At 42.3% G+C, this 144,179-nt stretch overlaps 2 protein-coding genes across 7 annotated transcripts in view; both read right to left on the bottom strand.

Moving 5' to 3' along the window:
• Positions 1-8,447: 8,447 nt before the first annotated feature.
• On the bottom strand, positions 8,448-115,324 carry LOC121951040 (zinc finger protein 521-like). Of its 4 annotated transcripts, none has more exons than XM_042497216.2 (8): positions 114,636-115,324; positions 107,677-107,730; positions 99,283-99,483; positions 65,829-69,340; positions 65,580-65,664; positions 30,950-31,081; positions 23,367-23,482; positions 8,448-9,896 (listed from the first exon to the last, which is right to left on the bottom strand). In XM_042497216.2, exons 1-8 carry the CDS (start codon positions 114,673-114,675, stop codon positions 9,867-9,869), a joined length of 4,170 nt encoding a protein of 1,389 aa, XP_042353150.1. In that variant the 5' UTR covers positions 114,676-115,324; the 3' UTR covers positions 8,448-9,866. The 4 variants fall into 4 exon arrangements, with proteins under 4 accessions (XP_042353150.1, XP_042353149.1, XP_087941673.1 ...); XM_042497215.2 differs by having other exon boundaries at positions 107,677-107,733; XM_088085547.1 differs by lacking the exon at positions 99,283-99,483.
• Positions 115,325-142,477: 27,153 nt separating this feature from the next.
• ss18 (SS18 subunit of BAF chromatin remodeling complex) overlaps positions 142,478-144,179 on the bottom strand; it is a 14,150-nt gene continuing 12,448 nt past the window's right edge. For all 3 annotated transcript variants that reach the window (XM_042497573.2, XM_042497572.2, XM_042497574.2), the window contains one exon: positions 142,478-144,048. Coding sequence is in view for 2 of the 3 variants with exons in the window: in XM_042497572.2 (XP_042353506.1) it covers positions 144,022-144,048 (27 nt within the window). In the remaining variant the exon portion in view is untranslated. The remainder of the gene's footprint in view (positions 144,049-144,179) is intronic.

A 144,179-nucleotide genomic window follows, 5' to 3' on the forward strand; every position in this document is an offset into this window, starting at 1 on the left:
TACTTGGAGACATTTTGACCCGACAGCAAAGAAGACTCAATGAACAATAGAAAGGAGAGGAACATTAAGTTATGCATGTGGGAGCCCAGATGTGTGTTTTTTTTACATATGTGCATTTGACTGTGACCATTCACAGCTGTTCTGCATCTACATTTAGGTGTATCTGAATGAAATGCACCTTGACATATACAATTTCATCATGCCATGCAATAACATCTCCCTCTGTGATGGCAAACAAGCTGAGAGAGGGCACTGGGGGGAGGGCTTTTGTGCGAGCCGTATTCGACATTATGCTTGAGTGAAAGAGTGCTACGTGGCGTAGCAACGGAGCGGACCATAGTCTTCAACACAGATGAGTACTGATGGATACCCGGCCCCCTCTTGTGAAACCCAGGTGCCCCTGTTTCATAAGGCACCCCACTGGCTCCCCAGCCCTCTTAATTAGCGGCTTCCGTCAGCTGGCACCCAGGCCTTCAAGCACCAGTCACTACGGCCTCTGCTGCTGAATGAATCCAGTTCACTCCAGATCTTCAGCGCTTCTAACAGATGGACACATGGGCGGGCTGTGGAAGAGGCATCAAGGTTTTCGCAAAACCTGTAAATCATCTGTGAATTTCCTACACTGTTAAATCTGACACACTGATTTGACTTCACTACGTTTCAGAGGCAAAATCTAGGAAACCAATTGCCTTGAAATATTTAACTAAATTTACAAGGCAGTCAAACAATTGATTTTTTAAATTGCAATTAATTGTAGAATTTCAGTAGTTAATCATGATGAATCATATTTTTAATCACGTTTTCAATTTCAGAAAAGTTCTGAAATCCATATTGACAAGGTAAAGAAATTCTTACCAAATTGTATTGATTAGGTATCAAATGACAGCAAAAAGCTGCATGGGACTTACAGGAAGTGGGCATGCCTGTAAAGGACTGGTGGGTACCCACAGCACCCATTTTCATTCAGATATCATGAGGTCAGAGGTCAAGGGACCTCTGTGAAGTGACCATGCTTCTTTTCCACCGTCCAAATTTAGCCTGACTTTAGAGTGTTTTATTTGCGGACAAAGGAACATGACATGGTTGTCACCACTGGATTCCTCAGGTCTTTTGGTTCCAGATGATACCAGCATCATTGCTCTAGTTTTAAAATTCAGCCCAGTACGGCTGCCAAGCCTTACAGCCTCTAAAAAGACAGAAATATGACCTGCGATTAACGCAATTTAAAAAACCAAAAAGTGCTATGTATGAACCTTATTCGCATTGGGATTAAAGCGTTAAAGCCTTTAAATTAACCATTTATCTGAACTGATGTTTACTGTATATCTAACTGTTAAGTTTACTCACAATTTAGTTATATTTACTTAATTTTCTGAAGTTGCAACTTAAAAATGAGAAGATTAAGTAAATCAACCTTTTTAAGTTTTAGCAACTTCAGTAAACCAGGTATACTGTGCTATATATCTGTATTCTGCTGATTGCAATTTGTTAGTCATATTTGTGTTTTCTTAAACATGTTAACAAAACACAACTCACAGATCTTCTAACTTAATTTCTGGCAAAATCCTCTTTTTGATGATCAAGTTAAGTCAGACTAACTTGATTTAATTAAGTTCCTGAAACTTGATAATTCCACTTGTTATTTTTAGTTGCAACAACTTTAAGTCAATTAAGTAAATACAGTTAAAATTCTAATAAGATCTAGAATTTGATGTAAAATAAACTTAAATTAAGATTAATAGTTATATTTACTCTCCTTTTTTAAGTCAACCAGCTTGACAGATTATTTTAGGTAAGATCAACTCGTCAGATTTTACAGTGTACATCAGATGCATGGATGGAGCTTAGTCTGTGTGTTTCTTCGTCTTAATAAAGGCGGGCGACAGCAGAGCGCGAGCCATGAGTTTTAGTCTGCAGACACACTGTACCAAGACATTGATGATTTTTATATGATGAAGTCAAATATAGATAAAAGGTTTCACCAGGACTGGAATGCAGCCTTTTTCCCGGTGCAGTATCATAGCAGCGCTGTAACAATAGTCTCCTCTAATGACATTCCCCTAGTAACTTCTTGCCTCTACGAATCTCACGGGGGAAGCGCTACAAAAAGTGATAATTACATGAAATATACATAGAGAATAAAGGGAGCATGTTTACATAACCAGGCCCATAAATATCTGACGGAGAAGACATTGTTCTCCGACTCCTTTTAAGCTGATCTCCCAGGGATGCCATTTTAATGACATGATGGTTTAAAGAGATGCTGCTCCATCTCGTTCCATATTTAATTAACTTTTGCTTTTCTGACGCAGAGGAAAAACAGAATAAAGAACGCGTGATAGAGACAAACACACACGATAGCGGGGAGACAATAACAAATAGCTGGGAGAACAGAGAGGGAGGCAGGGGGAACATGAGCGGAGACCTTGTCATGCTTTTGTGAGCTGTTTACAATACAAGAGATGCAAAGGGGGGAGGAGGGGGGCAGTGAGGGAGGGGGAGACTGACATGGGCGAGAGAGGATGGTAGTGAAGGATGAGGAAGACAGGACAAGAATGATTTCTTTAAAAAAAGAGGGATAAAATTAAGAAAAAGGAGAAGAGATGAGAGAGAGCGGGGAACACTGGGAGACTGAGGTTCTCCCATGGGGCTCCATTATGGAGCATTTTTTTAGTTCATCACCAATAATCAGGAAAATAAATGTGAAATTGACAGAATGTGTTTAGCTGACATTCAAGAACCTCAATAATAAATGGAACAAACATAAACAAAATGAAAAAGAAAGCCCTTTTTGTACTCTACTTTCCGTCTACACATTTTGTCCAACACATCTCAGTATTCAGTGTTTATCTGACACGTGTGCTCCCAGTAAACATGTTTCAGGTGTCACTGAGCAAAGATTATTTCACATCAGCATTGATATGCACATACTGTATATGAGACGTTTTACTCATTTTAAAACATGGCTAAAGATATATAAAGCACTGAACTGTGTTTTTTTTTAAATGCTTGAAATAAGGTTTGTGGTTAGCACAAGCATGAGAAACATTCAAGTTTTTTTTCTACAACATAAAATCAGTCAGTAAATACTCAAAATGTTTGAAGCTTTAGCTTTAAAACACGATTTATAACATGTTGCTCAGTGACACTACAGAGCATTATCATGCAGAACTCTGTTGTTGTCTGTTTTTAACCTCATAACAGCTTTTAACTCCTGGCAATAGCATTTTAGCTTAAAAGATCATAAAAGTAGTGTTTGTGGAGATTATCTTGCCGAACAAAACTTGTCTGCTCTGTATCATAAATGCTTATTTTCTGCAATGATCAGAATTCCAATGGAAAAATCCCATTGACTTTTTTCTGAGGAAACTAGGTTGACACTATCTTTTTTTTAAATGGCGTAATGGAACAAATCTTTAATGGTGTCAAAACAATTTTCCATCCACATGTCGCGATGTATTTAATGGCTTCACAGATCACTGCCATCTACAACACTGTTGCCATTAAAAGCTCCATTATTCAAAAAGTCAGGAAAAAGAAAGAGTCAGAGGGAGAGAAAGAAAATTTTAGAAAATAATTATTTAATTAAAAGAAAAACGTATTTAAAGTTCAAGTTAATTATGTTTACATTTTAAGCACTTTTCTTCAAGCCATTCCTTGTTTTTTAAAAAAAAATATTTTTAAAAGGCTAGGGAAAAATGTCCAGAGAACCATATATTAAATATTATCCTAATTATATATTTAAAATTATTTTACAGGATGATATGATTTTTAAGATGGCTATTTCCTTGTTTTTTTTTGGTTTTTTTTGTTTTATTTATTTTTGTTTTATTTTCCCCTTTTTTTGTATTTGGAGTAATTTCTTGTAAATTTGCTCATCGCTTTCTTTCCATGTTTCTAAAACAGATTAAGCCAATTTGCTCAGGTTTCAAGGGGTTAACCATTAGATTCATGTTGTGCCACGTAGATGCAGGCGACTCAGCCCAGAATTCGGCGTGCCCTCCTCTCTCTCTCAGGCAGTGTGTTTTCCATTTTTACTGTCAGCTGTATATGGTGTACGCTGCATTATTGATACTTTCTTTCCCTTTTCTCTTCTCTTGTTAGACTCTTCCCTTGTCCTCAGTATCATCACACTGGCCACACTGGCTGCGGAGCCAGGAGAGCTGAAGTGAATTTGACCCCACCTGGTCTATATTTTATTGCTTGGTGTTTAATACATTTTTGAAAATGCTCCCCCCGCCCCATCCTCACAAAAAAAAGGAAAAAAAATCTCCTGCCTTGTCTATTTCAAGTGTTTGTCTTGGTGAGACAGAGGGAGATGACTGGAGGGGGATACTCACCTTCAGCTCTCCCAGTTCAGGAGACAGGGGGGATCATTATGAGGGGCTACAGAGGAGGGAAGAGTGTGTTTGTTTGTGTGTGTGTTAGCTCGGTGATAGACTGACGACTGGTCCAGGGTGCTCCCTGCTTCCTGCCTAGTGCGTGCTGGGAGAGGCTTAAGTCCCCTGTGACCCTGAACAGGATAATCGGTTTAGAAAATGTATAGAGGGATGAAAGATGCATCTTCCCCTACATAAATCAACCCTGAATAAATGTTTTATTTTTAAATACATTTATTCACATTTCATAGTTTTGTACCTTCAAGTGTAGGATGAAGGTGGATATTCTCTGAAGGTGATATTCACAGCTCCAGGCGCTTTTTTATAATTATCACCTAAGAAGTGTTTTTGCCATCCATACTTTTGCACAAGAAATGTCTGAAGTAAAGCTACTCTGAGGAGGACTAGATACGCAGTAGCTTTGGCAGGAATCAGACAGGATCTGCACCTGTATTAAAGCTCTGAGTAATTTTAGTAGTGCAACTCTTCAGTCTAACAGAGACGTTCATCTGGCGGTATCAAACCACCGTCGCAATGCAGAGCAAGCAATATATAGGCACAAGCACATTCATCTCACAGGTGATTGTGATCTGCTTGATTAGGAGTCAGTCCACTCACAGGTTAAAACAATCAAGCCAGTCAGAGAAGTTGAATGGGGCTCTCTGATACTCCGAAATGGGGGACATAAAATGCTCTCATGAAAAAGAAAAAAAACAAGAAGTTACTTGAAATATATGTCACAAATAATTAATGATAATAATAAAAACTAAAATAATAATAAATAAATAAATAAATAAATAAATAAATAAATAAATAAATAAATAAATAAATAATAATAATAATAATAATAATAATAATAATAATAATAATAATAAATAGATAGATAAATAGATAACAGTAATAAATCATCTTGCCAAAAATAATTAAAAGATAGAAGTGAGTTCATTCTGGCAGTAAGCTAGAGTCTGTGTTGGGACCGGTGTCAGGGGGGACAACACAAACAAGTGGTACAATGAAAAGGAGGGCTGCATCAACAGAAATAAAACTTTTTGGAGAGATAATCAAACTTACACTCCAACACTTGCTAGTATGTGCTCACCTTAATTCTGATCCAGAAGTTCAGGAGGTTGTTATCGGGAGCTGAATTTTCTGTAGAGGTCTCCTCCTCTCAAAAACAAACGGACCCAGTGATTTATACTGGTTAAAAACACTGAATAAAGCAATTTCACGCTGAAAAACATATGTTTTTCCCGCAATGCTTGTCGTAAAGGGGCTGCTAACAATAGCGGCTTGCGCAAATACACAAATGACCATATCTAGAAGCAATATTTGGTGTCTGTTCTCAGATACCGTAAAATCGTGGGGGTGCAACATGAGGATCTCCATGTACAAGGACCCATTCCCTATGAAGATTTAAAAAGGCTTGTTCTAAGTTAACGAAAACACAACAATTCTTATTTTCAGGTGATTATACACTAAAGAAAACATACTTATTATAGTATATTCCAAATCTGCCAATATCCCCGTGAATCCTACTCACTGGACTTTTAAAGACGCAGAAACGCAATTTAAACACAGCATATAAACAAAAGACAATAGCAAAGGCACTTTAGTGCTTAATCCATGAACAGTGTGGCATGGCTTCATACTGAGGTTGAGGCGTCCATTTTGCTGACACAGTTCTGAAGAGAAAAGATGGCTCTCTGGATGTGGAGTGCCGGTGTGAGAGATTGGGTTACCCCAGACACTCCCAGCGGATCTCCCGGCCAAATGGATCTGGATCTCACGCTTGGGCGCACATATTGAATGCCATAAGAGGTCTCTGAGGTCTCCTTCAGTGGGAGGAATGCGCAGCCTAACAATGTGGAGTTTTCACCAAACTAAATTTTGCACCAAAGAAGAGTGATAGCAAGGACACCGGGACACAAGGGACAAACACTGAATGCATACGTACATTTGTTCATACTGGATAAAGTGGCACATTTTCAGCCTTGTGGAGAGCAACATAGCTCTTGCACAGGTTCAGTAGAATCTCATAATTCTTTAATAAAGTCTTAACACAGGCTGCCACTTTTTCTCTAGGGGGACTACGGGTATTAGGCTGTCAAATGAAAAGAAAAAAAAAACCCAAAATGCCATTTCACACACATCCTGGACAAGAACAATGGCATTTCAGCTACTCCCAAACATCTGGCCCGACTGCCCGGTTTCACCAAGGACTGGCCAGGCTCGGAGCAGCATTGAGTGCCACATGCATTGAGGTTATGTTCAGGCGACGACACCGCAGAGGATCAGCCAGGCTAAGTTATCTCTGAACAAGCCATCCATTCTGCTGCTTTCTGATGGAAGAATACTTGGGGGCCGTGTAATTATATTGCTTTAAATGAACCCCTGAGAACGCCCCTGCCAAAGCGCCCACAAAGTCTCACACTTGGGCGAGTGTCAGAAACACATCGCTCGTGTGCGTGCGTGTGTGTGTGTGTAGCCGCACGTGTGTGTTTTGCTGCTTAGGCTGGCGTTAAAAAGGGAGGCCGCAGTGGTTCTGATACGCCTCACAAGTGAATTTAATTAAATCATAAATATGAGCTGGAGGCCGCCACCCAATTTAATGTAATGGATGATGTGGGCCAGTCCATCTCTGGCAAAGCAAAGTTCTGGACCCGTTCAAATGCCCTTGAAGCTTATTAAAAGTGCCTGGCACGGGGAGATGCTAGCAAAGTTGTTTAATGGATGCCCAGCTTGCATTCAGTATGACAGTTAATGTTGGGCCGTACCATCTCTGCTTTGGCCGAGGGGTTTGCTTCGCCATTGTGGAAGTCTGTCACAGCAAGAGGTCTTGTCCATTCCTCATACGATCCTCATTATGGTAATGTAATAAAAGATAATACATAACGGACAACATGCACATCTGATGTTACGCGTGAAATAAGAAAATTGAATAAGATAAGCTTCAGATTACACAGATGTGTTGTAAAATACTGTGTGTGACAAATGGGCTTTAATATTATCACCTGGGGGGGGTCACGTTTCTTTTTTATATACTGCACATAATAGATCAAAACAGTATTTTTGTGCTTCTCTTATTTATGTTTGAATATGCATGCACTATAGGGAGGAGTACTCAACCTGCTTTGCTTGCAAAATGACAGGAGTCCAGGGGTCAGCCACAGCGGTTTCGAGGATTTTAGGATAATTCTTGGACTTTAGGGTGTTACTTGGATTTTGGAACATTTCTAGACTTGTCGCACATTTCTAGGACTTTTGGACATTTCTATGATTTTAGGATATTTGGGGCTTAGCTAGGACCTCTGTTGTGGGTGCAGAGGATCCTCCACTGGTGCTATTTTTGATAAGCAAGCTCTATTTGGATGCAGTTTTATGCATTCTGGCACCTTATGTATACTAAAAGAACATAAACAATACCCAGTGTGAATCACTTTATTTTTTATTGTAAATTAGAAGATGTTTTGGGGGGCCCAGATTTGGGGAGTGAGTGGTAAGTTGAGTATTAGTGCTACATGGTATTATGCTTTATTTTATACATACAGTATCTAAAAAAATACAGTATCTGCTGTGTATTTAAAGCTTGAGTTCACAGTCATTTGTTTCTCACAGTATAACCCAGTTACAATGAGCTGCTGCAGCAAGCCTTTTCAAAACAAAACTGAAAGCTTCAACAAATGTTATGCCGCTCGCGTGTCACCATTGATGAATCATTCTCCGGGACAGACAGATGTTGTTGCATGGGTTTTGTCCCATCCGGCAAAGGCAGAAGAATCTTTTCCTCGGTCTCCCGGAGCGCTGGAGGCTCCCTAAATAGACCTAGCACAAGGGTGTGTAGAATGGGACCGCACAGGGTGATGGGTAATGGAGTCATTAATAACACAGACCTCCCTTAAGATGCTCGGATGTTTGTTAGCGCGAGCCACGAGGGAGCGAGGAAAAATAGGATGCAATTTGATACGATGAAAAAAGGCAGTGTAAGCTTTTGATGGTGATCGTGTTAATGCCGTCATAGCTCTTGTCTAATGGGTTAATTGCAGTATTTTATAATGAAGGGACAATAAATCAATTTTCCTCATACAGTTTTTAATATTTCCATCACATGTGCAACACAAAAAAACGAGCTCTGCCAAATACAGAACTCCATATTTGTACAATACATTTTAATAACATCGGAGATAACTGTCCTTTTGCTGCAGGAGATGGTGATTTCCTGTAAACTGTGTACGAACAATTCTCAATCAAAATGTCAAAACATTAAAGTTTTATACAAAAGTGCATCTCAGGTTCCATGAATGCAAAACATTTACAGAACAGAATGGTTTTTAAAGTTGTTGTATGACGCCACAGTGGCTTCCAGCTTGAGCAGAGTGCGATGGGACACTGCAAAGAAACAAGAGGGAGTACTCGGGCACTCTCCAGGAGAGCCAGGGACGAGTTTTAAACTACGGACTGAAATTATGTTCAGTCTTCATGACCCCAAATACAAATGGATTTACTCCCCCGGAATAATATGTATAGATAACAAAACATGAAGAAAAAAAAATTCCAGTAATCTCCAGGCTTCAACGAGCAGTAAACATTGACAACAGAAATGTACAGGTTGAGTCAGTGGGCTGGAGATTTCCCCATGCTCTGAGAGCCACATGGGAGCTTCACGCCTCTGTTCACGAGCCAACCAGAGGAACTAGCCTTTTCCAAATCTGTGTCACTGCGTTTGCATATATCAGCATCCTGTCCTGTTTTTCAGTGTTGTTTTTTCTTTTTTTTCTTTGTTTTTTGTTGTCTCTCCGCTGAACTCCAGCGCAGGCAGTGCAGATTAGTCGCACCGCCGTTCTCAGCTGGTCCTCTGGCAGCCATGTCACGACGGACACACAGACAAGATCTCAGCCTATGCTGGTGAATCAAGCTTTTCTACCCCCGTAATGATTGACCATGTTAGGATACAGAGTGACAAACTGCGCAGTAGGAGTGGCGCTGATGAAAAGAGTCCTCCTGACAACACTTGCTGATTCTTACAGCTTCCTACGCTCTCAGTGGCACCCTGTTTCTCCTTTACACAACTGGTTGAGTCCCGTCTGGTCTGATTGACAATGTCATTGATATTTTTTTACCCCTTCTCTTTTTTTTTGGACAAACATTTTTTGAACTGTACATTGGCAAATACTGTATAAGATTGCAATATAGCTGTAGTTAAGCAACACATGAAGAATTCTATGTACAAACAAGTTTTCTCTATTTTTGAAATAATGGTTAGTAAAGAACTGAGAGGGTTTTCTCTTATGTTCTTTCCCCCTCTTTCTTTTATTTTCTTTGCTTTGCTTTTTTTCTTGTTGCGGCGTGGTTCCTTGTGGTGAAACTGAATCGAAAAGTTCAGTGCGAGACAGTCAGTGGGAAACTGCACTGGCGGTAATTGGCGGTCAGCACATTATCCTCCGCGTCATGTGATCCTTGTTCTCGGCCACGGCGCTGATCTTTGCCACGTTAGCTGCTGTGCTGAGTCAACGCGTGGTTCTGCAAGGACACAAAAGGAAACAGGGGGAACATTATGATCACATACAACAAATGTCTTTCATTTTCTTTTCGCTTTCATTAAACGGACAAGATGTTTAATCTCCCATACCAAGGACGCCAATGTTCTACGCCATGTAATGTGTTTTAAATATTATGACTGACAAGTTTGGACTTTTGATTATCCTGACATTTCATCCAGATCCAATTAGCTTGCACAGGAGTCAATCTGTGTGTGGATCAATTGCCGTTGGCTTTGGGATTAAGTGCAGTTAAGTCGTGGTCCAACACAAAGGCACAAGACCACTGACAGATAACATCCCATTCCTCAGAAATCCTGCCTCCCGATCAAAGGCTGTGTCCATGGAAACAAATCCATAACAAGGCACTGACACACCTGATGGAATATCATCCTTGGGGTCTTGTTTATCCAGCGCCTACATGTATTGAATGTACAGAAAAAAGAAGTTGAGGAATACCTAACGTGCAGGTGATGACTTGATCCTCCGCACTGCTGAGAATATGTGCACAATTTGCTGTGACAGGATAACGAGCTGACAATATCGCTCTGTTTTTTGCCTGTATCTCCCAAATTTATGCAGGCGCACACACAGATCGTCGAGAGTGGTTGTAGTGGGGCAGCTGTGCCAGGTTCTTTAAAGGGAGTGTGGACCAGGGGGTGTGTAACTGGTGTCCCTGGTGGGCTGAATCCAGGTCATCTTTTGAAGTGACTGCTAATCCCTTTAATGCAAACTACATGCCCCACTTGCTGCGCTCTGTTTAAAACACGGCCTTGGACTCTCGAAACTGGCATGGACTAGACACACCTGTCACAGAGCCGTCAGCGCGCATGCATGCACGCACACGCCTCGGTGCACACATACATTTTGTCCCTGAATTAGATGTGAAATGACATTTTCAACGGCTTAAAGTGAAACAATAAAGAGGAAAATGATTACTGCAACCTCAGTGAGAAGGTTTACCAAAGCAGTCACCTTCAGTCCTGATGGTGCAGAATCCCTCGGGCAGCGCCGGGAGACGACTATTAGCCCCCCTTGCATTCATTCCTTCCCTCTTTACCCTTTCAGCTGCCTCCATATAAAGCATTTAAACACCTCGACAGCTTTCCTTTCAGCTAGGGCGATTACTTCCCGACAGGTGGGGTAATAAGCTGTTTGACGGGGAGCAGGAGTGTGACCCCTGTAAGGGTTAGCGTGGCTCGCCTGGGCCCCTGCTCTCCCTTTTTTAAAGAGGCGGCCCCGGACAGCTCCTCTGCTTCCCTCTCTCCTCTCTTGCTGAAATAAAGCTCCTTTAAGTGAGTCTGGGAGGAGACTCCCCACGGGACGCTCTCTCTCTCTTTCTCTCGCCCCACCTCACCTCCTCCCCCTCCTCACACTCCACCAACCCCCTACCCCCCGGTGAAGACATCCTTGGCGTTGCTGAGGAGGGACAGGAGCACGGCAACCTTATTAATGAATGCGGCCCATTACCCGTCAGCCTGGCTCCTCGGCGACTCCCAGAAGCCCCTGCAGTACGTGACTTCAAATGGCAGGATATTGACACGAGGAGAGCAAAGCGGCTAGGACTGAGTGTGTGTGTGCCCGGTTTATGTGTGTCTGTGTGTGGAAGAGAGAGAAACAGAGAGAGAAAAATTGTGCTCAACTGAGTGTGCACGCCTTTGTGTGAGTGTGTCAGTGTGTCTAGGTGTGTGTGTGTGTGTGTGTGTGTGTGGACCCCAAAGGAACGTAGCTCCTTGGATATAATGTAGGGCTCGTAACAGCTATTAGAGGGGAAAATAACCCCTCTGGGGAATGGCTCCCCCCTCTGCATGTCCCAGCTCTGTCTGACACACACTGCATTCTACCTTTTCCTTAAACATGCCAGGAGTTTTCTCACTGAGGGCTTTCTCAAGGACGGTGTTAAACGACTTCAGTGGCTGTGGCAGCCATGCAGACTAAAGGGAAATAGAGGAAAAGAGGGGGAAAAAAACGTTAAAAGAAAATGAAACTGATACCTTTATCTCTGTGGATACTGAACTCCGCAGAGTAGCTATAAACTGTTCTGTGTATGAGTATGGAAGGGGGAAACGAGGGAGGAGGGACGGGGGGAAAAATTCACTTTCCAATCTTCATCCTTGTCAGGTTCTTCAAGTACCTCTGCACCGGCGCTGTGTAAGTTAAATACTTACAGTAGCAAACCGCAAAAGTCAAATTAGATGTGAAATTCACATCTTGTGCAAGAAAATGACCAAAATGTCCACTGCCCCAGCAAGGAGGATGTCACTAATGGTGTCACACCAGAATCGCTGCAATTTAGGATTAGATGCCCTCCATTAAGCCTTTTAGCTCTCATCCTAACTCCCTCCTTCAATGCCATCCTATTCCCCCTGAAACTCTGCCATTCCTCTTATCATCCATTTCCTTCCCTTCTATCCAACCCTTAATCTCCTCCTCGATCCTTTCAACCACCTGCTGGCCACACAGGCCTGCTGCAGGGCCCAGTTACCAGCAGTGTTCAGGTAAACCATAGCAGTCAATTCTCCACTAAATTAAATTTTGCTCTGATCAATAATGCGCACCCGCTTCTCCCTTATGAAGACTGGCTGCATTGGCTCGGAGCGAGCCTCTTCCTCTTCGACTATTCTCTCACCGGCTCTGTGCCACCGTTAAAACCACCACTTTCATCTGATTACATCACCCTGCTGCAACGCCCTCAGGGGTAGAAGAAGAGGAGGGGGAACATCCGGCGGGGGTCTTGTGTACCCATGCAAACAGGTGCAACATGTCTTAGGAATTTAACACTGCTGCAGAGAGGGAGAGGGTGAGAAAAAAAATCAGGAACGATCGGGGAAGAGCAGAGAGCGAGAAAGAGCAAGTAGGCTGGGGAGTTGATTTATTAACTAATCATTCTTTATGTCGTTCCCCATTGCTCTGGTCTCCATCGATAGCACCCGGTCTCCAGTGAGGCAACAGAGGTGCATCTCTTACATCAGCTCTGCAAAGGAAGTCCAGCAGACACACTCTCTCTTTCATCTGATCCGGCTGCATTAAAGACAATCTGAACATTGTCCAACATCACAGAGAGAAGATGTAAAGCTTAATCGCAACGCTAACAATGTTTTGATTAGCATAATGTTAATACCTGCGGAGCACATGTTAAGTACGTTGCGTCTGTGCTTGTACCTGCCGTTATCCAGCATGTAACATTAAACCCGTTCTTTATCGAGTGGTTAGAGAGCTGAGTGAGCAGTAATGACTTTTTAAGCCATGGCCTTTTCAAGGCTTCTCAAGCAAACAAAGAACCGGGCAATTTGTACAAATGCAGAGCTGACCGCTGAATTTAACTGAATCTGTCGCATTATGTAGCCCTTAAATTCTGAGTGCTATATCTTTAGATAGCTCTAACATTTTTCTGCCAATTATATTATATATATATTTATATTAACTTTTTACTACATAGAAATCTTTCCAAAATTGAAATGAGTGCATAAACAAACACTTAAACGCGTAAATAAATGCATTTCTTTACAAAACTGTTGATTATTGCAGTTGAAAAATCAACAAGTATAATGTTTTGCAGTATCTATAGTAGTCTGATGTAAAGTAATGAAAAACAATCAAAAAAAAAGGCCAAAATGTAATAGATCTAAAATCACTTTTCATAACACATTAAGGGTACAAAAGGTATAAAAAGACAACAAAAAGGCAAGAAGAACTTTATCTAAAGACTGGATTACCAATATTCTCTGAGAATATTGTAATTGCATATTTCTGACAGAAAAAAGTATAAGAAAGTATTTTTAAAATTAGAATTTGCATTAGTTAATCATTATTTAAAGAATTAAGACATTTATTTGTGTTGTGTTGAACTTAGGGCCAGTACAGTCCTGCAGCCAAAATGTTACCACAGTAAAAGTACTATCACTAAAACATACAGTAGTTAAGTACTAAAAATGAATTTAATACATTAAAAAACTGAGTTAAAGTGGCAAGTCCTCAGATTTGAAAAGCTATGAAATATTTTTGCATGAAAAGATAGCCTAAAGGACTATCAAAATAGCTGTACTAAATCTGCTGGAGATTTGTGTGCATTGTCGGGGAGACATGATATGGAGGTTTGGGGGTCCTCCAACCAGAACGTTTTGATCATTAAACACTTAATTTCCTACATTCTGGTGAATTTTCTGCAACAATTTGTGAAAAAAAAAGAAAAATGCACGTCCTAAATATTCAGGGGAGCGTGTTCCCCATGTCCCATCTGAAATCTACTCCTGTGAGTTCAACATAAAAGCATAGATTTGCTATTCTGAGTCTAGTTAGTGTAAGTTACACTAAAAATGGCTCATTAAAGAAACTATTTAATCAGAAGCACCTTCAGTTTAACCCCTGCGGTTAAAGTGTCTTATTTAGTTTATCTATAATCAAAAAAATTTGTAGAAACAGTCAAAACTGTAAACATCCCCCTCTAAGCTCTGATTAAAAGTCTTATCAGTCTGCGCCGAGTTCCTCTCTCACCCTGCATGGCTGACATACGGCAAGTCTGCATAGCTGCATCTGGAGCACGGGGGAGTGCACGCAAAACCACTGAGACCTGTGCGTACCCGTAGTCATCACTCAGGAATTTAATTAACGCAGAGGAGAATGTCATCAAATGATACTAAAACAAAGAACCTGTGGTCTTTTCTTTGAAACCGCAGGGCGACTTTAAGCAACGATATCTAAGCTAATTTATATTTGTGTGATGATTGAAAGGCAACCAATGGAAAGTTATGACCTCGTTGCATCCTGAATTTTGTGAAAATTGTGCCACCATATGAAGTGTTTTCTTATCGCTCCAAACCGCTGTGGAGAAAGACCGGAGTGCTGCATTCTGCCTTGATCTTTAATGGTGTGTTGAACTCGGTCCAGTATTGACTCAGTCCTCCCTTTGTGCATTCCCTACTGTTGACCAGTCCACTGAGGGAGTAATCCTTTCCTGCTCTGACCCCGGGCCAGGCTTACTGCTGGCTAGTTTAGCCAATGAAGAACACAATCAAATAAATAAATAATACAGCAGTTGGCATTCTCCACAGTCATCACTTATCAGGCCGTGGGGAGGGTTGACCCCAAACACTGTTGTGCCACAACCGGCCTGGTCTCCTTGGTAACAGACTGTCTTGTTTGAAGTGAGGTGCCCGGGGAGTCGTGGTCATACAGTAACAGCACTCGGCTTGGTTGACAACAGCAATGGATTTCTTCCATGTGTGTCATTTTGTTGTAAAAAATAAATAATAAATCCATAATGCTCCTTTGATTAGATGTCTAACTACCCCAACCAAATGCTTCTGAGGTGTAACCGGAGATGACGGACCACCCTTTTTGTGGGCCGGTGCTTTGTAGCTCCAAATGATACTCATTACCCTGTCTAAGTAGACAAGTGAATGGTACTAGAAACACACTATGCAGTGATCCCGCTGTTTGACTGAGGTAGCAAAACAACTGCACAACTGCTGTGTTATTATGGGGCCTCATTAAGTGAGGAGAGAGTGGGAGACGGGGAGAGGGAAAGCAATAGAGAGAGGGCCAGCGAGAGGGAGGGAGGGAAAAAAGGAGAGAGGTAGAGAAAAAAAACACAAGAGAGCGATACAAACTGTATTCTGAGGTGATAGCAACACACAGATGCCTTTCCAGCCAAAATGAAGACTATGACTAAAGAACCCAATTAAGGGCTTTCTTAGGGGAGCCATCTTGGGAGGGGGATGGGTCTTCCTGGGACATGAGCCCTGGGCTACATCCTCTAATTAGACAGAGCGAGGGGGGAGGATCTCTGCCTGTCACTGGGAGGGAGATGGGGTCCATGGGGTTCCACATGTCAGTCCCAGAAACAAAACACAATTACTCTCACATTTAACCACTTCAGTCAGGGACAGACTTTGACTAGGGATGCTACACAGCGTCTAGCGCGCCCACCCCCCCCCCTTCCCTCTCCCTCTCCTGTGCTGCTAGATATGCCACTTCACAAATGCGGAGATTTTTGAGGACTAAATTTTCTCCTGCATTCTTCTATTGGAAGAGTCGATCTGCACTCTCATGTTTTCCCACCGAAATGGGGCAGCGAATCAGAAAATTAGCTTTTAATTGACCGCTGTCGTTCAACATCCCTTTCTAAAGCTGAAGAGTTAAATTACTTCGGTGTGTGAACGTGAAATTCGAGAGGGAATAATTGTTCTAATGCTGTTTATTTTGGCCTCTGCTGCATTTTGTTAACATCAACAGCATAATAGACACTTGAAAAATCAAATCACTACAGGCAGTAAATTAAGCCTGTAGTGAATTTTCCTGCGAAAGCGCTTAAAATGCCATTTATCAAAGTTGCTGAACAAGTCAACTAAGAAAAAGTAAAAGAGACATGTTTGAGGGAGAGATCCGGTGATGGATTGGAGCACAGTACACCGAGCGTCTCCTCTTTGTTTGGATTTAACTTTCCCCAGTGGTGCAACACAGGAAAAAGAAAAAAAAGAACAGCTCAAAGGCTTCTGGGAGTTTTTGTCATGTCTCCCTCCAGACAATGTGTTTGCATGCACATATCAGACCCTGGGAGAGACAGACTCAAAGACAAATACATACAGCACGCACACAGATGTATACACACACACGCGCACTGAGAAAGAGAATATCCTCCCAGGATCATTAGGTCTGTCATGCTGTCTAATTCTGATCCACCTACAAAACTAGAACACCACTATTGTGATACATCACTACTCATCTAAGGGTGTTTATGTCCCCATTTACAGTGTGTGTACAGTGTTGAACATAATTATAAATAAGCTTAAATATTAATGATGGTGCCTCACAAGCAGATGTTTTTTTTCTTCTTCTAATTCATTGTTGTTTTATTTTGTAGTGCAACTTTTTTGAAATGGTGACAGAATTCTGAGCACCTGGGGTGATGAAGAAGAAAACAAGTTGTCATATGAAAGGAAAAAAAATATATATACAACTTTCAAATGCGTGAAGAGCTGTCATACTTGGCAGATCAAGATATTCAGAGAAAATGGGGTGTTTGAGAGCCGCTGAGGGACAAACACATGAAGCTTTGCTTTTGTGCGACACTTTTGGGACGCGGGGCAGTTGGGGCGTTTTTGGGGGCATATTTTAAAATTCATATTAAAACAAGAAAGAAAGAAAAACTTCTTGGGAATTAAGTCTCTGTGCTTCATGCTGACGAGTGCCAAAAAAGGGGGGGGGGGAGAAAGGCCTAAAATGTTGTTTTGAAGAGCCATCATTCATAGAATCAACTTTTATGTGTTATAATAACATAAAAACACAGCACACTGGATAAACACTTTCACATTTAACCCTTATCTTTCACTTGTTTCCTTTCTTTCTCTCCCCCTCCTTTTATTCCAACCGTCCATCTCTCATTTTTTCTCCCTATTTTCTCTCGGACGGTCGTTATGACGTGCATTGGTGTTTACACCTGGTGACCGTGAAGCCTATAAATATGCTTAATTAAAACAGTGGAATTGGTCACAGCTTGGCAATAATGGCTATCACACGGGGAGAGGAGAATCTCATTTGTGCGGGGAAGTAGAACATGATGCAGATGTGCTCTTGTCACTTTCAGCACTCATTAAGGCCAGGGAGCTTTGGATTGTCTTTGAAGGAATCCTTTTAAAAGACACTCCAATTAAGGTACGTGTCCTGCGGGCGTCTGAGGAGAGGGAGAAGACATACAGTAACCCAGTCCTTCCACTCCTCCGCCGATTGCGGCACGACTTAACACACGTCTTACAATCTCGTGTCACTTCGAAGGAATGATAATGAAATTGGAGGATGGAAGGAGAGAGAGAGAGAGAGAGAGAAAGAAAAAGACAGCCCAGCTTAAAAGGACCGAGGGAATCTCGTGCAGAAAATGTCATCTTCGCTGTTGTGTAACTTCAATCTTATTGTCTTAGGAGGAATTGGGATCATTGGGAGAGGAGTCTCTGATTGCAGCCCTCCAGTACGCTGGATCGCTGGAGGAGCTGAACTTGTGTGTTTCTTCGCAAATGAACTGCACTCAGAGAAATGTCAGATTTAAGCTGTGGCTAATACTGCGCATCCATCAGTTAATGAATCTGGCTAATTAATCCAGCCTAGCAGCATTGTCAGTGGCTCAGCTCTGTTCGCTTTGTGAAAAGCTACTGTATCTGAAGGGAAAAGGAAGTTTATTATCAAGTTTCACATTGCAATGTGGCCTTTGCTAGAACCCAGGGACTTTTTTTCATGAGGGGGCAGCTGCTTTTAAAATGACAGGACAGTGGGTCTTATTTGGGAGAGAGGATGTGAAGCCATGTCTGCTAGTTGCTCGAGGGGTGGGCAGTAGTTGAGGGTCAGAGAGAGCGCTGCACAGCCAGCCCGCTTGCCCTCCCCATCAGCACCTCATGAAATATCTAGACTTTGCTCCATATTTTAATGGGGTAAGGGAGAGAGACGCGCAGGGTGGAGGCTGTGTGAGCATGTGTGATAGTGGAGGGGAGTCCTCTGGAGAATTTTGAGGGGAATGGTGGTCTATGCATCTCAGTGCTTGTTTTTTTTTTGTCTGAAAGAAAGAGGAAAGAGGGAGAGAGAGGGAGAGCAAGAGAGATTATTCTCCTTTGGAATCTGGATTCTGGGGCACACAGGCCCAGGAGTCAGTCAATCTGGCCAGTCTGAGGGGGGCGGCTGGGCGGGGGGTCCTAGGAGGGCTGATTAGACGGATGCTCTCCCATCATCCATCTCGACAGGCTGGCGAAAATTGGCTAGCCCCTCGCAGGGTAGAGTTCATGGGGGGAGGCGGTGGGGGAGGATGTGGAGCGGTGCACTGGATACCTGTCACAGCCTTTGGTCTGTTTCAGGATCTCAGCAGCAAATTAATAAAATATCGTTCCTGCTTCCCTTTACCTGCCGTGGCAGCTCTCCCTCTCGCCGCTCCTTCTCCCAGCTTGCACTGGCCCTTTGACCCCTCCGACTACTGCGAGAGATGAGGAGCCCAGGCAGCCTGTGAGTGGGCCAGAGTGTCAGGGAGAAATAGGGAGAAACTCCAAACTCGAGACCCGGCAAAGAGAGAGAGCTTCCACTTCTCTCGCTGCTGGAAGACAGCTCCACTTCAGACAGACTGACAAACGACTGCCCCGTGTCAGTGAGACATTTTGAAGTGTGATGCATGGGAAATGGCAACCGCAAACAAACAACAACTAAAAACAAGACTCCAGCCTGCACTGTTTGTTGGAGGCTTTACTGTAACTATAGACAGTAAAGAAGGTAAATCTAAGATCCACCATTACTGAGTTCAGGAGCTGCATCTTGAGACGAAGAAAAAAAAAACTGAAGTCCCAGTGGAGCAGAAGTTAGAGTGTCTTTAGCTTCTGTACTGTCAGGCTGTTCTCATGCTCTGTTCATAGATATACCTAAAAAAAAGTAATGCACCACAATTTGTGTATAGATGAATCCGGCGACCAATTTGTGTATTCTGCCATCGAGCGGCGTCGCCATTACTGTGGTGCAATTGACTGCTGCCTGCTGACAGTGACAGCTGTAGATACAGTATCAAACAATAACATTACGGTGACAGCAGCGAGGGGAGTTGGACTGACAACATTAGGCAGTGGTCCCCAGTCACTGACTTTATATGGATGGCGATCTTTACGTCATTCAGATTTACATATTACACATAATCAAGTGATGAAGTGCTGTAACGTAACATTATGAAAGTTACTTTTCTGGCTAATGTTAGCTAGCACAATCAGTAAAAAGTTGCATTTACCATTACAGACCAGTTACATTGGTAAAAACTTAAAAATAGGAATTCATGTTGTTTTGTAGGTATTCAAGATTATTTCATCAATCACCTGACATGTCAGCACCAACACGCCAATTACAGGTCTCTGTGGGTCAAAATTACCTGAGCTCCGGATTGGTTGGCCAAATATTTCACACTCTACCAGATGATGACTACATCACTCTTAAAAAATCAGTCAGATACAGTCAGATACTCACAGTTCATTATTAACTATCATAATGAACATAATGAACATCTTGGTCCTCTGCACACCCAGGGAATCTGTGCAGACTCTATGGTCTCATACAGCGGCACTCTTCATGAAATAAAGGCGTGTGTTTTTCGCATTCAGTTTTTTTTTGTGAAAGTTAAAGTTTGCTTTACTGGGGCAGCCAAGAACTGCACTGGTTCTTCCCGAACTCCTAGACATCGTTTTCTAAAAGTAATGTTACACAGAAAGTAAAGGTAAAAGTAGAAAAGTTTACACTTCTCACTACAGACGCATTCAAACACCAACAGGAGGGAGGGAGATACCACTGCAGTAATGGCGACTTGTTTACTTGTGGTGCAATTTGTGTATAACCCACGTAATCATGCGATCACGTGACCAGCGCTCTGTCGCCAGTAAAGAGGAAAGACTGGTGTTTAGAACCGTGTGACACAAAGTGAACTTTGAGTTATTTTAAGGTACATAGTCACCATGGTTCTTTTCCTAAACCTAACCAGAGTGACTTCACATTAGGTACGTACTGTAATTCGTCTGCTGCTAATTTGTTAGATATCGCAAAAACTGTTGAATGTGCATTTTCTTAAGATAGCATACAAACCATTGTATGATGATATGTTACTGTGAAGAATATCCCACTGAAACTGAATATTTGAGTGGTGTACTGTTACAAGAGGGATTTAAATCAAATCTTTTGCATTTGGACTGCTTAGAGTTGGCGAGCTTAGTGTTTGGTGCGATACAGAGCCACAGTGAAGTAGACGATTGGCATTGCACACACACCTCCCTTGCCATTAGATCAGGAGAGGGACGAGGGAGAGATGAATAAATTAGGCCATCACATTGTTTGAAAAATGAAAGCAAAAGTTTTGCCCACTGATATCGAGGGGTGTGGACTTGGGTCATATGACTTTGACTTGAGTCAGACTTGAGTCACAAATTTGCTGACTTTCGACTTGCAAAACACTTGCAACTTGACTTGGACTTTAATGCCAGTGACTCATGACTTGGACTTGAGCCTTTTAACTTCAAATACTTAATACTTTCCCCAAAGCCCATATATTAAGAATAATGCACTTAAAAAAATGTGCTACAAATCATTTAATTTCCCTTCATTTGCTGAATCAACCAACACTAACGGTATTCATTCCCAGCAGGTTGCTAATTAATTCCCAAGATTCACCTAGTTTGAACCAATCCGACATCATCCAATCAAGTTGCAGGAAAGAATAATGAATAATCAACGTAATGATACTGAGTGCCAGTTGGAAAAATGATACAGAGATAACTTTGTTTGAAAACAAAAAATATGCAGTGATCAACAAAAAAACAAAAAGTATGCAAAGCGAGCTAGTCAAAAATCAAAGACAAGAAGCAACGCCTTCCAACAAACTGGTGTTAAATGAATAAATAAAAATTTGAAAAAGAATTTATGATTTTTGTTAATTTAATATATTATTATTATGTTGTTAAATTGGCATTACATTGCATTATGTCTTGTTTAGGATGTGAAACTCAAGATTTAGCACCTGGAACTTGACCCAGAACTTGTGGGTCTAAGACTTTTTAGGAGACCTACTTTTGACTTGCAAAACATGACTTTGCTTGTATCCAATCACACATCTCTTCCTATCTTTCTCCATATTGCCCTGTTAGCTACTACAACCCACAAACGGTGAATTGTGGTTTTATATGAAGCGTGTAGCTCACTAGTTGCCCAAAGTCTCATTTGATTGGATGAACTTTGGTGAACGCTCCAGAGTGCGGGATAAGTCATTGAACATTTGAAACAGTGGTTTTACAGAGAGAGAAAAAGCAGGGGCTTTGTTGTAAAAAATACTCTTATACTGATTTTTTGACAGATGTTTGGGATATAGTTATAAATTATTAATTAAGACAGGGACAAAGGATTAAAACTGGGGATTGTGTTTTTCTCACTTTGTCTTTAAGAAAGCTTCAATCACAGTAAATAAACTCTGACATTGTGTATTTTTCTGTATGAATGTAATAAGAAACAGTGCGCATGCCCGCATCTATAAGAGCTACATATGTGTTTGAGAGAGTGTAAGCAGGCACTCACATGGGACTGCCTTTGGAGCATGGCACAGGTTGAGCGTAATGATCGTCTTATCCCCAAAGCTCATTCCTGCTCTCCTTTCATAACCCCCTGTTCCACAACAAAGTGCCATAGGTCTTTCATGTTCTACTCTTGTCTTTTCACACAGAGTGTAAAACAATATAATCATGCATGAAACAACACCTCTGGGAGGGGGAGATCACTTCATTCCCCAAAAAATGTCAAACAAAAAAAGTAGGAAAACATCCCCAGGTTATTTGAGATTGTTTACAGGTACCTGCAACAACCTCTGCTATATAGAGAACACTCGTACCAATGAGAGATGAAAATGTGATAAACAGGAGGCCTTGGCATGAATGAAAAGGCTCCACGTTGGCAGTTTGGTGGAGCGCGAGGCTTGTTAAATAACCTTCTCCATAGTGAAGTTGCGTGGAGGTGGATCAGGACTTGTTTTATTCATGGTTGCAGTGCTCAAATGACCAGCAGATAATGATCACATTCACCTTCCTCCTGGCAGACGCACGCCTCTGTGTTTACAACCTGAATCTCAATATGAAAATCGTTGCCGATCAATGGGCGGCCAAGCCCTGGATACTTCCTCTGGCTACCCGCTAATACATGGTGCTGCTAATCCAAGTTTCAAATAGATGTGGTCTTTTGGTTTCTATCTGCGCTTTAAGGCGAATTAAGAATAATTTCAGTGATTGGACTGAACACTGTAGTTACAGACTCCTCATATTTTAATGATTCAGTTTCAAAAGGTAATAGAAAAAGATCTGGATATGAGAAGTGTGCCATGTGTATGGAGGAGAATCCCCCAAACAAAACAGAGCTGCTTGAAAACACCACCACAGTGAAATAATATAATAAGGTCTGTTTCATTTTTTCAGGTTCTCCAAGGACCGGAGAAAAAGATTGCTAGAAAATGGATTATCTCTCTAACGTTGCGAGTTCATAAGTCCAACTACTAACTTTGTTGAAGGGCAGATACGAGTCTCCCAGAGGACAGAGCTCATATTTAGCCATGAGGCCTCCTCTGTGATTAGGAGGGGAGATGCAGGCATATTGACTCAACTGTGTTTTTGCCTCTGCACTGTATGTAATTACCTCTTCAAAAACGAACATTCCACTAATCCTCTAATTCCAGATATTTTAGTGCTCTGCTGGTCTAATAAGCAAATCAAATCATATCTGCACATCACAAATGAGTTTTGGAAACGGACTGAAATAATTCCTTCTGAGTCTCTCATCCCAGCCGGGATGGAGGGGATAGCCGGAGTGGGGTGAGCGATGTTTAATGTTTGTTAAGCTGTCATGTGTGATTAGCAGTCGCAGTTTTTGCTGGTGGCCCTTTTTTTTTTTTTTTTTCTACGCCGGCCCCGAGGCTCACCTGTAACTCTGTCTGGAAGAAGAACTTCTGTGGGCACTGCGAGCAGTCGTAGATCTTATCCTCCTGGCCGTGTGCGGAGAAGATGTGCTGCTGGAGCTTATTGGCCTGGACGAATACTGCTCATAGACAGGGAGAGGAAAAAAGAGAAGAGAGGAAAAGATTTTTCAAGTGCTGCACATATGAATTGTCACTGTAAGATGCCACAACTCTTTTGCTTCTTATCGTTAACTCTGCTAAATTAGAGTAGAGCCTTGTTGCATGCATTAAGGGAACAAAGGCAACATCATAATTGCATCTGCCAGAATAAAAATTGAAGAAAGACGATGTCAAATGGCAAGGAAAATTACTTAATTACAAACAAATGAATGCACTGTCAACAACAGCAAAAAAACATTGTTATGAGCTATATAATTGAAAAAAAAAACAATGAACAATTTAGATGTTAACAGTGAAGCTAGAGTGGTCATATTCATGGCACTAGCGAATGCATAATGTTTTGGGAATAATGATGCTCTTTATTTAGCACTACTGTGGGGACAACAAGCCAGAAAATAAACAACCACAAAAAATTGGCATGGCTTCAAGTGCAAAACATGGCCTCCATTAGTCTACATCGCTAATTATATTGACAATATAAATATTCATGGTGTTGCACTACTTATTCATGCAGACTTAGACACCACTCGCCATCATATAAACACACAACTCGCTGGCACTTAAAACATATACCATACATTTGTGCTTTAATTAAGCCATAGTCCACGGTGAAAAGCTAAGGGGGAGGCAGTTGTGTGTGTCTTGAGTGTCTTGCATGTGTGTGTCTATGTGTGTGCATGTGTCTGCATTCTCCAAGGAGCACTTCAAACATGCCGTTTGTTATCCCAGACCCTTGTGCTTTAAGGATGGCTGTCTAATCTCAAAGGTCTGGATGCTCTGGAAAAGTTAGCATGTGGGGCCTTCATTTGAATTTCTTACAGCTCAAAATAACTTTTCTTCTAATGCATGCACCGTGGGGCCACAAGGAGAGGGAGGGGAGGGAAAAAAAAGCCACAAAAGGTGAGGTGTCTGTCGGAGATGGCTTTGGGGTCGCTGCAGCCCCGTGGCGGGACTCTGCAACATTAACGTGTCCCAATTTGAGCTCACCTGGGAGAGCGGTTATTAATTATTGAGCTGCGTACACTTGAGACGCACTCGGCTTCATTGAATGTCACACTCCTGACCTGGGAAATAAAAGTTTGGATTCAAAGCAGACACACTGTGGCGATGCTTTCAGACTGCTAATGCCTGGGTGACAGCTGTCTCTGGAACATGGCAGCATGTTAACCAGAAATGAACAAACCTCCGCTAATGAACAAACAACAACTCCATGGTCCATTTCTGAAACTAATGACCACAACAATATGAAGACAAACATAATTGCAGATAGATGGCCGGTTTTACAGTCTGTTACAAAACGCTGCCGCTCAAGGTTAAGGCCTCGGCGATCGCGCACGTTTTGTGCTCCAAAAACGATGACAATTTTCTTTGTGGGGAACACATGCTCTGAAAGACAAAAAGCGCTGATAAACAATAGCCTTTTTCCTTTAGCTGTGTTTTGTCTGCATATACTGTACAGAAGCAGGTCACAGCAGCTGCAGGAAGCCTTCATTATGTCTTTGGCTAGCGGAGGAAAAAGTCAATACAGCAAAAATAAAAATGGATTCAAGACTTGGGGGGCCTTCAAATACTGTAAAATAGGGCCAAACACAACTGAGATGTCAAGTTAGCTGATGCTCGCTGTTTACATGCAGATCTGATCTGATTCCAGTAAGAGACACATTTAATCAGCTATGCATTTATCAGTTTATAGCTCTGCATTCATTCATATGCAAGAGGATAATGACAGCTGATTTAAAGTGCCAGAGCCTAAAATGCACTAATGGCACTTACAAGTCTCCTGCAAGCACAATAAATACTAAATGGACTTTGGACATTTAGGGCAAAGATGTAAATGGAATCTCAACAACTTTTTAGCTAATTCATATAGTTGAGTTTTGACATTTTTACAGGCTTGGGTTATATTTACGATTGGTAAAGATGATTGGGAAACACAGTGTTTGCCAATATAAACAGTGGTAGCCATTTAATTAGCGGTGAAATTTAGATGCTTTCTTTGTCCTCATCATCAAATTAGCATGGAACATGAAATAAGCTGAAATGAGGGGACATTGTATTGGTATTTGGCACATATGAGATATGCCATTTAGAGGAGGAACAGAGGCATGTCTTCCTAGAGGGTTAAAATGAGGACATAGAGAAACGGGAAAGAAATAATCCAAAACCACATCCAAACAGGATCAGTGGCTGGCCATTGTGTCTCTCCCTGCTGAGAATGAGAGAGAATAAGGGAGGGAGGGAGGAAGAGAGAGAGAGAGAGAGAGAGAGAGAGAGAGACAGAACTTTGTGGAGTTTGTTGGCCGTGGAGCCAGAGCAGAGCGGAGCTGAACAGAGCGCTGAGCCGGGTTGGGCGTCAGGGGTGTCAGGGCTGAGGGGGCTGAGGGGCCAAGGTCTCCTCGCTGTGGGGGATATTAAGCCCTCTGATTAGATCTCAGGGGCCGCCCATGGCAGACGTCTCCTTTACTACAGGCCCCAGCTCATCTTTATTTTGGCAGGGTGGTGCTCTCTGCAGGCTGCACTGCACCAATACTAAGCTGTTTGTGCAGGGAGGGAAAAAAAGTTTATCCTTTTTTCCCCCTTTCTCCTTTTCATTTATTTATTCGTCTAGCCTACATGTGTTCGTTTCTGCTTAATCCAAGAGTTCACAATGCAGAGGCTGATCCAAGTGTTCTGAGGCAACACAAACAAGTCGGCTGCGTAAGTTGATTTGGAGCTATAAGCTGATAACTACTAATTTTTTCGAGTTGAAGCTAAGCCTGTGTCGTTGTTTTTCACGATGTAAGATGTCATAATTCTCACATCACGCACCACCAGAACGTGGGCAGCAACTAAACAAAAAGCCAATTAAACTACTGTATTTGTCAGACTCTTGCGGATTTGCATCCTGTAGTTTTTCAAGTTTGTACTTCACGCTGTGACATAAGTAAAAAGAAAAAGCGCACACACGCGCACGTACACACACGTACGACTTTCATCAGGCACACTTTCTTCTGTTTTGTTTGTCTTAAGCACATATTCCCAATCACAATTTCCACACCAGCCCTCACTACTGCTCCTAAGGGTGCAGGCAGACACTTCTAGCTGCAGGCTCCCCCACTTCTGAAACCTGTCAAATCTGTCCTGGGAGAGTCAGCCTCTCTCTCATCATCCAGGGGCTTATGGACCTCTCTCCATTTACCCTCCCTCCCCTACACAGTTCTCTTTTCCTCCTTCTCTTCCCCCCTTTCATCTCATATCCAAACTTGCCAGTTGCAACCTTCTCAGCTTCCTCCAAGTTTTGTCTCCTTTTCTCCTCTATTTTGTCTCCCCTCATGTACCGTCTGTACGACTTACTTTTCACCATTCTTTCCTCCGGTCTATTTTGTGGTGTGGTTTGTCCTCACTCCATTCCCTTCGGTGTGGGTTGAGGATAATCAGGTATGTCAAAGATTGTCAATCACTCCCTGCCTCCCACTGAGTTTTTAGGTCACGGGGGGGTGGATCAAACTAACACATGGGCATCAAGTGGGGATGATCTTTTAAACAAAGCGTAACCTTGTAAATCGAGTGAGCTCAGTGACGCAGCCACTATTAGTGGTACCACCTAGTTTGATCAAAGTTTTGCTTTTATGTTCAGACTCATTATGTCTGTAATAGTAATCCTTTTGAGCTGTAAATAAAGTTTTTGAAATCGTGAATGCAATGACTCATCAACTGCATCTCATCCACAATGACTTAACAAAACTGGCTGAAACAAAACATGAATCTACCGCTCTTCCTGAGGTTTCTTCCTCTTTTTTTTCCCCGTTACAGGGGTTCTTTTTGGGGATTTTTTCCTTGGGTGATGTGAGGGTCTAAGGGCAGAGGGATGTCGTACACTGTAAAGCCCTCTGAGGCAAACCTTGTTTTGTGATAATGGGCTCTATAAATAAAACTGACTTGACTTGAATTCAGAACCTCATTAAGTAGGCTGCTTTATGACCAGTGATGGAAAGCAACTATTACAGCAGAAGTCACAATTTCAAAGTACTTGTACTTGTATAATTCTTGCTACTCTGCTGTATTTCAGAGAAAAATATTGTACTATTTTCTCCTCTACTGTTAGTTACTTTAAATGTTAAGATTAAACATGTACAAAATTGTACACGTTCAATATGTCCTCTGTGGTTCATTCTCATTGCTATCCGCACAAGACAAGTTTTAACTCTGTGTGTGTGTGTGTGTGTGTGTGTGTGTGTGTGTTTTGTTTTGGTGTGTCATGTTCAACATCACGGACAGGCCAGAAAACAGGTTAATAAACAGTAAAAAGCAGCATGGAGGCCAGTGAAAACTGTATGGTAGTTATTATGTTTTATATCTCTCTCACTTGTTTTTTTTTTTTTTTGCAAACTTGGTGCGGACAGAATTGACTGGAGACAGTATTTTGTGATGGTGCGTCTTGGCAACTCACCAGTAAAGGGGCTACAAACTGCATGCTCACCTGGATGTTTTGTTTCCATCAGTGCCAATCAGAGCTGGAGCTGATGAATATTCATGACTAGTGCAGAGTCATTTGAGCGGGGTGCCCATTCTAACTTTTCCCATTACATTAAAAACCAGATGTTAGCTGGTGTTAGCAGATTTTTTGAGAAGGCAAACAAACAGGCTGTACAAAACACAATATAATGCATAAAGTCCTTTAAACAAGCTAAAACTTAAAAGTACTGCATTACAATGCTTACAGTGTCAACCCCAATCTCCTAGAAATTCTGTTTATATACTACTAATCTGTTCTGCCAGTCCCCATGTGTGGTTAGGTTTACGCAACAAAACCACTGAGGTTAAGGTTAATTAAAGATCATGGTTTTGGATAAATGTGTGTCTCAAATAAACACGTCCTGCTGTGTACTACAAGTCACTGTTGACTTTTTCAACATCTAAGACCAGAAACCCCAGCCTCTAACCATATAATGGGCTGTGCTGTGGGTTCACTAAACATAACCATAAGAAGTTAATTACATGTAAATGGAAAATGTTGTTGGAAAACAAATGAAATACCGTTTCAGTGAAATTTTTTCTGCAAAGTTTAGTATCATCTATGTTTACATTTCCCTCAAACGTATTTTCTTTTGCATAATAGTAACACATAAATTTACATACAAAATACTGTAGAACATGGTGCATAAAGTACTTTAGCTAAAGTTTGTGTTATATTACATATCAATCTCTGCATAAGAATCATAACAATAATTAATACTGAAAAAAATATCCAACCCTTTAAGAAATTTTATTTACATACTACTGATCTGTTTTGCCAGTTTCCATGTGTGGTTAGGTTTACACAACAAAACCACTGAGGTTAGGGTTAATTTAAGATCATGGTTTTGGATAAAGTTGATTAAAATAAACACATCCTGCAATGAACTCAAAGTCATCATTGGCTTTTTCAACTTTTATCTGAGACAAGAAACCTTAACCCCTAACCTCTAACCCCAAACCTTTACCCCGAGCCTGAAATACCATAACTAAGTGCTGTGAATGTGTGGAATGAAATACTGAGTCAGTGACCATTTTTCTGAAGCGTATCAGTATCATTTTTGTTTACAGTTCCTTTAAAACATATTTGCTTTTGCAAAATTGTATTGTACATGTGTCATCATTATTCCAAAAACATGTATTTTCTATGTTGTAAATATGATTTCCAGGAGAGAAATGGCTCTAAAATTAAGGACGATTGTTAAAGAATTGTTTTATTGCTACTTTAACTTTAATAAAAGACCCTAATACTTCCTCCATGACTGTATATATCTGAAAAGTAAAATTTGAAACATAAAGAAAACTAAGCCTGCTAATGCTATACATATTTATCTATCAATAAATTGTCAGTTAGGGTGCAAAAGTAATGTCTTTTCCCGACTTTATGCCAGTCTCAACTTGAAGAAATATATTCAAGGACAGCTGTCAGCTAAACTCTCAGTTCTTCCTTCTCCTCTGAGTGACTTCAGTGTGACTGTCCCCTGCATCCCCAACAGAGGGAGGCCTTTCAGTCCATACATACTCTCCGCAGCCTGCCTTCCCAACCACCATAGGCCTTCGCCCATCTGTCTGTCTGCTCTGCGACCACTGTCCTGAGGGTCTACTCTGTCTCCCCCTCCTCCCTTCTCCCTCCCAGCATCCCTCTCTCTCATGCGCCGTGATCGATATGGACGCGGAGGGAGAGGGGGGACCTGTCTGTCAAAGCCGGCGGTGGAAAATGAAGGCTCAGATGAAGGAGGCATGCTCTGTATATTAAATGCCCAGACCCCTGTGAGTGGTGGAGGGGGGCTCGGGGTGTGGATATATCAATAGGCTTCTGCTAAAAGAGAGATAAGGCCAAAACAGCAATGAGAGAAGTAGAGCGGGGTGGAGGGGGGGACAGAAAGAGAGATGAGGAAAATGAATAAGGAGCTGAGGTGGATGAAGAGGTAAGAAATGTGAACAAAAAGATATTTGAGCAAAATGTGAGCTAATGATGTTAATTGGTGTAACAAGTGGAGGAGAGATAAATGAGTTTTTGGGGGTGATGGGTGGATGAGGAGGAGGAGGTGGGTGCAGGAAGCGCAAAAGAGGGAAATGAGCTGAGGACCCAAAAAGTGCGAGGAAGAGTAAAGAGCTGAGAAGGGAGAAAGAGTGAAGAGCTGAAGTTAACGACTTTGCAGATTTCATTATAGAGATAGTTAACCCTGTTGACACTGAAGGAGGGCGCTATCCTCTCAGGAGGAGTCCGGTCCTTCCACCTCCACGCACAGAGACAGATGAGATCATTACAGCTATCAGCACCACTGCCATCCACAATTAGCACATCTCCTTTTCTTTCCCCACTACTACACCCCCCATCTCCCCTCTGCTCACACTGTCTTCCCCCCTGTGCTCTTTCTTTTTTCCCCCTCTCACCTCGTGACACTTCTCTGGCCTTGATTTGGAGGCAATTCGACGAAATAAAAAGCCACAAGCAGCAAACTGTTCTCAGCTTTAGCCATCCTGCATTGTAAAATCTGACAAGTTAAACTTACTTTAAATGATCTTGGAAAGTGATTGCCTTGAAAAAAGAGAATAGTAATCATTAATACTAATTTCTGTACTTAATAGGATATACTTAATAGTTATATTTATTACATTTTTCAAGGCAATCATTTTTCTATTTTTTTTATAAGTAAAATCAACTTGTCAGGTTTTACAGTGTGCTTGCATGACCTTTCCCAACTCATTTACAACCTATTTGCCTTTTCACCTTAAAAAAAATTGCAACACCAAAGTGCAAATCTTTGCATATTGAGAATGTAAATGTCTCCAAAATGAACTCTACCCTTTTAATCTCTCTTTCAATCCACTGGATTGCAAATCCATGATATATATACACACACACACACACACACACACACACACACACACACAGAGACACACTCATGCACACAAACAGATGCACATACCTGTAAAGCAGACCGGACACTTGAAGGTTCCTCCCATGCCCTCAAAGCTGTGCTCAATCAGGTGGCATTGAAGCTTCGCCGGTGAGTCGAATGACTGACTACAGAGCTTGCATTCATGGTTCAATCCTTCCTCTGCAGAGAACAAACAACAACAAAAAACACAGGAAATCATAAGGAGGAAAATAAGCAGAGCATGAATGGCAGAGGTCTCACTCTGCCTTGTTTTTTCATTTCTTTTCTTCTTTCACATGAAATTTGAATTCAACAAATTTGTGGCAATGACCCCTCCTGTGATTTTTATAAGACAGGAAATAATATAAAGTGTGATCTGCTCCCATCAGGCATAAATTAGATGACCAGTCGGGGCTCTAATCGCTCAGACGAGGCCTTGCACTTTAAACATGGCGAGCGTCATCTTTTTGATTAACTTGCATGCAAAAATCATTTATTTTTAGCAAATTAAAACTGATTTCGAAGGAATGACGTAAACAGTTGTGCTCTGAAAGGTGAATAAAAAACAAACATAAAGAAAAAATAGTTAAATAGTCTCATTTCAGATGTGCAGAGTGTTATTACTTCTACTGCAAGGACAAAAGAATATTCAAAAATTGTTTCTGAAACCTTCATTTTATGTCTTCAAATAATCTTATCACTTCTTCAGTGTATGTTCACTGACTGTCAAGGCTGCCAAAACAACACGCTCACATGTCAACATTTTTAATACAGTGATACGGCATGTTATTTGAAGGGCACAACAGATTCCTACTTTATCTGCTTGGTATTAGAATTCCCTCCACGTCCATCTAAACATTACACCACCTCAGCCGAGGCCGCTGATAGCTTAAAAAAATGTCGTTCAGACTGTGAACCTGCACACTCATTTGCAGCACACCAATCTGCTGACTCAGGCTTCCAGAGAACTGCCCATCTCCAGTGCGTCAATAAAAGGCCTATACACTCTGCCATGGGGCCAGAATAGTGCTCTATCAAACTCCTGCCAACCCTGACATTAGGCCAGCTACTGCGGGGAGTACACCAGGGACTCATCTAGGGTTTATCCCCAGGTCTCTACAGCCCAGTGCCCACCGCATGGGCCCTGGGTACCAGAAGCATGAATACACAATCCACCTGACCAGCTGTGCCCAGCTCGAGCCCTGGAGGATCTAAGTAGAGGGTTAATGGATGAGGCTTTAGGCAAATATGGCAAAAACAGTGCTATTCAATAAAATAGTAGCTTGCAATGGGCAATACACTCCTGCTTTGTGAATTAGTTCACAACCATTGTTATCCATCAGCTTTCCATTTTACTGTGTTTTGTTGTCTTTTTTTTTTTTTTAAACTGAAAGCTCACCTGATACGGGGCCACATAATAAAGGTAATATCTCAGTTTCTGCACCGATTGATTCTGACTAATAGTGACAACTGCAACCCAATGACCCCTGATATTTCCAGGAAGAGAGGGGGGGAATGGAAACATCTCCTGCAGTGCCAAAAGAAACAAAGTATACATATTGAACTTTTTACTGTAACATATTACCACATGTCCTTTTACAACTTTTCTCAATAACATAAACATATGGCATTGCATATTGCATAAGGTGGTGGTGTCTATAATGTTAAAACAAACCATAGGCTACAGCAAATGTGCATCAGCACAAGCTTACAGAGTGCACTTTCCCTCAGCAAAAGGTAAAGGCCGATCAAAGGGACTAAGCTGATGCGTTCTGCAATCATGCATTTGACAGATGAGATATTCTGTAGCCTAAATGTGCGTCTGAGTGTACCAGCAGGCATCAGCAAAAGAGGGGGGAGGGAGGGTGGCACAAGTGCATCCACGCAGCCGTGCAAGAGGATCACTGCCCCCTTTGATCACCATTCAGTTTGCTTGTCTGTGTGAGGGTGTACACTAAGGTCAAGCTTGCTGCAGGGTTCATAGATCTGTTCTTCTGCCATATGTGCAGCCCTCATTTGACCCTAGTGCACAACGCTGTCCCTTCAGAGACCTGGCCTGCTTCATTATGCAGATAACTCTGCACCTGCCTGACTGACCTTGTGTGCGTGCATGTGTGTGTTTGTGTCTGTGAGCAGGTGCATCAAGGGAAAATGGGGAGATGTTTCTACAGTGTGATTCAAATTGGAAGAACAAGGCTGGTATTATTTTATATTTTTCTTTCTGTAAATAAATACCATGTACAGATTAAAACCGACAATGTGTTAGTCCATCTCTACTTCTCAACCCTGACTGTGGAAGATCACTTTTAAAAACAAGTCAAAAATATGTAGTTGAAATTGTAAAAAAGACTCAGTAATTCGCTAAAACAGCTGGTAGTTGTTAAACTGTGCATTTGGTGGGAAGTACTTTCCTTGAATTAATACACATTTGGTGTGCAAGCAGGATATTTGGAACTGACTCAAAATAAACTACAGTGCCCATGTTCGTCATAATGTAGGAACACAGGTGTGGCTCACTGATGTGTTCTAATAGTTTCTGGACAACAATGGAGGTCTATGGCACAGAGTGAGCTACAGTATAGCACTTGTTAGGAGGTTTAAACCTTTGAACTCTGCAGTAGAAATTGTCCTCCAGTTCCTACATTCGTATTTTTGCTTATTGTGATATCATATTTTAGGGCACCTTCAAATGCTTAATATCCCTAAAATCTGTACAAAACAAGCTAAAGAATTCTCAAGGCTAAAAAAATATTGAAGTCAATAAACCACAATAACTGGTTATATTATTGAAATTGTGTCATTTAAAATAGTCACAAAACATTTTTCCATCACATTTTACAAAATAAAAACACAAAACACTTTGATCCGATAGGTTTTTAGATGTTGCAACATAAACAGATCTCTTTCTTGACACTCCATAAGTTATTCAAACTATGAACAATTTTTCATTTTTGAGATATGCTAATTTTTCGGTGCAAATTGCAATAACGTTATAACAGATTCATCACACATTCCTTAGGCACCACAGCACGTTTTCACGTGGCTTTGCACTGCACGAAAAGTAGCACAATGACGTCATGACAGGTACTGAGCTTTCTGCTTAATGCTCTATCTATTATAGTTCTTATTTTAGATCTATATATATACATATGCAAACAGCAATCTCCTGCAGCTATTACATGGTAACATCAGCATAACTACTGCAAAATACTATGTTTGCATGACATGTAAGGCAAGGTAAGGTCATGACATGATAATGACGAAGACAGAAGCCTTAGCTTTCTGCTGCAAAAAGAATAAATGCTCTAACTGTTATGGTTTTAATTTGAGACCAATAAACAGGGAAATGCAAACAACAATCACCCTGTCTCCTAGCAGTCTGTTTTTAAAGGGTTAATTCTGTGTTGGTGTTTTAATGGGATTTGCTGACCATATAAAAATGTTGATTTGGAATATATATAATATAAGATGGCTAGACTGAAAGAGTGCTACGTAGATACAGACAGATGGAAAGAGACAAGAGGTTGAGAGAGCACTTGATGTTTTACTGTGAGTCTGTTATGAGTAAATCGTGCTCTGTCAGCCCCTGAAATGCAGCCTGTGTAGGGCTGGGTTTGTGTTCAGCAGTGTTACAGGGGTTGAATCAAGCTGGCAGCCTGTTTCTTAGTGAGAGCCAAGGGAGGAAGTCAGCTCGATCGCCCCTATAGCTGCCTCATTGCGCTGAGGTCACTTCCTGTCGCTCCCTTAGCCCTTCTCCAGGGCTGCCCAATCAGCATGGCCCTGCGTGGGCCCCCACCCCTCGCTCTGCACAGAGCAGACTCTGGATATAGTTACAGGGCCACGGGGGACTGTCAGCCCTCTCTCTCTATCCTCGTCTCTGTCTCTCTCCCTCCTCCGACTCTCTGTTTCCGAGTCTCCCGAGTGTTCTCCGCTGCCACCACCCTGTCCCTCTGCACTCCTAAGAAAATCCTTTAGATGAGAACTGCTCCTGTGCCTGCTCCCTCTAAGCATCCCTGACACCAGCAAAGTAAGCCCATCTGCATATCCACAGGGCCTCGCGTTCCTGTGGCTCATGGTTTATGTATTTCACAGCTCCTTAAAACACAAACGCCTAATATCTCTCCCATGTGGAGGACAGGAGAGGGAGAGGGAGAGAGGAAAAAACTACTCTCAAAAAGAATGGTCTTTATTTCTCTGCGCTGTTTACTTTTTTATCCGGGCTGAAGTTCATGTGCTGTTGAAGGTTGTTTGGGACACTGGGGCTTGCAGGTCTGGCTTGCATAGTTTAGTGAACTCTTTATGTAACACCCAAGCAGCTGCGGCATATTGAATTCTGTACGTTTAAGGCAACAGTAAAGATGTTCGTGAATTTGATAGAGACATCTTTAGTGTAAATGCGCAGCCATCAGTGAGTAAAAGACTAAAAGTAACTAAAGACAGTCTAACTTTCTGATGATAGTGTGTAGTTAAGTATAACGCAGGGCAGTGCTTAATTAAAAACTCTCCCTCAGCTTATTCCATTCCAACATCACTACTCCCCCCACCACCACCACTGCCCCTTACTCTATTTAAATGATTCTGCTGAGGAGCAGTTTGAATTGGAGGGGAATTCGGGATCACTTTTAGCATTTGGCTTTGGAAGAGAAAAATCTGATACTTAGATTTACACTCCTCTCTGGGGCATAGTGAACGGTTCTCTGAAGCTCACTCTTAGAGGGACCCATGCTGCTTGTGTCGCCAAAGCGGCACACTCTAACAAATGATATTAAGGACATCAATCAAGAGACTTCTTTGCTGAAAGTAATGAGTAAACAAGTGGGGAGAACAAATTAAGAATATTTAGTGGGCGGGAATAGGTTGTTTTGGAAAGGCCGGACACAGAACTAAGCAAAGTTGGTACAGGTCATGCAATACCGTGTCTCTAAACTGCCAAACGTCGCCATTAAGGCTGAAATACCTGCTCGGAGCAGTTTTGTTTATGAGGAATTTCACCTTTAGCAAGAGTTTGCTTTCCATTCTACCATCTGTTTTGCAATATTCAGCCTGATGTTGGAGTTGTATGTTAATAAACCAAGAAGATTTGGTTTTCAGCGGACTCACTGCTGTATATACAACCCACTGCGGGATTGTGGATGGTAGCAGAGTAGACAGCTTCAGGCCTGTAAACAGTAGGTGGGTTTACTTCTCTCTTCTCTCCGCGGGAACTATCCATTAACAGATAATGGGGGGAAAATCAGAGTGATTAAGGCCCAGGGAATTATGGGTGAATACAAATTGACTCCACCTCCGTGTGGTGTGCTCTCTTGAGGTGGAAGCACTGCTCATAAGGAACAAACTCATTTCAGAAGTACTACAAGGCCCATTAAGGCCTGGAGAATGCTGCAGACGGGGGTAGGAAGGTGGTAGGTGGGAGCGCAAAGGGATGGACTCCCCCTGGACCAAAGCTGATTGGAGAACCGGCGCCTGGGGGGAACATTACTAATATCTATTTCCTGCCTCTGCAGTTTGTGAAGGACAGAGTGAATCAAGTGCAAAATGTCAAAATTAAAGTACAAGATTTAATCATGGCACCTTGAAAATTCACCCCATTCTATCAAAGAGTTAATGTATTACACGAACAGTGATGGAAATGTGGTCGAGTGCTAGCTAATAAAATCAAAGAGATTGGAAAACTACCGCAGCATGAAAGGGGAGGCTTTACTCCAGTTTGCCTGTGGGGAAGTGGGCATGTAAAAGACTCGTTCTGTGTCTGCAAAGAGAAAAGTGAAAGATATAGCGAGGTACCAAAGCCCTCATGTCAGGGTCCAAAGTTCGGTGCATGCCTGATGCTGTTTTCCAACCTCCGGCGGGAGAAGGAGGGGTGAGGTGTTGGCTGTGACATGTCAGTGGTGGTGGTGACGCCCTCGCACAGCACGAGCAAAGGATTCTGGGGGAACACGTCTCTGGGAGAATGTCAGCTCTGATGCATGGCAGCTCGTTGGAGGTGCTAATCAGAGCAGGGCTAGGCTCCTGCTAGGATCAGCCACTCTGCGCCTACATTAACCGCCTCACAGCTCCCCTGGCTACCGGGCCAGAGGTAGAAAACACCAAACTGACAGGTTTTTGTGTCGAGATAAACATGCGTAACGCTTGAATGGATGTTACAAAAGGTTTAGCAGACTAGAACACCTTTTGGAGTTCACGAAAACATGGGGGACAAAAACATAAGGACGCTTCTTTTTCTCCCCAACATAAACGCACTGAGCAGACATTTCCACTCCAGTTATTTGCCAAGAGCCCCTGTGCATGTGTTACTCAGATTTTTTACTCTGTGGCAGCAAATAAAGAAGGCCAAAAGTAATTGTCAAAGCATTTAAATTAGATACGTAAGAGAAAAAAAGGCACAGCTTTACACTTCATTATTATTATTATTAGGTGTTAAATCACTTTATGCCAGAAAACCTGTATAAATGATAGGTTCAGAGAAAATAAAGGCATACGCCACTTTCTTCACAGAGGTATTTGAAGAACATGCTGTGCTTTGTGTTTCTCTATGCACAGCTTACATGAAGTGTTTATAAGCTTTTATGACTCAGCTATAGCTGCAAACAGTGGTGTAATTTCAAAGAGGAAATTACATTTTATCTTTCATATAACATTTAGAGATTGTATGTTGGCATTGTTCTTTCTACAAGATTTTTTTTATTCTAAGTAAACATGCAGTGTCGCTACAATTGCTGTAAAATAGCAAGAAAAACACACAAGTGACACAAGATGTCAAGATATGTACTGTATGAAATTTCAGACAGCCTTAGCCAAAATGTTTCATTTATGTATGTATTTTTAGATTTGCAACTGCACTGAATGCAAAATATCACCCTCGAGCTTGCTAAAGGGAAACTCGCTGGTAAAACCAGATGAAGCTGGTGTTTCAGCAGGACTCGGTGCTGCTTTGAAGGATACTCTGCCATTTTGTGTTTTGCCTGGACCGCATTATCAGCTATTCTTACAGCTGAAACCCACAATGGCGAAAACTCGGTCAAATGAACAGTGTGTAGGTCACAGAGGCAGAAGAAAAAGCAAAAAAAGAGAAGGGAGAAATCCACAACAACAAAGGCGAGAGCCGAATACTTGTTAACGAATGATGTGTAGGCGCTGCAGCTGCAGGCAGGTATGGAGGTCCGTTGGGGACAAACAGTGCAGGCTGCTGAGATGGATTGCATGGGAGCGCCGGACCCCCTGCAGCCACACAAACACCATTCTGCGCTGAAATGCTCTAATTTACTCTATACATGCCTATTCTAAACTGCTGGGCTTTTTTCTTGTTAGAAGGAAATAAAGGTCAAGTGACTACGCCCTGACTTTCCAAGACTCTTGTGCTCAATGAAAGTTGCTGTGCAAAGTGAGAAAAAAATAATTAAAAACAAGCAAAGAAAAAGTAAAATGGGCAAAGAAAAACTTTCTGGCAAGCGAAGAGGAGAGAAGAAGTGAAGTGTGAATCTAACCAGAATCTCTTTCAGGTCTCAAAAGAGTGAGTGGCCTGAATGTAAAAAGTTAATTATGGGCACATGCCCGGCTTTTTTCGCTAGCCTCACTGTGGCATTGTCAGGCTGAGGTATGTGGCTCTATGGGGTCTGTGGTCCACACAAAGGAGCAGGGAAAGAGAGCGTTGCGGAGAGGCCCCTTGGCTGGGCTCACGGCATGGAACACTGTACAATTAGCCAGCCCCTGCGTTCTGCCGGCTTATAATTATCAGTGCTTGCCTTAATTGACTCCCTTAGCCTGCTGCAGAGGGACCCCCCCCATCCCCCCTCCCCCCCTGCTCGACGCAGGCCGCCGAGTGCCACGCCGGGCTCTCCAAAGTCATTTAGAAAAGCGCTCATATTTTCGACACAAAAAAGGGGGAACATTTGGTGAGAGAGAATTCATCATCAGGTGTCTAGAGGTTTTCCTTAATAGAAAAGCTGAGTCCCACTGAGTGCGCTCCGTGTAGCGGCCAGCCACGCATGCTCAGGACCAGCAAGCCGCCATTCGCAGCGGGCCACGACACATTAGCATAATTTTATATAACACAGGCACCCGCGCTGGAAATTTAATACATCTCAGCAAATACGAGACAGGCGTTTTGCATAATTTTTTTCTCATTCTCCACCTAGCTTCCCCTCTCCCTTCTATCTATCTGTCCTCGCTCCATGTCTCTCTCCTGTCTCGTCTTCGTCTTGCCTTGCTCCCTCTCTCTCTCTCTCGTGCTGCCACTCTCCTTTGCCCCCACCCCCCCCTACACAACCACCCCTCTCTCCTCGCCCCATGGTGCTGCTCTCACTAGGAGAGGGGAAGTTCATTACCTCAGCTAAATCAGAATTAGTCCCTTCATTTTGACGGGGCGAACTTCATTAGAAAGGCCCTTCCTTAATCCAGCAGGGAGAACTGATGAATCTACATGGGGGCAATAATTTGCTTCACACAGCACATTCAGCTACTTCCTCCACACTGTTTCCCCCTTCCTTTTCTCCGTCTATCTGGCTTTATGTACTTATGGTTACATTTTTATTAGATCTACAGCACAAAAAAACCTGAGAAAGGGAAACACCTGCATATAATTAACTAATGGCAGCAGAGAGGGTGTAAAGAATGAGTTATGCTGTTTGGAATGTCCCGTCTCCCCAACAGGCTTCGGGGCCTCTGGAGCAGCCATGGCTGACTTGGCCGGCACTCAAACACAGGCTGAGTGAGCACGGCCGACAGCAGAGGTAACTATTCAAGATGATTTTACAATGCCACGATTATGTTCCTAGTGTTTTAGGATGCACAAATTGTTCCTGTGCATGTTGGTAGAATTAAAAAACAGGATAAATTATTTGCCGCTATGAAAGTTTGCTTCACCTTTTTGTTTTCTTTTTATAAAAACTGGCACAACACACGTTTTTTCTGCAAGGATCTCTAAAGTGTGCTTCAGCAGTTGTCCAGATCCTTACAACAAACTAGAGAGCGAAGAGATGTGAATCAGGACAGACAGCCCCTGACTGCCATACCACAGCGCCTGGTGTCAAACAGATGTGCAGCTTGGCAGCTACGCTCCCCAGAAAACAGAGAGCCCACAGATTCCAGGGTGGCGTTGAGTCGTGCTGCCCCCCCTCCCAACGCTCCCCCAACAGTCCTAACTACCCCACACTGTGCCCCTGCAGTCTCCCTCCCTCATCACCTCCACACAGGGGTCCCCTGACTGGTAATCTCGTCCCTCGAATGTGAAATCTCCGACAGCGATGCCCCGCGCTTTTACCCCCTGCCTCTGTGGCTGATGGGTAAATTGGAATGGCGCACCCTGCTGGCGCCGGGAGCTCCGAACAGACAGCAGTACGCGCATGCTGAGGCACCCCTCGCACGCTCTGTCTAATATAGTGGACATGCACACTCTCTCCAAGCTGCAATATCCATGCACAGACACACGTCTACGCACGGATGTACACACGGGAACAAACAGTCGCATGTTCACTATAAGCTTCAGGTAAATCGCAGCCTCGCAAACACATATGGATGCAAGGTAAGTGTTCCATGCATGATCTGTTCGCCCTCATCTGCATAAAGATTGAATATAGGATAAATAAACAGATACTAGGAACTGAGTCAATATATGTTCAAATTTAAATGTGCATTGTCTGGAATGGCTCTGCGGGTCCTTTTGCAGAAACCGCACCTGACTATTGTTGCCATAGTTTCTATTGTGTTCACAAAATAAGACTAAACACAGAAAACATGTGTAAACCACTGAGGAAAAAAGCAGCAGACATATAATAAGCAACTTGTTTTTGAATACTCTAAAACTAATAAATCCAATTAATATAGAGGCTATCTTTTTTTTTTTTTTTTTTTTTAATGTGGCCTCAGGCATCAGGGTAGGATTTCCCAGTGGGCTGGTTTAGCTGTCCAAGGCTTCCGCTCCATCTATCTGTCTATTTTTCCTCCTCAGTCGATGCTCTGAAGCATGCGTGAACGGTTGAGTCCACCCTCAAATCGCAGGGACGTCCTGAAATAGTCAATGGGACCTGAAGGGGCTAAAGATCACTGCAGAAGAAGCCACAGAGGCCTTCCTGTCAAAGGCAGTGCTTTCAGGGGGCCAGGGGTGAGGGGGAGCCAGAGGGAGAGAGCCGGAGACATGACACACATTTCATTACACTTAAACCAACTGTGGGTTCAACTTCGAGCCCTGGATTTCCAATGGCGTCTCCAAGGATGGAGTAAGTGGAGGTATAAGAGAATGGTTTTTACAAAGAACACAATGGGTAGGTGGACAAAGGCAGGCAGCTGGACTAATTGCTTGGGGGCTTGTAGGAATATTTTTCTAAGTACTTCTGTTTAAAGCTCAATTTAGTGGCGTGCGTCACTCTGGTGAACATTAAATGTAAATCTCTTCACTCCAGCTGCAATTAGAAAGGATATTATGATTAAGAGTTACATTTCACAGCGTTTGCATATATTTGTAATTTATCTTTCAATAACTAAATATGTTTTGCTTTAATTACAGATACTGTAATACATGGCTCAGCCAATTTCATAAAATCACCAGCTTTTGTTATTCATCTAAAAGTGATAGTGTGGATTGTTATAAGTGGGGCTGTATAAGGTCTATAAACAGTGTTTTACATTCAGTAGATGTCAGTCGACACGCTCCTGGTTTTTAAAAACAGGAGCTCGCTGAACACTGGAGCTGCTGATCTTCTACTACTTCGATCAGTTAGCCAGTTTGTGTTATTGTGGGACTTTGGTGAATCCGAACTAAAAGTTTAAAATGCCAAAGTTACACAATAAAACAAACTAACTGATTAAGGTAGCAGGTGACCAGCAGCTCCTGTGCTCACTGATGTAAAATAATTATTTTTCTCAATGGAGTTGAAGAGAGCAATATATCAGCATCATTTTCCAGCTGGAAATCACTGCCTGACATTAAGAAACAGCAGAGATTTTTTTCAAATATAGCATACACTTAAACTAATTATTTTAGGTGGCTAAAATACATTTTGTGTCTGACCCTTCCACAGCAGTAGATTGCTTGTCGGACTCCAACCTGCATCTCCAAACTGGGGACGTGCTAAGTGGCATCTACTGTTTGTAATATACTGTCTATGGGTATGTACCGCACTTCAGAAAATCTGCACTATCCCTTTAAGGTGACCATTGGACGAATTTCCTCTCCTCTGTGTTCACTGTTTCATTTCTGCTCATAAACACGTGAGATGGGCCTTAGACGAGAGCCGAGAAAACAGTACTTATCCCAGACATGCCCAGAGTGGTCTTTTCAGCGAGGACTCTCTTGTTCTTGTAGAGAGACTACTTGTCCATTAAGACTGTCAGAGGATGCTCTCAGAAACGAGAGGCAGTATCTCTGGAGAGGTCTGCAGGGAGCATGCCCAGACGGGGGCTGGGGTTAAAGAAGAGTGAGCTGGATGGGCGCAGCGCGGTGGGCAATTCTGCACAGGGTTAAGGAAATCAGCGCAAAGTTTCCTGGTTTTTCCCAGCTATGGTGTAAATTCTCTCTCAGCAACATACTGTAACACTTCCCATCATCTTTGCTACATTATGGAAAATATAATTTGCAGTCTAACCTACTTTGCTTTACAAAGAAATGTCTATTTAAAATTCCTTGGAGTATTATCAAAAGGGCTATAGAATTACAAAACGCTATTATTATTGCTCGCTTGGGGGGAGCCCTCGCTCATTAAGCTTCTAAGATGTCGTGGGTTTTGATTATTCTATCAGCTTCATTCTCTTATTATAGTGACAAACTCCTGCTATTTTGTTGCCAATCTCCTTCCAGCTGTCATATCCTTTGAAAGATCAACAAAAACCTTCAAACACACTTGTGATATGTCTTCAAATTCACCAGACATCGCTTGATTCCCCCATTGAATTTGTAGGATTAACTTGAGGAAGAAACGTCTCATATTTCTTAACTGGTTGCTACGTCTGACATCAGAGTGTATGAGATTCTAGCATACTGGTATTGTCCAGGGGAGGGAACCCTCACTCTAACCGTCAGCGCTCCTCCAAGTGGGACAGAGATGATTAAAACACACCATGGCTGTGACTGACAGACTCCCCACCGCTTCTAGAAGATGACATGTCTCCAAGTCACACAGAAAAGCAACTCCTCTAATTTTAACTCTGACTACAACACCGACCCCCTCTGTCAAAAACCACGAAAAAAAAACAGCCATGCTGAGATTCTTAACCACAATAAAAGTGATAACAACTAAACAGAGAAATAAGTTTAAAAACAACAATAGGGAGGGTGGAGACAAAAGGGGTGAGAAGGCACCATTTCCCTCAGGTGCACACAAACAGCAGGAACCTGTGAGCTTGTGACAACACCTTCAAACATTTCTGTTACTTTCACAGAAATATCTGATGCTGATGCTCCAATGTGATGCTTCCGCAGCAGTCTTGTCCCAGCGCACATTCGACTTGGCAAGCTCTTGGTTACCAAAAAGAAAAAACACCCTCCTAACGGACTGTGTTTGACATTTGTCATGACAGGAATACAGTGAGAGGGAAAAGAGAAAAGAGGAGTGAGAGGTGGGAGGGGAAGAGGAAGAACGGAGGAGTGGCAGAGGGGTGATCGATGTGTGAAATTGTACGTGTGAAAAAAAATAATTCGCCATTCTTTGGGTTTGTTGCAATTTTCATTTTTCAAAGATAGGGAGGACGGAGGGGGGGTTTCCTGTTATTGTCACGTTGTGTAGAGAGCTCAGGGTCGCGTACTAAATGATTCACAGAAAACGGAATCTTTTACATTGGCGTCAGCAATTCAGCCAGGCGCCCTTGTGGGGGAATTCTTTTTGTGTGTTTTTATTGAAGTCTGCACTGAGCGCGCCCAAAAGCTCTGACAGGGGGCCCCCGAGGGCGCTTGTCTTCACCTCCAAATCATAAGATGGAGAGACGAAGCTCCCTCTGTGCTCTCAATTATACCCCTCAACACCCCCCCTCTCGCACACAGACTCGCAAACCTGCCCTCCCCACCCAAAAAAATAAAACAGAGGCAGAGAAGAAAAGCCTTCAGTAATACAGTCCCAGCGGACGGCTCCACGATCGCTCTGCGCTGCTGGAACAGCTGACAGGCTCGATGCGGCGGGTCCATTCCCTGCGGTCTGTCAGAGTTGGTGCTACAGCATGACGGTTAGTACTTCTCCGGGGATGCGCCTCCTTTGCTCGCTCCTACGTGCCCCTCACATGACAGGCCCCTGCTCTGACCCATGGAAGCACCGTGGCTTTGCCCCAATTACTGCTGCGGGTAGGTGTAACTCTGGGTTATGTGCCCCCTCGTGTCTCTTCACCTCGCCCATCCTCCCCGGTGGATGGGAGACCCATCTGAGGCTCCTGGCACATTCAGAGGAGGTTGGGAGGTGGGGGGGAGAAGGAGGTGTGGGTGTTGCAAGAGGGTTGGTGTAATTCGATCAGAGGGCACAGCTGCATAAACAGGGGTATCGAGGAATTTCTGTCTGCTTGATGGAATTGACTTTGCATGAATGGCCCCTCTTTTCCCCCCAAAATGGGCCATTTTCCACATGTCTCAATGAATATGACAACAGCTCCAGCAATATGAGCGTAATACTGGAACTGCAACACCAGCTAGGGGTAGCTTGAGTCTTTTCTCGAGCTGTGAAATTCTCCCTCTCTGGCTGTCTTTGCTAAAGACCTCATCCAAGTCCTGCTGCCTGACCTGTCAAAAGCAGCCCCATCCTCTCTAAAATGCCCAAACAAAATAAACCAACAACCGCTGGCAGGGTCAGAGGGCAGCTGCTCTGGGTGCCTGGACTCTGGCGGGCCCTCTGATTGGTGGAAAGGGCAGTGAGTAAAAGGGAATCTTTTCAAAGTGAAATCTCCAGCTGATGGCTTAGAGCTCCACACCCCACAGTTTGTTTCTCTTGCTGCTGTCAGGAGTTTTGCCCGAGCCATTTGGAAGGATTAGAAAAAGTGGGGGAAGAAAAAACTCGACTGGGCAGATCGTGTGTACTGTAGGGTCTGAGTGATGGCTCCAGGACCCCTCGGAGAGTGATAAACCTTTGACCTTGACAGCCCCCTGTGGTGACCCCTGACCTCTGGCTTTGTGCCACGGACTCGGTGAGACAGGTGCAGGCAGGAGAGTGACCACACCTCCACTGTCCAGGCAAAAATCTCCCTCATCTGACCTGCCTGTCCTCATGGTCTGGACTCGCAAACTATGTTGGAAAAAAATGTATCACCGAGTGGAGGAACAAGAGCTGATATTGCTGAGTAAATCAGTATTTGCATGAGACGCTTGAAATATTAGATTGTGTCAAAAATGCTGTATAGCAGAATGTAGTCATACAGCATATACGAAACAAATACTGCAAATACCAATACATTAAAGACAAACTTCAGTGTTTCTCAGCCCATATTTTTGTATCTAGGTAACAAATGGCAACAACAGTTTTTGAAACTGGTCCAGTATTGGGCAACAGGGCTGCAGACGGCAGCAGTGAAATGAAAAGACCAAAATTAAGAGGTAGGCTTAGTTGCTTAAGTCTGTACCACTTAAAGTCTCACAATCACGTTTTTAGGTTTTTTAAGAGTATTTACTATCTTATAGTATGGTTAATTTATTATGTGGTTTGTGCAATATTTTAATAGTTTAATGTTATTTTTGTGCCCAAGTCAAGCGATACAACACTGTCCACTGTGGTAATGTACTGTTATGTACTGAGTGGCTTGCAGCTGTGTTTTGCACTTTTATACCCAAATGACAAATTTCCTTCGGGACAAGCCTGTTTCTCATCTGTTCATTAAAAGTGGTCATTTTTGCCACTGACAGGCTCACATTGTTTTAATGTACGTGTTCGAAAGCATTATGGAAAAAATCCCTACAGATAGATCTTTTAAGATCCTTTTTGTTTGACGAGAAACAGTCACAAAGTTGCCATCGCCAAACCCACCAGACTTCATTTAAACGATCAGTAATTACAATCAAAGAAACACAATAATACTAAAATTGTCTTAATTGGTCTTTCTACTATTCCAACAATCACCAACTCTGCTTTGGTTAAAATAATTCCTTAATTCACCCAGTTAAATGTGAAACATGCTGCTCTTTATAAATTAAATTTACTATTTATTTGAACAGAATTTGGTGGGTTTGGCAAAAGTAATTTTGGGCTTTTTCTGGTTAAACAAAAAGGATTGTACTGTTTCACAGAAAGGTCTATCTCTGTAGGGATCCTTTCCATAATCTTGCACCTTTGTTTTTTTTCACCACCTAATTTTTTTTCTCCCCCATGTGCTTTTGGGGGCTCCGTAGTTTTGGGGCTGCCAGCTGCTGTTCTCTCACTCAGTACTGGACCAATTAAAAAAAATGTTGTCTCCATTAGTCACTTATCAAAAGCTTTGGAAAGTAGGGTCAAGGTTGAAAAATACCTAAGTTAACCTTTCATAAACATTACAGCTAAAAGGGAAATGGAAGGGACAGGAACAAAAATCAGGCACTGGCTCTAAATGGAAGCTAAGGTTTACAAATGGATTCACTTCCATTTTAGAAAGGCACTTTGTAAAATGATACACAACATTATGTCAGAAATAAAAGTGTGAATATTATCAAATTTGAGGTGTGCAGTGAGCGGAGGCACAGTGACACGTCACGCGGCCTCGTTCTCTGCTCCGCAGCGGGCACTAGCTCCAAGGTCGCGCCAGTCCGCGCCAGCCTTTCTGCAGATCCATTTCCTCTCCCTAGGCACTTCCCTCATGTTGTTGGCCCAGTGATTCAGTGCCTTGCATTAAGAGCAATTCACCTGCCTCCGGCGTCCCAGCGGCACAGGTCCCCTGGGGAAACCAGGTGGAGCATAAAAAAGTTCCACATATGGTAAAGTCAAGCTGCTCGGAGGCTGCCGAGTGTCTGCTGTGGGGATAGAGGCTCCTAAAAGGCCCAGCTGGTACTTGGAAAAGGGCTTCTGCATTACTACACCTCAGTGTCTGTTTGGGCTCCCCTTTGGAAAGTGTTGGCCGGCGCACATGACCAGCCATTTTAGATTTCTCCCTCTACCCTGCCTCATCCCTCGCTCCCTCCCGCCTTCCAACTGGTTCTGTATCCAATTGAACATTTGGTCCTCCACTGCTGGTTAATCAAATTCCTCCATCTGGCCCCCCTATCCCTGTGGAACACAAAAGGTGCAGCCTGAGCCCGGGTCCAAGTGCATATTGGGAGGGAGGAGGGGGATGGAGACAGGGACTGCCTACCTAACTTACACAGCCCAGTCAACTAGATCAGGTAGGGAGCACGAGGCCAGGCCTGATCGTTTTGGGCAAACAGGAACAGCTTGGGACTAAGTATCAGAGCCCTGCTGTTCATATAGAGCTCAGGGACGGCAGTGGGTTCATATGACAGTAGGAGGGTTTTATGAGCTAATACCTCCACATACACTGTAGAATACAGAATAGAGTGGAGCGTAAGTACTACTGGCTACAGCAGAAGGGAAGCACTGCCCTGACACTGTCATGTTATTGAGTCTCCGTGGCAGTAGAGGGCACTGCTCTTGGAAAGCACACTGCCCAGGAACAAAGACAAAAGAGAGGGGGAAAAAAGGGAATAAAGACATTTATGTTAAAATCTGATTGTTGTCTTCCTACACTGCTTCCTTGAGTTCAAAGTGTGTCAGTAACTAAGCATGTCTAAGCCTGTGCTCTGATCAAAAAGAGCTATCTCAAGATATCACACAAAGCCAGCAGTGATCTTTTAATCCCCCAGAGAGGCTGCGTAGCCTTCACAAAATATCTCCTTAACTACATATTTATTAGAAGAGACCTTTCAAAAAGCAGTCCTGCCGCACAAAGTTAAACAGGTTTTTTAAAGAGCAGTCACATTGGCAAAATGCTTCTCTCACAACTGTGACACATCCAGCTGATCACGTCTGCTCTCTGCTCTGATTCAGCAGGAGAACCTGAGGCGAGGTGAAGACGGGGACATGAAATGAGTCACGGATATGGAAACACATGGCATCTCAAGTGCTAGCTCTACCCGTCCGTAACATCTATTGTATGATTTCTATTCATGTCCAACCATCCTTTCCCCTGCCAGGTGGCAAAACATGTGTCAATAATTAAACTGCTTTTACATAACAGGATACAGGAACACAATGCAATTTGCTCCCCATATTTCATTGGGCCTTTATGAAAGCACATGAGAGAGTGTAATTAATCAAACCACTGGAATATGTGAACGGCAATTTCCACTTAATGGCACTTACAGGGATTGGGTCCCTTAAGCACCACGTTCTGTCTACCAAACGAGCGGGATTCATTTTCATCTTCATAGTTCAGACAATAAAACCTGGTGTGGATGTTAAACAACACCCATTTGACATTAGGTAGTCTGAAAAACAACATCAGATTGGGTCCATGTGGTCTCAAGCTTTTGGACATACCATAGCTGTGATATGCTTAGCTCGAGTTAAAGGGATACTTTGCCTATTTTCAACCGGCTTTGTATCATAGCAGTGTGGGCAGTATGTGAAGATAAACTGGGCTGTTGCTAGAACTACAGATTGTACTTCTGCATTTTTGTATGATAGTCACCACATGTGGAGGATGCAACGGATGAGTCCTTCATGGCCCAACCTATCCCAAAATTTATTGTGTGCCAGTGATGATGGAGTTCCTCTCACAGAATACGGCATAGCTGCAGAGGGTTACATTCAATAGTAATTACTTGGTTTTAACTCTATTGAATAGCTAACGATACAATTGTTAAAAAAAAAACAAAGGGACATCAAACATCAAATTTTGTTCAAATAATAGGCCAAGAAAAGTAAGACTGGTGATGCTAACTGGCACTGCTTGACAGCTAGCTAGGTAACGTTATTTACTTATAACTACCACACTATCTAACATAACTGCATTTAAAACAAAGCTACAGCCGTTTATTGTAAAACCTTTACTATGAAACTTAAGTGGTTAATGTTCACTCAGATTTGACTGTGGCAATTTTACTTGATCTAAATTTCATATTATGTGTATAAATCAACAAACATGAATACATTTAGTCCTGATAATGAACCCTGCATGGTTTTTTGAGGAACAGAGTATGATGAGGGATTGAGAGAGAGACTGGCTCTCTTTCTCTCACACTCAGGTCAAACTGGAAAACAGTCCAGTGGTCCAGTGCAGCAGAGTGCATTCTGGTAGTCGTAGGTATTCTACCTCTTGAGCAAAAGCAATGCCAAAGCCCTTTTTCACTGTTTTCCAAGTGGCAATGTCTAACATGGAAATGCCAAAAACTGCAGTTCCCCAAATAACCACTTGAGGCTGGTTCCAGGAGCCACCATGTTGAAATGCCCAACTTTACAACGCAAATATACATGTTTACAGTCTGATACAAGAAAATGTAAAGCTAATTTTACCCTAGATGACCACTGTACAGGGGTTAATTTTTATATAATTCAGCCGTTTATGTTTTAATTAAGGCCCAAAGACACGCATAATTAAGGGCAGGCTGCTTTAAGACCTCAGTCAGATCCACCCCTCACTCCTCCCCAGTGCCAGCCTCTTGCCCAAATATGGTCCCTCTTCGCTCATAACAGCAAAGAATGTGAAGGCCAAAATGCCAAACTTAAGGGGTCAAAACAGGAGTCCACAAATGAATGGGTGACATCATGGTAGCTACATCCATTATTTTTACAGTTTATGATTTGTCTGGCCATATAGGACCACCCATCCATCCATTTTCATCCACTAATCCAAGGCTGGGTCATGGGGGTCTAATGCATAGACAGGCTAGTTTTATGAAAAGACTCCAGCAGTCTCCAGCAGTTAAATACTTCTTTAATACAGATACAGTCATATGAGTATGATTGTCATACTTGGACGTCAGAAATTAATCTTCTTTTTAATGATCTTGCCTTGACCTCAAACCTGAGTGTATGTTCTGTATTCACTTAACCACAGGAGGCTAACCGCCTCCCAGCCAGGGACAGGAAGAGGATCATTCACTGCTTTTAGTGGCTTTCTGTGAGAAGATGGTCCTAGTCTAAATGGCACCCATGTCCCTAAAAGTGTTTCTCTCTCCCCCACATCTCTTTCTCTCTCCCTCTGCCTCTCCAAAGACTCCTCTAAGTGCAGCATCTTGTTTCAGTAATTCAGCCAGGGCAGAGACAGTGGAGAGAGGAAAGTAATCAATTTCTCTCTCATTTGGTTCCTCCTAGACTTGCTGTAAGGCCTCTTGGGGAGTTCTGGACTATTGGACAGGACAATGTTATGGGAAAGAGTGTCATTGCGCTTAAGGTCATCGTTACACCAAGGTTTCATTTTGAGTGCATTTTTATTGGTGTGCGGAACAAAGTAGACAAACAAACAATGCAGCTGCCATTTCCAGGATGGCAGACATCAAGATATGCCCTCCCTTTTCATAACGACAGCATCGCTGTTCTGAATGATAGAGAGCGATATCATGCACTACAGCAATATGATCCACTGCAGGGATACATTCTGAAAACTGCTGCTGTGTACCAAGCTTTTAGTAAGGTCCATAGGTAAACCATGTGTCTATAAAAAGACACCATTACTAAATAATTTAGTGGAAATGCCTTTACTGTATGATTACTATTTCTGCTTCATGCTTCATAACATCTTTCCAAAAGAAAGATTGAAGAAAAAAGGGTAAGTGGAAAGAGAAACAGCCAAATGACTTGGAAGATTGAGGGTGGAATAATATTGTGCTTTTGAGTTTCCCTGCAATATTAGACATCGACCGCTCTAAATTAATTCCACCTATTTTTCTCCCATATTGAGGCCCGACATTAAGGTTCAGCACATCATACATTACCACTGAGTTAGTTTGTTTGACGGCTGCTCATAAAATCACTTATTTCTTAATTGACAAATGTAGATTTTTAGTAGTAGTATTTTCTAATGAAGCTGATCTGCAAATTTAAAAAAAGTATCACTCTTCTTTTATAATGAAGCCTACATACATGTATAACATAATACATATAGTATATAATATGACATAAAATATATTATAGTAACTTGTACAGTAACTTTGTAAACAAGTGAGTTACTGTATCCTCCACAGTAACTTGTTACATGTGATGGCGTTATGTAATTAAATTACAAAATAAATGTGATTGTCATCTGTTTCAGTTATGGGTGAAACATATGTAATTAAATTACATGTCAAAGTGTCAGTGATTATAAAGGGATTATGTCAGAATATATTGTTTTCGGTAAAAAAGCTTATATGTCGACAGTGCTGGGCAGGCAAAATGAAATTTCATAAGTTACATATAACTAGTCATCCTCTTAAAATGTAACCAGTAATGACTTTTAATTCCTTCATCAAAGTAATGTAACTTCTAACATTTGTTGGGTTTTTTTTTTATTAATATTATAACAAATGTTTTAAACTGGGAAATACAGCTGAAATGTCCAGAAATAGATGCCAAAAGTAGGCATTCCTGCATGGCAAAAAGATGCAAAGCAACATAATTAGTGTTATATTCTAACATTTTCAACAGTATGAATGTTATACTCAATGTTATATATATTTAATAATAATTAAATATATCAAATAATAATTTGGATGTAACCCCTTTGTAATCACCATCATTTTGATCAGTAACCGTAATGTAAAGACATGCTTTTTCTTAAACTGATTACAATTATATTTATTTTGTTATATATTTACATGTAACTAATTACTTCCCATCACTGTATGTAGAATGTAACATTTGTTCGGCTGTTTTGCATCTTTTAGACGTGGAGGAATGCCTCTTTTTGGCATATTTCTGAACAACGTGCGTCAGCCATGTCCTTGCACAAGAAGATCTTTCAATGCAGGAAATTCAATAATGTTTTCTCTCTAAATCAAAAAAGGTCTAAGGCCAGAGCCATGGAGTCAACAGTGAGGGACCAAATCTGCCAAGCAACAGCTTCTGCTGGAGTAGCCTACAACAACACAGCCTGGTGAAGTTTATTTATGATCATTAATTATGATTAAATTGATGATTAATAATTAATATTACTTATATCTCAATATTTTATAGCATTTTTATCATAATTACTGACTTGGCTCTAAAATTGCTGTACATGGTAAAGCTTGTCTACAGGAGTTAAAAAAAAATGCTGTAAACATAGAAATGATCAGTGTTACACCTTACATTACTTATTACATTTTTATAAAGGTAACTAGTAATCTGTAACCTGATATATTTCAAAAGTGACCTCACTGATTATATGTGTATATTGTATAATATGTAATTGCTCCATTGGAGGTATAGTTTGTCATTCTGTATGTACTGTGCATCAGCAATAACATTCCAGCTGAAAACAGCAAGGAAAAACCCACCCTGTCTGTCCCATAAGTCCTAGAATTATTGGGCAGTGCCAGGTAAGTCTTTCCTTGGCTTAATCAACAGGTCTGAGGTTGGTTTTGCTGCTGTCTCCAGTTTGCATCTCCTCTGTATTTGGGCCCTTTATGGTTTCTAATCACTCACTCTGTGTTTCAACTCCACACCAGTCTCCTAAATTCTTAATAACAGTCAGTAACTCTCAAGTTGAGCTTCCATTCATTTACATCTGATTGAGATATTCTTGCACAAACCAATTAAAAATGCAATACAACTACCTGCAGATCTTGGCATGTATTATTTTCAAAATAGAGACCAATCTCGTGTGTCATTAAGAGTGCGGCAGCTGCAATACAAACAAGACAAATCTATCTATTGTTTATTACCTCCTCAGGCTTTTTACCCAGAGGGCAGAATAAGAGAGGGAGGGGCAGAGGTCAGCGTAATTACCATTCACTCCCTCCTTGGAGTCAGACAGTGCTAAGACATGCATTGGCAAATTCCATGGCAGCATCGTATATCACATTACCATAAAGCCCCAAAGAGCTAACCTTTGTTCAATTCCATTTGATTCTAAGAGAGGAAAACAGTCTCACTGACAGCCTCATCCACCCTCAGTGTTTCATGAGTTCACTTGTTTGTCTTTCAGTCTTGTGACTGCTCTTGCTAAAGATGTGCTATTCCAAAAATAAAGCGTCAGGGGACATGGGGGATCATTGAATCATCCTGGGTAGAATATCACATCATCTGGAGAGCTTCAAGGTTCAATCTCAAACTGTGCCTGGGAAAAAAAGACAGTTTGTCTTGGAAATAATACTCCATGTTTAGCTCTGAGCTGCTTTAAATACGTGGTCTAATTCAATAATTATGCATTTTTTATGGGTGCTCACATCCTGATTAACAATTGCACTGATTTATATTTTTTTCTGTGGCACTTCATAGTCTGCCTCTGGTGTTATAGCATTCACCTGGAAGCACTCTCCATTTTGGCTTCTGTTGAAGAACAACAAAGCGCTTGCATTTGCAGCATCAGTAAACTCTAATATGCCTGTTGACTGAAAATGAGAGCACTAGTGCTGACAGAATGTGAAATACTGTTACTGAGCAGAGGAGGCTTAGTGGCGATGTCTTCAGTCAAGCTTAAAACCAATGGCTTTGGCTCTCTGTGGCAATCTTTAGGCGGCACGGAGGACAAATGCTGCTATAGAGGATGAAAGAAATGTAAAGATGAGAGGGGGCAAATAGTAAACAGACACAAATGCATCGACAGGAGGAATGTAGACAACATAAACGAAAGAAATAAAAAAGGGGGGTGGGCAAAGAGAGCAAAAGAGAGGCAAAGTGGAACGATAGAAAAAGAAAGAACGAAAGAAAGAAAGAAAAAGAGATCTGTGAATTTCCCCTTCCTCCCCTGAGACCTCCCTTGATGCCAAGCATTCATCATCCAGCCTCTAATATCAGTTATTCTGTGGCTCCTCTGCTTACAGCAGAATTAATTTCTGCTTTAATTACTCTCATCGGCGGAATGCTGATGAAGGAGAGGGACGAGGCATTCTGGGACTCGGGCCTCATTCCACCGCTTTAATTTGAATGAATTCCACCCGGAGACGCTGGCAAACAACTGGCAGCCGAGCCCCGGGAGCCACTCTGGGACTGCGCAGAAGAGCTGCAGCCATGGCCCCCACCAACCTAGCTACCTTGTGTGTGCATGCCTGTGTGTGTTTTACTTGCTTGTGCGTGTTACGTGGAGCACGCTGATTGTGCGCGAGGCTGAAAAGGTAGGGAGAGAGAACACACAAGATGTGCAAAAAGAGAAAAAAAGGGACTGATGGATTGAGTGATGAGTGAGTGTACCGTGTGTTTATGGTGTTTGTGTGTGGGCGTGCGTATACTTTAGTGCGCAGTGTTTGCATTCAATGTACTCAGGGATGTCGGGTGAGAAAGTAGAGGTGTAAACGATTTCGTACAGAGACAGTGAGAACAGATCCATATGGACACGAAACATATGAAATATGAACAACATCACCGACTGCAGCCCACTGTGTAACACAAATGTTGGTTTGAGAGCAAAAATCATTAATAGTTAATTTGATTATTCCAGATATGGCACATCATACTCCCCAACAAACCCCCAGTTCGTGTATCATACAAGAGCTTGTAGTATAAAAAGGAAATGACTGTACGAATAGTAAAAGGCTGCATGAGTGAGATGCACACAGTCCATGTTTGCATAATGAAAACAACTGCAGAAACAGTATAATATCACAGCAACCCCGGCAGAGGAGCAGAGCGAGGGGCCATAATTGACTTTTCTCCAAGCCAGCTTGGTAGTTACAGAATGTAGCATATTGGATAAGGATTGTGATTGATTATGTGGGTCTGCCATACCGATTCGTTTGATTAAATGTAACCATGGGTTTCTTTTCCAAGCCCTAATGAAGCAGCAATTTGAAACTGAGAGACTGGAGGAGGCTGAGCCAGGTTGCCTTCAGCCCCAGCCGTCTATCTGTGTGTGTATTCGAGATTCGAAACAGGAGTCGTCACACAACACCCTGTACCTCTTTTAGAATACAAGAAGGTGAAGAATTTGTAGTCTTTTTTGATCAAATCGATTAAGAAAGCGGAACAATTTATTTACAAAACACAAAAAGTCTAGTGTTCTACTGCCTGGAATAATAGCAAGATTGAAATTCACTGAATAATTATGTGGATCTCTGTAGGGAAAACACACATTTCCCCTCACAGCAGAGTAACATAACTATAATTAATATGTATGCTGGTATATGAGGTAGGTGCTCACAATCTGGGGTTTAAAAAAACTACTCAATTCACTCAGTGGCATTTTTTAACTTCAACCCACGCGACACAATTCATCTCCTCCAATTTTATGCTTCCGAGCCATCCCTCCTCCAGTTCAGCAGAGGGCAGGGAGGTAGGTGGGTGTGACCTCCACCAACCCTGAAACCTCTGGACAGGTGGGCGGTGGCCTACGTGCACTGTCCGTTTTGGCAGCGGCTCTCTTCCACTCCCCGGCAGGGAGCTCAGGCCATGATGAGCAGCTGGGTCGCAAACACTAAGCACATTAATATCTTCTTAATGATAATAATCATTATGGCATAAGCACCTTCCCCCAAAGTGGGAAGGCTCGCAGAATGTGCCAGAGTAGCATCGTCGTTAAGGTACAAAAAAACTGAGATGAAATGACTCTTTTAATGGGCAGCAACTTACAGCCACCAGTATAATGCAGACGCTAATGTAATAATGTGATAATGAGATACATCGAAGACATTAGGGAGACCAAAAACTCAATGAAACCAGAGTGAATGAATAAATAAAATTTGTACTTGAAACTGGGGTTGACACAATTAGCACTGCAGATATACATTATAAGAGACTTGACGGTATTAAAGATATATGTTTTAATGAGTACAAACTATGTCTAAGATTTTCTCATGCTTTATGTCTAGAGTTATACTTCACCACCTTGTGTCCCCGTGTCTTTGAATCCATGAAGTGCTACAGCATTTCCCATATACTCGCCTCATTTAATATAACTGTCAGTATTCACCTATCATAGGCCATTATCTGTCTCATCCGCGTTCATTATTGAAGCTAATGATCTGTTGTCCTCTCTGCTCCCCATTGAAGGAGGACTACATTAAAAGTCTCTTACTAACTTAATTAGTAATTATAAATGTTAAAGATTAATCAGAGAGTGAGTGGCTTAAGGTTTGCGTCTCTAGGCGGCAGTGGGACAAATGGAGAGACAAAGAGGCCATGTCGCTTCAGTGTTCACACTCCAACTTCACGCTGGAAATGCAATGAGACACATGCAAAGTGTGACCATTTTACCTCTGATGAATGTGTGTTTTAGCATCATGATTGAAAACAAACACAAAAATAGCACTGCAAACTTAAAAATGTCTCATGTCTCATTCTTGCAGCCAAATATAAACAGTTTCCTTTCTATAATCTACAAGCACTACTGTGGTGGATGTAATGCTGTTACAGGAAGCAGCATTTAATATGGTAACCTATGATGCATGCAGTACTCACATTATCTCTTTCTAACAAGATGGAAATAGATCCCCTTAATTAAATCCTGGGTGTACACTAATTCCTTACTAAATCTGCACCTCTCTGACAATTCCACATCAGCAGCACTGTGCACTCCAGTAAACATATAAGCACTGATATCAACATTAAACCTTAATAACTAATAAAGCTTTCATCCAGGGAGTTCCTGTGTGATTTCCATTAATGTGGGGGGAATCGCCCAGGACCATCTCCCTGTTTTCCGGAGCATGTTGACGCTCAAGCCGGAGGAGAAGGAGGGGGGGTCGGTACTCTCAGTGCAAGAGGGAAAACAAGGAGGAACTTTAACTACGCTGAGTTGTGGGATGGAAGAGATGCAAATTTCTGCCTGAACTTCAACCATATGTATAAGAGAAAATATTCAGTTGAAGGAGATGCACAAGGCTCAAAGTGAACCGCAGAAGAAGATAACAACTTGTAAAGACGGTAAACAACGACAGGTATCCATTTCGTAACTCTCTCACTCTCTCTCACTTTAGAGGAGAAATGGCGGTGCTTTGAATGTTGAGCGGGGAGTCCTATCACACAAGACACACAGAGTGGGGTGATGGCGGGGGGCTGGCCGGTGGCCCGCAGCACCTGAAACCTATTAGAGAGCTTTGGAACATTCCACAGGGTTCTTCCACTTTGGCCAGAGGGCATCGTAAAGGTCCTCGCAGAGAGGGTCGCTGCAACTCAGACGCCGACAAACAGCCAGCAAGGTGAAACACTAAAACTAGAGTCTGATAGGGAAGAGTGGGACATTTAAGTATATATATATATATATATATATATATATATATATATATATATAAAGAGAATATATACAACAGGCGTAGATTTGGGGGAGAATGCAGTGGACATATGCTCCTAAATATATAACACACAAATATTTATCTATTCTTATTTAAGTATTTTTATGGATGTTAGTATAATCATTGCTGTTTCTGTGCATCCCTCTCTTTCTATGTATCATTTTTTCCTATGGATTACTATAACTTTATTGTGTTGATCGGTTCTATATGCACAGCATCTATTGCACATCTATCCACTCTAGAAGAGGGATCCTTCTTCAGTTGCTCCTCCTGAAGTTTCTACCATTATTTCCCAGTTAAAGAGTTTTTCTGGGGGAGTTTTTCCTTATCTGCTGTGAGGGTCCAAGGAGAGAGGGATGTCGTATGCTGTAAGACCATCTGAGGCAAACTGAGATTTGTTATATTGAGTTTTATGAACAAAACTGAATTGAAAATAGAAATAAAATTAATATAAACATATACTGTAACAAATTTTCCCATAATAATAATAATAATAATAATAATTACGTATACTGGCAGCTGCAGTTGCCGTAATACTGTTATTTTAATGTGACTACCATATTTACTTCAGTAGTATATTGCTGTTAAATTTCTTACAATATTCTAAAGTTAAATGAGTTTTACAAAGTAATACTGTAGCATACTTGCATGTGGCTTCTGTTGTTAGGCCCAATTTTGGTAAAATGAAAAAAAAAAAAAAAAAAAACACATAATGCTCGCTGTTTATATTATCTGGTGTTTTGGCTCCAAAAATGACTAAGGTGTACGGTTTTCATGTATTTTGGAAAAACTGTAAATTTCTGTTAGAATTTGGCTGCAATTTGTTACGGTGTAGCAGGGGACTTTAATTTCAACAAAAATAGACATTTACACTGTATATTACTGCAAAAAGGCAACAATTGGTGCATAAAATTTCACTAGAATATAGGAAATTAAATGTTTAATGCTCAAAATTTTTGGCCAAGAACCCCCAAACCCCTCATTTCATGTATCCTCCCCAACATGAAAACAAAACCTCCACCCTCAAATATAACAGGGATTTTTTATTATCTTTAGGACGAAAATATCCTATCCACTAGATCCCTAATTTGCCTGTGGTCCCAGCTGAAATGAAAAATGAGCTCTATAGTCACTAACATTTTCTGCACTTAGATTCACAAGGAGTTTGTCTTCATAAAGGAACACTATGATTAAAACATTTACCGTTGGCAAGCCAAGCTAAACTTTTATCAACTTTTTATCAAATGGTTTGCCATCTGGACTTAAAACAGTAGGGGCCCAATAGTGCGCTGACACTAAAAACAAACATGCATAAACACACACAACCTGCTGCCAAATTTCTTGGAGATAGCCTTATCTTCTCCGCTATGTGTGTGCGCGCGGGTGTGTATATATGTGTTTTAGTGGTACCAAGGCCCATCTCTTTGGCTGGATCTGTGTCCATGCCTCAGTGTTATGCTCACTGGGTTTAGCTCTATGGGTGTCTGTGGCCTCTCCTCTGGCCGCCCGTGTCCATTTGCTCTGCGGGTATGGCAGGCCTGAGCTGACAGATGGCCGCCCCTCTCCATTCCGCTCCAGAGTAACACAGTAACTGGTTTTTCCTCCGCCGTTGACCTTGCCACAGCCAGCCAGCAATCCAGGCTGGCACTCGGCCTGTCGAACAGGAGGGTAATGAAGTCCAGCGCTGCTCACATGATTATTAAGGCTTTGACGCTGGGGGGCCTTTCAGAACCCGATCCCCCTCCCCTCTCCTCCCCTGTCTGCCATTCACACAGCCAAAGTTCGATGAGGATAGTAATTCGTTACATGGTACTTTGTAAAACCACCATTGTGCGTCATAAAGAGAGAGAAAACTTTTTCGGGGTGCTCTTTTGGAGTCTGTTTGTATCCTAAAACAAACCTCTCTACACCTATGAAGCGTACTTAACAACAATTTGGAGAACAACATTGAGACTCTGTCCTATTCAGTAGCATATGATAGCTACTGGTGTCCCAGCGTGCATGTCATTCCAAAAACACACCGAGTAAGAGCCACTACACAAAGTTAGATCAAATCTGTCACACTGCTATTGGTGCTGACAACCGCTAAAAGCAATGCAGTTCAGCAGCAGCGCTCCACTTCACTCTTGCTGCAATTCTCCCTTACCACAAGCATCTCTAGGCACGCTTGGAACCCCGGTCCCATCAGGGCCAGGCTGGGATTTGAGAGGTGTGGGTTGCAGCTCTGACCTTTACTAAGGCAGGACTGTCTGTTTGCACTTCTCCCATAAGCCCCCCTCCAGTCAGACTGCTAAGCAACCCCATCAGACCAGGGGTGCGCGTGCACCTACGGCCTTGGTGACATCTCGGAGACCATGGGGAGGTGAAGTAATGCAGAGGTTAATTCTGATCATCCAGTATTTATGGGCTTCACTTCAGAACAAGGGTTGGCATTAACACTCTAAAGGAGACATCCCTCCTGTATATCAATAAAACATAGCCAGAAGCACAGGAAGGGCTTACCTTTATTCAGTCCCTGACTAGACTTGCATAGGAGGTTTCTAAAAGTACACCAGTGATTCCTTCATTAGATGATGTCTTCAAATTTAACGGAAAATTTCAGATTTTATTTTATTTTACAAATCTGCATTATTGTATCTATTTGTTAGGGCTGTAAGCGTTAACACATTAATCACAATATGATTAAGGTCAAAAAGTATTTTGTCCCTTCAATGCACCGGTCAAAACCCTACTGTATTTCACAAATTAAGCACTCTGAAGTTGTCTCCTACTTCGAAGTGATGGTTATAAGGCCACACTGTTGCAGCAGTGCAGCACTGGTTTAACCCTTTGAGACCTGAGCAAATTGGATTGATTCTTTCAAAAACATGATGAAGACAATGAGCAATGACAGAAGAAATGACCCAGAAATTTGCAATAAATTATTAAAAAGTATAAGATAATTACTTGAAAATTACTATAAAAGAAAAAAAGAAGAGAAAAGAAAAGAAAAAGACAAAAAAAAACCCAAGGAAATGACCCATGAAAAGTGCTTACTATAATAACAAATGTTGTAACCTAATGTAATATGTATTTATGATAATTATAAAAAATAGTTTTCCCTTCCTTTTTTTCCTTTTTCTCGAGACATTTTTAAAATGTCTAGCTTTTTAAAAACAATTTTCTAAATCTTCAAAAATTCCCATGTTTTCGAAAGAAATCATGCCAATTTGTGTTCAAAGGTTCAGGTTTGAAAAGCATCTGAAAGCAGCACAAGCAAAGTGATGTTGCTCCAGATTTCAAAGGGTTTAAAGAAACAAATGTAAAAGTCGAGATCATAAAGTAAATTTGTTGCAATAATTTGATTCCCAATCATGACACTCTTAAAACTTGTTTTAAAATGCAAAATTATGCAATTTTGCAATTAAAACTGTGATTAATCATGATGAACTTCTTAAGTTCAGTGATTATTCAGCATTTTTAAAAATATAATAATTTGACAGCCCTGGTATTTATCCTTTAGAGTGATCAGCTCAACAAATGAGCACAGTTTAACCAATCACTGCGAGGAATTTGCCCCCAAATCACCATGGTGACATCAACCTACCAATTGCGATGCAGTAAGGGGCAGCAAGTGTTCGCTCGGAGTTTGTACAAACAGGCTGTATGAACTGAGAGCATCAGATATTTTCTCACATGTTGGCCTAGTCTGTGAAGTGTGGGGAAATGTCAGGAAAATCAATAGATAAGGACCACATCAGCCTGAGCTTGTCTGGCCTAGCAACAGAGCATCCCCATGGTGATGTCAATTACCTCTGCTTTACAACAAAAACACCAGGAAGAGCAAAACAGTCTCTGCAATGCTGTAAAACTTTTAATGCAGTCTCCTGGTTACATTGAGGAATTTGTAAGAAACTTCTTTTTTTTCTCTCCATCCAGACAGGTAGGTAACACAGTGAATGTGAGAATCTTATTGATAGCTTTTTTCTTGCAGCTCACTCTGTTTTCTATTCTCCTCATGGACGCCACATTAGTCAGGGAGAGGTATAATGTAACGAGCAGTAAGGTGCGCATAATTGCATATTAGCAGCAACACACTTGGCTGCACGGGAGGTGACTGCGCTAACGAACAGAGAGGCGTTATTAATCACCAATTAATAAAAGCAGGCAGATATCACACTCAGTATATGGCACGCATGGTTTCCTTTGTTTCCACTGGCTGGTCCAAGCCTGTTCTCTTATTTATTTCATAAGATTGATCCTGTTCCTGTGCCGTGTTGTCTATTGAGTTCTGACTCTGATCCAGCCCCCTAGGAGTCAAATGAGGAGTGTTTGGCCATGTTTGTTAGCAGATTACATGTGTGTGTGTGTGTGCTCTATGAATGAGTCCCAGAAATGGAGGGAACACCAACAGACATGCCTAATCAAAGCGGATTATAGGAAAAGAAACAAAGAATGGAAATACTAAATTCTGTTTATGCACCAGAGGAAAAAAGAAGCACTTAATGGAGTGGTAAATGTGTTGCCACCAGGGCAGAGACAGTGATGGAGACCATGTAATCAACATACACTGGCCAAGTTGCTCTGGGGGCCGAAGACAAGAGGATATGTGTCAAGGATAATTTGCGGCCCTTAGCAAGAAACAAAACAAGCCTTCCAGCTTCAAATACTGTTACAGTGTGCCTCCTGTCTGTTCCCCCACTGACGGCCAACGCAGTTTGTTATGCCAGGTTGGAGCACGGTTTATATGAAAATGTGAGTGCTAGATAGAGAGACAGAGGAAAATGGAGAGATAGCAGACTGAGAGAGAGGGGGGGAAAGGAGAAAGAGAGAACAGAGAGGAGGAGGAGAAACTAGAGGAGAGCTAAAGGCCTCTCACTTGCTCTCCTCTCCAGCTCTGTAACGGCCCACAGTGCCTGCTTCACACAGAGCGGCCAGCTGTACAGCAAATGTGCCTTTCCCTCTCCGCCCCCGAACCTTTCCACCCCTCCAGTGCCCCCCTCTGCCTGGGCCGACCAGGCCACCGGCTCCTCTCTGTGAGAGAAGGCTCCTCCCTGACTTGGCTTCAAGCTCAGTGCTGTCACCGACCCAAAAAATCCGTAGAGGTGACCCCAAAAAACACTTTTCTGGGATGTGGTTTGGTTTGTTTGTTTACAATTGTCCTTCTGAGCGCTGCCACCTTGGCAGTAGCTGCTTGGAATGGACGGGAGTGAGATGAGAATTGGATTGTGAGCAGATATAACAGGAAAGTAAAAACCCTTTTCACCTTTAAAACCCTTTAAGACAGAGCCCGTACTTCAAAACATGTCAGGGCTCTGAAATTCCACACAGGGACATTTGAAACAGTGCGATAAATGGGCCAAACGTGCCCCCCATGAGGCTCCAAATGTCATAGTTTACAGTGGGGTCAAAGTGAAGCAATGGGGTGGCATGATGGCATGCTGATAAAACCAAACAGGCTTTTGTGTCAATGAAAGACCTTCAAAGGTCCTCTTAAAAAACGGCCGACGACTTTGTGAAAGCACTGTGATTTTAAATATTTTTTTCCCTTGCAATTACCTCGGATCAAGATGGCAAAATTAACTGCTGGACAGATTTGTTTTCTAATCTCAAAGAAAAATAGAAATAAAAGGTTTGATAGTGACTGCAGCAGCTGAAAGCTGTATAAATCTGTGTGTCTCTAGAGAAAAATCGGACACCCTCAATTCTGTAAGTGAGCCATGCCAAAAAAACTCTAAACTAAAGAGTGGCCAGCTGTCTTCTGGCCTGCTATTAAATTGCTCCTTGGATGGTGGCGATATCATTTTTTTCTCCATAGGAGTATCACACCAGGTCCCCAAACAGAGCGACCAGCTGTACAGCAAATGTGTACTGATCCATCTGGGCCCTAGCAGGCTGCGGCCTCCATCTTAAAACACGTGGGGCCGTTCACAGGCTTGGCTGGGGCTGTTCTGCAACACACCCCTCTGCACCCATGGCCACCTCCTTCCCTTTCATTTACCTCTATTATCATAGTAAATGTGGAGTAGCTGGGCACCAGAGCTGCGCTTTATGTCTGAAGCAGGACCGTCATCGTCTGAGTGTAATATCCATGCATCAAAATGTGCTGGCAGGCGTACAGAAGAGGCAGCCACGAGCACTTCGGACCGATGGGAGGAGGTGAGGGTGGAGGCTGAGTGGTTCAGGGAGACGATTGTATTACAAAGGCAGCTAATATGGACTTGTCTGGGTGAGACAGGCTCAGGTTTTGTTGTTCCATACACTTAGCACTATGGTTATGTCACGGCACATCACTATATATAGAGTTATCAGTGTGAACTGACACCATGGAGCGGGGCATGGATGAAAACAACACCCCTATGAATCCAGCGTCTGCTCCATTACCTACGCTAATAACGCTGACAGCTGAGCGGAGATGACCCCAGCCCCCTGTTTCCCCTCTCCTGTGCAGATGGCCATTAAAAGGAGAAAGTGTCCCCTTTTCAGTAGAGAAGGTATTTAGAGCTTTTCCAAATGAGTATTTTTTTGTGTGATTTTTGGCCCAAATTGGCTTTGCAGTGATTATCGGCTGGATTGAATTTAACCCCATTCTACATTAAAGGGGACCGATTTTTTAGCAGCTATATAATAGAAGAGACTAACCTCATGCATACGTTTTTTTCCCCATAAATCAACTCAGCCACATATATTACCTTTATTCAATTCCTTTTTGTTTATTTTACAAAATGAAGTCACTTCTCAGGAACTTCATCTTTCTACCAAATTTTCATTACGAGTTTTGTTTTCTCCATATTTTAGAGATCACAAAACAAATGCATCTAACAGAAACCCTTTTGAGGAGTCTGATGAAACCCGTGATCATGTTGAATACAAAGCAACGGCATATCAGAGAAGTAAGACATCAGACAATAACCCAATCACCTATCCTCCTGTTATCTTAAGCTGTCTGAATTCCACTATTATGGGGGAACTGTGTGCTTGTGCGGCTGACAGACATAAAATAACCAGTAGGGGGGTTTGTTTTCTACCCTCCCAGTGTGCTCCGTGCCTGCCTTTGCGAGAGAAAGGACTAATGCTGGCATGGTACTGTATTAGGCACCCCCAGTAGAATAGTGGGTGAGCAGATCGCAAAGATGAATACAAAATACACACCTACACACTCTCTGCTCGTCTCTCTCCTTTGCAAATACACCGAAGCATCAAAATCACAAATCACATGCTTCTGATTGTTTATGCACAAACAGTGGGTCCCTGATAGAATTGCCTACCGGTCCTGATAGAATTGCCCACCGTGTTTAAATTCACCTGCGCCTAGAAGCGTGTCCCAAACAGAGAGGCGGTTTGGTTCCAGATCAATGAGTCTCTCTCCCACTGAAGACAACAGATAATGCAGTGTAATGAAAGAGCCGCCAAACGAGCTGAATAAATGAATGAATAAAGGAACGTGAGACCGGAATTCAGACGCCTACTTACTGCAGGCAAGAAAACCTGTTTTCCAATTGTCTGTTCTCTACAAATTATTCTGCCTGCATACAAATGACGACCAAAAGTAGAGACATTTTGAAAATGTGGAGGTTAGTCTTACACCAACACTCTTTGTTTAGGAATCTTGTGAAAGAAAATGAGAAATTTGGAATATTTCTTTTGTAGTGATACACAATGTAATAAAATCAAATATCCATTTTTTCAGTTGATTTGACGTCAGTAAATGCAGAGCACGGAAGTATTTTTCCAATATTCAAATCTCAGTCATCTGAACAGACTACTTAAGTAAGGAGGCACAATAAACAAACAAATGAAATAATGTACAGTAGCAGTGTGGAGATTTAAAAAGAACAAAACAAAAAAACAACAACAGTGGAATAATATTTGGATTTTTTTTTTTTGTTTAAATAAAATCTGTTTTGGTATTTTAATATTTCAATCATCTGTATATTTCCACTACTTCAAACGACCTCCATACAGTACAGAGTGGTTTGAAGTGGAGAGATTCTGCTCCACAAGCATGCACACGTACTATATTATACCATTCACATGCATGGGGGAATGAAGAGGATGGGTTTAAAAATGCACAACACTGGGGATGCAGTTGATGGTCAAAATATTAAAATAATTCCACCTATTTGGTGATGTGATCCAGATACTTGTGAGCCTGAATGAGACAGGGTCAAATATTTTATTACATATATCACATCAGTTCTGAGTATGTGATTCACTTTTTTTTAAAAAAATGTATAAAAAAGACTGAAATTTATTTAAAATACTTGTTGTGAAATTTGGCGAATTGTCCTTAACGTTTTTATATTGAACTGATGAAGTCATTCCCTCTAACATTTAAATCGCACACCTAACAGCCACATTGATTAAATCGTTGCTATAATGTAGAAAAACATATTTACATAGATATTACACAAGCACTGTTTTTATGACTTTGTTCCAGGAGTGCAACAGAGACCATAATGAATGAAATAAAAAGTTATCTCCTACCCAGCATGTGGTTGGCCACATGGACTTGGATGTCCCATTCGCTGTAGAACACCATCTGACATTTGATGCACTGGTATGTCTTCTTCTGAAAATTAGAACAAGAGAAAAAATGACTCTAATCAACTTAGATAAAGAAATATACTAAACACTAGAGAACAGTTCTGTTTGACCAATTCAACACAGCACTGCAAAACAGGATTTTTTTATGAACTATTCAACCTCATTTGATACAACACTGATTGACAATACCTCTTCAGTTTGTGAGGGACTGGCTCTGGGCATTGGAGACACCTGGGGGGTCTTGAGCTGTCCGCCGTTGCTGTCCCCAGCCTGTTCCCGGTGCACCGTCTGAACATGGTTTTGCAACTCTGCTTCAGACTCAAACTTCACATTACAGCTGGAGCATCGTGTCTTGGCGGCGGACGATGAGGATGTGGAAGAGGATGAAGATGACGAAGAGACAGCTTTGCCTTTCCCCTCTCCGGGGCTGAGACTCTCACCCTGGATCCAAGCAGCTGTGGTTGTTGCTGGAGTGGTGGCTCCACCGTGCTGCAGCTGTTGCCTTCCTCCGTTCACCGTTGGACTGGAGCTCTTGGAGCCAGCAGCTGTCACGCAGGACGCGCAAAGTCCGTAAGGCAGCCCGTTAATGTCCAGCTTCACCAGGTCTTGTTTGGACCGGAAATCTTTCAAGCAAGAGGCGCACTTGAAAGGTTTTTGGGTGTGGTGTTGCTGCTGGTTCTGAGAGATGACATTGCTGCGGCCCATGGGTTGTTGGTTGCTGGACATAGTGCCGGTCTTTTGCATGTGAAAGGTACCATGGATCTTGAGCTCCAATGTGGAGGTGACTGTCTGCATGCACACCACACAGCGGAAACCTGTCAGGGAGTTCCTCAGGTCAGGGTGCATCTGGCAATGCTCCAGGAAGTCCTCTTCACATTGCAGTGGCATCTTACAAATGCGGCAGCTGCCCGTGTCCAGACTCTTGCTATGGGTGACCTTGTGCTCAGTCAGGGTGAGCAAGGAAGGGAAGCGCTCCCCACAGATGGGGCACATATAGTGTTTGACAGGCCCAAGGTGGGTCTGCATATGTTCCCTCAGCCCAGCCTCGGAAAAGAAGGTGCGAGAGCAGACATTGCACTTGTGGTTGCCCTTGATCATTTCAGCTTTCCTTTTCATGATGGCACTCTCACCTGGGCGTATGTTGTGGTCCCTCAACTGGTGGTTAGTGAGGAGCGACTCCATGGTGTAAGATGCACCACAGATGTCACAACCATACATGGGCTCTGCAGTGTCCACCTCTTCCTCACTTCCATCATGGCTGTTTTGGGACTCCACCACAGACCCTACTGCTGCCCCTGGACCATGGCTGTTAGTCAGGAGACCATGAAGCTCGGCATCTTCTTTCGGTTGGCCATCCCCACCACTTACAGTAGAGCCATTAGCACCACAGTTCTGTGCCTTTCCATCAAACACACAGTGCTTCTCCCTCAAATGCTTCTCCAAAAGGACAATAGCATGGAAAGCCTTACTGCAGAAGCGACAGTTATACTTCTTGCTGTGGGTGGTGATGTGACACTGCAGCTCCACCTCTGTCCCAAAGGACTCCCCACAAAAAATGCAGCGGTGGGCACGGCCCTGGTTTTCCAGATGGCTGTGTTTGACATGTAGCTGTAGGTCAGTCTCATGTCTGAAGTCCCAGTTACAAGAGGTGCAACGATACACCTTTTTCTCATTGCTGTGCTTGACAGCCAAGTGGAGTTGGGTGGACACCTTTGAGTCAAACACCTCCTGACACAGAGTGCAACGAAAGAACACAAAGGTGTGCATGTCGAGTAAGTGCTTCTGCAGATCGTCCACTGAGGTGAACTGCTTGTCACAGCTCTCACAGATGTAATAAGTGGAGGTAATAGTGAAGTGAATTGTCACGTGCTTCAACAGGGACTCCTGGTTGGGGAACTCTTTGTTGCACTGCGGGCAGGTGAGTTGAGGCTGCAGGCCATCCAGATGAGTTTTTAGGTGAGTCTGGAAAAGGTCTAAACTGGTATACTTGGCTCCACACTGGTTACATATGAACTCACTGGTAGTGCGTGAGGCTGAGCTGCCTTGTTTCAGCATGGTTTGTTCCACAGAGATTGGAGAAGAGGGGCTGAGAGTGCGCACAGATTTCTTTCCATTGTTGATGTAGTTCAGTGCCAGAGGAATGTTCTTGTGATTCTCCTTAATGTGCTTGTTGAGCTTCAGAACACTGTTGAATATGGGGGAGTTGGTGCAGTATGAACAGGAGTACACTTCCACTATAGACTCCTTGGGAGTTACAGCCAGGGGGGAGTCAAAGCGCAGGCTTCCCCCATCACAGTGAGTCTGACGAACATGCTCTTCCAAGGTAGCCTCTGTCAGGAACCCCATGAAGCACTGGGGGCAGAAGAAGGCATTGCTCTCCTTTGCCACAGGACTGGGGAAGCCATGGGAGCAGCGAATGTGTTCCTGGAGGGCGTTGAGGTCACTCAATACCTCAGGGCAGAAGTTACACTGAAGGAGGGCATCAGGCAAGCTTGCTAACAGGGCGGCGTGGTCTTCCGCATTGTGGACCTGCTTAAGATGTTCATTGAGATTTAATAAAGAGGGCAGAACCTCCAAACAAAACTGGCAAGTATGAGCCTGCTCTGGTTTGTCCAGATGCATGGTTCGCAGGTGGATTTGAAGCACAGCCAAACTGGAGAATACTTGCTTGTTGCAGTAGATGCAACTGTAGGAGACTTTAGGCTGTTTGGAGGAGCGACCTCCGATGTCTGGTGTGTTCTGAGCGGCCCTCTTTCTCCTCCCCCTTGTCTTGGGCACAGGTGGTGCTGTCTCCACCATCGTGGAGCTGTCGACAGAGAGGTTGGAGTCAGGAGTGGTGCTGGAGACAGAGGTATAGCCCACAGTCAGCAAAGAAGGGCTGTTGCTATGGTTACTAGATTCAGGGAGCTGGTGGATGTCCATGTGAGCGTAGAGGTCCTCAACAGACAGAAAGTGCTCGGAGCAGATAGCACAGGTGTGGCCCTTCCTGTCTCGGCTGTGGGCCTGGTCAATGTGGGTCAGCAGGGTGCCCTCGTCACTGAAGGGCTCATGGCAGTAAATGCACTGCAGGGTGGCACCCAGGCCTCCATCCTCTGACGGAGAGCACTCGGGGTGGCACTCGGCGATGTGCCTTTGGAGCTCCTCTGGGACATCAAAACCCTCCTCACATCGGCTGCACTTACGAGTTTCTTTCAGCTTCCATTCATCAGCTCTAGAAAGGCTTGAGCTGCTGCCATCTTTGCCCCGTTCGTGTACTTGCATGTGGCCGTGGAGAGAACTGGAGGAAAGGAAGCCTCGGCGGCACACAGGGCACTTGTGGGGTTTGTTAGAGGCGTGAGTTTTCATGTGGATTTTGAGGTGATCGCTGCGGGAAAAGGCAGAGTCACACTCTCCACAGTGGTACTTCTTGTCACCGGTGTGTAGCTTCACGTGTCGATCTCGACTGCGCTTGTGCTTAAACAAGCGGCTGCAGAAGGTACAGCTGAAGGGGAGTTTATCGCCGTGGCTTTGCTCGTGGCGCTTGAGGAAGCTTAAGCGACTGAAGGACTTGTCACAGAACTGGCATGGGTACGGCAGGCCAGGGCCCCCTTCATCCTCGCCAAAATCATAGTCCTCACAGTGTCCTGGAGAAGTCTGATCCTTACTGGAGGGAGATGAAGCCGGCCAAGAACACGATGGGTCATCCTCAAGATCAGCACCGTCTGGAGAAGGAGACAGAGGAAAAAGATAGAAAAGAGTGTATGTGGGGTAAGAGAGGGAAAAAGATGGAGACAGAAGGAGAGTGTGAGTCAGGGAGGTGTTTTGCAAGACTGTATTAGCAACTCATTCGTCTCACTCTTTCGAATACAAAAGGTGGGCCACCGTGGTGTTATTTGTCACAGTAATTATAAGGTTCTAGTGTATGAATCCAGAATTCTTTGCAACTTGGACCATACTTTTTTTTCCTTTGTTGGAAACAATACCTCTCCTTAGGTGTTATCTAAAAAGTTACACTTAAATATGCAATTTAAAGTATAATTAGAGAAGAGAATAAGTGGAAATACTTTTACCACAATTAACCTTGTATGTGGCCATGTAATGGCTTAGCCCACTGTGACTCAAAACATAATCTCTCTGACATTTAAAGCCAACACAAGACAATGGGTGTACTTTAGGATGTAAGCCCGGCATGAGGTAAATTAGAACATTTCTATTATTCCTGAACAATTACTAGCATATTTTTGAAAAACAAGAGCCCTTGAAATGACCTTAAGACAAGAGAGGGAGAAAAAAAAACATGCAAAAGCAGTTCTCAAGCGTGAAAAAGAAGATTAAATGTGTAATTTAGACCACAGCTACGCATAGCCTTTAGGAAGCCTCCGCTGCAAAACAGATGATTTTCATGAAACATGGGCCTTTCAGAACATCAGTCAATAGATATCAGATTATAGAATATGCATTATTATCATATTTGTCTGTGTGATCTGCGCTGAGCCGTGAGGCAACTGATACAGGATGGATGAATGTACCATGTGCTGATGCAGAAGGGGGGTGAAGGGGGGATAGGGAAACGGATAGGGCAAGACAGTGGCTAACTCTCCCAGTCAAGGACAAGCAGGTGCAGGGACTGACCAGGGAACACCAGTCAACTGACAATGTAGCCCCCATTTGTTTTGCAATTACTTTAATGCGTCCCTTTTCATAACGCTCCTCTGCCGACATTCCAATCCCCTGGTTCACTGTGCAGGGATATGAATGGAAAACACAGAACACCACTTTCCACAAGTTCAAAAGGTTACCGACCACTTCTTCCCGCTGCCGAATTCTAAGTGCTGTGAACTTCCTTACCTAAATAAAACAACGTAATCCCAGCCCCTTCAGAAAAAAAAACTATGTCAAAAGGCCAAAACTTGGAATGGGAAAAACAAGAGGAAACTGTAGAGATTTATGAGAGGGACGAAGGAAAAGCATGAGCTCTTTCCAGGATCCAACCTCTGTACTCTCCTTCAGCTGACAAATCTAAGTCTCTCTCTCTCTCTCTCTCCCCCTTTCTGTTGTTTTTGCTGGGAGATCTGCCCTTTGTCAGGATATCATGCCCTCTCTGAGCACTTACCCCCATCAGGGCCTATCTTCAGGAAACAGATGGGGTCGGAGGCCATTCCCTTGCCCCTCCAAACTGCTGAAAGCGGCACATTGAGAGCCCACCTCCACACCGTGGCCCTCCCGGAAACCTCCCACCCCTGGCAATGCGCCCACTCTGCACACACATCTCACTCAAGGAGCAAACCTTGCCTGATTTACTTGCTTTATCTCTCATGCATGTCTCAATGTTTTCTCTCTCTCTCTCTCTCTCTGGTTTGAGGGAGGATGGGTGACTCAGTGCAGTGCCCTCCTCCACAGAGGAGGCGGATCTGCCCTCACTCATACTGCCTCCCAGGGTATAGGAGAAGAAGACAGTGCAAGAAGAATGACCCCAGCCAATGCCTTACAGTCAAACATATTGGCTTGGAGACAATAGTATAAAACAAACAAATAAATGGGCCAGTATACAAGGCTAAATTAAATTCTACTGTCTTAAATGATGTGTTTGCCTTGAGACATTACTAAGCTGTCAGGACAAACTCATTCCATTTTTTGGTTTGTTTACTTAATGTATATTATTTATTTAGTGCCTTAGCTTCAATAACACACATACATAAAGGCGTATCTGTGGGGACATGTGGGAGTCGCAAACATTACTTGAGTTCTACCAGCAGCTAACATGTTTAGATGGGCAAATTGCTGTGCTAATATTAGGTTTTTGAAATAAAACAGAAGCTGCTGTACACTGAAATTATACCATAGAGAGTAATAATGTTATTAATTTGCCTCTGCATTGCACCTATTGTACTACTTAAAGTATTATCATACTAATGTGACTTCAATATGTTTTTATGTGTGCTGGACCAAAAACCCAGAATGTCTGCTTTCAGCCATAAGTGTAGATTTCAATATTTAGAACATTTTGCAATGGTCTTCCTGCCAATAAAAACATAATGGTAGCAGAGATATTTTATAACATAAATAAATATAACATACAACATAAACTGATGCAAGAAAGGCTCAATTTGGTGCAAAAAAATCACCTTAATACAGGAAATTAAGTGTTGCTTCTTATATTTTGTCATGCTTTTGAATTAGTGTTATCAAGGGTCAGCTATCGTGGTTTTCCTTTTAACTATATATTTTTCCTCAGTATCTACCATTTATGGTGTTATATCTTTGATTAAGTATTATTGAGGGCAATCCCTTATGATTATTTTTGCATACTCTCCTCTAAATGCACAATATTGTATTTTGATGTTTTTTGGACATATATTACTCTGGGTGATTCCTTGTGTGTCTTACAAAGTTTTTCCTGTCTCTGTCTCTGAATAATATTTAATCTTAACTTTACTGTTATCGCTTTTTTGTTAAGTATTGTGAAGTCAACCCTATGCACTACTCTCTATCCTATTTTTTCTTATAGTTTTATTATTTTGTGTCATTTCATGTGCAGGTTTGTTGCAGTATATAATGATTCTTATTCCATTTCACTTTTTTTTTCATTTCAAGCTTTATCTTATTTGTTTGTTTGATTCTGCTTTTACACATGTGAATCAGTCACAGTTTTTATTACTTTCTTGTCATTTTTTCATTGTACTTTCTCTTTCTCTTTTTTTCTGAGTGGGCACTACCAGCATATCATGTGCCCTTTGTCATATCATCTCTTGATAAGTTTCAAATGGACACACCTGTTCCTATACATTTTATACCTTGATGAAGACTGTCTGAATCCGAAACATGTTGGTTTATTCATGTGAGAATAAAGGATATACTATGATAACTATAATCCAATTGCCTCGGATGCGTTTTTAGATTGACAGCTCATACCATGGACCGCCACACTGAGTAAACTGGAACAGTCTATGCCTTTTATTTTCATGTAATGTTTTGCCCTATCCTTAAAGAGCACCTGATGCAGCACACCCCAATTTTTAATTAAGTGATTTATGCTCAGATTTTTATGTACCTCCCCCAGATGTTGGAACGAAACCTACGCCTTTGCTTTCAGCAGTCTTTTGTCTTATGTGCTGACCATCAAAATGCTTCTTTAAAAAGATTATATCTGTTTCAATGCATTCAGAGCTGAAACTGAACTTTTTGAGTACAATTGTCCCTCACAGTAAGACTTACTACAGTTTTACTTTCTCTCTCTCTCTCTCTCTCTCTCACACACACACACACACACACACTAATATACACACAAGAGAGTAGGAGTGCCCAAACTGCACACTCCCTCATAGTAACAAACATATAGATGTGCAGACATACATGTACACATAGAAGAAACAGATACAAGCGCAATGGCCGAAACAAGTGTGTGAACAACTGTAGATGAAAGAGCAATCTTCCTCAGGAGACCTCAAGAGGAAACAGAGAGAGAGACTTGTTTTTTTCCTTCTTCACCCAGACAAGAAATGCCCAGGCCTCAGCAGCAGCCTGAGTAAATAAAAGAGCGGGCCTTACTTCCCTGTCTCTCGGGCCGGGGGCCTGTGCACGCCAGCACTCTCTGTGCTGCTGCCAAAGGGGATGCTGGGGCCTGAAAAACTACACCCTGCAGCTGAAGGGCTGTCTTTGTTGGTCTGCCAAGGCCTTCCTGAGCATCCTCCAGCCAACAGCCTGTCACGTCCTGGGAGGAAGACCTCCATCTTAAGGCCTGTCCCTCTCTGGGAGTTCTGTCCCTACCCCCTCCCTCTTTCTCTTTTAAATGTCTCCTATATGGAACAAAACAACCTCATTTGGAGAGCTCCTATAGGGGATAGCATAAAATGTGCCATATTTACTACTAAGACATAAACTCAGCCTTGAGCTATAGTACATGAGAACTTTTTTAAGAATTAAAAAAGCACAGCCTGTCAAATTTAAGGAATCCATAAGGTCAATAAAAACATTTTAAACACTGCTACACAAATTAGTGTTTCTTTTCTTCTTTTACTGCAGAAGTAACCTCTAAAATTTCCCCCTTCACACGCAGGTCTCAGTTTCCTCTAAGCCAGTCTGAACTGCTCTTTGTGCGCCACTTCCTCTATGTTCATTTATAGCACCCTTTCCCAGAGTAAATACTCCTGTTCAAATAAAATCCTTAATGCTGGGAACAGGTAGGTCTGCCATTTCTGTACTCAGCAGCACAGCTTTCAAAACCCCCGAAGAATGTTTTGATTTATGCAATTAATGTATTTGAGAATTAGCAAAATATATAAATATGTTTCTAAGAGAGTAAGTCATTAATTTTGCAGATGACATTGTTTCCCTTTGGACTGTAACACATATGGTGGAAAATACTGTCTACATTTTAAATGCTAAATAATATGCATAATTTGAAAAGAATTATTATAATTTATTTTGTTGTGTACAGATAACATTCTGTCATAGTGTGAGCTTTGTGCAAGATCATAGGGAAGACTACCTTTGATTGTTTAATTCTTCACACTTGTTGCAAAAGTGTGCAACAAAAATATGTGTATGTTTGGTTTGTAGAACAATTTCCTCGATAACAGAATTAGAGAATATCTTTCTATTTATTATGCATATGTTCAAGAAATAAAATAGACAGACAAAAAAAAAAGTTTAATAATTATTATTTTAAATGATATTCGGTAGAAGAAATGTGATTCTCAAAACAGAAACAGTCTATTCCCAAAATACCATATATGCATATTCAAGGGTGTTTTAACACTAAGGGAGGCACATATGAAATGAGAGGTTGGGAGTCCTCTGCCAAACATTTAATTTTATGCATTAAGGTGAATTTTTATGCACTAATTTGAACCTTTTCTGTAGTCATTTATGATGCAAATGCCTATACTTCTGTCAAAGTAAGTCCTCTGCTATTTTCATGTTTTTATTTGGAAGACATCTCCCCTGCATTTTCCCCAGAATTTACACCTATGTGCAGAGTGCTCAGCAGGGGTATTTTGTTACTCTCAAACCCAGACGCAGCTCTGTCTTGCTATTCTAAAATGTTGCTCAATGTCTTTTTACAACCACCAGCTCCACACACAGATGTCTTCAAACTACAATAAAATACTTTTCACTGCAAAATACTGATAAAAAATAATTACAAAATTCATTTTAATTGTAGATTAAGTGTGTGATTATAAATGTTTATGATTTTCTGTAAAGTTTTTATTTCTGTTGGACTGCCTTGTCTATTTTTTATTGCGAAGCACTTTGTAACTCTAAATATGAAATAATCACATAAATATTTTTACGTTTTATTCCGTTTTTTGTTTTTTTTCTCAAAGACTTTGACAATTGTTGGCAGGTTTTTGCCCAAAGCTCACTCTTAAACATGGTGCTTACTAAACAAGCATTTGTGATTCTATTGTTTTTATTTAGTAATACACCCTACTGAAACCTTTCAGGGACCACGGGAATAACTCACTGCTGGCGCTCGGACCTTTCGTGTCTGAGGTCCTGGAAGCAGTTCAAGATGGCTTATCACTGCCTGACAGCAACAGAGTACACCTCTTCTATTTAGGAAGCCAAACTCTTATCCAGGTCCAGGACCTTATCTTATCAGAAAAGTGTTTTTGCTATCACTCATCTGCCACTTCTATAGCAGAGCTAGACTTTGTTCAAAAGCCATTCTAGTGAAGCAAAGCATGGCCGTGCTTTCAGCCGCCAAACCTTATCTTCCTGTGTGTTGTACCAGAGATCTGTACGTAGTGGTTGTCATAAGAGATGTGTTTGTGTGAGTGTATTTGTGGCACATTGGGGATTGGGGATTCAATGAATAAACAAAAAGCTGACAACTTGTCTGATGTAACACCGTGACCCCACTTCATATTCAGAGAGGGGATCTTTTTACAGTTACTGGGAAAAGTAGTGAGCCTCTCCCAAGAGACAATGCATGTGTCATCTCAACGCTTTTCCTGTTCTGATGCCCAAATAGCGATGTGTGTCTGAACAACACACTATCATGTACGGCCCTGTTTGTGACACAACCACTTAAGATCTAATAGAGGAGGTGGGGAGAGAAATTTTTACATTAGCTAAGCTTCCAGTCTCTCTGACTGAGAGAGAGAGAGAGAGAGGGGTGGTCGATTTTTTGGGACTAATTCCAGTCAGATGAACGAATCACTCAGTTGATTCAGGACCGAGAGCTCAGAGGACGCAGAGCTGTTGGAAGAGGCCCAGGGCTGGGCTTTACTCACAGTAGTCCTGCTACATCCCCGTTTTAAGACATCAAATCCAGTCAAAATGAAACACTGATAATTCCCAGTAGCTGTCAACAAAAGTGCCAGGTGGCTAGACGTGGCTTTTTGCACTGTGCAGCTGATTAACACACACAAATACGCACAAGTAGAGGTATTTAAAGGAGCTGCTATTTGCCATTACTCAACCCCAGACATAGCGTTGTCTATGCCTGTGTGGGTTGTGTGTATACTCAGCCTGTCTCCCTCTTTTCCTCTTTTTTCTTAGCAAACACAATATATTTTTTACACATCACTGAGAAATGTCAGGTCCCCCCCACCTCCCCTTGCTACAGATCAATCAAATCCACTATGCTACAGGATGAGAAGGAGGGGTTTCGACTGTGAGGAGCAGCCAACAAGGATGCTATCTTTTACAGAACAAGGTGGAAAAACAGTAGATGAAATAAAGATTCACTTCCCGCGGTTTCATCAGTGCCTTAGCAGCGAGTTACTCTGGCCTAACATCATGTACACAACGCATTTCCACTCAAACAAACTTGGAGGAGAAATGCACACACCCCCCAAAGCTGCAGTCAATGGGGATTTTTTTCACACAGGGCCTGACACAAAGAGCTGGAGCATCAAGCACTGTCCTGACTCTGTGGTCTGGGTGTCCATTATTCTGGCCCTCATGGCTCTGTCTCTCAACCATGGGGAAGCGGCAAACTGTCAACTACTTTGTCCACATTACCCACGTCCCCCAGCTCAGACAGGAGCACTTGGTCACTGTCCCAGAAATCACAGTGCCCCAGTGGCGTCCCAGGAAAGTTAGACAAATGGGAGGCCAGAGGAGGGAAAGTAGGGCGGCCAGTCATCCTTTACTAGGCTTTTTTCTTTCCGTGATAGCAAGACACGATGAAAAGTGGAATTCCATTACTTATGGCAGAGATGTGTCCCTGCTACACTGATGTCTTTCCACCAACACAGACAAACTTAAATCAATACTAATGATGACAATCAATGATAATGTTTCTTGAGATAATGCCGCAAAATTATGTTTGTGCTTTGGGAAGGGTCAGCCGCGTTTATTCCCTATGAAAATCTGCATCATGTAACAATCCATAAACCGCAGTGTTTGAGCTCTGAAAGCACGCCAGAGATACTGCTGGGTAACACATTTCTTTTCCTGCATAACAACTGCATATTATTACACTGAGGTCACTGAGGTCACATTTAAACACAACATATGAATGGCAGATAATGGATGACCAGGCCTTTAAAACTGCTGTTAGTCATATATTTGACTGTTTTAGAAATACTATCAATATTTCATTTGGACCAATGTAACTTGTCTTCATATCAAGGTTGAGTTGTTTAGATTTAGCAAACGTTAGGTAACACATTTTGGATGGTATATTAGGTGTAACAACACATTCTCAATCCCAACACACCAGTGGTCAGTCTACCTGTCAAACTATGACATTGTATGTACCCCTCCAGAGTCAGTTTTGAACGCCTAGGGACAGCATGTCAAATTACACTTGTTACTTGCATTGTGTTGCTTTTTAAAATAAATTTCAGGTTTCCGTTCATTAAAAGCATAATTTTAAAAATAAATATAGGATAAAAAAAGGTTGGTTTTTTTTTAGCTTCACTAACATCAAAGTGGGCATATATGTTAAATATGTCACATGAAGTACCACACTAGTGTACTATGCTACACATATTGGCACAATATGTTGTTGTTAAAATAACTTGATTTACTTTTGTTGCACACTGAAAACTAACAGCGGTATCCTGGGTGAAAGTCCAGAGTTTGTTCCTCCCACTTCCCCTCCCACCCGCTCGATGCAGACTTTCTCACTGTTTATACTGCGGCAGTTGCTTAGAGCGTGAAAAAAATGCAACCGTCCTGTGCGTCTCATACTGCTACTGAAAGGTGCCTCAGTGAGTCTGTATTTGATGCTGAGAGCCACTGCCCAAGCATCGATATTTGACTAGTTGGGAGTAAGACTCTTTGGTGTTAAAGTTATTTTTATGTTGTCTGACCTTAGTTGGCATTCTTGTTATTTTAGATTTCACTCATATAACAGTATTGATGTCAGCGCTCTTGGACTACTCATTTTAACATTACAACAGTATAATATTGCCAATTACTACAACAGAAGTTTAACTCCTCAGCCAGATGTGCCAACTTACCTAATGTTAACATTAGCCCCTGATGGTTCTATTTTGTTTATGCACACATAATATTAGCAAAGCTAATTCTGTCATAACTGTGATGCAATTAAACAATTAACTTTTGGCATTGTTTTGCAACATGAGACTAATTAATGAGATAACTTTGTAGACATTTTAGCTAAATTGGACCAACATTACTTATAATGAAGTTAAACTGCACTCTTATTACAGTAGCCTCATTATGTCGCTTGAGAAGTGGGCAAATACCAATCTCACTGAAAATGACAGAAGCTGAACTAAAATTACCCTGTGACACTTCTTCTTTTAGTTGCAGTGGCTGTGAAATCAATTCATAAATGTCACATTAGCTCTGTCTTTTAACTGACTAAACAGCAGTTCCAACAGCTGCAAAGAGCAAAATCCGCATTAGTATTTGTCACCTTTTCACCCCTGATGAGTCTGCACTCCTGTTGCTGTTTGTTGTGTGTTTTTCTTGTAGAAGAAACAAGTGTTAAATCAGGGCAGGGCAAAGTCACAGAGGCAGGGTTAACAAGAAATTAAATTGTCAAGAGTGCTTCATCTTGCTGCTTTCAAAATTAAATCTTTTTTTTTCCCTCAAACAAGAAAACGAAAGCCAAGAAAAGGGAGACATTTAATTACACTATTATTCAAGAAAGGTGGATTTGGGGTTCATAATAGGTTAGTACTCAGAGTGCAGTGGGTGGGCTCCAGGGCTAATGCTGAAGTCTTATTGTTTTAGTTGAATTTGACTTGATTGGAAGTGTTTGAAATATTAAAAGTGAATCACACTGTAACTAAAATACACTTCACAGCATGCAGGTCATTACCTCTGTGAGGCTGAATATAGCGTTATTATATTAAAATAAATATATGTTAATTGCATACTGCAGCAAAAATACATTTCAGTAAAGTCAAATAATTTAAATGGTCTGTGTGTTACATAGTATTTGTTGATTTAAAAAAAGGCAGCCACATTATGAGTGATAAGACCTAAGGGTGCTGCATTGTAAGATGGTAAGAGGATGTGTTTGGGATGTAGGTGGAGCAGTTTGTGTGTGGGAGAGCGGTGGTGGTTATGGTGTCATCTCCTGTAGAAGCGAAGCTGCAGGTGGTGTGGAGAGGAAGGACAGTTGACCACTTCAGGTAGAGCTACAGCACAAACAGGAAGGAGACTGTTCCCCAGGTCTTGGCTGGACCTGCAGCCACAGTGAGCCTCCCAGGGGGAGAAAGAAGGACAACAATCTGTCCCCCAGCATGCCCCCTTCACCGCCTGCCTCACTGCACTGGCTCTAAGGGAGTGCTGGGCCAGGCGGGACCGGGCTGGGCTGGGCTTCAATCGGCAGGGGAGCCTCTGTGTGTGTGTGTGTGTGTGTGTTTGTGTGTGCTGCTCCCTCAACACTGCGGCAGACCAGGACCCAGCGGACAGTCAGCTAGCCAGTCAGTCAGTCAGCCACTGTGAGAGATGCTGCAGCACTGTGCTGTGCTATGCTACGACTCTATTAATATTTCCTCACTGCGCAAGAGTTTAGTTGGATGCTCTTTTATTTTCTCCGGCTCTTAGTTACTCACAGAAATTTGATTTATGTGATCAGCTCGAAGAAGAAAAAAATTGTTGTGCGCACAGAAATATGCTGAGTTACTGTATGGTTGCTTCATTAAAATAGGGTTTGCTCTGCAAGTTTCAAGAGGCGCTATCCATTACTTAAAACCATGCACAGCACACACTGAATTCGGAAAATAGTGTCTAATTCTTTTTAATCAAACTTCCTCATAGTGACCCATAAAACTTGGGCAGGGCTTCAACTCACAATTATTTCACTTTTTAAGGATAACTTCAGACACTTGGATCTATGTTTCAGCACATTGGGAATATTTGGAAAAAGGGCAGTTAGTCTGCCAAACGCCCATAAAAGTCTTACATCAACATCTTTTTTTCTTTCGACAGAGGACAATGAAATCGCATGCATGTGGGCAAACAACACTAGATGCATGTGTTAGCTTTAGCATTAGCATGTATCTGAAAAGCCTGACCCTGCCTCTTGACCCACGACCTTTGCTTCCCCTGATTAATACACTGTGGCTCTATTTGATATCTCCTCAACGCCATCCCGGCTTGTCAGTGGTAAAACAACTGGAGACAGCCCAGGAGGGAGAAGAAAACATGCATCTTGGAGAGGAGAGCGGGAGGGGGAAGAAAAAAAACAAGCATCAACTCAAGCAAGACGATGTATTTTCATGCATCCCTGTCTTAAATGTCAAGATTTCTTAACCCTCAGTGACTGCAGCACTGACACCTCTCCAAGGTTCAACAGAAACCGCATTCATTAATAATTAGCTCAGCTGCGAGAACAGGGAGTGAGACCGAGAATGAAAAGAGCGAGCGAGACGGCTAAAATTTAAACTTCTTGTCCTTTCCCGAGAGACTCGAATTTCACTACAAGTTTTTTTTCATTCTTCTTCATTTCTTGTTTTGCTGGCGTGTTGGCCAGAATCCCGCAGGCGGCCCATGAACGAGCGATGCAGACGTCGCATCAGCCTCGCTACTCCCTCTTCTCCTTAATCATGGCTCTAATACCCTCCAGATGAATAAACATCTTCATCCCCTCTCCGTTAAAGCCAGAAGGCTCCTCCACTCTCGAATCCAAGAAAGGGAGAAAAGAAAGAGAGAAAGGAACGGAGAGTTGACGAAGGAGCGCAGGAAAAGGATGACAGATGGAAGGGTGGATCAATGTCGAAAATGAACCAACAGCAAAGTAACAAAGCCACGGCAAGATTTTCTGGTTCTTCCCATAATTCGTCTGATCTATTTCCCCCTTGACACAATTATCACAGTCCTCCTAATTATTTTTTCCCTCTTTTAACAGATTTCTAATGTCAGGCTGTGTTTTTTATGATCATGTTTGTAAAGTGGAGGTTTGTGCGAGCTGTTGTGCAACCTTGTCGCCTCAGACTGTGTCCACAGACTTGCACAGGAAGGGGGAAGGGGGCGGAGAGGGAGGAGGCGGGTGGGGGGGGTTGTCTCTGGAGAATGGGCCAGGCCCCAGACCAGCACTTCCCTGGCCCAGTTACTGTGCCAGAATACTCATGACATGTGTGTACAGTATGTGAGCGCAAATGGCAGACAGATTTAGGGGTTTGCTTTGTTTCCCCTTCTATTGTTTTCTGCTGGTATCCAGGCAGCTCATCATCATATCTTAATACTACTAAGCATTATGAAAACACGCACGCAAACACGCACACGCCTCACCGAATGAGGCAGTTCCTTCGCTGCCCTCGCCCTCATCTTCATTTGCAGAACGGGGCTGGAATATGAGGCCTGAATACAACCAGACAAATGACTACAGGGCATTTTACTTATTCATTCATCACTTCACATTGATTTATTCCTGTTTATCTATTTATCAGCTGGAAAAAAAAAACTTTTCCCCTGGATTGTTTTGCTTAAAGTTTGCATGCTGAGGTACTTAGTGGAAAACTTTCAGGGTCACTGTAGAAAAATCCCTAAAAGAGATTATTGAGGTTCATCTTACCCTTGAATACCCTCCTCTCTCTCCAACACCTCGATGGATACTTCCCCTCTCCCTATTTACATCGGCCCAGCACTCCTTGGCTTAGTAACCATTTACTTAGTTACACACCACCACCTGGGAGGCTATTTATGTCTCTCTCTGGAGAGGAACTCGGTCTGACTGCCAACCAACACCCCCGTATGAATTATCATCCATTCAATACAAGTAAACTTGAGGAAAGACCTCAGGTGCCCAGTATGAATTTGGAATCGTCTTATACAATATTAAGTGAATAAATCAAATACTAGAAGTGAGTCATGTGCTGATTAAAAAAAAGACTGCAGTATATTAAAGGAACAGTGTGAAAGATTTAGGCGGATTTAGTGGAATCTGACAGTGAGGATTGAAGACTGCTACGACATCTTTTGAAAATGGATACACAATAGTTAGTATAATATCTTACAAATTAGCACCCCACGAAGGAGATTACGTCCTTAACATGAAGTTACGTCATCACATCGTTACAGAGGTTAGGTTTAGGCAAGTAAAGTTGCTGTGGTTAAGTTTAAGAAAAGAAACACAGTGAGGACATACCTTAAAACACTTTAGAGTTCAATCAAAGTTCAAATGGTACCGAGCACATGTCACTGTGTGGGAAAGTCCCGTGGGAAAATCCGAGGATTTCTGACCCATCAACCTGTTCGAACTTCCTTAAAGACCGCCTGGGACTACTTTGTTCTTAACTCCTGTCAGTGCATTGGTCGAATGATCCCAGCATCCGAAAGTACAATATAACGCACAAATTACTGGCTCATGATTACGTGGGATATATACAAATTTGGGTGCATTACTTTTCAAAGACAAGCGTAAAAACAAGTCTATGAGAATAAATTGTGCAACCAGCTTAAACTTCTCCTGGTTAATATTCCCTCAGTGTTCAGTGTTCAGGGGGGTTTTACCATGAGCTGAATTATCCACAGGGGTCTCATCCTCTCCAAAAAAAAAACAGACCAGGTAAAACACAGTAAAAGAGTTTCATGTTACAAACAGACCAATGACTAATTTACTAATACTAATTTATAAAACAGCAGGTAGGATCCACATTAAATATGTACTAATGAAACAGGACAAAAAAAAATTAAATGTAAGAGAGGCATCATTATACATATAAGGAATCTTTCACATTTAATTTCTACGATCTTGTTTCAATTAACCACCTCACTATCCGTGTCGCCAATTTCCCATCTCCAACACGTTCATACACATGGGTCTGAGTTTTTGTACAGGTGCACACATTCTCCTATCAAGTTTGTTTTTAAAGATTGGCAGTTTTAAATGGGAAGTGGCGTATGTGTCTTTAAGGAATTGTTTTGTGCGTACACAACAGTTATAAAGGAGACTGAAGGTGATAATATTGTGTCAAACAGAGAAGTTTCACATAAAAAAAACCAAACATTTTTTTCCGCCCCTCTTGACGGAGGAGGTTCTAACTATAGTGGCCGATACAAAAGCGCGAATGGCCCTACCTATAGCCAGGGTTCGGTTTGTCACACACGTCGGGCTCCATGTCTCATTCTAAGGCAACAAAAACAAAACATTTCTAATTTTTCATACACTAAAGATACTTTTTGTATTGTATTCCATTTCTTCCAATATATCCCCCTAAATCCTTCACCCTTTAGACTTTTTTTATTTATTTAAATTTTGTGGATATGTGACTATTTTGTAAAGGTACAAAGAACAAGGAGCTTTCCCTCTTCTATGAGGTAATCTCACGTCTATCTGAATGTGCAGCTCACTGTGATGAACCCATTTCAAGGATCATCATTCCAGAGAGTGAATGTAATAGTCCCCCAATATCAGTTATCACTGACAGCAACATCCATATCAGCTAATTACTTTTCGCTGGGCTTGTAGTCGAGAGGACATCAGCCTTTATCTGTATATGAAAGGAGAAGACATTACTATTATGCTATTACTGTGAAAGAGTCGTGTTGCTGTACCACTAATATAGGAACATACAATGAGGTGCTAATAAAACCTGCATTGCTCCTCCAGTGGCTATCTTGCTAAGCTACTTTTAATATCAAGAGAATATTACCAATAAGGTGACCTTTAATTACATTTGGCATGCAAATAAGTTGATGAGTCAGAAAGAGAGCGTGAGAAATAGATGTTCTAAGATTACCATTGGAGTCTTTATGACACACACATAACACATAGAGCCCTACTCGCCTGGTAACAGGATCCATGCTGCTTTTTTTCCCCCTATAACCAGCATACATCCAGCACAAACAGAGGAAGCCGATAGGTCAGAGCTGTGCTTTCTCCCTTGCTTAATTTGTATTTTCCTTAGCGTTCTTTGGGTTAGTGAGGTGACTGTCATCTTATGCGGCGGTTCATTGTCTGAGGGAGGAGTTGGAGTTGGGGAATATAATCCCACGCACTATGCATACAGCAGGGAGGAAATACGGGCACAGAGGTGGTGCACGACCCCCTGGGTAATTTGTAAAACATGAGCCATGGCACCCGAGCGCCATGCTGATGCTCGGGTCAGGTGACTCAGTCACAGGTGCACCATGGGAGGATCTCTGGTGAGGAGGCTCACCTCCCACAACAGAGCATGGTGGGCAACACAATGTTTTCTAAACATGGAACTCTCTAGGAAGTTGCCTCGGTCTTTATTTTTAGGAGAGTGCAGAACACTGAGAGTGTAGCAGAGGTGGTTGCATGATTGTTTGTCATATTTTGTTTTTTTTATATCTATTTATCTGCATGATCAGGCTGCATCTGTAAGGGAAGGTGTTGCGTCAATAGATGCCAGTGACGCACAGGTTTACAAACATAATAGCACAAACACATGGCACATTTTATACATGCCTGAGCCCACACATGTCGCTTTAATAAGAAGTCTTGATTAGGATTCGGCAGACATAACATCCCGCATGCACGGTCTCTGCTTTGCTAGGCCTCAGATAACCTTTATCCTATAGGGTTTAATTAATGTCAGCCAGTCTACTCTGCCTTTCAGAAGGAAACGACTTATTCCTCTGCCCTCATGAAGCTCAAATCCCTCTGTTTCACTGGTGAGGCCGGCTGCCTTGTTTATCCCAACTACAGGTACTGCTCCCTATTAAGGCCAGCACTTGTTACAGGGAAAAGGTTGAATTATTTACCAACAGTAGACAGGGAGGAAGAGAGAGGGAGAAAGAAACAGAGAGAGGCATTTCATACATGGGATGAGATTTTTATGTTGTTTTTTTTTTTTGAGGTTATGAACAAGGCGAGATTAATGATCCATGGACGATGGATACAGGTGATGATTACTAAGGAAAAAGGGCATCCTGGCATATAGTAAGTAGAAAATATAAGAAAATATAGCCATATAGGGATGAGTAAATAACCGCCAAAATCTGCTGCATTAAATCTCTTTGATTAAAAACATCTTACGAGTGGCACTGAAAAAGTAGGTAGAGTTTTATACATTTGGTCATGTGTAAATAGACGAATGTGTTTTGTTAAATAGATACCAAGGGTTCTTGTGCGCACTCTTCACCCAGGGCAAACTGTCTGCATTCTATCTGCATCTCAGCCTCTCCGCACAATACAACAAAACATACAGAAAACAAAAGGGAGCACAGAGGGGGAGAACGAAGAGACAGACCAAACAATAAACTCAACCACAAGAGACAGAGTTTGACTTTGTGTGTGTATATGTGTGTGTGTATGTGTGTGTGTGTGTGTGTGTGTGTGTGTGTGAGTGTGTGTGTGTCGAAGAGGGAGACAGAAAGGGAGTGGAGAGGACGAGGGAGATGAAGACAAATGCAAAAAGGGAGAGAGACAGAGGGCGGCAGAGAAAACGAAAGACAGAGGGAGAAATCAAATTTGCAAGAACATAACAAAAAGCTGTATCTCCGACAAAAGAGAACACACAAGGGTATTTGTCTAGCTGTCTGCACCAGCAGGATCCTCTGAAAGTTTATTAAACTAGAACCCTTCAAGAGAAGGCAGAGAGTAGTAAACTATACTACTGGGGAGGAAAAAAAAGAGAGGGAGAGGGAACGGGAGCGAGGGGGGGTTGAAAAAGAAAAAAGCTTGCTTTTCAGCCTCTGTCTCAGAAATTCTTTTATTTCAGCCATGCATTAAGTAACCTCCCCACTGAGTTCTGCTCCCCTTCCTGGTGTGGATAAAGCCGTCCCTCGGGGGAGCCGCTGGTAATTTCCAGCTTCGCCAGAAACTCAGGTATTAGAAAAGACCGCTTGGGGACCTGCCACAATATACCTTCACAATTTCATACGCTCTGAAAAAGAGGGAGCCCCTCCCTCCCTGCCCACCCCCACCCTCCCAGTAAACCCCTCGAGGGTCCCCAGTTCAAATTTCTGAAGTGCAGACAACGGGTGTATGTATGGGGGAGGGGAGGGTGGTGTTGGGGGGCCCGTGGGACTGAGCACCAGCAATAGAAAATCCACTGCATAGAGGAGAAAAAAGCATTTCCTCTCTGGTCTGGCAGGAGTGCCTTTTTTCCCCTGGCTCCCACCAGAGGCTTTTTACAAAACATGTGTTGCTGACATGTTGACAGATTGCTCAGTGAAGTGTTAGGCGCATGCACACGGCTGGCCATTTAGGGGGACATGGCTTCCTACCCAACATCCTCTACCTGAGGCACCATGTTTTATACATCATCCCCCAAAGAAAAAAAGGAAACAATAAAAGGTAAGGGAGTTGCTTCCTTTGTGAGGAAAGCAGAATATCAGAGAGCAGAGAGAGACTGCGTATAATGCTGCCTTAGCTGAACTGCGGCGATGTAGGAGGAGCGACGGAAGTGAGAATAAGGGAGGGAAATGGTTTCAGGCAGGAAAGGAGATAAAGCAGAGAGGTGGGAAAAAGGAGCTTGAGGATGCACGGTATGCTTATGTGCAGCAGGTGAGCCTGTCAAACCAATAAGAAGCCCAAAAGACCTCCTCTTTGTCTTCCTGTACCGGAGCCACCAATAGCAGGCGGGAGGATGGAATCTGATCAAAGGCCAGCTTCCAGATCCAACTTTTGCTCCTATCAGGGTATCGACAGCACACGTCTTAATCGCCCTGCGGCTCCAAAAGTGCTGCCGTGGCAACAGGATGGAAATGGGGATCATAATGTATTCATGGTGCCGGCGACCTGGGGGCTGCGGAGCGCACTCTCTGGGGACCGCACTTTACCCAGAGCCAGACGTGTCTGGGCAAAATCACTCCACACAAGACAGCAGCAGAATACTGAGGAGCCATGACAGGATGGAGGGAGGGAGGGAGGGAGAGAAAGAGGTGAGACAGCGCAGAGAGAAAGCTACGGGTAGAAATGGAAAATGATAATAGAAAACAAAGACGGGTTAGGACATTAGAGGTAAACAACGGCCTCTACAGTAAAGAAAGGAGGAACGGTTGCTGAATTGAAACTTCAAAATACAAAAGATCTGAGGCTTGAGGAGGAAAAAAAACAGGATATGATTGGTGAAAAGGGGCTTGCTGGGATGAGTGGCTCTACCTTGAGAAGCCCGATGCTGCTTGACCAGGTGGGTGGTTGGCTAGGAAATAAATTGCAGGGGAAATTGGTCCAGATTATCAGGGCCACGAAGAGACATGGCCCTTTGGCCACGGGCAAGGATGGATAAATGGCTGGATGAGTAAATGAACAGAGAGATAGAGAGGGGGAAGATTGATGGCTGAGCAGATGGATGGTTCAGTTGGATTGAGAACCCAGATCCCTACCACCCTCCTATCCAAAAAATAAATGCTTACATTGGAGATTCATCTTTTTTTTTGTCGTGGCTGTATATAATGCTCTCTGACCCTCTCCATCCTAATGATCTCCCCCCTCTTCTCACACACACACACACACAAACACACACACATGCACATGCACAAACACATACATGTTCTCAGCCACAAAAGTGCTCACACACACACAAACAAACAAAGCTATAGCCTGACCTGCTTTTCCTCAACAGGAGGGCAGCTACAACAGGCACCATGCCAGGTAAACATCCTCAAGCCTTGTGCACTCACTGCAGAGGGTAAAGCTCAATGCTGGAAACACACTCTAAAATACAACGAATAGTCAATTATGTTTAGGACTGGAAAGACATTCTTAGAATATATATTCCTCTTACATGGCCCTCCTGCTGTATTTAGAAATAAAAAAAAGAGAGAAAAAAAGACACAACTTTTGCTGCATTTTATATCAAGGTTCCTTCTGAAACAGAAAGTCATAACACTCCCCCCTAGAGGTAATGATTCAAATGCATTAAGTCTCCCAAAATGAGAGGATTCACCTGCAGACTGCGGTGCGTCCTACTGCACTAACTATCCTCCACACGTAATACACCCTCAGGCATTCAACCTAGGGCCACAGACAGCTCCCCTGTCTGTCTTTCCTCCTTCCCTTTAGCTGACAGGTTCTTCTGACTGCTAAGCTCCAACACGGACCTCTGTGTTCGAGATGACTGTGCAGAACAATCAAGGGAGAGACGGAGAGAAAAGAAAGCGGGAGAAGGAATGATGAAGAGGGGCGAGAGAAGGAGTGCGGGTGAAGAAGAGGTAGAGAGAAACAAGGACATCAACAACTTGTTCTCACAGAGAGATGACCCCTGGCCATCCCGAGGCATCTGGTTTATCTAGCTGTCTGGGTAAGCCACGCACACACCTAATGACTCCAGCCTGGTCCGTGTCCCATAGGTTTTTTTATCCCGGATTACGGATGGGGAATGACAATGGGCTAGTAAACTACTGTGCCTCATGTCTAGAGCTCATATCAGACAAGGAGTTCTCCATGATGAAAAGACCGGGGTGAGTTGAGAGCAAGGTTCAAAGTTACTGAGAAGTTATGGCAGTAGTTTCTGAATTATATTTGCTGTTGGGGTGGTACTCGACTCTTTCTAATCTAATTTGGCTATTCAATAAAAATATTCGACGATTCGTTTTGTTTTCCATGCAACATTTCAAAGTCTGAACGGGCTCAGCAGGACATTCAGTGTGAAAGCGGCATTCACGTCATATAGTAAACAAGCTAACAGTGCTAACAATGTGTCGCAAATGCACAATGACTTTTTTTTACCGACACTAGACATCAACAAAAACCAGAGACTGTATAGTATTAACTTGCTGTGAGCTGTAAATTCACCACTTCTCTCTCTTCCTCCAGGCAGCTGCCTGCACACCACAGCAAAGTCAGGGGACCAAAATGTCGCCAAAAGTACACTGTACAGAAAAAAATGACTGCTCAGCTTGAGGCAATCTTAGTCAGCTGAAAGTCGACTCATGTCTCGGATTTCAGGGGGCAGCCTTTTTTACAATATGATGAATTTATCCTAGAGGCCCTGACACACCAAGCTGATGGTCTGCCGTTGGTCAATGTCTGTCTATCTGTGAGCATCTGTTGACCAAGTTTTTGTGGTATGTGTAGCACTGTTGGCATTAGTCAGTTTTTGTTGGCTGTTTTTCAGCTGATTCACCATGTTGGAGGTGGCAGAGCCCGTCGCTGACACATGATGAGAGAAACAGAAGTGAGGAAAACAAAAAAATGACTAAAGAGGGTGTAAGATCGAAACAAACTTGTTGTATTAGTTTAGTTTTTTTTTTTCTCACCATAGAGCTCTTTAGCAGAAACAGTTTGAAGCAAAGAATAGACTGGAAATGTGCAACATTTTTTGCCGCCTCTAGATATAAAACAAAAGATAGGTTCTATATCATATTACGTTGACGTGTGCTGTAAATTCACTACTTGAAAGCAGAAGAGAGAGGATAATGTTATCAACTTGAAACATTGCAGTGCACAATTTGCATCATGTCCGCAGCTGTCTGTACCAAATAGTATTGTGAAAGTTAAGAACGCTCACTTTGCAGCAAAATCTGGGGACAAAAACATCCCCAGAAGTACACTGCACAGCACACTGACAGGCAAAAAACCCAAAAATGACTGCTTGCCTTGCAGCAATCTCAGTCAACTAAGAGGTCTCTGACTGATGACTTGGATCTCTACTTTCAAGGGGCAGCCCAAGTATTCAGATTGCAACATATGAGTAACTGTATTCTGATAATTACCATTTAAATTGATAGGTATACTGAGTACATTTACTGTCTTTAAAAATATATTACTTGAAGGGATTTCATTATTTGTGACCAAACTATATAAGTGTTAGTTTGATCGCAATGTTTGTTATTGAAAAGTTCTCTCTGCAAGGGATGCAGTGCTGCCACATTGAGCTGAACTTTTGTCAGACACTCTATTTATTTGTGTCACTTGCTTTGAAAGCTTAGCAATGGACAACAATTTCAAAAAGTAATCCAATCTTCTTAATACATCCATGATACAGACTATCGCCTCCTGCTGCTAAAGTTATTTCCTCTCATACAAGCGCAGAATGTATGTGCAAGTTGGTTGTTGGCTGTAGTCTTTGCAGTGTGTTCAGTGTAACTTTTTGGGCAAGACATCAATCACAGCAATATGGGGTGACGCAACAGTCGGCCTTCATTGCCACTAGTTCTTTGATGTAAGTTGTGTGTCTGGGCCTTTAGGTTTAAGATACCTTTATTTTTAATGGTGTAATATTGATTGATTGATCATTATGCATCATAAATAGTATATGACATCTCAGAGTGAAGGTCAAATATACCCATAACTCTGTTTGGAGCCAATATGGAGATGTAGTTTGGACTCTAACCTCCCTGTTTTTTCCCCCCTCATGTTGCATGGTGCTGCTCAACAGACCTCAATCTACTTCTGTGGTGGAGATTAGTAATCATCTAGGGTCTTCATATTGATGGCCAGGCTCAGCTTGTTTGCATATTTACTGGCCTCAGAGCCCAGTCGCCTGAGGTGAGAAGCAAATTACATTTCTGCTTACCCCCACGCTCACAACTCTCTCACACTCTTTCGATTTCAATCCCTCGTTTTTGCCTCCTTTTTTTCCCCCTTCCTTTCCCAACCTCGTTTCTCTTAACATGCTGATCAGTCATCTTGCGGTAAGCATCCTTGCCTGCCCTGGTTGCATCCGAATAGCGGTCTCATTTGGCTAACATCATCACAGCGTAATCTTGTTGGAGAGAGCAATCAGTTTACTTTGGAATTAGGTATTCCGTTGGCGGGCCCGGAGAGAGGGAAGGCTCACAGGGTTTAAAGGATGCAAACGAAAGCATGCTCTCCAGAATACAGTCTTGAGCCTGATTGGGTGATAACAACCCACACAGGCTCCATGTGAGAGTAATGAATGGCCAATGGGAGGCCCGAATAATAATGCAATTGGATTAAAATCCAATCACACGATGGTTTTGTCTGTTGACTTTGTTTGTGGGGTATGTTCTACAAACCAAGTTCATGATGAGAAAGATGCATCATGCTTTGACTGGGGGCACATAATGTCCTAATATACAGATTACCACTCTGTTTACCTCCGCCCAATCTCTCTAGGCTGTCACTCAGTCCTGCAGGATTCTGTTGATCTGATTTGTGCGTACATGTGTTGCATATAGAATGAGCCTGATAACACGATGAAGTAACGGTAACAGTTGCATGTTCTTTGCCGTCTTAAATCAGCGACTTACTTTGAGAACGGCTAACACAGGTGGTGAGTTACTATTCAATCAGAGATTTTAATGTCTCAGTTTATCGTGGAGACATGTACCAAGCTGGCACACTCTGCAGCCTTCCGCAGAATCCCAGCCACTCGTTGGGAGGCCATCTCTTAGGAGAGGCTCTCTGATCAAATCGATCGACTCCTCCAGGATGATCGATCAGCCAGGCAGGTTGGAGGTGGAATAGATTAGATGACCTTTACATTCTCAGCAGTGATGGGACCCCCCACTGTCCACTGCTCTTAACATTAAGAGGACATCTCTGTGTTACCTGACAGCATGGCTTTACTGTCAAACCATTACACTCTGTACCGACACACAATGTTCCCTCTGCCAAAGCGTAGTCCAGCTGGTGGCCTCGGAGACCTTAAACGACACCCATCCTGCCCATAAAACTAAATTTATGAACCCACCTTCCAGTCCGAAAATGGCAATTAGCACTAAGGAACAAATGTGTTACTTCACATGATATTTGAGAATCCCTGTCCTTGTGGGTGGCTGAACTCCCCATATCCTGAAATATAGGAGTGGCTGTTCCACGGAGCCCTATAGCAGCCCCCACCCAAACACTACCCCCTGGCCAACAAAAACAACCCCTGGGAGGGGTAGAGGAGAGGGGGAAATGTTGAGTCGGTGATAGTGTAGCCCCAAAGTTCCTAAACCGCAGTGGCGAGCAGGATGCCGTCACAGCTGGCTCCGCTCCTTCCTGTGGGCCCGCTCCATGGAGCTCAGCCTGCTGGGAGACATAAACCTGTCGGACTGGTCACTCTTTCCACCGCCCTCCATCTCCCTCCTTCCTTTCCTCCCATTACTGGCGAGTTTGGCAAAAGCCATCTAAGGAAAAAGCCCTATGGGGATCAATGTGCAGAACATTTCCACGCAGACATAAGCTAAATCCTATGACCTTTTCATTAGGGAGTATTGACATGATTCAAAAGCCTGTAGATGTTTCTTTAACGTGTCTGTGAATGAGGTACGTCTTGATTGGTGAACTTTTCTTTGTCTCGAAGCCATGTTACATCCTGTCAATTCCTGCTGTAAATTATCGTACGTAAACATGCCACTGAGAAGCTCTTTGGCATTTTATATGCTAATAGGCACTTCACACGATTGTAAAAATCAAACGATAGAGTCAATGCTCATTTGCCACATAACACAAAAGACACCTGTTAAATTGCCATCTGATCAAAGGAAATTGGATTACAGCAAACAAAAGTGTAAAAATAATTTCTTAAGGTATTTGCATTTTTTGGCGTAAAAGTATATTTCATGACTTAAAATAAGTACCCTGCACACCTGATTCTACTTTGCAGATTCAAAGAGGAGAAAAAAAATCCAACATTTCACAAAGCATTTGTTAGAAAACTAAGCCCGGAATGTCCACAAAGTTTTTAAAATACATTTTTGCCTTTTCTTTGTGCCTAGTTATGTTTCTCTGTATCTGCTTCATCATTATTCTGGTGAGCAGTCCCACGTTTGAAAGAGAAAAAAGAAAATCATTTGAATTCTGGGGACCCAGAGGAGAGTGAGCAAAACCCAGAGGTAAGATCCAAGCTCGCTCTCCGTGCCCTTCCGTTGGCTGCCTACCTGGTAAACATCTCCACAAGCTCCTTGCTTTCAAAACACGTCAACCGGTGCCTATGTACTTTAGACTGGCCGGCCAAGCAGGAATTGAGACTTTATTTGTTTTTTACTTTTTCCTGTCTCTCTTCCGAGCCACCGCACATAACCTGTCTGGCATTAATGATGTTGTTAATAAAATGCGGCTGGTCTGTGGGTGGATTTGCCTGGCAGGCCTGGTGCCTGTCCTTCTCAGAGATAAGCCCACTGCTGGCCTTATCTACCTCCCACAGCCCCACCCAGCAGTGCCGTGCACTGGACACACAACCAGTCAACTCATCACTGGCTAATTACCACCTCTGACTGCCTTACAAAGCAGGCCTGGACTCACATCGCTACTGCTGCTGCTGCTGCTGCTAAGATTGGCTCTCTCCTACCTTGACTCTGTCTCTCTCCACTTCTTTGTCTTTTACCCATCCCCCTTTCTATCTCTGTCCTTCCCATGTCTCAATAAATTTCACTTGTCTCTTCTGGCTAGTTTTGTCCTCTTCTACTCTTTTGTATTTCTCTGAGCCAGAAAGCTATTACAATATAAGAACGAGTTTTACGGCAGTATTTTCCAACTGTCACTGAGAGGGAACATGCAACAGCTACATTGTGGGTGGTCATGGACATCCTGTGTCTGCCTTCACATGTATATCTGTGCATTTTTTTAAAAGGACTAATGCCATTTATGTTACAGTTTCTCAACATGGGCCTATGCCATTTGTGAGCCAGAGTCAGTTCAGTCTCATAGCTTCAGCAGGGCAGCCGAAGTCACTTGTGTTACAGAGGGAGGGAGCGGTTTCTTTTATTCAATTGTTTTCCACTTCCACGAGCGTGTGCCAAGGGGGAGGAAAGCGCCGGCTTAACACGCTCTGCAATTCAACACGGCCAGACGCAGTCCTATTAAGATTTAATGTGCCATTCTTCTGCTTGTGCCGCTGAAAAAGACTTGCAGGCTGAGGAAGAGAGTGAACAAAGAGCAGGCAGAGCCAGGGCCAGGGAGAGATGAAGAGAGCAAGAGAAACCGAGACAACCGCTCCACGGCCAGGTCTTTGTCACACGACTGAAGTCAGTAGTTTCAAAGGGATGCTACATAGTGGAGAGGGAAATAACGGTGTCGTTGTTATAGTGTTTTCACTCAGTGCGTGTAGTTCTAGGTGAGTACATGAGATTATCTCTGTTTTGTCCACGTCACCCCTGCTATTGTGGCTACCTACTTAAGAAAGAGGTCAACTGGATGAAGTCATAGTGTGTTTACCCTCTTGGGCGATGAATTATGTGTCGTCTAAAATGCAAAGTGCAAGCACACAGGTGCTGTGAGGAAGCGTGTGTGCGCATGCACAATAATACGTGTGTGTGTGTTTGCATGCCTAAGCAGATGACTGATTGAACAAGCAAGTACACGAGTGTTTTGGATCAAGGGGGATGTGAATGTAAGGGAGGCAAGGAGTTGCAGTGCTGGCCATCATCATCTCTGATATGAACACACAATCACAAGCATAAAAAGCAGACTCCTCTATTCTTATTTTGATTGTTTTTCCGCAGAAAATGCAGTCCTCGTCTGACAAAGACCAATAAATACTTTATATAGTGCATAATGTGTGCGGTGTGAAGCACCAGGGAGAGAGAAAGAGGGCGTCCTCACGAGGGCATATGCTTTGAATTCCTAATGACACTCCTGTTAACGTTACTGGCGCTGTCGCACAGAGAGGAAACGCACAGGGATGCTACGCCGTGGAGTCAAACATCTACTTTAATACTCCCTTTCTTTCTCAGCCTCTCTTTCTCTCCTTACCTATTTTTTTTCTCCCATAGACACTCGCACAGAAAATGCCCCCCACACAAACACACAGGAAAGACTCAAGCCCAATTCTGAGAGCTCACTCTAGCATGAGGTCTCTTTTCAGTGGCTGCGTTGTGCCAGAAGTAGCTATTCTCCCCTGACCGCCTCTCCTCCTTTCAAAGCCTTGTAATCAGTGTGCTGCTCTTTGTACCAGGATGTCGCAAGACGCCCCGGCAAAAACACAGCAGAATTTCTGATGAACGGCAGCGGCTCAGAGTTCGGCTAATCAGGTCTTGCTCATGTCCCTTTTCTCTAATGTGAGCCCTTTTGAAGCAAATAAAGTCTTTGCAGTTTGGCACATTCTTCTTGGCAGCCACAAAGCAGCTGTTGGATCAATACACAAAGTTAGTTGAAAAAAAAAAAAAAAGAAACAGTACAACCAATAGGAGTCTGTTGGAAACAGTTAGTATAAAACACGGACTGCCAGGAGCCTGTTCATAGTTGAGGGTATTACTGAATGTTTCCATGCTGCTGACCCAACGACTTGATGTAAATGAATTCAAACACTTCAAACAAACATGTCGAGGTTGGGAATGGAACAGGGAAAACATATATCAGTGGGTTTAAAAAATTTGTCTGGCTCCCCATCGCAAACAGAGACTTCATATTAGAAATTTGTCTAAACTATCATATTGCCATCCTCTTCATTGTGGGGGAATCTTATTGTGTTTCACAGAGTATTAATATTTCATTTGTATTTTTCTCATAAATCTGAAATGTATTTTATTGAAGCTGAGTGCATTTTGCAATGTCTACAGGGAAGAAGAAAGGGGAAATCTACATAATATAAATCCATATATGGCCCAGTTATCTCTCTCTCTCTCGTTCTCTGTTGCACCCTCTCTGATTGATTCCTTTATCTGAGGGAAGCAGAAGACATGCTCTGTTTGCTCGCACAGTGGCCGGCAGGAAAACAGAGAAAGACACTTATTAAAAAGGTCATCTCACAGAGGGTTAAAATAGCAGGGCACAGATATCTCTGGGGGAAGCAGCCATGCCCCTCCTCGAGTGAAGGACACAAGAAAAGGTGTTGCTCAAGGGAGCTGGACCCATAATGAAAGAATGGCCACCAGGCTGACAGCCCATGTGTGCACTGGGCTATTCAAATACCTTCAGAGACGCAGGATTGGAGGAGTGACAGTGAAAAGGCTTTGAGAAAGTGCAATCTTTTGAATTAAATTCGAAGCTGGATGTGTTATTTTTATTTACAGTGTGGGCTAGCTAGTAAACACAAGTTGAAATGAGCTAAGGAGCAAGGTATTTCTTTGGCGAGTAGGTCTGAGGGCATGTTTCCTTGCCTACCAGTGCAATCTCATTTCCAGCAGATGAACATGTCTTGTGCCAACTGAGAACAAAAGTCAAACTGTGGATTCTGTTTCTCTTTCTCCGTGAAGGATCCCTAACAATACAAGGGTGCACAGACAATACAGTGAGACAGTGAGACAAAGCATTTCTGAAGTGTTTTTGGAAAGGCCTATGGAATAGCAGTGCCTCCAGCCTCCTGTCTCCTCCCCAGGGCAGCCTAAAGCCCTGTCGGCAGGATGCTGATCCCCACACGGAAACCTGATCCGCAGCCATCCTGGAGCCGGAGGGGGGACGGGGGAGCGCTCTCCCCCCGCGGAGCCCCTCCACTTCTGCTCCAGAGTTAAAGGGGTGCTCTGGGGGAACATTCCTCCAGCCCTGCCCCAGCCAGCCTCCACTCTCAACTCTCTAGAGAAGCATTCTTCCAGCCCTGCCCTAGCCTTCACTGGGATCTCCTGGGGAGCATTCCTGAAGCCCTGCCCCAGCCCAAGACGGGCTCCCTGGGGACGCATTCCTGCAGCACTCTCTCCCTCTATTTCTCTCTCTCCCCCATCTCCCTCCTTCTCCCTCGCTCCCTTTCTCAGACTCTCGCCTTCCTCCGCAGTCCAGCATTAGCGCGATCAATAGCACCGATCGCATCAGGGACACGAGGCAATCCATACCCATGCGCTCCCTTAGCGCACTGCAGTGGTCACGGCTTAAGTGCATGGAAAGGTGTTATACCTCTGCCAGACGGGGGAGAGACAATGGCCGCCATTGATCGCAGTGACATGTAACATCTTTCTTTTTTCTCTCTGTCCATCGGGCGTGGTCCACCACCGCTCAAATCTGTTTAGACTTTATTTTAGTCTGTTTCGTCTCACTCTTTGGGTGAAACTTGTGTTTTACTTTATGGACGCAAAGTATAATGAGGCCCAGAATAAACACATGTGATGTAGTGGGTTTATACAGGCATGTCTGGTTGTGGTAATACACTGTATACGCTTATGGGATATCAGCTGGGGGGGAAAAGGAGCTCTGTCAGGGAACAGCAAGCAAATCTCCATATGTGGATTGGTTCCAGTCAAGCACTGCAATTTGTTTACCAAAAATAAAACATTTGAAATTGTAAAAAATGGAGGGTTTAGCAGGTGCTGGTGGTTGATTAGAAAATGGTTCTAATAAAGGATCCATCTGTGAGTAGAGACTTGATGTAAGGCAGATTAATTGGTCATGGATGTCTACATAATGCCACATAGGAAATCTCCTCCCATATTCCAGAGAATACACAAACACACACACACACACACACACATTCAAAGTACTTAGTATGCCATCTAGAAGTTTCTTTTCTCCCACTGTGTTTGAATACTAATAGAGTGTTTCTGCGCAATCACAATACCCTAATGGCAATTAGATTCTTTTGTTTGGTTTCCACGGGGGCTCTTATCCAAACTGTGTTTTTTTTTCATCATTGAGCAATTAAGAGTTATTTGTCCGTAAGATTGACATTTATAAAAGCTGGGCTTAATTATTGAAAAAAATATGGCTGAGTCAGTCATGACCATATTACAGCAGGGCTGAACATAAAAGTCCTGCCCCTGAATCAAACTGTTGCAACATTATTGACCATCTCCATAATATAATGACATAACCAAATAAGTATAATCTAAGGACAATTTCTATTCATGCAGTGTTAAAGCAGCTGTTCCCAACTGCTGGGTCCTGGTCCAAAAATTGGTCACAGATCATTTCTAGATGGACAACAAGTGACCCGTGAACATGTCAAGTTTGTAAATAAACACACCTCATTTTGAAGTACAGTGAATTTCCACCACAAAGCTTTTAATTTGAAGTGCCACAATTTTTTTAAATAAAATTGAATATGTGATAATTTATCTTATGTGTGGACCTTGAACTACTGACTAAGTAAAAATCTGAACCCTGTGGTTGAACCAGTTGGGAAACACTGTGTTAGAGCACATCCTCCGATACCTTTATTAAAACCCTCTGTGTTTTTATTTCCTACGTTCCCCAAACAGACTGTCCGCAAATCTGTGCTGGCTTGATGGAATTATGTGTTATTTTTAAAAAAAAAAAAAAAAAAAAGGTGACAGGAGGTTCTGCACACAGTTTCCCTCAAACCAATGAGTGCTTTTGTTGGATGACAGTAATGTGAAAGTGAACAGTGCATTGATTTTCACACCTTTAGTCGACTGAGCGTCACTTTGAATTTGCACACACACGAGTGCACCCGAGGTGCACGAACATGTAAACTAGCAAGCCTGCACATAAAAAGTCACTCTTTCAATGAACATGCATTCATTTCTGCTTCAATTAACACAAATTGGGGGGAGGGGGGGCATGACAGAATGCACAAACTTATATACACACATACACACACACACACAAACAAATACAGGACTTGGTTTGTGAGACCGTCTTACAGTTAATGGAAAATCTTTGTAAAACTCGTGGGATATCTCCCCTATAATTTGTGGCTTGCTGATTGTGGGTTGCAAAATATGAAATCAAACTGTGCTTGAATGTAAACAGAGAAGAGACTTCACTAGCTTTCTCATGAACAGCATTTTGAATTTGCTTTGAAACAATAAACGGGCGCTTCTGTACTACATCAGAAACAGGATCATTACATGTTTCTGAACAATATAGTGTGAGACAAGGTCTCTGCCTAAACATTAGGAAATGTGTGTCAGGTGGCGTTTCTCAGTGCGGGCCCATCAGGACGTGTAAAGGAGGACAGCAAGTCCAGGAGAAGCACATGGAAACCTTCAGTTCACATCATTAGTTCTGTCTGCCACCTTGTCAGGGTATTTATAGCGCTATTCATCCATCAACAGGTCAATGACACAGTCTGCCAATGGCATCCTTCTCTTTCAGTCTCCCTACTACCTCAGCTAGCTAGCATTGGGACCAGCTGAGGGACTTTCCTGGAGCAAGGATCTGTTTCCAGCTGGTGGTCTGGTTACTGTGGGACCTCGTAGCTGCGTGTTACACTCTAGTGAAATGCTAGAATCAGTATAGTGCTGTATAAAATGTTGCACTGAAACAGGCAAGGACACAATGCACATACTATAAATACACATACTGTAGCCTACAGTGATCTATTATAAGGACACATGGAGGCCTATTTGTATGTCACGCCTGTAGATATTGATGTACAGAACGTATAAAAAATGTGCTACGTGTGTGAGGCCTGTGTGTTCTTGGATATCTACCAAGGAAGCTGGTAGTCTGGTGTTGTGCTCCCCTTGGCGCAGTGTACTAACACACATAGTGTGGCATATTCTCTGGTGAAGGCATAGAGCGAGAGTGGGAGTGGGAGAAGAGCTGAGTGGCAGAGTGGAGGGGAGGCTCGGTGGGCTGAACGTTGTTTACCTGTCAGCTGGCATTGATTAATCTTGTGTTCGGTGAGATCGCTCAGCGACTCGAACACCTGCCGGCAGCTGTCGCAGCTGTGCAGCGCAGGCTCCTCGTCCTCCTCCTCTCCCTCCTCTCCTTCCTCTGGAGAGAGCAGCCTCTTCCTCAGACGCCCGGTCTCACCATCCTCCGCCACCCTCTCGAGGGCGCACTCTGGATCTGCCGAGCCACAGGAAATGACAGCACCACATAGTCAGAGGGGTGACCCACACAGTGAGGTACTACAGCTTCCTCTGGGTGACAATAAAATGGATTTCTAGACTCTGGATTTAATAAAAACAATAATAAAAGCTGTAATAAAAATGCAGGTTCAATTTGGGCCTCTGTAACTCAACCACTCATGCCATAACAGAACTGTTGGGCAGGTGAGGGTGAGAGATATACAGGCGCACACAGACAAGGTGGCACGACACTCGCACACACACAAATCTAATACACACATGCGCACACACACACCTCTGTTATTAGAAATGGTTTTACGTTGTGTTTGCCCTGCTTCACCCAAGCAAAACTTCAGTATATGAAACTAGACTGATGGGAATATGTGTAGTTAATAAATCCTGGATTGCAGTTTTGGCTCGACCAAAAGAAATATGAAATTCCGCCAGCGAGTGCTGAATTGCATCAGTCAGCGTCTATCAAAGGAGACAGACCTTGCCATATTATCCAGACATCCAGGCCAGAACTGTGGATGTATGGAGAGCAGCACAGTAAGACACACAAAACCCGAGATTGGTGTGTGTTAGGCTGTCGTCACGACACACTTCCCTAAATTATTCAGCCTTGCTCGCAGGCAGCCGCGGGTCGCACACATCAATATTCTCCAATCCATCTGCAGTTTTGTCTCTTGTTGGCTTTGTGCTGCAGCAGCGCCAGGGGTGGGCGACTGACTGAACCAGGACTACGGATCATCTTTCAAGATACTGGCCTAATCTGAAGTTCTTCACGTGATGCTAAAATATTTGGACGACAAATCAAACCTCACACCATAAACATCTTCACTCAGAAGAACAGTAAATCTGGCTTGCAACAGCAGCATCTTATAAATAGGCAGCATGGCCTGCAGCCCTCTTTCTCCCCTGCTGTGACCATTACACTTCACAATAAGACTGATTAAAAAGCCATACTCACAATCAAACAATCATGTCACCCTGGTTAAGGCTCTGTAAGGGTAGAAGAGCCCTTGCACTCCACTGGCAGCCATTTTAAGCCCTACTGATGCAAGTGTTCCTCAGCTTGTCCTGAAACTCCAGAGGGGAACGTTAGGAGGAAGTCTTTTTTTTCCACCTAGCACACAGTTAACAGTGCCCGAGGACAAAGGCGTGTGTGGCACCGATGCGTGTAGGTGTGGGTGTTCATATACCGTGTGTCTGTACACATAGGCAGCCATTTTAAGTCTTGTGTAGGGTGCTCTCAAACTGTGAAATTCCTTGAGGAAAGGCGTTCCAGAACTCATCAAGGCCACCCAGGATTTTTCCTTTCCCCCACTTGCGCCAAGTATTGATGTAACATCACACCCTCCATTGTCCTTCCCTCTTGGCGACTGAGGCTCTCGGAACATGCCCTCTAAAAATATCAGCACTGTGGTCCCCGGTGGGACCATGCAGAACAGAACAGAAGGTGTTTCAAGAAAATGAAAATCCCAACCCAATCCTCACAGATGCAGGCCTTTCTTGCTCTGGGGGGAAACACTTCTGACTGGGGCCAAAAGCCACACAATATAGACTAATGATTCATCCGCAGACACAGACACAGAATCCACAATATGCACTGAAATGTGAACACTTCATGTCTTTTTTTACAGGGTGCCTGTGGAGGAGGTAAAGACTTTCCAGCGGCCTTTATTAATCATTCATTTCTCTAATACTCCAGCTCAGTCCTGTCAGAGAAAACAACTGATGGCTATATTTAAGCTTTTTATAGTTTATCGGCAATAAAAATGCATTTTTCAGTGCAGAATGTAGATGTGTTTTATTCTGATGGTAGTGTAAGGCTGATACTCTTATAATAAGGGTTCCCACACATGTTTTCTGGACAAAATTTCAAAACTTTTCCATGACTTTTAAAGGACCCATAAAATATGTTTTTTTTTTTCTTGCCCTAATTGCACAGCCTTTTTCAAACATATCAGATTTAAAATCTATTCAAATATAGTTTTACCTAGCTGGCATACATAAAGGGAGAGACGGAACGCGCAGAGAAAATGTCCGTGATGGTAAACAAAACTTTGTGAGATATAGACGCATATTAGAGCAATGCTACATCAAGATCTACAGAAAAAAACGCCATTTTGTTACATTATGTGGGAGGTTATCCAAGGAATATTACTGTAACAACTACATTACGCACAACAAATTCCATGACGTTTCCAAAACTTTCAATGCATCTTACTTATTCCATGACTTTTCCAGGTTTTCCATGACCTTGGGAACCCTGTATATTATTTTAAGGGTAAAAGATCTACCATAACAACCAAATGGAATTAAAATATTTCAGAGAAACAGGAACATTTATGAGATTTTGAGGAATATGTTACCCACCATTTGTAAATCAGTTAGTCATGCTGTGTTACATTGAACTTGTAAAGAAAACATTGTTTTTCTTGCATGCCTCCACAGAAAACAACAAACATATTAATTGACTTATTGGGGACCACCTTGAACAACAGCAAAACTTTATCAAAACATCCGTTTACAAACCCTCACACAACCCGTGCAGTATTATCCAAGCCTAATTTATCCCGACGTATGCTCATAATTTTTAAAACATTCATTTTCACAGAAAATAGTAAGTATTAGAGTCTGCAGCATAGACTCCAATACAGCATAGATAAATTATGTTTTAAATTGTTAAGTCTTCGCAAAAATGCATGCGTTTACAAGGCACCGAGCATACGATTGAATATTAGACGGATGCTAGAAAAAAAAGTTTCCTAACAAATTCAAGGTAACACTACATGAGCTCTTGATATACAAATGGTCATTTTGTGGGTGAACTATTCCTTTAAGCCCAAAGAGCTTTATGCATGTGTAAGTTTCGCTCGCTTGTTTTTGTGTGACAAGTTTCAGCTCCAAGTTCCAGTGAATCCGAGCTGGGTCAGCGCTCTCGGTCGAGCCGAGTGACCTCCGGTGCACTGCTGTGATGCGGCGCTGGAAGTGTAAACTACTACACATTTGGGGGTGGCGCTTGGGGGAGCGTGAGCAGGGGAGGGGGTGCTTGACACGGCAAGGTCACGTCCAACCCTGGGATTAAAGAGCCACGTCAATACTGAGGTTTCTGTGCCTCTGGGCCTCATACAGTAATCCATCAGATCAGGACATCCTCTTCTACCAGTCTCTACAGGCTGGACAGCAGATCAATACCCACATGCTTGGAATGGCTGACAATCACATGTGGAATATGGGGGGGAAGATGTGTGGCATATTGAGAATTTTTCATCATCCCTGATACTTTTGTTAATTTTCTTAATCAGCTGGACAATGTTGGTGCAGCAGGTAAGGAGAAGAGGGAAGCTACATTGACCGCTGATCCATATTCTGATAAGGTCAGCTCGAAGCAAGATGATTGTAGCTCAGAATGAGAAACTATTCATGAGGGGAATATGATGAAGATCTGTTTTTTAAGGATGAATTTTTAATCTTTGTGGCACTAAAGCTTGCGTTACACTGATATAACGCGGATATCTAAATGGTGATTGACATCTTTACAACCATGTAATAGCCACCTGAGTCCGAGTCCATCCATCATACACACTCATGTCTCTTATGGTGCCTTGTGACATTTATCATGCCACAACTTTCATCTTGTGAGTTAAAGAGTCCCCTGGACCCCCCACCCTTATATTATTGAATATTTCTGCTCTTAAATATTTATAACCTTTTAATTGATATTCTCTTCTCTGCTCCATCAGCCCCACTGGGGACCTGTGGTCCCTAGCAGGGAAGCCTCGTCCCCCCACTGTCTGGCCCACACACTGAGAAAGGTGGAGACACTGACCGTGGGGAGAGGAGGAAGGGCATGAACGTACAAGAATACTCAAAAGATAAAAAGTGAAGAGTCTGGCCAAGCTGCAAAGCCTGAACTCTAAAAAGTTAACTCTCACCATAAACAGTGCCCTTAACCTCGCTGGAGATCTTATGTCTAACCCTAAGCTTAAAGATTAAGAAAAATATTGAGTGCCTAGACAAGGAAAAGAGAAAGAAAAGTTGTTGTTGGGTACTGAGCCATTTTTTGAAATGCAACATGTGATGGATGTCAGTGTTTAAAACTGCAATGCATTCAAATCAAGCCCCAAAACACTGAGCGCGAAAAAGCGTCAAATCACTGAGGGCTATGTTGTTACTTGCCTGTAGATATGGTATGTCTAGCTCCATCAGGGCTTAGCCTGAGTCTTTCTTTGTGCAACGAAAAGACCTTGGTGTCGAAAACATCATTACACGCTCACCCATCTCCTCGTTTCCCTATCATTTCCCAGAGATCCTGATCCTATGATGCCCCCTCCCCAGCAAACCCACCCTACAACCACCCACCCCCAAGTTCGAATTAAGAATTTATTTTAACCAGCGAGCAGCTTCTGTCGACACATGTCGGCGGGCCTGATCAAAGGTGAGCGCGCTCCTTTATCAGAGTGAGGGAGGCTGTCAGAAATAGGAGGACATTAAGATTGAATAACCTTCACACGGTTGCCGGCACCTCATTATTTAAAAATCTAAAACTTTTGCCGAGCACCCGCCATATATAGGTCACACTACATTCTAATGCCACGTGTGCCTCCGAGTGTATCCTCCTCTGTGTGGATGGGATTTGGGGCTCTCCACTTAGACCGTCACATCCACTGATCCCCCATCATTAAAGAATGTCATGATCCGACGACGCGGCTGTGCACTTGACACTTGCCAGATTGTTAACGATCCTCAAGAATTTGCATGGCATGGGGGGGCTGTGTTCATATGGTCGGTGCACACAATTTGAGTCATCAGCTTCAGGCCCCCCTGATTCATATTAAACACTAATTGCTGTTTAATATTTTGGCGCATTTGAAATCTGAAAGATTAGCAGAGGTGTTTGTCGAAAGCTGTTTCTCTTAAAAGGCTAAACTCATTACAAGCTCAAAGTTAACAGACAAATGTTTCACACCTTGTTATACGTTACAAAAAAACATGCAGTATACTTATGAAAATTTTATGACGCATGCTGAGATAAAGATAAGAGCGGCACGGAGCGAGAAAAGGTGCTAAACAATTACAAACAATGACGACAACACCGAGATCGCTACATGAATGAAGCGGCACATATAATCACAGGTGTACAGACGGTATCAGCCACCATTAAAATCCCCCCAAAAGATATGAGCACACAAAGAAGAATGGAAATCAAAGCGGTTGAATGAGAAACAACATTTGAACGCACCAAATGCTCTCTTTCTCTCTCTCACACTGTCTCACTTGCTCTCTCACAGGGAGTGATAATATTGAACGGAGCGCCTTGCTATGCCATTAGTGCAGTAAAACATCAAAGGAAATGAATAATAGAGAATATGATTTTCTGAAGTGGTAGAGTGAAAGAGTCCTTTCCTCTTCCCGCTGTAGCGAGCCCTGCAGTACATTGATCTGTGGGCAGCCTCAACCTCAGCCAGAGCCCGAGTCTCAGACGCCGCACCACTACGCTGCACTACTCTACGCTACGGCACCTTGCCACCCAGACGCCCCTTCAGATCTCTAGAACACTTCTATTTGCCTCAGTCCACTCCGCTTTGACAAAGCTGACACCCTCTTCCAAAAAAACAGCCTCGATCTGACATAGCCGAGAGCAAAAAAGAAAAGAAAGGAGAAAAAAAGAAAGGGATGTATATATAAGAGAGAAGAAAAAGCACGGAGCATGTGGTTATAATTACACACAGGCAGCGCAGTGGTAAAGCCAAGCTGCAGATCTTAAGCCTGCTCGACACTCTCTGGGTAAAAAAGCGCACTGCCTCATTAAATCTCAGATATCACACTGTTCCTGCCCCTCTATACTATGCATAATACTGTCTATCTTTTAGAGGGCCTCTTTTGTTAGCATTTCTCCTTTGCCTTTGCTACATATCAAACATGAATGAGAAACAGGATGCAGGGCCTGCAGAACACTTGCAGAGTCACAGAAGAGCACAACTGGGGGTCTACTTATGAGGCAGATCTTGACACCACGCCTGATAAAGCCCTCGGCTTGTCAGGAGTGTAATGGCTATTGTGGCCGTGTCTGTCAAAGTGGCAAATGCATGAAAAGCAGGTAAGCCTTTCCACTGCTTTTCAATTTGATGTTAAAAAGGGGCTTGTTCGGGCAGCGGTTTAACCGTAAGGATGAATTACGATTAAGCAGCGGTGAAAACATTCTAAAAGTTGGGGGAGACAAATCGGCAAATAGCAAGAGAAATCAGCCAGCATCTTAAAAGTTTACCACCACAAACAACACTTTCCTCATTGACCATTCGTCAAGCTGCATCCTGAGAGGGGGTTAAAAAATAAATCAGTCAGACGAAGTCAAATGAGGAAAGTGAGAAATTAATTTGTGCGCCCTCCTGATTTCTCCACAGGCAGACATCGATCATGTGGCGGCTGTCTCCCCTCACTCTGGAGATAGAGGTGGTGGAGGGATGGGGAGAGGGGAGATTCGTGTGTCTGAGGGGGTCGTTGTAATCAGGCACACTCATTAGCTCTACTTTGGCTCTGGATGACAGGAGGTCTCCGAGGCAAGTCTGCCTTTTATGCCCAGTCCTTCATCCCTTGAGCTGGGGTTAGAGGGGCTAAGGAGGCAGTTTCTTTCCACAGAATCACCCACCAATAACCTATCGATAAACATTAACTCAGCTGAGCTCAAGATCTGCTTTTTTTTCCAGAGATGAACAAAAATGTTTACAGGCATATCTGATCAATTACGCACTAAAGGGTCAATCGGAAACACATGAAAGGGATGATGCATAAAGGTCAGAAACTATAGGATGTATAGCTGCAATCACATGGAATCAGGCAGACGAAAGATGGACAACACCTTCAAGATGGCACAGGAAAACAAACACAGTCTGATTGAATAGCAAATGAAACACGCATGTCAATATTTTGCGATGGTGATGCTGCATTGTTTACAAAGACGGAAATAAATTACATTAAGTACAATTGTTTAATGTTTCATGTTATTATTCTAGTACTGTCCAGTAATTGTCCAGTACACCCGTGTTTTCTCCTTGTGTGATAGAGCTATGAAACATCCAGCTGTAAATTGCAGCAAAAAGTTTATGTTTTGTACCATTTTACTGTTACTGTTGCTGATATTCTCTGCTGTCCTCACTAAATTTTACTGTTCTGCTCTCATACACTAAAATTATATCCGGTTTGCCATCAACTGAAGAATGTCAAATCTACCTCTAAATACCTGCTAAATGTTAAAGCGTAGGTAGACAAATAAGGCCACATATGATGGCAAGAAAATTTTGAGCATCAAACAATCAATTTCCTGAATTCTGGCGATTTATTTTTGCAATAATTTGTGCATTTTCTGCATTGATTTATGCTGCAAGTGTCTTTAATCCCGTCTAAATAAGAGTGCTATGCTATTTTTTTATACTTTTATTTGTGGGGGCAAATGCGCATGTTCTAAATATTGAAGGGGATGTGTCCACTGCATTTCCCCCTGAAATCTGGTCTTAAGTACCTGAGAAAAGCCCAGACCTACCATGCTCCTGTATTTTGCACAGGAGCACTCAGAAAGCTATGGGTAAATGCTGGACTAATGTGGCAGCCTAGGAGTACCCAGGGTCCCCAGCCTGCTGGGCAAAACCATCCATATCGGGTTTAAAATAACCACGCCTGAGACTTAACCTTTACCAGAGACAAATGAAATGAAAATATACAGTGTGGTGCATCAGGAGCAGGCTTCATTCATAGGGGGCTTTCTGCTAGCCTGACCTGAATTACCGCTCTGTTCCTGGAGGGCCACTGTGAATGGCACGCGTGGAGACAGGACACATTCATCTGGGTAGCTCTATTCTACATCATACAGAGGGGTTGGGAAACAAAGAGTGTAAAAAAAAACAAAAAAAAAAACGGCAGGAACACACAGAAACACAAGGACAGCTATAAGCACACCTGCAAGTCTGCATGCACACAAACACACAAACAATGAAGACACCGCTCTGCCCTTCTGGTTCCTACAAACATGCAACCATGCAGTTCTGAAAACCTCAAAAACAGGAAATGCATACTTTATATCATTCTGAACCCAACAAAGATTTTGCAGACACACACACACACACACACACACACAGACACATGATCCACTTTCCAGCCGAAAATGATGAAATATGAAATGGAGCATTACCGCTTGGAATGGCAGTCTGCCCAGGACTGTGCTGGTCCTCTGTCACATTGTCTTCTACTGCCAGAAAAAGAGAAGGGGGAGAAAAAGAGGGAAAGAAACAGTTAACAGTGAAAAACAAGTTAGACACATTGAGATTTCCTTCTTTTTTATTATTTACTATTGAGATTTTCTGTATGGAAACTCCAAGAGATTTCAACAGCTTTCGACAGCTCAACCTGTGGTTTGGGAATCCACACAAGCCTTTCATATGTATGAGGTTTGGCAACAAGGCAAACAGCCACCCACGTAAATAACATATTGGACTGGGTAATGACGTGATGAATTATGAACGTCTCCCATGAAACGTCCTCCCAACATCAACAGTGACCAAGTAAAAAAACACCTTGATGACTGCATTAGTAAGAGGGTTGTATAGTGCCTCGGTTAGCTAAATTAGACGGGTATCAAAAAGAGGATTCCAGCATAAATACGGAGCTTTGATCCAAACCTAACCAAACGCAAAGAAAACATACATTCGTAAAATATATATTTGCATTACGTATCATGACAACCAAAGCAGCGGCAAAGTGCTTTTGCTCTTTAACAGGGTGGCTGACAAAACAGTGACAGCTTGATCGGCGCTAAAATCCGCTCATTAGGCGCATGGCAACTAAACCGCTTTTGACTTTTTGACAACAGCATGGCCTTGAAAAACACGACTTCTGTTTAGTAAAAGGTAGGAACCTTTTACACTGGAGCCTTTTTGGAACTGGTGAGAGTTCCTTGTGGCATGTCAAGTACAAAAAATGAAATGGATTTTAACAGCGGGAAGAGAACAAAAGAGTCTCCCACCTGTTCCATGTAAAATGAGGGTCTCACTGAGGACTTCTTACGCCTCTGCGTTCCACCCCTGCAGTTGAAATGCATTCTCCATTATGTCTTTTCTTTCTAGCCTTTCATTTTCCTGGGCAAAGAGGAAGGGGGAGTCTGACAGGACCTCCCAGTAGGGGAGTGTGGCAGTGACTGCCAAAGCAGAAACTGGCGCACTTTTAAAATCGCACAAAATATCCTGTACTTTGCATAATTAAGGCAGGATCCTATGGTGGCAGAAGCCTTTCCCTCAGGGGAGCAAGAGTCAGTGTCAAGCAGGGTGTCAAACCTCAGTGAAAAATGAAGAGGAAAGTGTCGAGCTGTTTCTTATGAAGATGGCAAACGACAGAGCAACTATGTTTCGCTGTCAGGCCTTGTCCGGCCAAAATTGAATTCCAAAGTAATTCCTATGAGGAGCTTTTATTCAAAATAACCTTTGTGGGAAAAAATGCCACAATTCACTCAAAATACTAGAATGGGTAATATTTCCCCTAGTAACAATTATAACTGATGTACGCAGAAAATATGCTAAACAAATGGGCCTGGCAATTAATTAGCAAAATCAATTAAAAGTGATGGAATAGACATAGTTGGACACCATGGAGGTGTATCCCACGGAGCCGCCTAAGAGGACTGCATCAGCCAACACAGAAACCTTGTCCTGTTAAAGGAGGCCTTAGTGACTGACGCCCTGAGAGTTTAATGAGTTTCTCCAGCACTGTTGAGCGCCTTGCATCTAGGATCATTTAAATGGGCTAGAGATGGGGGTCCTAATAAATCCCCCATGGTTCTATCAGAGATTGGTGGTGGGAGCTGGAGTTTTTGTTTTGATTACCGTCCCTGTTGGTGAGATGAGGGAGTTCAGGCAGAAAATTCTATTTCACAATGCCATAAGAACTTAAACATTACGGCAGTTGGCGATGATTTGTCACCACTGTGAACTTATTAAAAGTTTTGTCATTTAAAGTAAACAACCTCCATCGCGCTGCAAATTCTTTTCTCATTTGCACCTGTCTTCTAGATAATTAATAGCTAGCCAGGAGCGATCATAGAGGGTGAGCTGTCAAGTAAGGGCAGGCTCCTGTGATGTTTCATACAGGCTGGACATTTGATCAACAATCAGTGCAAATCCAAATAGCTGGACAGTTTTAATTAAAAACTGGTGATCGCTTCATAATGACAATAACTGCAGCTGAATAAAGCTCCAGTCCACGTTCTTGTTAATGCATCACCGCTATCAGTTAATTAATGTTTGACAAGGTACAGTGTATCACTCAGTCAGTGACAAACTGTAATCATGCTGTTAGGTTTTGTTGATACAATACCAAACACACATGGGACCATTTCAGCACTGCTCCTTTGATTTTCAAAACGCGGAGCAGGAAAAGACATAATCCCACAACAAGTGGCACAGCATTAAAGGCCACTAATTAACACACTGGCCACACACAAAAAATGAACGCCGACTAACTGTCATTATGTTGAGAGTGACAATCCCCAAGACAGGACATTTCCTTTTTAGGGGCGAATTAATTTCCCAAAGCAAAACAGGAAGCGAAAAAATACAAAATTAAAAAAAAAAAAAAAACAACAAACAGACTGATCACCACATGCACAGCCCACCACACCTGCGTAAAACTAATGATTTAATAGACATGAATAAGCAAAACATGACAAACTCTCAGCAGCTTGGACCTTTCCTAATCCATCAAATGAAATCCTGCTGTGTAAGAGAATAGAGTGAAGAGCGCGTACATGCACGCCAACATGTGTGTATAATTACTGTACATTTTTGTGCTTTTATTTGCCACGTATTGTGTGTATGTGTGTGTGTGCGTGTGCGTGTGTGTGTGTGTGTGTGTGTGTGTGTGTGTATCTCGCAGCACTTCACACACATAGAAAAAAAAGAGCCCTGAGTGTGTTCCTGGATATGCGTGACTCATCTGCTTGGTTACAGCCAGCTTGGACGATACAGTGCCGAACACAATGGCTGTGTAATCCGCCCTGACTGACCGGGAAGGAGACGCTCGCCACAGGGACTACAACTCAATTTAGCTCGGGTCAAGAGGTCAACCCTCCTCAATTAGGGCTGGGGAAGGGAGGGAGGAGGACACACACTGCACATGAATAACTTTCTTAATGAGCATTATTTGAACTGGTGATTAGTGTCATAAATAATTTGCAATAGAGGAGCATGTTAATCACATTGCATAATATTTGTAATCCTTTACATATTGCCATGTACTGTAAGCAAATCATAGGAGCAAAAAAAGAAACAGCAGCAGCAATAAAAAAAGTGTCATGAATCAATAATCTCCTCATGCAATTATTGCAAATTCTGCTCCTAAATGTAAAAAAAAAATATTAATGCTATTCATACAGGGGGAATGAGACAGATGCAAATAAGCCCAGCAACGTATCATTTCATTTGCAGCAGCGGTGGAAATCAATCATTGTCTCTGAATCAGAACTCCTTCTCCATGTGGCAGACAACCCATGACAACAGGAGAGACACATGCCATGGAATAAGAAGAGATATCGGCCAGCTCCCGCGACACCCAGTCCAACACACTGAGCCGCATGTCAAGAGCACTGACAGCCGTGCTAATGGGATTTTTCCACGGCTCCATCATAATTTCCTTAATGATAATACTAACCATATTTTTGTGTCACATTAGAAAAGTGTTAATGGGTGTTATGCCACAGATCATTAATTGTGAACAGACTGGAATACTGCAGCTTCCTATAAACTAAGAATGACGCAACTGTTAACAGACATTTTAAAAGGAGGGAGAAAAAAATAGAGCGGGATGTTGTACGTTTTTAATTGTTCCAATTAAGAGGAGGCCTTTATTACATTTAACATGAAACAAACTGATCACAGTGTGTATTTAATATAAAGAGTCACATGAGCTTTTGAGTGGTTCTTGTGACAAAAATACTTGAGCTTAAAGGTGTCATCACTTTTTAGTTATAAAGGCCTATGATTATGAGGAGTGAAAGGGGGAGTGGTTATAAATCTCTGGACATAACGGAGACCGTCAAGTTTCTTCATAAAAGAAAATGACAATTGTGGATTTTAAAAAAAGCACATCTATATTAGTTTTTCTTAATGGGTCAAATTTAAATTTTATTCCCTGACATGAAGGGAAATAAACAAATAAACACAACTTTAAGTCTTTAGTTTTAATTTTAACTTATATTAACTTTATTTTAAAAACGTCCTTCACAGATTCTATAATCACGCTGTTTGATGCCATTTATATTTAGTGTAAAATAATATTTCCTTTCGTGTACAGCCAGGCAAAACTACCCGAATTCACTCGTGTGGCGACAAATTTCAGCTCCTCAAAAACATCAAATATTAAAGGTGTACATGACACGGCGCTGATTTCATGACAACCTCTCTACTTAAAGTAAATGGAGCAGAAAATATATTTATATATGCGAATGACAGACCTGGAAAACTTCCTTCCTCAGCCAATAAACACATCAGGCTTGAGACTTGTCATTTGTGCTCCAAATGAAAATATCAAGCCAGCCTCACATTATTCAGGAAGTGCTGTAGGACAGGCAACGTGGCAGTCATCACACGCTACATGCAGGATTTGGGAGTGAGATCCTCCTTCCTCGCTGCTCACCACTGACTGAGGCAATGTGCTGACCCAAAGCCTCTGCACATCAAAACAAAATTACAATGTGCCTACAGTTGAGAAATGTAGAAGGCTCTGGATTGAGTAAATGTCAGTGGCTGGGGTGAAGTGTTTGCATATAAGCGAATGATGTATGGTCTTGTCCTGTGCCATTTATTCCCCCAAGCAATAACGTAGCCGGATCTGTCTCTCAGACTTAATTGAAACGGGACTTGTAATGTTGCCCTTTTCCTCGATGGGACCAAAAACATAACCTCTGACTCCCACAAGCAGCCAATACTGAGGAAGTGGGTGTGCTGGGGGCACACAGGGGGAAAAAAGAGTGCCAACTGTCACAGCATTATTTTCTCATCTCCTCTACGTACACTCCATGTCCATGCTATCCATAACAGCCCCTAAATCGCCGCACATGATGCCCGCTCTCTGCCTCCAGGTTCCATCGGCACCTCTGTTTATTTTCCTTTCCGCAGAACAAAGTGTTCTTTCTGCACAAAAAAAAAAAAAACACATTGACCACTGCCTCAAGTCGGCAGAAGACAACCTATAAAAGTGTAACCTGAACTCTTATTCGTGAACACATACAGTACGAGCAGACACAGGCTCACGCACATGCATGCACATGAGGACACACATGAAAAATGTGGTGCCACTTTTGCGTTAACCAAATAATTTTAAAAAAAAAAGTCCACAAATAAAAATACAATTCCTGTCTCCTGCAAAACAATAATGGAGAATACAGTGTCAAGCAACTATTTTAAAAAATGACAAGGAAAGTTATTGTGGACATCTGTATAAGTGTATGTCTGTCCCAGAGGAAAGAGATAGACAAAGAACAATAAATAACATCTGCCTGGCCTTCCTTGGGTCTGATCCAAAACAGGGAAATATCTATGACGTATCTGCATTTCTGCTCCGCTTCAGCAGTCGGTACGAGGACATAAAAGTCGGGGATGTTTTGTGCGCCACATTTTTCCAATTTAAATTTTACTGACAATAACAAAACAAACAATGTCATCACTCTGACTTCATTTGCATACTGATTTGCTCACTCTCTACCCCTCTCTCTTGCACACATAGACATACACAAATCTTGACAGATGTTCTTCTCAATTCTCTCTCACACACACACACACACACACACACACACACACACACACACACACACACACTTGTAGCATGTAGGCATGCTCACAGGAGACGATTATATATAAGTGATGTGTCTTTTGAGAATAGCAATTGTCACACCAACTAAAGAAAAAAGCAGTCAATGCCAATCTGGTCTGAGAAAATAGGGAATCTATGTATAGAGCTGTTTACTGTGAAAAGAGCAGTGCAGGTCTGGAAACAGAATGTGACAATTTTTAAGATGTGCATGCACTCACATTTCCCCCCTCTCCTGGGTATTGATTTAAAATGGTGGCTGCATGAATGTACTACCGCAGACCATGTAATCTTCCTTTGAGATGAAGACTTCCGAGAACGAAAGGGGAGACAGAAAGGGGTCCACAGACCACAAGCTGGGAATGTGAAATTGTGGACAATTATTTGCTGAGCAAAATACAATGCCTGCCAGATGAACTGGAGCTCAACCTCCAAAAACCCAGCAGCTCCCCCAGCCAAAATGCTACAGAGAAAAGTAGTGTGTGAATATGAGTGTGTGTGTGTCAGTGTGTTCATGCATGTTGCTCTGTCTCTATTTCTCTCTCCCTCCCCCCTCGATCACACACGTACACTCAGACACAAATGCACGCTCGAATTACCACCGGTCTAACTGTTTCAAAACCTACAAAAAAGTACTAAAAAAAAAGAAAAACTACAAAAATCACACTCATTGTCTGCTGTGTGTATCTTGGCATGCAGTGCTGAGATTTTATGTGGTATAAAAACATCCTAAAAGTTCTGATGTTTTCAAGCATTGCCTGATAAATCCAGATGTTTACAACTTTTTAATGTCCAATTAGCACTCAACACTACCTCTTAATTTCTCTTTTGTGCACACACATGTATGCACACACACATCACAGCCCTCCCTTTCCCCAACATATAAAATGTTTCCTCCTTAGTTTCTCAGACAGGGGGGAGGGTCACGTGACTCTGCACCCCATTCCATCAGACGGCTTAAGTTCCGACCAGGAGCGTCTTCAACACATCCAGATGTTTTACCAGCGTCGGGCTGCACTGTTGCTCTCTAAATTATCCATGCCCTACCCTTGCACTTTAACTATCACTACATTACAGTCTGAACTATAGCCGACCAGCTTTTCCCCGATGCCAAGTGCGTAAATGAAGCCGATTTCATGCGCAACATAACAGGAAGAACACTTCGTAATGCGTAAAAAAAAAAAAAAAAAAAAAAACAGTTACATTTCAGTGAGCGATAAGTTCAGTTCATGCTCGTCTAGACTTGTCAAAATAAAAAATGTTCTGAGAGCCACCAAACATAGGCTTGTCACTTACCTTTCAGTGATCTTGGTTTAGCTTGCTTGCGGCGCGACATCCTATAGAAAAACGCTGAAGTTGCTCAGTTTCTGTCTGACAATTTGTGCAAGACGGGATAGTCTAAAGGTCTCTAAATTTCACTAACCGAAATCGCGGCTCTAGCATTACAGAAAGATGCAACTTAGCCCCCGTTGCCGCGCGGTCTAAACACGAGTTTGCTGTTATTTTGTGATGAGTAGGTGGATGTTATAAAATCCAATTACCCCCGATCGGTATAGGCGACTCTATATAGTTGAGCAGGGTATCGGGAAAAGTGTGAGAATATAGTAATCCCCGTCATGCGCTTCCATTCTCCGGGAAAACACACACGCGTGAAGGCATCATGTTCGTTAAGAAATAAAAGCGGAATATTTGCTTTTCGCATCTCATCTCAAATGCATCCGCGTGAGAAAGACATCAGCAAAACGCCTCCTGTGAGAGTGCAAAAAAAATGCAACAAAACCAAAAAAAAAAAGGAGGAAAAAATGATAATAACACTTTTCACTTCATATCCACCTAACAGCATCAAAACTATTATAGACTCTTCCTTTTCTCACTCCAGTCAGCTAATCATGAATTAGGTTCGGGAATCTGATCTAAGTCTACGTCTAAATTGCTCTTAAAAGAGGATGAAGAAGCAGAGAGAAGATGGAAGCTCCCTCCTCATCACAAACCTGCAAGGTCTTGGACTGCGCTGTCGCTCCGGTAGTCCACATAATAATGGAAAATGGAAGCAAGGCCCCCAAAGCCATCAGGATGGCTCCAGAGGGGGCCCCTACCCCGCAGGGACTCGCTCTGTACGTAATCACTGAGGAAATCATTGTCAGCCTGCCTGCACTCACACACAGACAGAGAGGCATGATTAAAATCCTAGGGATCATGGCAAGATGCGGAATGCTGGATCTGCTGGTCCCCGGATCCGGAGTCGAACTCTAAACCCAAAGTCGGCTTGCTCACCCTGGCGTCTCCTCTGCCTCAGCTCGCCGTCGGCCACTCTCCGTCTACGGCAGACGGACTGGTCCCCCTTCTGGTAGAAATGGTTAAGCAGAGATACATTTTCTGTGTGACTGTTGACATATATGACATGTAATGGCACGCATAGAATTTGGGGGACGATCTGTTTATTTACAGATGAGAGTTTTTTTGCATTATGATTGTTCACTGTAAATTAGATTCTCTGTCCTCTTAATTATTTGAAAAAAAAGAAGAAATATCAGATTAAAAAAATTATATTTATTTTCAGTCAAACAATGTAGCATCCCCCCTTTTATATTATTATAGAATCTTTATATTGTCTTATTTTGTAATTCCAACCATTTTAATTATCAGCAAAATGCAGTCCGACTGCAAACTTTCAATTTAATTAGATGGATTATTTGTCTTAAAAAAACATCACACACACTCTTTCTGTCTCTCTCACACACACACAATGGTGCATTGGAATACACCCTCACCTGCACAAGGATATCCAGGCCTCATGCTACCCCTGCTATGTGAAAATGAGATCCAGAGCGAAGTCCTGCAGTGGGCTTCTCACTCTGCACTCTGCCCCTCCGCAGCCTGGAGGTAGCCTCTGCCAGGGGCCCCATCTAAAAATCACAGTCACGCTACTGCTTTTCCCACTTCCAATGCATTTCCACTCTGGCTGATTCATGGAGACAAATGGAAGAGGAGACCGATGTTCTTCGCCGCACGCCTATGGGGAAAGGAGAGAAACAGTCGATAGGGCAACTCCCAAATACAAGCTGGTGTAGAAGAAGAAAATTAACAACAACCTTTGATAGCCTTTACTGAGACGGAATTTAACTTTGTTAAAGAAAATTCCCCATAAAAGTTAACCAAAACTATAAAAGTTAATGATGTGAGTACATAATAAGGCTGCTCTTATTCTATAGGGTATTCCCACCTTTTTACTTTGGAGTTCATAATGAGGCCATATACTGTTATAGACATCTGAGGTAATCACCTACAGTGGCACAAAGTAATAAATGTAAGAAAATTCAGAGCTACAGAGGAGACATATCTATTAGCTGACAGTCATTATTAGATTCTTATTTCAAGTAGGCCTTGTTATTTTGCTTCTTTAGTCCCTGATCAGTGGCAGATCAGAGACTTAAACATAATAAATGACCTACATATGATGTTGAGGCTTTTCATTCTGTTTGCTCAATTTGGAATCTCGTAATTTTATCTGCGCCCTTTGCTTTTTCAAATAATTTCCCTACCCACGCGCTGCCATAAAATGTGCACGAAAAGATCAATAACACAAAGTATGACACAGATTGACGTGATGTGCTTTGGTAAATTCAAAGCCCTCGCAAACTACAGTAAAGTTGGTAAACACACACATATGAAACATCTATTTGTAGGTGCTTGGAATCTGTCAGGAGGGTCTCAGCTGCCTTAAAACTTCAATCTTAACAATGCTCCAAAGTTCTCCCTCTCTGTCTCGGCGCTCTGTCAGGCGGCTCTCCCAAAGTTTTACCACCTTGCCTCCCCCTCCTCGTACCTCTCGGATGCTCTCAAACACAAACAAACAGTGCTCTTCAGTCCTCCAGGGCTCTTTGCTACTTTCATTAGTGACAAAGTAACTGGGAAAAGGCTTGACTTGACTCAGTGCTTGCACAGTTCAGTCTCTAAGTTACAGTACACTCTTGCTCAGAAGTTGTTTTTTTTTCTCTTCAAGTGGAAGAAACCTCATGTGAGGAAATGTTGCTCATGATGCTCCAAAAAACTGTCTGACACGGCTTGTCCCTCAGGGATAACTTTATAAATATGGAAAGGAGAATCAAATATAAATTTTTGGGGAGCAAATAGGCACAATGAAAATCAACAAAAATGTTTTTGTTTCAAGTCTCACCTCTGAGCGTGAGGGAAAAGGGAATCAAACAAAGATAAATAAAAAAATGTGACATGTTTGTCATAAAAACGATGCCAGCCAGGAAATATTGTATCCAGCATTCACCTATATGATACTGCAAAATTAATTTGCAAACATGGTGCATCTTAATATTTAGTCGTTAATTAATCCTCTCTGTAATTGTTTCGTCCTTCAAAAATGCTACACGCAGACTACAAGCCTTTGATATTCTATCAAACGCGCAAAGGCACAGTCTGTTTTCAGATCACCTCAGCTCCTTACCACAGCATTTGTAGTAAAACTGAGCAGTTATGTGGAGATTTTTTTCACCACCCGTAGCTTTTAGTTAGACATTGAGACGCCACGGCAAGTGTGTGTGCCGCAGCATCAGAGATTTCACTCTGCCTCTCAGCAGGATGAAATGTTCCCCTGTGGAATCCGCGGCCCTCGGGTGGCGGGACCCTTCAGCAGTTTTTCCTGACCTGTGGCCCGCTCACCCTCTGTCCATTTGGCTCCGACTGCACATTGTCCAAAAGAAAAAAAACTAGTAACCAAACTTTAAAACTCGGAGAAAGTTTTAATCCCAATGAAGTGTCTCCTGTAGAAATAATAATCACTGAAGGCTATTTAGTAGAATACTCTTGCAAATGGTGAAAAACGGCGGCTTAAAAGCACAGTCGGTCAATTACGCTCGTTAGAACAGGGCAGATACACAGACATGCATGTACACCAACCACACACACACACTTGACTTGCCTCATTAAAACCCATCCAGCTACTAGAACTCAGAGATGTGAATGTTTCCCTTGAGGAGTGGGGCACGTTCATTTTGAGAAAGGCAGAAGATTCAACTTTTTTCTTACTTGCTTATAATTACAGAGATTGCTGGAATGCATGACCCTGAGAATAAGGCTGAGTCCTGGGAGAGTCCACCAGAAGCATCACCATCTTCAGTCTTGCTCTCCATTGTGTAGCTCCCTAGTTGGATGCCACCCACACCAGGCATGAGTGAGGTCGAGGCAGTGCCCCCATCACCAGAGGAGTGCTCCCAGGGGACTTTAACTCTGCTCCAACAAGCCAAACTCCTGAGGCTGAGAGAAAAAAATAAGTCAAGATAGCGAGTGACTGAAAACATTGCCCTCTCTGAGCCGAGCACTGAGACATACTTCCACAGTAAACTGATTAAAAAAAAGAACAAAAACAACACGGAGAGCTAACAATCAGATGGCTTCAGAGTTGGCAAGCAAGGGTGAGTGCTGCTTTCCAACTTCACTGTTATCCAAATTGCTGGGCAATTAAACACTGGAGCAAAAACGCATCATATGTATGCAGTTCACGAAACTATTCTACAAAGAACTGGCGTATATTATCTCAAAAACAATGTGGAAATCACATAAGAATATTTGCTGCTCAGCGAATGGCCACGCCTGTCTCGATAAAAGGTCAGTGTTGGCCTTAGTGTCTCAACATCCTTGCAAGCTGAAGGATGTCAACAAAGTGGAGGGAATGTTGAGTGAGTGGTCCTCGTCGACAGTGACCTTCCAGCTGGATATCCACAACTTCCATCTTCCCAAGCCAAGGAGCCCCGTGGAGCAACTCCCAAACCGGGTCATTAGCGCAGTGGTGTCACCAGACAGCAGATCACGGGCCAGAGAGGGAGCAAGAGGGGGACTCCTGGCACTGCAGCGGCTGCTGTGCGGTTTGACATTCAGGGCTGGCTGATCTATGGGGCTGGGGAGACAGTGCCCTTGCTCTGGGTCTTCATGAGGAGAAGGTCCTGGCAGTTTTCCCCCCTTACTTACTCCATCATAAAAACTGAGGTCACAAGATGTTAGACGGAGCCCTGACTTGCAACATCACGACCTGAGCTGCAGGGTGTTAGCCCCGCTTTAGTGACAATATAATCACCACGATCCAGCACTGAAAGCCATCTGGTACAATGAGAAAATTCCCAGACGAACTTAAACAATTATATTCACTCTTCAGCGAGTTGCATTACTATAATGTGGGGACGTCCCGATCAGATCCGAAGAATCGGTATCAGGCCCAATCAACGCGGTCCCTTGTTTACATCCACAGTCACACAGGTGTCATAAACGGAGAGCTTGACTTGCGGCAGATATTCAGATTTTGTCGTAATGCTGCTACTCCAATAGTTAGAAACTACTTTTTTCATGTTCAACTGAAGTGGAACTGACGTTTTTGCTGTTAATTTTCAGTGAACTAGTTCTGCTATAATCTTTAATAAGCAGAATTGTGACCGATTTTTGTTTGCTGTGACTGGGAATGTTGAAGTTAACCTATAACTCTACTTTGAAGTGGAATTTTGATCATATTATTCATTTATAGTGCTCTCTATTTTTATTACAGTGCTGCACTAAGTGGATTTGAGAGCAATTTCTGAAGACACATTTTAGTTTGTTTACTTTGGTACTTTGTTGAAAAAACAAATGCTGCACTTAATGGAATTGAGAGCTATTTCAGGCATTTTACTTTGTCTACTTTTTAATTTGGTTCAAAAAAACTTGCTGCACAAAAATGGAATTGAAAGAGTCTTATAAAATATTTTTAGTCTGTTTATTTTGTTATTTAGTAAAAATAAAAATAAAAAATCCTTAAGGAACTGTTTGGATGCAGACATTTTTTTTTCGTATTTCATTGCAGCAACATAAACACTGGATTGGTTTTTAAAACATTAAAGTACTTGAAGTGTGCATTGCGCAGCTGTATTATCCATAAAAAATATAAGAATCAGATCAGGGACATTGCATCAGTGGATACTCAATATCAAGTGGCTCGGTTTGGGAACGAGGGCAAAAAAAAACTTGATCAGAGCATCCATACTATAAAGTCTAGAATACGCACATATCGGCTGTCGATTTATTCTCTTAGACCAACTTTAAATTGCTTGCCATGACAATAACCTCCACAAAAGATGTATTATTGGCATGAAGAATACCATTTAACCACAATGGAGCAGTTTCATGGTGTGATCAAAAATCATTCTAGGGATTTTATGTCCTTTTCAAATGGCTTTGACCTCCACAGCCCGTCTCCAGCAAATGGTGACCACTATGGCCATGCCAAGAAAGAGGATCCCCTGGGGGCATTACCATGAGCCAAGACGAGCATAAAAATCTCCCGGTGAAAGATGGACATTTTCCACTTGGCACCGCCACACAAGATGAAAGAAAAAGATAGCGAACCTTTCAACACTTCTTTTTTTTTTTTTTACTGAAATGAGAGTGGTTTTTTTCTTGCTCATTACCACTCTCTCATTAGGAGATCTTCACTGTAAGATGAGATCAAGCCCACTCACCCCTCTATATTCTGGTAGTTAACTAAGCTGCAGCATGTAAGTGTGCTACAGAGCCCCTTATCATACAGAACATTTTACACAATCAGCCAGGCTCACCTCGGAGTGTTACCAATGTCTGATTACTGGGTTCAACGGATCTCACACTGAATTTAATAATTCAGTCAAGCTATTAAACATATACTATGGCCACAGGATGTGACTAAAGCTAAGTAACCTGGAGAACAAACACAAAACTTGTATTGCTCTGAACTTAACACAGTGAATAACGCCTTTGTGAGTTCCTTCTAACGTGAACAATTTCGTAGTCAATGACTAGAGTTCGAGTGAAAGCTTCTTGACTCTCTTGCAGAGTAATGAACTGTAGTGCAAATTAAGAGCAGCCATCTTCTCATCAGCATGTCCAATTTACTTGGGCATCGTCCCTGGAAAATAGGCAGCTGTGTGGAATGACTGCTGTGTTGTAGTTGTGTGAAGGCATGTGGATAAAAAAGGCTCTGAAGGATTAGAAGAACCCTCACTCCCAAGCCATGCACGCATTATTCATCCCACCTCCTCCTCCTCCTCCTCACCCCTCTCACCTTCATCACTCCCACCCGCCCACCACCTCTCCTGCTCCCTGATGACTCTCCCTCTTCCCTGACAGTTGCATAAGCCCCGAGAACCTCTCTCCGGACCACGGTGGCGGGAGTTGGGAGTTGGGACGGTGTTAATTAAAAGAAAAGGTTAACACACACGGGGCTGGCAGAAGGCGCATTCAGGAGGCTCCCATGGTAGAGCAGCTGCTCACTGTTTCCTCCCTTGGAGGCCCCCAGGAAGGGACCAGTGACCAGGGATGGAAGTTAGGTGATTGGGGACACAAGAATGAAGGAGTGACTGGGCCATAAAGGATGGAGCTGATTTGACCCGCACACTAAGGAGCAGCCGGGGTGGGGGGGTAGCAGGGTTGCGAGTGGTTCCTCTCACCTGTCCAGTGCCTCCCCGCTCGGGCCTTGGTTTGGAGCTGATTAGTGTGTCCCAGAGAAGGTCTCACCTCCCTAAACACCGCCCACACACACATACCTTCGTTAGACAGTGGGATGCATGCCAGGCCCATTTAGAGGAGTATGTCACAGAGGTAAGGAGAAACAGACAAAGTGTGGGATGAAGGGAGACAAGCAGAGGCACTGAAATGGCCTCTCAGAGAAGAAAAAGTCAGCGTGGACATCAAAGAAGGGGTCAAAGGGTTACATGGGACCGAAGACACGGAGAAAAGGAGTCTCAGAGAATAAACCCATCAAGATCCCGCACAGCTGTTGTCGCTGACTGCACCATGTGTGATGTACTGTCTAAGGGAGATCATTAAATAATGATAAATTATCACTTCATATTGCTCAAATATGCTGCATTATTTTTGAAAAAAGAATATTCATTCGGGAAAATAGTTGGCCTAGTTTAGGAGAGTTAACATTGAGATAGGTGTTTTGCATCTATTGGGAATAAATGATAAATGATCACACTTAGCAGCAATATTATAAAGATTAATTCATTAAAGTAAATTAAGAACACTAAATTTGTTTAATATTCCTTAAATAAGGCTACAATGTCTTAAAACTATAGCTTAATATTTGTATTTTGGTACTTAGTTTTCACAGTGAACACGACAATGCACAGTTACGTCCTGTTTGTAAATTCTCTCACAAATGGTTCACAATGTTATCTGTCTTAGGTCAATACATTGTGACAATCAAACATAGCACACTGATTGCCACTTAAATTAATTCCAATAAATACTCATGAGCTTTAAAGGCAAACAAGAGGGAGTGAAACAGTTTTTCCTTCCTTTCCCCCCCAAACAAGCAGAGATAATTAAACATCTATCCTCAGAGAAGAAGCGTTCCCACTGGAAGGTTGTTTGGTTTAAGGATTTGCTCAGTGGTTTGACTCGCCAGGGACTCTCCATTTGAGTCTCAAGGTTTTATATCTCTAACAAGGCTTTAATTGCCAAGGTAACAGACCACCTGATTAAGCCTGACAATAAGTCTGCTTTATCTGTGGGGTAGGACTGAGCAGAATAGGCTGCAGGGATGAGGAGGAATATTCAAATTCAGCGTATTCATGCTAAATAAGGTTGTTATTTTTCTACAGCCTACAAGCACAGAAACATATTGTATGGTCATGCACCTCGGCAGTGTGAACTTGCCTCAAAAATTCTATTTACTGCATGTCAACTTTGGAAATGCACAGTACTCGCAGGAAAGATCCTTAGTCTACTGAGAGTGTGGAGGAGGCGGCACTCAAAGCCTTAGGTCCCATGCCATGTGCCCTCCTTATTGTAACGAGTGCATTTCTCTCCTCAAACTCTGACTGGTGAGCGCGTCGAAGGAGGAGGGGTATTCTTCAGAGGAGACGGGGAGCGTCTGGTGGTGAAAAACTCTGTGTTAAAGTCCCATCTCTCCTGTCAGAGGGCTGACACGGGGCATCCAGGGACACAGGGCCTTTGGTGCTCTGAGTCTGGACACTGGCCTAGTTTCCCCCCCTCTACTCCCCCCCACAAGCCCACAAACCCACCACCTCCCTCTTACAACATCCCACCTACAAAACACTCCTCAGCCGCCCCATCTCATCTGTTCTTTACTGTCAACCTGACCTCAATGAACTGCCCTCCTCCACCAACACCTCCTCTCCATCCCTTCACTTCACCCTGTCTTGCTCTCTTTCTTGCTTTCACTTTTTCCTTGCAATTCTATTCATATTTGACATTTTAAAAGTCATCTTGAAAATAGAAACAAGCTACTATCTAAAACATATTTTTTAAACCACAATAATCAGGCTTAGTACGCCACTGTTTGGCCAGCTGACAGCATCTGTCTGAGAATGTGAATTAAACTGCTGTTTTGCTCTGATATACTCCAAATAATGCCACAAAGGAGTAGCATATTTAGCAGAATTTAAGATTATGACCAACTTGATTATTTAACAGATTTTGTTTTGGTTATTTTAGCCCCCAAATGTATGCATAAATGCAGGAAATTATATTAAAATCACTTTTTTTTCTGGGGGAGGACCCCGTAGGCCAACGTTTCATTGAGTCCACCCCACTTATTGACCAAAGTTAGGCCCTTGAAAATAAGCAGTGTCGGGAAGGTTACTTCTAAAACATATACCACTACAGCTTACTGAATACAAGCCCTAAACTAAGTAACATATTATATATACTTTGTATTCTTTTTTAAATTCATCTTGCTGAGCTCATTTGTCTGGGTCTTGTATTTTCATGCCAAAAAACACAACAGTGTCCTGACTGTGCATCTCCTCTGCAGTTGCCATGTAGCAGGTGCACTGTGTAAAAGATTTTCTTTAAAAATCTGTTCATGGGAAATGTGTGCCTCATATGAGTTTTACACTGTGCCCTAACAGAAAGTGAGTGGTGCTCTCTGTTCACACTGAACTCAACTGGAGAAATTCACACTCAAGTGATGGTGAGTACTTGCTATCTCTCTACTTTTGTACTTTTTAAAAAGAAAACACACATTCTATATTATGACATTTACTGGAAATAACAAACAATATAGTCAACAGCAAGCAGTTTGTAATTTTTGATGGTCACTGACAAGAAACTTCTATTTACCAGAATCTTCCTTGCAATCTCCCTTCAGTCAGCTGCCACACAAGTTTTTGCAAATATAGGATGAGGTATAATATAGATAACTCCTCATATCAACTTCACGAATCAGCCATTTCTTATTCATTAAAGACCTTAAAGCGACAGGAACAACAGAAACAGGGCATCAGAAAAGTATTCAGTTCAAAATGCCAGTGCTATGTCATTTGCAGCCAGTTGAAACATTCAGATAGGAAATAATGTAATCAAACATATGCTCTCTCACACTGCATTCAGCTACAACTCTGGCAGAGCAAATAACAAAAACAAATTAAATCATCTCTTTAAGTTATCTATTTGTAAAGTCAGTTACTGTATTCTGAATACCACCATTTTTAACTGTAACTAATACAGTTAGACAGAATAATGATGATAGCCTATATGTTACCACTGTTAAATTAAAACACATCACAACATCACAACATTAAATCTCAAAACTAGGGAACAACATCTCACCACAGAGCCCTGATGTCCAAACCAACAGTAAATTCCTTTTCTATAAAAGGCACTTTGCAGCCTTATCATACAACTAATTATCCAATATAAATAATACAACTGTCTTCCTCAATAAACTACAATAAACCAGGCGACAAAAATCTTAAAATTTAACCAAAATGTTCAAGAATAAATAAAAACGTAGGAAAGGAAACAAGGAAACATTAGCACTTGCAACAAGTAATATTAAGCCATATTATATTATATTAGATAACCTGACACTCAACAGCTGAGTAAAACATGACCAAGGAAGCCAACACAGAGATGTAAAATACACAATATGAACTCAGTTTGAATGCAGTGTCATAAATTAAAAACCACTTCCACCTAAATACCAACAAATAAATTAAATAACTTACCAAACAGCCAGTGAAGCGTGAAACGTTGGTATCCTCTGATTCAGAAAGCTCCAGAAGTTGTGTTTTAACAAAGTCCCACTCATAGCAGCAGCAAGGTTAGCTCTCTGAGTCCGTGACAGTGCGTTTACAGCACTAGCAGCAGCAAAGTTAGCTCTCTGAGTCCGTGACAGTGCGTTTACAGCACTAGCAGCAGCAAAGTTAGCTCTCTGAGTCCGTGAGAGTGCGTTTACAGCTCACCCAGTTAGCTAGCTGTTGTTGTTAGCTCGTTTTTAGCATCCAGTTTCCACATAAGTTTCCCCTCTTTCTTTTTCAACCTGTTCACTCTTCCTCATAAAAACGTCTACTTCTTCTCTCTCGTTCACGGGTCGTCTTGTGTCCAAAATGTTCGCCAACTGAAATGTTTTCAAAAACAAATTTTTGCTAACCATTTAACTGCTACGCGAGGTCGTTAGCAACCAGCCGACCGCCATATTGTTTACAATACGTACTTTTCTTCTACTACTTTCAGGTTTATTGACAGCTGGCAAAAAACGTTTTGGGATGTTAGCGCCACCATGGATTTCCATTACGTCACCCACCAGCAGGAGAGTCTGCTCGGCGCTGGGAATTCTGGTAGTTGTAGGTTTTCTAGCTATTGAGCAACAGTGATGCTGCAGCCCCTGTCTTCCGTTTTTCCTTTTCTGTGGTCACGTAGCACTAATTTTATTTTATTTTTCTTTCTATACCTAGTTTTTTAAGGACCGGTGGTGGATGAAGTAGCCTCCCTAAGAGCCAGCTTGAGTTAAAGTAGTTTACAGATTTCTTACCAGAAAATGACTGATAAAGATTAAAGACATCTATGGGAATATTACTTGAGTGAAAATCTTAAAGTATCTAATATTTACTGTACTTAAGTGAAAAGTAATATTATGATGTTAGATTAAATATTGAAAGTAAAAGTACAAGTAAATACTGTTCATAACGAAGCAAATGCTCAGAAATTATTAAGTTTAGCCTATTTCTGCAAAATATATCCACAACCTGAAAAAAGAGCCTACATTAGGCTACATTTGAATAAAAATAACTATTTTCTCACAACCTAAAAGCTTTAGAGCACAAAATACAGATTTTCCTACCCTCCCACTCATTCATCCCTTCATCTGTCCCATCCTTCTCTTCTCCCTTCCTTCCCTTTTTTGTAGTCATTAACAGGGATGCTTAAGGGAATGCAGTGGCATACTCCAAAAAATACTTAACTACTGTGTCAAAGTAGATGGCCATAACCTTTTTTTTCCTTAGAAAAATAATACTCATACCCCTAATGTGGCAGTCCTTGATTTGTTTGCATTATGGTGCATATTCATTTTAATGCTCACTGTTGTAATATTCTTTAGCTTAGAGCAGAGTGTCACCTCTTTGGAGCTTTTAAAAGTAAAATTATGGATTTATAAATAAATGAAAATACTCCAAATAGTTGCCCATAAGTACACAAAAACAACTTTTTTCTTTTTTTAAACAGTAGGTATACATACTATTTCTAAAAACTTTTATATATACAGTGTGTTCGCACTGGGGGAAAATGAGGAGTATATATTAAAAACAATCACTATGCATAGATAAAACAAAACTAAATACAGGCTGTAAAATAGAAACAAAACCATTTTGGTTTTGCTGCAGCAGAAGAAAATGCAATTTAATTTCAGCTGGACTCTACCTTAAGGTCCACCAGTACATTCAGCTTCATCACAGCGTCTCTCAATGAAGACTGAGTTAAGATTCTTTTCCAAAACTTGTTTGTCTTCATGACTATGATGGTGTGATTTACCTCTTAAAACAGTGTTTTAAAGATGAATGGATGTCTTCTAAGCATGCTCTATGTTTGCTTACAGTATGTCCCAGGTTAGACCACAGTGTTTCACTGTGAGTCTCCTTATGCTGTAATATCACTTGGCACCGTTGGTATTCACTGCCAAATACACTGGAAAAAACCTTGATAACATCTTGCACTATTGACTATTAGTCAAATTGTTTATGCACTCAAATTCTTCTGTCCCAGATCATAGGATCCTTTATTTCAAAGCTTTGCCTGTGTGACATTATAAAACTGCTACTGTATACAAATGACTTATCTTATCAACCCCAAAACAACATTCAAAGCACCTCTGTCATGTGAACATGTTGTACATGTCACTTCATGAAATTCAGTCTGACATGAAGCGTCAGCTCTTGCACTTCGCCTCATGCTGAGCGTATGTGGCTATGGAAATTTTCCATGTCAGGATGGCACTCTCTCTGTCTTTCTGGCAGGTGTAAATGGTGCAAGTTTCTGTCTTGTTCGACACCCATGCTATTTTGATGTGTTGGCAATCCCTTTGCCAGACCAATAACTCCCTCACACCAACACTACTCTTTCATGCTGCCTGCTTTATTCTCATTCTTGGGGGAATCCTCACGAGATACAGTGTGCCTCTTAATTTCCCCGGGGATGCATGCAGGAGGCATACACTAGTGATTTTCCAGGGATGAAACACCGGGAAAACATTAGAGCAGGATATATCATGACATCTACTGCTGCTGGGTCAGATAACAAGTTAAGTGGGTTCCATAACTTGTCCATGTTTTGCATTTCTCCCCTTTTTGTTTGGCTCCCATTTTAGTTTGCTCTTTTGTTTCCCAGGCTGAAGGGAGGAATTATTCTGAACAGCACAGAGCATTGAGCAACATGCAGCCAGTCAGCGCGGCATAGTAAGGGAAAATCCCAGGAGACGACGTGGCCCGGTGGGTTTGGTTTGTACACCCGTCACACACTTCTGAGGGGTGACGTGCATCACTGCTCCACTGAGGGAGAGCCTCTGCCATGTTTACTGTCATGTTCCAAGGTATGCTACGTGGCTTCAAACACATCAAACACATCTACAAGAATACTGATATTGGGAATGCCATGGGGAGCCACACAAAAAGGTACAGACTCCTGAAAACACACATGCCCACAACTGTGCCAAAAGCACTCACAAACCAAATAAAAATGAAGCTATATTTTTAAAATGCTTTTATCCCTTTAACGTCCCGCTCAGCTGTTTAGCAGAGCACTTTTTGAGTCACTATGTTAATGAAAAATGTGTTGAATTAAACTCAACTTGACTGAGCCATCTCTACCATTCAGTATAGGTATGTTTTGCAAAAAATAACCACTAGATGTTGCTGTTTCTAAAAATTGTTGTGGAAATTCTCAGCTGCTGGTAAAGAATGAAGACTTCTGCCAGCCAACAAGGTTTATATTTTCTTTGCAAATAAAATAAAAACCTTGTCAGCCAGCAGAAGTCTCTATTTCATTCTTCACCAGCAGCTGAGGATTTCCACAACAATTTTAGTGCCTTTTTAGTTCGCCCCCTACAGGAAGTTAGTAACAACAGGGTTCATACAAAGTACTTGAGGTGGGTGCTTGAAGTCCTTGAATTTGACACTCAGAAATTTAAGTATTGTAAGTATTTTTTTAACTTGGTCCTTCAAAAAGAACTTTAATATATTTGAGGAGAACAGAATGACACATTTTTTACCATTACCATGAAAGGCCATCCCAACCATTTGGTAGAGGCCTATATTTGAAAATGTATGGAGGTCTGTTGAAAAAAACCAAAATTTTTTTAGGAAATAAAAAATGTAAATATAAAAAATTCCCATGCTTTTTTCTTAGTGAATGCATTAAAGGGTTAAGACAACAAAACATATTTACATAAATACATGGTTGCAAAGTCAGGTCAAATTATCCTTAAAAGACAGTATTGAATTTTCTCAGTCATGCCTGCACTACTGTATCTCCAGTTGCCAATATGCCATTTTCTCTGTACAGTGGTTTCCATAGTAACAATGCCAACAGTAGCACCTATGATGTAAAAGGAGACGCTATAGCTGGCGGACTCTTTGTTCAGACTGCGAGAGCTGATTGGAAACAAAAATGATTAAAAATGTCTGCAGGACTTATGTAGCTACAAACGGCAATAAATATCAAATCACTCCCAATTTTTTTTACAATAGTTTCTTGTCAGACTGATATATGATGCAATGCATTCCAGCACAGTGTCAATATAATGTCAATAACCTGTTGTCTTTCATACACAATGGTCTTTTGGGGTGTGCCGTCACATGGTTGATTTATGAAGAGTGGTCAAGACTGATTTGACTAGCAAAGTGGTCCCCTCCCGGCCTGCTGTGTGTAGCGTTGACGAGTTGTTTGCTGTGCCTCTAGGCGTGAGGATGAGGGGGAGCAGCCTGGAGTTCCTGCCTGGCTCAGGGGGAGGTTGGACTGGATTAGACGGCTGACAGCTGGGCCACATCTCTGGAGGCGCAGGGCGGAGAGGCCCCCTGTCTGCCTGCCTCTGCACCAAGTGTCAATTTGAGCATGAAGGAAGGATGGAGTGAGCCAAAGAGTAAGTAAGTGAGCGAAGTGGGGCCACTGGTAGTCCTGGGTGGATTGACATCAGCGGTGCATGGGCCGTGCACACCGTTAGGCATCAGGAAACACACTGTTTATTTAGCGGGTTTTGACTTGGGGGCATAAACGTGTGCACACTTGGACAGACACACCGACATGAGACAAAACACTCTTACAAGGTTGGAGCTCTTGACCTCTCTAGTTTGGGCGGTGATGTTTGTAGTCAGCACTACACGGTATCAGGGAAGCATATAAAACAGGCTCGGCTGTCTGACTTCAAAATACAAGTGTTGCTATTAATTGCATTTCTTTCATAATCAAAGCACAATGTTTTCTTCGCAGAATCAAAGCTTTTCAATAATGCAGAAATGGCAGTGAAACTAGCTCGCCTCAGGTGGTATCCTGTACAATTATGTGCAATCAAGATTACAAACTACTTCAAAATCAAACACACTCCTATTTTACTTGTATTTGCAGTGATGGGATGTGTAATTAAATCTGACTTCTCTAAGTGGTTGCATTATTTGATAGGCTGACTTTCAACATTTGCTCCAACTTCCATAAGAGATTTCTTGATAAATTATTTGATTGTGGCATGCACAACAACTGGCATAATTTACTTCAGCGGCACAGTGTTAATATGAAGAATGTTGCAGTGCCATATGAGAATTTCCTATAATAGGTTTTCTCTAATCCTGGGAGACTGCTTTGTGTATTTCCTGCACTGAGACTTGGCTATCACTGGGACGTGGGATGTGGGCCGGAGTCGACTTTATTAGCTGGTGATGTTCTAATGTGATTTATTTTTATAAATGAGAGTGGGGTGGGAATGCAAGTGGGGGTGGAGGCCAGTATGCAAATACGGACCCTCATTAAACACCACCACCACACAACATTATCTGCTGCTCCTCAGATTGCTTGTGCATTAACGAGGTGCAACCAAGTCTGCTACCTAATGACAGTGTAATGATCACAGCGTTCATGATAAAGCCATCAGAAGGCATGACATTTACACATTCGATATATTAGGAGGAGCTCTGCCACCCATACACTCAGGTGAACCCCAGGTTTCTCCTCATGAATTTATCCATTTGAGAAATGGAAGTGATTAAAAAGTTCAATTTATAACAGTGACCTTCACAAACAACTTATAATAGCTTCACTTCTTGGCAAAAAAAACTTTGTATTTACAGTTTTAGGCAGTCTTGTGTTGCGATTACAAGCTCCATTAAAGGTTATAAATAATCATAGTTACTTAAAACATACTATGAAAATAAAAAGAAGCATTTAGCTCAGTTACAAGTTATCTGCTTTTCATTGCTCAATTGTGATATAATGCAAGTTCTTCTATATTCTGACTGTGTTAAACAGTGCCGGACAATTGGCACCCGAGGCAAGCTTCCTCCTCAAGTTGTAAACAGTTTGTTTGAAAAATTTACTGTTTTAAATTTGCATTTTTAGATAGCACAAACATATTGCAAATGTAATTAGGTGGCACAAATACAGTTCCGGCCCTGGTTCATTCAGCATGCTATGCAAGCACCCCCCCCCCCCCCCAAATAAAACAGTACAGCGCAAATTTCGTCGTATTTGTTTCCCTTTTATTTATTTACTTTTTTAGAGGGGGCTGGGGTGGGGGGTGTTTGTATATTTGTTTGTTTGTTTGTGTTTTTGACATTCAAAAAAAAGAAATAAAAACGCACCTTGTAGTCTGTGTCACAAAATGAACTATTTTACATTTGTATTTTTGATGGGGCAAATACAATATTTTATTTATTTGTTTATGGATGCTGTATTGCAAATGTTTCAGTTTTTTTCTGTTTTAAAACAAATGTTTTATTTATTTTTTTCCTATCAATAGATTGCTTAGCTTTGTTTCATTATTTTGCAGAAATGACCATGCAAGTCTGTGCCGCAGTTTTATTTTTGGTCCTTCAAACTTTCTTAAGAAGTTGGGATGCAGTCCTCTGGGGATTTTCATGAGCCCATTTCTGTGTAAAGATGTTTATCTTCATGGCTTTTTCGAGAATGAGGAGATTAACCCCATAACAAGCAGACATCTTATAGCTGATCTGAGCATCATTAGTCCACATTAATAACCCATGGAATGGCAAATGGGCTTTTTTTTATCATCTTAATTACATGACATCTGAGCTCTCTATCTAAAGATGACTCTCTTTAGAGATGAGACGGGCTCTGTGACTTCGAGGTACTTGTTTTTGTGTGCACATCTGACAAAAAAAAATCCTGGTGCTAAAGAATGTGCACGAACACACACACACACACACACACACACACACCAGCCATCTAAACTAAAAAGGATGCCATTGCCCATTAGAGAGATGGATTGACAGGAGCGCAGAATAAATCTTTGTGGCAGTGAGTCAGAAATATAAATAGAGCACCTAAGATAGATTTGTCTCTGGTGTTGATGAAGTTACCTTTGGGGGTAGAGCTCTATCTTTTTAGTAATGAGGACAACCGCAAACAGTTTGGTCTCCTAATGAGAAATGATAGTTTTGGAGGTGCCATACAAAAATGCCATAGAATAACACCTCATTTAAGCATTTTCTGCTGTGATCTAGACAAAAAATGCCAAAAGTGGGATTCATTTGTGAAAGAATCAGCCCCACCTGGTGGCTTTGATGTACACCGTACACTCCTATACATGAGGAAGAAAAATATAGTTCTTTATCAGTATCAGTAATCTACATTGCTTCTGTATAATTGCAGTATTTTGATTGAGAGATTTTTTTTCAGCTGTCATGACTGGTTAGAACATGTCAAATCAGAAGACATTTATTTTCAGCACCAACAGCATTTATTCAACAACAAGAAATCTGCCTTTAAATTAAATGTCTTCTGCAGACAAACTCTCACACCTCATCTTTTTAAGTGTCTGTAATCAAAACTTTCTCTGCATAACAAAAAAAATCACACCATTAACAGCAGAATTATTTTAATTAGATCAATAAACGATGGTAAAATCAGGTAGGCAGGGGAGGGAAGAAATGCTCTATTACCCATTTTATCATCAAAGTGAGTGCTGCGCTAATTATGCTAGCAGCACCCAGTCAGAGCAGCCCACCAGAGACAGATAACAGAGGACTGCCCAGGGTTACAGTGATTGCACACCACAAACTCCCTCTACGCTGTCTCATTGGACAGGTTGGGTTGCTGATATTCATGCAAAAATAGGATGCATAATGATATAGAACAGCACTTAGAAGGAGTGGTACGCAAAGGCTTTCTTTTCTTTTTAACCCCAGTTTGAGAGCTGGCATCCCATTAGAACTCTATTGCTAATCAATGCGAGGCATTATAGGTTGTATAAATCACACTCTGACACCTGCTGTATGGGTCGTTAACAGAGAACTCACCAGGGAGGAATAGACTGAGCAAACATGCAGACACAGAACAGAAATGTCTGAAGCTCTTGAGCAGGCATTGATACCAAAACACTATTATGGTGATCAAGGAGCTGATCAATGGAAAGATCTTGCAGTGAGGTCATACGCTTAACGACTATAGGCATTTCTCATTTAGTAAAGCAAATATTGGTTTGCTACAAAGATGCACTCACAATCTCGCTGCTTTCTAATAGTGCCATGTAATCTAGGCTCAAATGATTATTTGCAATTTGCGGTTACCAAACAACCACAGACCACCAGAGGTGTTTCTCAAATATTAGGAGGCAAGAAAAAAGAGGTTCCTGTGAAAATTTTTAATTGAGGATGTAGTTATTCTGCCCGAAAAGGCATGCAGGAAAGTGCACACGCAGGCATTTGTAACCTGAGTGTGGTACAGAGGGGGACCATCTGAAGACTCGCAGGCCCTTTGATGTCTTCTGAATACGGGCATAATGCATGTGTAATTAATAAGCCATTTGCATATGATGAACTAGGGCACTTAGTCAATGTTCTCGGGATACAAATACCTGAGGAAAACAATAACAACGGAGAACATTAAAAAAGGGAGTCTACGCAAAAAAAGACAAATCTATGGCCCGCTTCGGATTAGAAATACATTAGCAGCTAATTATGTCCTAATTGCCAATATTTTAGCAGGTGCTTGTACTTAACCAGTGGTAATGCCCTCCTGGAACAACCTCATCAGGGTTATTCTCGGGTGAATTTCCGCAGTCCTGGATGATTATGATGCGACAAGATGGACTGGTGGTCAAAAAACATGAGTAATAACGATGCTGCTGAATGGAACAACAATAACAAAACAAAAAATATTAATATTACTGATAATAATGGGAGCAATAATGTAAGTAATAATAATAATTTAAGGGGAAGATAGAGAAAGAGGAAAAACAGTGAATCAGTGCTTTCTATAACAGAATACAGTACAAATGTAACCATGACAATTATAAACTCTTGCTGGTGCTGAGATATTAGTGCTGAGAGCACACAGTTCAAAGAGGAGTATTAATTTTTTGGCCAAATATTTTCAAAGCAATCACAGACTCTGGGAGGTGGAATTCTCTTACCTAATCAAACAGCAAATGTAACCCAGCGCTTGATTAAATATTGAGCTTAGGAGTTTCAGATATCTTTTTTCATTGGCCTGCTGGCATTTGGCAGCGAGGGAGCATCAAACTCCCATAAATCCCTGGAGTTGGTCCACTCTGGAAAAGTGCTGAGCCAGCAGATCAAACCGTAGAAATGTCATGGAGAGTGAGGAAATGAACCTCAAGCATACATCAATTGAGAGTCTTTTTCACATCTGACATTTAAGTTCTTGATGAGGTCCAGATGAGTTATAGTGTGGAAAGTAAAGTTAGGCTGTGCCTATTGAATCACCGTTATGATATGTTTAGTAAATTTATCCAGTAAAGGACCATTTTTCATTTTTTTACACACAGTAAGAAAAGAACAGGTGGAAATAGTAAAATTAATGATTTCATTTAGCTGCTTCAGTTTCAGGGTCCTGGTATTCTTCATGCTTGCCAGCACATTCTCACTCCTAAGTGTCCAAATGCTGACGCTTAGTCTGTGGCTCTTCATGTCAAACTATAACACTCTTGGCATCCCTTCAGCATCGGATTGGACATTCAGGGACAGCGTGTTAATTTACAGACATTACATGCATTGTACCCTTTAAAAATAAACTTTAAAATAAACTAAAATAAATTAAGGAAATGTGCAGTATCCGCTTGTGAAATGTGTGCAGTTTTAAAAAAAAAAAAAAAAACTCAGAACATAGGAAAAACACATTTTTTTAGGTTTCCTTCCTTACATATAGTCATCAAACTTATTTGGTTCGGAAGAAAAAATAACCATCATGGTCTGGATGAAAATAAGTACATTTTCTAAAATAACTCAAATGAATAGTTAAAAAAAACAGTGATCTCCATTGTGAAAGTCATCTATTCAGCACCCCTTTGTCCCAAGCAGACATTCTTACTTCTTACTTACTTACTATTCTTACTTATACTAAGGCAGTTATTGAGAGTGTCACAAAATGTTGCCGCCCTTTGGGTCTCATACAGCCGCTACAGGGTGCCTCTGTGTGTCTGCATCTGACACCAAGGGCCACTGATCAAGCGTGACTGAGACTCTTGAATAGAATAAAGACGTAACAAAGTTAAGAGCTTTCTATAATATTCTGAATCTATGTATGATTCAGAGGTTGTGTGCACACGGCTCTCAACATGGTGGCGGCTGAGCTAGCAGCTAGCAGTAAAGAGTGGTAACAGCATGAACAGTGCTAACAACTGCAACAGTGCAGACAGAACTTAGGGTGGGCGCTACACTTCTGTACTGATATCCAGATGCTACATGCACAGCAATCAGCATTAACCACATATGAATGCAGGCCAGGTGACAGAGTGACAGAGTCCACTATTCTCACACTGGATTCAAATTACCACACAAGCAGTTCACAGGAAACACTGATGCACTTAATCCAGGGTTACAGTTTGTTATTTTATCTTATTGATATCAGCCTCAGCGTCTCTCCCACAGCTACATCAACTGTGTGAAGTTATAACATTACTTATGCTGCTTCACATTAAAACCATTCCACTGGTGAAAACAGCAGCAGTTTTTATTGTGAACCAGTAACAGGAAATGCAATGAATTTGTCATTGATATTGGTGCTGAGTACATTTATCTGTTTGGTTGCACCGTAAACAAATGCAACAGCTGTCTTTTTTTTACAATGACAAGTCAGAACGTCTGCTGTGAAAATGGCCTCTGTTGTGTTTTTGTTGTAACTGTAGTAACTTAAGGCTACCCTTTTTTTTGTTATTTTGGTTAGTTAAATCATTGCACTAATTTATATGTTACAGGATACAGTGGAAAGATAATTATTTTACCAGGAATAATTCCACATTATTATTTTGGATTTACAGAATTATTTATATAATTATATGCAGTTATTATTCTTTTATCAGTAAAATCAATTGAACTATTATTTGATTTATATATTTCCATGTGTACCTTTAAGTTGCTATTTAATGTCCCCTTAGCATCATGTGAGAGTAAGAGTCACATTATTTCCTACTGGCTATTGTTTGTGGGAACAGGTTTGAGTGTAATCGACTCGAGTTGACATGTGCGGGAGTTGAGTAAACAGAGAAGCTGGATCTGTGCTGTCTTGCTGTTTTGGTGTCAATTAAAGAAGATTAAATCAAGAGAAGTTTTAGCCCGCTTATTACCCACATGCCAGAAGGACTGGAGAACGTGACCAAACAAGAGAGAAGGGTTACAGTATGTTTGATTGCACAGATTCACCCTGTAGGCCTTTATCGTAAGTTCAGCTTGCTGCCATTAAAAATTCAGATTCACACTAAGGTCTTCTGAGAGTTATAATTCCACATATCCTTGTGTGTTATTGAAAGTACCCCAAACAATCATACAGGTCCTTTGATATTTGCCTCTTAGTTTCTCGAGTCTGAAGTCCCATTTTTCCAACTCAATATCCACTGTTACATCAAATATCTGTTCAACTTTTTCCTCCATTTTTTTTTTGTTCCGCTCCCCACACTTACCATTGTATTGTTCGACCTTGAGTGAGATGCTGTCAGGCGCTTTTTAGAACATAAGCGTTGCAGTTTCCCATAATCCACTGGGAGTGTTGAGGTGAGAGCTGTGGCCCACTAGCACTCTGAGTGGCTGGCAGCGGATCAAAAGCAAACGAGGTTCCTGAGCTCATTCCAATTATAACAGCACACACTATCAACTACAAATACAAACAGCACGTAAGTGATAGCGCTGGTGGCCTGGAGGACTGCTGCCAGAGAGCAGGCAGCATGCTAATCAGGATACCTCTTGCCATGGGCTATTTAGGGAATAGCCTCTTATCCCACCAATTCCCCATGCCTTAGCCAGGGAAACGAAAGAGAAAAAGGGGAGTGAATTCCCTGAGTGCACAATCCAAGGACAAAATATAGAAAATGGATCTTTATCTTTGCTGTCGGCCAATATCCATATTAATTACAAAAAAAAGAAAAACATTGCATATGTACTGAATAAAATATAAAGAGATTTGTCAAACACACACAGCTACAAATTATGACCATCCTTCTATAATTCTCTTTCCTTATGTTAATCGCATCATCAAACAAAAGTTAAATAATCTCTTTTTTCTTTCAAATCTCACATAGGCTTTTGTTGACTTCACTAAGCTGGCACAGCACACTCTACCCTATGGTTTAACCTTTGCAAAAGCAGGATGTGAAAAACAAGACCCTCAGTCATTTGCACATCACTTCACACTGTTTATTGCAATTAGTCTGATTATTCATAACAACATCTTCCCAAGCAGCCCATTGTAGTCGGCCAATCCGCAAAAGTGATTTATATCCGGTCGACTGTCATGGGGGAAGGAAGTGAGATGTTTGGAGCGGTTCTGTGGTAACATGCATGCTCCCCCACCCGCACGGACAACCCCTCAGAGTTTGGCAACTCTCCAGAGCCATGCAGGGGCGGCGGAGTACAGCGGGAGCCTGAGTGAGAAGCACACATTGTGCACCGCGGGACCCCACCAGCCCCGGCCCGAAGGCACAACTCTCAAGGACATGGAGAACTGGGGCAGAGAACTTCCAGGCTTCCCACTGGTAGGGCAGGCTGAGAAAAAAGGGAAAGTTTCCAAAGTGTCTCTGTCTGTGTGAGCGTCGCTGGTAAAATGTGTTGTTAGGAGAGATACATGGGTTCTCTTGATGAATAAACACTAATCATGCAAATGTTTCCTCAGTAAAGAGGAGCTCTCCTGTAAATGTGACATTTAAATGTGGTCTGCAGGTGAAATATAACTGGAAAACTCATTAATTAAAGGGCAGTTGTGTAGGATTTGGGAGGACATATTGGCAAAAATGGAATATAATATAATAACTATGTTTTCTTTTGTATATAATCACTCGAAAATAAGAACTGTTGTACTTTTGTTACCTTAGAATGAACTATTTGTATAGACATAGGGAGCTGATCCTCGTTTGCAGTCTGCAATGTTGCACCGTCATGTTTCTACACTAGCCTAGAATGGACAAACCAAACACTGGCTCTAGATGGGGCCATTTGTGCTTTCACATTGGCTACTTTTGTCAGCAGACCTTCCACAATGGGCCAAACATCATCAGAAAATCACTGATTTCAAAAGCGAAACTGCTTTAGAGGAAGAAACCTTGTGGATAATTCGGCTGCTGGTTAAAACCACCTGAATCTTAAGCTCTCAGAGAAAAAAAGGTGAGCACACATCAGCAAGTGCTGGGCTGGCGGCCTGCTTGCAAAAAGCTGAACAGCATTGGGAAAACACTTATTTTAAGGTGAAAATGCTTTATTCTGTGTTTTTACCTGTTTTAATTACCTAGTTTGTATGTTATGAAGCAGAGGAGATACCTTTGCATAATTCTCCTCCTGGTCAAAACCTCCTAAACAATTAACACTGAAGGAATCCCAACCAAGAGATGTTTCAGCTGGTTGCAATTTGCAATCTTTACCACTAGATGCCACCAAATCTAACACACTGCTCCTTTAATTCATATTTTGTGTCAGAAGAAGCGGGGTCAGGCAGAGGTCACAAGTCTTATAGGTGGGTCGTTGTCAGGTAGATACAGTTAAAAGAATACCGATCAAGAAGCTCTTTTATAAAACTATGTCTGTGCACGTAGATGCACACAACTGTGTTTGTGTTTCTATCTCTGTGTAACCAGACTCTGATCTCCTAGTCAAATATAATTACTGACTTGTATGGCACCCCAGCAAGTGATACATTTGAATCAATGGCTCAGATAGCCGCATGTTGTCCATGGAGGGAAGTGTAACTCTAGGTTTTGCAGACAAATAAAAATGTAATCTGAAAATGGAAATTACAGCTTACTGTTGTACCAAATCCAATCTTCTGATGTACAATATTTCAAACAAGGTGATAAATCAATGATATTTACTGTTTGCAGTTTTGTTTTTCATCTGAATGGCTGTGAAATAATGACAGAAAATGATGTATAATCTGTTTTTTGATATAAAACTGTACAAAAGAGGCAAAGTCTGACACGGTTGGAGCAAGCATTGGAAGCAGCAGCCCTTTCCCTCATTGTCCTTCCAGTCAGGAGCTTAGGTTTACCGTGGGTCAACCCCCTCTCCCTCTACAACAGGGGGAAGGAACCACACTGCTCTGAGATGGAGTACCCCCAACCAAACCTTACCACATCGACCCATGCCACCATCCTGGGCCTCTAATGGAAGTCCTGGGCATCCAGACACCTCCCCCGCTCCGACATGGACGTCAAGTAGCGCTCTACTCATCATTGGACGCAGCAGGCCTCACAGCCCTCCTTTTCTCTCCCTGGGACTGGCTTTTTGGGAACATTGCAGGCAGATGTGTCCAGATGAGCACGTTCTAATTTGTGGGCCCAGGTTAATGCTCCACCAGAGGCCCCGGAGGATCAATAGCTTTATTTCCCTAAAACGCCGGCGTGGTGAGAAGCAGCTCACGGGGTGCTTTTAATACCGCCACAGTTCCAGTGACGACTGGGTTGTATTGATTGTGCCCATGTGGAACTACGTGCGCCTTCTGGGGAAGGATCTATTTGTGTCACCCTGGGCTGGGATGGGGGCTCCACTGGAGGAGTGGAGAGCTCAGCCAATGGAGGATGCCAAAAACATCAAAACAGCCATGTTTACAGATTACCCAAAGGGAAAGCAAATTACAGCAATTATGCAGGCTGTGGGAATACTGATATCAGCATACCTGCTATTTCACTCAGAGACTACTTTTTATGAGGCTAGAACACATACAAAAACAGCACACTCAATTTGATTTGATGGCTAAACCCTCAACAAACGACGGGATTTAAACAAAGCACTGCACATCAGATGCATGCAAAACAATGTCTTTCCAGGGGATCACCCTGTTTGTATGTCAGGTCCAAAAAATCTTTTCGAAACTAGATATAATAGCTTACACAAATATCTGCGAGGCAATGTCTCTGGCAGGCATGATGATGAACATGTAATATTGAACATCGTCCCTACCATGTTTTTTTTTTCCCAAACAATGGCAATTAATCATTCTTTGTAAACACTGCAAATTGCTTTACAGAAAACTAATTTACCCTTGCAGCATTTATCTCATATATCAGCACAGAGACAACATACAGAGGAGTCTTATCCAAATCACCGGCCTTTGTTTGCAGCTGTCGTGACATATTCATGACTGGGGCCATAATAGTCAGATTCCTGTTATATCCCCCAGGGAGAGCAGAGAGAATGGTGTCACATCCAATTACTGCGGCACACTGTAGAGGTAAATCAAAACTCGTGCCATGAACTTTGGAATCTAAGGTGCACACACACACACACACACACTCACACATGCTGCTTGAGCATGTGTGAGTTGACAACAGTTATATCAACATTGATAGAATATTGGAAAACACATTCTGCTGGTAACTTGGAGGTCATGTATGGATTACGCAGGGAAATGGGATTGGCTGGAGGCTGTTGGCTGCCGTCTCTTCGAAAACATAAATTGACATCCACGAGATCTAGGAGCAAGTGAGGCAGACGGCGTTTGCTTGAGATTTTTACAATTATGGATTTGCTCACCAGCGTGCAGAAATTGAAATTGCAGATGAGGATGATGATATGCCCCCTATCGGAGGAGGAACAATGGGGTCGCCAAGTTCACCCGCACCTTCTCCTCGGCGCCAATAAGATGCGTTTTCCACAGAGTGAAATGAATGCCTTTGTCTTTTTCCTCCACGGTAGTCTTTTGGAGGCCTGGTGGTTTGGTGGTTGGAGGGTATCTCAGCAGTGCGTAGCCCCGTTTCACCCTGGAGCGGTGCAAAGCTCCTGCCCAATAAAACAGGCTGCATCCCCAGGGCCCCTCCCTCAAGCCTCCAGTCAGCGCTTGTTTTTGCACCATTTATTTAGTGTGACACATCTCCAATTAAACTGTGGAGGCTGCTGCATTCCCCCCATAACTACCTCTTATACCTCCCCATAGACTTTCTGTCACACTGAGAGTGTGGGTATGAGAGAGTGAAAGGGAGAGTTAGTGGGAAAGAGAGAGAGGGGCAGAGACAGAAAGAGAGAGAGAAAGAGAGAGAGATCACATCTTGCCTGCCAGCTATGATCACAATGTCATTTTCCCCTCAGTGGTTAGGAGCCTCCTCTGAAAGGTGCCCTGAATTATAATTATCAAAATATTGAACAAGATAATCATCCTCTTAAATGATGCTGCCACTTCACTACTTGCCTCACCATCTTAGTACATGCATGAAGTGATGCTTTGCTGTATGCTTTTTTTAATAACTCATTTACAAGTACACAGCCAAAGACATCTTTTGTGCACTTATTGAATTACTTAACAGAAATCCAGGCAGAATTCCTCCACTGCCTCACTTTTAGTTCTGTGTCCATCAATTTAAATTCATGAACATTTACAGGAGATCTTTCAGAGGAGGTAAGAGTCTCCTTGCCACCTCTTCATCCTCCCCCAATGGCCCCAGACACAGTCACAGGAGGAGTGACTTTGTCCGACCCCAATACCGTCTGCGAGAGCGCAGCTGAGGGCAGCAGCTGCCAGGGAGGACTGGTGGGGGAGCGCCCAAAACGCCAGCTCTGCCAAGCAAAGGGGCCGGGGGGAGCCCCAGTGGCAGCTGGGAAGGGTGGGGCGGCCAGCTGTGGAGCAGCAGGATGGTGGGGTGACTAGGAGATGCCACTAAACCTGCGCAGAGGTACACGGAAGCACATACAAATTTTATACGTAGGCACACTTAAAAAGTTCACCTCTTTTCTTAAAGCACTTCTGCTGCACTCTTTCACACACACACACGCACACACGCACACTCATCATCTGCACCAAAGCAACCCGAGCAGTCTGTGGCCCTCTTAACACCAACACCACTCTCCCATCACGTGCTTCGGCCACACATCTGGTGTACCATCTGTATCACTCCCCCCAATGTGACAGGTAGTCCCTCTCCCTCTCTGGAGGGAGCAGAAGGGGAAAGAGGGACACGGAAGGTAATTTTGGGTGTAAATGTGCTCTGGACCTCTCTGGATGCATCTGGACAAAGCAGACATGCTGCTGAGCGGTGCAGGGTCATTATCAGTTGGAAACTGATTACCAGATAGCGGATGAAGACAAAACAATTATATCAAACTGTCACATTATGACGGCACCAATAGTGCACATCTTGTTTATGTTATCGCCAGGATGAATGCTTTTTGGGTTAACTTGAATCTTGATAAAAGGTGCTATAAATAACACAAGTCAAAAATATATTAAAGATTCTTCCAATTTATTGTAATGTACAGTTATACATTGCCATGACACAAATGTGACCACTTGGATGGGGTGCAGAATGCCAAATATTAAAACAGCCATATAAACAATATCGGAGGACACTGAATTCCTCGTCTTTACGCCGCTGTACATATGGGATCAATAAAGTATGCACCATAAAACAGATATCAAGCCAGTGATATAAAACTGCACAACCAGTCTTTACTGTGAAATTAAGGAATCCATTTGAGAACATTATTTTCACATCTTATGTTACATATTTGACAGTAACAATCTTTATTATTCACACACAACACTATTTGAATGACATCAACTTAGACGTTTATTCAAAGGGAAAAGGGGATTCCAGCATTGTCAAGACTTAAAAAAAAAAAACCAAAGTACTTGTCAGAAATATTTATTATACCAAGTTTGATCTTTCCCATTCACTAATTTGCAGTCAACGGACAAGACTGAGGTGCTTGTATAAAGAAAAAAAGGCTCCAGAGAGCACTGACTTACAATTTGCAGCAGCAGCATCTGCTATGTATCACCTCTTTGGGCACTCAGGTCAAATAAAGGCCAATGATCATTATTCTGCCAGGTTATGTTGTTATTCATGATCAAAATTTCACAGACTTTTTTTTTTTTTTTTTTTTTACATATACAGCTTAACACAGGATAAAGCAACTGTTTTGTGTGTGGTCAGACAAGAAGCATTTTCTAATTCCGGGTAAGATGTTCATATTTGTCCTTCAAAGATTTTCTGTGCATGTCAATTCAAGATCCATTTTTACACATAGAATTTACAGTGTCCCAATCGCTTACGTAGCAGATCCAATTGAATAGTTATACAATTCAACGCAACAAAAATAAAAAAACAAAATGTGCTGGATGGGATCATTTAAAAAAAAACAACAAAAAAACATTGACACATACACTTCATGAAATAAACAACACAGCTTTAGTACTAGTTTCCAATGTCTTATACAAAGTTAGCTTGATCTAAAAAGCATAAAATATATTTTTACATCATCACATACATCGAGACACGTACCATGGCCTAGCGGGAAGTTCGTCTGGTGCATTATTTCATCTCTGAGCCCCCACACATTTCCCTACTACTGCTGGCATTATTGCTTCTTATGAACAAGGAGCTACAGGACAGAGAAACAATGCACCACAGGAGATTGAAACTGTACATGTAAGTCATCTCTGATATCCAAAATTTTTCTTAGCCCATTTCACAATCTGCAATGCTAAAGTATAAGGCAGTTCCACTTTTAAGGCATTGCTGCTTTGAGACGTACTGGACCAGAGGGTGAGTTGTGGACTTTGAGTCAAGTCAGTGTAACAGAATACATTTTTTTTAGGCGAGGATAGGAGCCCAAAGAGAGGGGGGGGACGTATCTTGTATTTTCGAGTGTCTGAGGAAATCACAGAGAGCCACAACAATCATTTAAAGTCTGCTTAGCAGTTGACCAGAGGTCAAAGCTCAGACAGAGGTCAGAGCAGATCTGTGTTGGGATGCTGTGACCATCTCTCATTGCTGGTAATTTCCATATTGGCCCTGTGGAGAGAAATGTGATAGACTCATGTTACTGGCCTTATTAAAAAACGCAGAGTAAAAGCTTTTATTCACAAAGCTCAATAGCAAACAAACATCTGTGGTTTCAACCATAACATAATGCAAACCATGAT

Source organism: Plectropomus leopardus, chromosome 12 (genome assembly GCF_026936395.1).
Source record: "Plectropomus leopardus strain MGB_pleo_1.0 chromosome 12, ASM2693639v1, whole genome shotgun sequence".
In the NCBI taxonomy this organism is placed as follows: domain Eukaryota; kingdom Metazoa; phylum Chordata; class Actinopteri; order Perciformes; family Serranidae; genus Plectropomus; species Plectropomus leopardus.

What these genes read in the sequence shown, in the direction of transcription:
- LOC121951040 (XM_042497215.2), bottom strand. Translation starts at nt 114,675, where the DNA reads ATGTCGCGCCGCAAGCAAGCTAAACCAAGATCACTGAAAG. An exon ending in TGTGGCCAACCACATGCTGG is followed by an intron (nt 31,082 to 65,579) that starts GTAGGAGATAAC and finishes TGTTCTCTGCAG; the next exon opens with AGGAAGGATTGAACCATGAA. An exon ending in GTGTCCGGTCTGCTTTACAG is followed by an intron (nt 23,483 to 30,949) that starts GTATGTGCATCT and finishes GTCTATGAGCAG; the next exon opens with TATTCGTCCAGGCCAATAAG.